General features: G+C 38.6%; 13 protein-coding genes, 1 non-coding gene and 2 pseudogenes across 24 annotated transcripts; 5 read left to right on the forward strand and 11 right to left on the reverse strand.

Annotated features, from left to right (window-relative positions):
* The first annotated feature begins 10,289 nt into the window (after nucleotides 1–10,289).
* Nucleotides 10,290–12,471, forward strand: LOC126591011 (translation factor GUF1 homolog, chloroplastic). Its single transcript, XM_050256541.1, has one exon. It carries the CDS (start codon nucleotides 10,341–10,343, stop codon nucleotides 12,384–12,386), a length of 2,046 nt encoding a protein of 681 aa, XP_050112498.1. The 5' UTR covers nucleotides 10,290–10,340; the 3' UTR covers nucleotides 12,387–12,471.
* A 247-nt stretch (nucleotides 12,472–12,718) lies between these two features.
* Nucleotides 12,719–15,389, reverse strand: LOC126591123 (F-box protein At4g35930-like). The gene is made up of 5 exons (XM_050256695.1): nucleotides 15,205–15,389; nucleotides 14,430–14,902; nucleotides 13,540–13,614; nucleotides 13,332–13,441; nucleotides 12,719–13,250 (listed from the first exon to the last, which is right to left on the reverse strand). The coding sequence occupies exons 2-5, from the start codon at nucleotides 14,778–14,780 to the stop codon at nucleotides 13,001–13,003; spliced, it is 786 nt and encodes a 261-aa protein (XP_050112652.1). The 5' UTR covers nucleotides 14,781–14,902; nucleotides 15,205–15,389; the 3' UTR covers nucleotides 12,719–13,000.
* Nucleotides 15,390–24,919: 9,530 nt separating this feature from the next.
* LOC126591042 (protein MID1-COMPLEMENTING ACTIVITY 1-like) lies at nucleotides 24,920–30,765 on the forward strand. 6 transcript variants are annotated; one of them, XM_050256619.1, is made up of 10 exons: nucleotides 24,920–25,377; nucleotides 25,459–25,554; nucleotides 25,733–25,831; nucleotides 25,947–26,411; nucleotides 27,043–27,443; nucleotides 27,724–27,833; nucleotides 28,567–28,638; nucleotides 29,651–29,757; nucleotides 29,982–30,078; nucleotides 30,345–30,765. In XM_050256619.1, exons 4-10 carry the CDS (start codon nucleotides 26,013–26,015, stop codon nucleotides 30,395–30,397), a joined length of 1,239 nt encoding a protein of 412 aa, XP_050112576.1. In that variant the 5' UTR covers nucleotides 24,920–25,377; nucleotides 25,459–25,554; nucleotides 25,733–25,831; nucleotides 25,947–26,012; the 3' UTR covers nucleotides 30,398–30,765. The 6 variants fall into 6 exon arrangements, with proteins under 6 accessions (XP_050112576.1, XP_050112559.1, XP_050112550.1 ...); XM_050256602.1 differs by having other exon boundaries at nucleotides 25,471–25,554; XM_050256593.1 differs by having other exon boundaries at nucleotides 24,921–25,377; nucleotides 25,733–25,858.
* A 1,341-nt stretch (nucleotides 30,766–32,106) lies between these two features.
* On the reverse strand, nucleotides 32,107–34,556 carry LOC126591070 (oleoyl-acyl carrier protein thioesterase 1, chloroplastic-like). The gene is made up of 7 exons (XM_050256632.1): nucleotides 33,957–34,556; nucleotides 33,563–33,696; nucleotides 33,368–33,481; nucleotides 33,083–33,178; nucleotides 32,892–32,979; nucleotides 32,748–32,816; nucleotides 32,107–32,652 (listed from the first exon to the last, which is right to left on the reverse strand). Exons 1-7 carry the CDS (start codon nucleotides 34,317–34,319, stop codon nucleotides 32,377–32,379), a joined length of 1,140 nt encoding a protein of 379 aa, XP_050112589.1. The 5' UTR covers nucleotides 34,320–34,556; the 3' UTR covers nucleotides 32,107–32,376.
* Nucleotides 34,557–34,697: 141 nt separating this feature from the next.
* LOC126591115 (uncharacterized) lies at nucleotides 34,698–38,865 on the reverse strand (annotated as a pseudogene).
* A 6,043-nt stretch (nucleotides 38,866–44,908) lies between these two features.
* Nucleotides 44,909–47,104, reverse strand: LOC126600954 (uncharacterized). Its single transcript, XM_050267650.1, has 4 exons — nucleotides 46,978–47,104; nucleotides 46,476–46,635; nucleotides 46,055–46,290; nucleotides 44,909–45,860 (listed from the first exon to the last, which is right to left on the reverse strand). The coding sequence occupies exons 1-4, from the start codon at nucleotides 47,102–47,104 to the stop codon at nucleotides 45,457–45,459; spliced, it is 927 nt and encodes a 308-aa protein (XP_050123607.1). The 3' UTR covers nucleotides 44,909–45,456.
* A 7,653-nt stretch (nucleotides 47,105–54,757) lies between these two features.
* LOC126591064 (uncharacterized) lies at nucleotides 54,758–57,938 on the reverse strand. Its single transcript, XM_050256622.1, has 2 exons — nucleotides 57,787–57,938; nucleotides 54,758–56,674 (listed from the first exon to the last, which is right to left on the reverse strand). The coding sequence occupies exon 2, from the start codon at nucleotides 56,296–56,298 to the stop codon at nucleotides 55,111–55,113; it is 1,188 nt and encodes a 395-aa protein (XP_050112579.1). The 5' UTR covers nucleotides 56,299–56,674; nucleotides 57,787–57,938; the 3' UTR covers nucleotides 54,758–55,110.
* Nucleotides 57,939–61,904: 3,966 nt separating this feature from the next.
* LOC126591085 (uncharacterized protein At2g29880-like) lies at nucleotides 61,905–64,018 on the forward strand. Of its 4 annotated transcripts, none has more exons than XM_050256661.1 (3): nucleotides 61,905–62,072; nucleotides 62,938–63,294; nucleotides 63,372–64,018. In XM_050256661.1, the coding sequence occupies exons 1-3, from the start codon at nucleotides 62,070–62,072 to the stop codon at nucleotides 63,912–63,914; spliced, it is 903 nt and encodes a 300-aa protein (XP_050112618.1). In that variant the 5' UTR covers nucleotides 61,905–62,069; the 3' UTR covers nucleotides 63,915–64,018. The 4 variants fall into 4 exon arrangements, with proteins under 4 accessions (XP_050112618.1, XP_050112631.1, XP_050112610.1 ...); XM_050256674.1 differs by having other exon boundaries at nucleotides 61,915–62,072; nucleotides 63,055–63,294; XM_050256653.1 differs by lacking the exon at nucleotides 61,905–62,072 and adding an exon at nucleotides 62,122–62,624.
* Nucleotides 64,019–64,097: 79 nt separating this feature from the next.
* LOC126591022 (protein ALTERED PHOSPHATE STARVATION RESPONSE 1-like) lies at nucleotides 64,098–68,207 on the reverse strand. 2 transcript variants are annotated; one of them, XM_050256552.1, is made up of 5 exons: nucleotides 67,956–68,207; nucleotides 67,027–67,781; nucleotides 66,360–66,577; nucleotides 65,669–65,892; nucleotides 64,098–65,261 (listed from the first exon to the last, which is right to left on the reverse strand). In XM_050256552.1, the coding sequence occupies exons 2-5, from the start codon at nucleotides 67,754–67,756 to the stop codon at nucleotides 64,481–64,483; spliced, it is 1,953 nt and encodes a 650-aa protein (XP_050112509.1). In that variant the 5' UTR covers nucleotides 67,757–67,781; nucleotides 67,956–68,207; the 3' UTR covers nucleotides 64,098–64,480. The 2 variants fall into 2 exon arrangements, with proteins under 2 accessions (XP_050112509.1, XP_050112515.1); XM_050256558.1 differs by having other exon boundaries at nucleotides 67,027–67,784.
* Nucleotides 68,208–80,036: 11,829 nt separating this feature from the next.
* On the forward strand, nucleotides 80,037–81,894 carry LOC126613863 (L-ascorbate peroxidase 3-like). Its single transcript, XM_050281483.1, has 9 exons — nucleotides 80,037–80,180; nucleotides 80,308–80,441; nucleotides 80,512–80,561; nucleotides 80,703–80,768; nucleotides 80,845–80,893; nucleotides 80,974–81,056; nucleotides 81,156–81,232; nucleotides 81,334–81,436; nucleotides 81,547–81,894. The coding sequence occupies exons 1-9, from the start codon at nucleotides 80,068–80,070 to the stop codon at nucleotides 81,724–81,726; spliced, it is 855 nt and encodes a 284-aa protein (XP_050137440.1). The 5' UTR covers nucleotides 80,037–80,067; the 3' UTR covers nucleotides 81,727–81,894.
* Nucleotides 81,895–82,040: 146 nt separating this feature from the next.
* On the reverse strand, nucleotides 82,041–84,259 carry LOC126613862 (protein POLLENLESS 3-LIKE 2-like). The gene is made up of 4 exons (XM_050281482.1): nucleotides 83,897–84,259; nucleotides 83,555–83,767; nucleotides 83,313–83,468; nucleotides 82,041–83,217 (listed from the first exon to the last, which is right to left on the reverse strand). The coding sequence occupies exons 1-4, from the start codon at nucleotides 84,071–84,073 to the stop codon at nucleotides 82,300–82,302; spliced, it is 1,464 nt and encodes a 487-aa protein (XP_050137439.1). The 5' UTR covers nucleotides 84,074–84,259; the 3' UTR covers nucleotides 82,041–82,299.
* A 796-nt stretch (nucleotides 84,260–85,055) lies between these two features.
* LOC126583364 (uncharacterized) lies at nucleotides 85,056–87,096 on the reverse strand. Its single transcript, XM_050247715.1, has 3 exons — nucleotides 86,984–87,096; nucleotides 85,770–85,883; nucleotides 85,056–85,544 (listed from the first exon to the last, which is right to left on the reverse strand). Exons 1-3 carry the CDS (start codon nucleotides 86,999–87,001, stop codon nucleotides 85,407–85,409), a joined length of 270 nt encoding a protein of 89 aa, XP_050103672.1. The 5' UTR covers nucleotides 87,002–87,096; the 3' UTR covers nucleotides 85,056–85,406.
* A 53-nt stretch (nucleotides 87,097–87,149) lies between these two features.
* On the forward strand, nucleotides 87,150–87,223 carry TRNAI-AAU (transfer RNA isoleucine (anticodon AAU)). Its single transcript has one exon. It is a non-coding gene; the product is annotated as a tRNA-Ile (tRNA).
* A 444-nt stretch (nucleotides 87,224–87,667) lies between these two features.
* Nucleotides 87,668–90,252, reverse strand: LOC126613670 (proteasome subunit alpha type-7-like). The gene is made up of 3 exons (XM_050281253.1): nucleotides 89,965–90,252; nucleotides 88,764–89,178; nucleotides 87,668–88,054 (listed from the first exon to the last, which is right to left on the reverse strand). The coding sequence occupies exons 1-3, from the start codon at nucleotides 90,135–90,137 to the stop codon at nucleotides 87,893–87,895; spliced, it is 750 nt and encodes a 249-aa protein (XP_050137210.1). The 5' UTR covers nucleotides 90,138–90,252; the 3' UTR covers nucleotides 87,668–87,892.
* A 710-nt stretch (nucleotides 90,253–90,962) lies between these two features.
* Nucleotides 90,963–96,830, reverse strand: LOC126613710 (histidine kinase 1-like). 2 transcript variants are annotated; one of them, XM_050281288.1, is made up of 13 exons: nucleotides 96,492–96,830; nucleotides 95,985–96,227; nucleotides 95,089–95,889; nucleotides 94,642–94,889; nucleotides 94,241–94,400; nucleotides 94,039–94,165; nucleotides 93,858–93,947; nucleotides 93,567–93,761; nucleotides 93,392–93,461; nucleotides 93,276–93,318; nucleotides 92,892–93,032; nucleotides 91,612–92,778; nucleotides 90,963–91,361 (listed from the first exon to the last, which is right to left on the reverse strand). In XM_050281288.1, exons 1-13 carry the CDS (start codon nucleotides 96,681–96,683, stop codon nucleotides 91,146–91,148), a joined length of 3,693 nt encoding a protein of 1,230 aa, XP_050137245.1. In that variant the 5' UTR covers nucleotides 96,684–96,830; the 3' UTR covers nucleotides 90,963–91,145. The 2 variants fall into 2 exon arrangements, with proteins under 2 accessions (XP_050137245.1, XP_050137246.1); XM_050281289.1 differs by having other exon boundaries at nucleotides 95,089–95,886; nucleotides 96,492–96,829.
* Nucleotides 96,831–111,552: 14,722 nt separating this feature from the next.
* LOC126586282 (protein EARLY-RESPONSIVE TO DEHYDRATION 7, chloroplastic-like) lies at nucleotides 111,553–114,331 on the reverse strand (annotated as a pseudogene).
* Nucleotides 114,332–121,131: the final 6,800 nt, after the last annotated feature.

Genomic DNA, 121,131 nt, shown 5'->3' on the forward strand with positions numbered 1-121,131 from the left:
GACCAGCAAAACAAGTTGCAAAACACCAAGTAATATGTTACCAAAACAAAAACACACACGCACATCATAAAAGAGGAAAAACAAGTTGCAAAGCACCAAAAGCAATATGTACAACAACAATATTTGGATAGTTTGTTCCACTTATAGATGCTTAGAGACTAAAGTTAAAAATCACACATTTGCTTTATAATTATATGACAAAATTGGATCACTAATTTCTAAACTTTAGTCGAACTTGAGCTTTAGTTCTTGAACTAAAAATCCATGAGTATTGAATATGAAGAGAGGATCCTCGCCAGATCCTCTTTGTGTGGATCTTGAGGATCCTCAAATTACATTATTTCATCGTATATCGTGCGGTCAGAAATCATTGTAATTTTTTTTATTTAAAATTGAATATAAACAGTACCTGACGAAAATTGACCGCACGATGTACGATGAACAGATGTGATTGAAGGATTCCGGAATCCTCACAAAGAGAATCCAGCGAGGATCCTCTCTCTTGAATATGGATGGATGCAAAACATTGCAGCAGTACTATGTGCTGATGGTAAAAAGCAGTTGGATATATACATTCAAAAAGTGATTAAGCACTAAACACTAATTAGCCAAACCATATACATAATATACAATGAAGGTTAGATGATTTCTGATCACAATACGGTGTGAAAATTTGACTGCAAACCGGCGAAGTAGGAAACAAGCAGCATCATTTTTTTTAATTCAGATAAGATAGAATTTATGCAGCTGCAGGAACCTTTGACTGTTTTATTTCTCTCCTTTAGGGCCATCTGAAGCCTTGACTTTCAAAATGGGAATTACAAAGAAGAAGTGTTTGCAATACGAAAGAAGTTTATAGCTATTAGTCCTGAACCAATCAGGATACAAATATGGGGTCTTCCTGGATGGATTGACCTACGACTGATTTACTCAGGCCCTTTCCCACTGACTTCTTCCTTCATTCGGAGAAGTCATCAGGAATGGAACCAGTGGAAAGTCGTATGCAGAAGAGAAGTGCAAAATGGGCAAAGACGAAGACTTTGGAAGCGAAAGACGCACCGATTGACGCTCTTCCAGCCCAGCTGCTGTTTATAGAGCTCAGCAATATTTCACGGAATTTCTCTTTTGAATTATCAAACTCTTAGTTTGCAATGCCGTGACATGAGGAAATTTTGCATGTGCAGCATATGAGACAACAGTTGAAAGAAGTAGATTTCTAGCTCACCCAATTAATACGTCCCCTCGAATTAAACCGAACCCTAACTAACAACTACTAAAAGCTAAAATGTACATCTTTTGAGCCAATTATTGAGCTAAATTTGCAATGCCCTGCATCCTAACTAACATCAAAATGTTCCTCCTAAAATCGGGTGCATTACCACTTATGTAGCCATAAAGTACTAAATTTGCAATGCCCTGCATCCTGAGATGCACATAAGCTTGAGATCCATCAGAATTTCATACCTAGTTAAACATAATCCAGTTTGTTGGAGCAATGTGCTTCCCCCTTTTGCACCCAAATTTGAATCCCCCTCCCCGTAGTGTAGATTAGACTAGAATATTGCTCAAACAAAAATACAAAACTTTCATCAGAACTAGCCACCTCAGAAGAGTAACAACTGTCAATCTGCCGCATATTTCGGTACCCCAAGTTCCATAGATGAGCTCACACATGCGTATCTTTTTCATTCTTGAATCTTGGGTGCCAAGTAATTGGGATTGTATGAAGAAGCTGCTCTGAGTAGTAGCAGAGATGGTTAAAGCGTGACACACTACGTCGTACTTTGCTATTTTTTAATGTGGGGAAAAAATGGAACTGCAGGAACTATATGGACTCGGAGCAAGAAGAATTGGAGTTGTAAGTCTGCCAGCCATCGGGTGTGTACCGTCACAGAGAACACTGAGTGGAGGCATAGACAGAGGGTGCTCGGAGACTGCCAACCAAGCAGCAAGTCTCTTCAACTCCAAGCTCTCCGCCCAAATAGATGCCTTCAATAGGAGGCTGCCAGAAGCGGCTTGTCTACCTCGATATCTATAACACATTGCTTTCCCTCATCCAAAACCCTACTCAATATGGTAAATCACCGCCTTGGTTAATTTCGGAAACAGTAATTCGCAAAAATGCGTTTCCAACAATGTTCGCATATCATGTAAAGATTTATGTTGTCGTACTGTGAATCTAAAACTAAACATTCTGAACATGAATCAACAAGATCAATAGTCTAAATTCACGTTTTTTAAGTCGTCGTCATAGTCTCGGAAAAAAAAAATCCACAATGCATATTGATCATAAGGTTGGTATAATGATTTTATATATGGTTTCAGGATTTGAAGTGATCAATCGAGGATGTTGTGGCACAGGAAACGTTGAGGTTAGCATTCTGTGTACACGTTACTCTCCAGGAACCTGCAATGATTCGTCGAAATACATATTCTGGGACAGCTTCCATCCTTCAGAGAAAGGATATGAAGTCATCACCTCTCTGGTTTTCGATTCGCAAGTTCATAAGTTCTTCTGAAGCCTCTCTCTCTCTCTCAAGTATCAGCAATCAATAAATTTCCAAGCCAGTTTTGGTGTATTTCTCTTTCAGAAGTTTGAGCCTCAAATTGTTAGAAATTGATGTCTGTCACCTTTTGACTCTTGTTACGCTTTTGTATTATTTTTTTTTAAATGGACAACTAGTGGCTAATCATGATTATCCATTCTTTCTTGGTCCAGAGCGGTTATGAGGATTTCACCCCATTGAAAAATCAATGGGACATGAAATTAACTAATTATACTTCATCCTAAACAAAGTACAAACATGTCTTCATATCATTTGTTTTCGATAGAAATGATGAAAATTTGCTCAAAATTGTGAAAATTTATAATGAAACATTGGGGTTGTCAAACACTGATTTAAACGAAATATTAAAGTTTCTCCAATGCTTAACTGATATATCAGAAATATAGAATAAATCTGTCAATTTTAACCAAAATGTAAGTGTTTTTCCGACATGGGTGAAGTCTAAACCAAGTGCCATAATACAATTTTTTCAAACTTCCAGCCAATTGTATTATGACACTTATTGTACTGGACCATGTTTCAAGCTAAAGGTGGCATATCAACCCATTGGGTTGTTAATGCGTACCCATCAAGACTTATTGAGTTTGTTTTCACCTTACACTTTTATCACCACTACCAATCTCATATCGATATTATATTGATATCAAATTAAACGGGTCTTAATATACTCATTAATAACCAATAAATTGATTTGTCACCTCTATTCCCAACATAATGAAAAATTTCTTGTGCCGGTGATGACTTTATATAGTCATAACTTCTTTTTTAGCTTGATAACCAAGTCCAAGTTGAGGATGGATCGTTACATTTTCAACACGATGCTCTTAGGTGTAGCATACCGCTGTTTATAAGAAAGAAGTCGAGAAATAAACAGCGGCATGGGTATCAGCACGAATTGAAAGCTCTGTAAATTTAATTAAAAATTTTGTGGTAATTTACGGCTGCGAGGATAATGGCACGAATTAAAAGTTAAAAAAAAAAAGTGCTCAAAACCAAATTAAAAGTTCAAATAGCAAAATAGAACATTGTCCAAAGTTTACAAGGCGTTACTAAATTTTTCCCTTTAATTTTTTATTTATTTTTCATTAAAAAAATAAAAAAGAAAATAGTTTTCATGGGCCACACCATTGGTCAAAAAATCCAATCCAAAACAAGTTCTTAGCCCAAGCCATTCATACAATTCCATCCAACGCCATAGCTTCTCCGCCATGGCTGCAGACCTCTCTGCTCAAACCTTCCTCCTATCCACAACCACGACCACCCCCCAACCAATGGCGTAGCCACCCACAAGGCTAAGGTGGACTGTAGTCCAGGGAGGTTTTCTGTAATGATAGTGTTATCCATGCACTCGTTTTTACTTCTTACACACTTCTCTTAATTGTTGGTTGTTCGGATCAAATGAATTGAAAATGATCACTGACATAATATTGATAAGGCTGTGTTGGAAATAAAAATGGGTTTGTGAATAGATCTATTTTTTTGTAAACTCATGCTTATAGCTTACTCAATTTCAATACATATTATTATTTAATGTGTATTTAGTAGACGAGAGGTAGTAAATAATAGTAAAAATTATAAATTAGTTCTATCTCCGGTCCCCTTTATTCTATTCTTGAAAGAAAAATGTCATTTACCCTATGTAATTTAGTCTTTGTGCTTCTTGCTCAAGAAAAGATTAATAAGTTCTTTAAATACACAATTAAATCCCATCTCCGCAATTCCTGACTTTCCGTTACAATTTTTCAATGAATGTCACATTTGGTACGTTCTTAATCTCCTTATTTACTTATTCTTGATTTAATTAGTAGGTTAATTATTTATATAGTCCTTGAATTTATCGGTTAGGGTTATGATTTTGAGAATAATTTATATTATATTGTTGTTCTTTTATATTAATTATTATATATTTTATATAAGTAAAAAATTAAACATATGATTTTATAGTACTATTTTCAACTAGCCCACCCAAGAAAAAAATCTTGTCTCCGCCCTTGCCCCCAACGCTTCCACCCCAGAACCACCACCTCCTTCTTGCCTTCCTCCTCTCTCTACTCTCACTCCAAACCCCTCCTCCACCTCTCCAAAACCTCCCGCCCCCACCGTCACAGCCTCCACCAAGTGCTCTGCCAGTCCACTGGCACCCAACCCATTTTCCAGCTCGGCCATGACCGCCTCTCCAAGGTCCCCATTTCCCACATCAGGAATTTCTGCATCATCGCCCACATCGACCATGGCAAGTCGACTTTGGCCGATAAGCTGCTCGAAACCACCGGCACTGTGCAGAAGCGCGAGTTATATTGTTACCCCATTTCCTTCTTTGACATGAATCAACCAACCCCTTTCACCTTTCATTTGTAGTTTGCGCGACATGATAGACTACGCTCTCGCTGAGGTCACGAATCAAGTAGCCGCGATCAGGGTTTTCGATGCAAATTTAGACGGGGTATTTGAGTGGTTTCTTAAAGGGAGGAATAGAACCTGCCATCGCTTACACTCCATGAGTCATGACAGTAGAGGTGCTGGAGTCGAAATCTGCCTGATCTGCACTGGCCCTGCAGAGCTCTAGTTTATTTGCCAGATGCGATCATGTGACTTACTTCTTTTCAGTTCGGCCCCATTTTTCTTGTAAGGTTTAATTTCAATAACACAAAAAAATGGGGTTATAGGGTTAGTCCAATTCCAACTCCTCCATCGTCTTTGTTCTTATACAGATGCTGAATTTCTTGAACTTGTTGCATTGCGCAACTCGCTTGTCGACCAGTGCATAAAACACCGCATTTGCAAGCATTTACATTGCGGATTTCGCACTTGAGTAGTTTCTCTCTCCTTTTTCTTTTTTTTTTTATCATCTCGCCTAATTAAAGAGTTAGTTGGTCACACAATCAGTTTATATATCAATATTGGTATTTTCCTTTGTTGTATAATGAGTTGAGCTATTCTAGGTTATGCTATATATATGTACAACTTCAAATTTTAATTTGGAAAACTTCGATTGTACGAGAAATTTTTTATTAAATTCGAAACAAGAAGTTATACTTAGTTAGTGATAAAGTGAAAAATACAAGAAAAGATGGGAGACATAAACTTACCCCCCCCCTCTCAAGCAAACAAATAAAAATACAAGAAAGAGGGGGAAGTAAAGTCTAAAACCCTCTGTAAAAATATCTAGAAGGTCTAGACCAGCAAAACAAGTTGCAAAACACCAAGTAATATGTTACCAAAACAAAAACACACACGCACATCATAAAAGGGGAAAAACAAGTTGCAAAGCACCAAAAGCAATATGTACAACAACAATATTTGGATAGTTTGTTCCACTTATAGATGCTTAGAGACTAAAGTTAAAAATCACACATTTGCTTCATAATTATATGACAAAATTGGATCACTAATTTCTAAACTTTAGTCGAACTTGAGTTTTAGTTCTTGAACTAAAAATCCATGAGTATTGAATATGAAGAGAGGATCCTCGCCAGATCCTCTTTGTGTGGATCTTGAGGATCCTCAAATTACATTATTTCATCGTATATCGTGCGGTCAGAAATCATTGTAATTTTTTTATTTAAAATTGAATATAAACAATACCTGACCAAAATTGACCGCACGATGTACGATGAACAGATGTGATTGAAGGAGAGAATCCAGCGAGGATCCTCTCTCTTGAATATGGATGGATGCAAAACATTGCAGCAGTACTATGTGCTGATGGTAAAAAGCAGTTGGATATATACATTCAAAAAGTGATTAAGCACTAAACACTAATTAGCCAAACCATATACATAATATACAATGAAGGTTAGATGATTTCTGATCACAATACGGTGTGAAAATTTGACTGCAAACCGGCGAAGTAGGAAACAAGCAGCATCATTTTTTTTAATTCAGATAAGATAGAATTTATGCAGCTGCAGGAACCTTTGACTGTTTTATTTCTCTCCTTTAGGGCCATCTGAAGCCTTGACTTTCAAAATGGGAATTACAAAGAAGAAGTGTTTGCAATACGAAAGAAGTTTATAGCTATTAGTCCTGAACCAATCAGGATACAAATCTGGGGTCTTCCTGGATGGATTGACCTACGACTGATTTACTCAGGCCCTTTCCCACTGACTTCTTCCTTCATTCGGAGAAGTCATCAGGAATGGAACCAGTGGAAAGTCGTATGCAGAAGAGAAGTGCAAAATGGGCAAAGACGAAGACTTTGGAAGCGAAAGACGCACCGATTGACGCTCTTCCAGCCCAGCTGCTGTTTATTGAGCTCAGCAATATTTCACGGAATTTCTCTTTTGAATTATCAAACTCTTAGTTTGCAATGCCGTGACATGAGGAAATTTTGCATGTGCAGCATATGAGACAACAGTTGAAAGAAGTAGATTTCTAGCTCACCCAATTAATACGTCCCCTCGAATTAAACCGAACCCTAACTAACAACTACTAAAAGCTAAAATGTACATCTTTTGAGCCAATTATTGAGCTAAATTTGCAATGCCCTGCATCCTAACTAACATCAAAATGTTCCTCCTAAAATCGGGTGCATTACCACTTATGTAGCCATAAAGTACTAAATTTGCAATGCCCTGCATCCTGAGATGCACATAAGCTTGAGATCCATCAGAATTTCATACCTAGTTAAACATAATCCAGTTTGTTGGAGCAATGTGCTTCCCCCTTTTGCACCCAAATTTGAATCCCCCTCCCCGTAGTGTAGATTAGACTAGAATATTGCTCAAACAAAAATACAAAACTTTCATCAGAACTAGCCACCTCAGAAGAGTAACAACTGTCAATCTGCCGCATATTTCGGTACCCCAAGTTCCATAGATGAGCTCACACATGCGTATCTTTTTCATTCTTGAATCTTGGGTGCCAAGTAATTGGGATTGTATGAAGAAGCTGCTCTGAGTAGTAGCAGAGATGGTTAAAGCGTGACACACTACGTCGTACTTTGCTATTTTTTAATGTGGGGAAAAAATGGAACTGCAGGAACTATATGGACTCGGAGCAAGAAGAATTGGAGTTGTAAGTCTGCCAGCCATCGGGTGTGTACCGTCACAGAGAACACTGAGTGGAGGCATAGACAGAGGGTGCTCGGAGACTGCCAACCAAGCAGCAAGTCTCTTCAACTCCAAGCTCTCCGCCCAAATAGATGCCTTCAATAGGAGGCTGCCAGAAGCGGCTTGTCTACCTCGATATCTATAACACATTGCTTTCCCTCATCCAAAACCCTACTCAATATGGTAAATCACCGCCTTGGTTAATTTCGGAAACAGTAATTCGCAAAAATGCGTTTCCAACAATGTTCGCATATCATGTAAAGATTTATGTTGTCGTACTGTGAATCTAAAACTAAACATTCTGAACATGAATCAACAAGATCAATAGTCTAAATTCACGTTTTTTAAGTCGTCGTCATAGTCTCGGAAAAAAAAAATTCCACAATGCATATTGATCATAAGGTTGGTATAATGATTTTATATATGGTTTCAGGATTTGAAGTGATCAATCGAGGATGCTGTGGGACAGGAAACGTTGAGGTTAGCATTCTGTGTACACGTTACTCTCCAGGAACCTGCAATGATTCGTCGAAATACATATTCTGGGACAGCTACCATCCTTCAGAGAAAGGATATGAAGTCATCACCTCTCTGGTTTTCGATTCGCAAGTTCATAAGTTCTTCTAAAGCCTCTCTCTCTCTCAAGTATCAGCAATCATAAGCCAGTTTTGGTGTATTTCTCTTTCAGAAGTTTGAGCCTCAAATTGTTAGAAATTGATGTCTGTCACCTTTTGACTCTTGTTACGCATTTGTATTTTTTTTTTTTTAAATGAACAACTAGTGGCTAATCACGGTTATCCATTCTTTCTGGGTCTGGAGAGGCTATGGGGATTTCACCCCATTGAAAAATCAATGTGACATGAAATTAACTAATTATACTTCATCCTAAACAAAGTATAGAAGTGATGTCTTCATATCGGTTGTTTTCAATAGAAATGATGGAAATTTGCTCAAAAACTTGAAAATTTAGAATGAAACATTGGGGAATGTTAAACACGATTTAAACGAAATATGAGAGTTTCTCTGATGTTTAATTGATATATCAGAAATATAGAAGAAGTCTGTCAATTTTAATTGAAATTTAAGTGTTTTTCCAATATGGGTGAAGTCTAAACCAAGTGCCATAATACAATTTTTTTCAAGCTTCCAGCCAATTGTATTATGACATTTGTTGTACCGGGCCATGAACCAAGCTAGAGGTGGCATATCAATCCATTGTGTTATTAATGCATACCCATCAAGGCTCATTTAGTTTGTTTTCACCTTACATCTTTATCACCACTACCAATCTCATCTCGATATTGTAGTGATATCAAATCAAACGGGTTTTAACGTGGACCCACTAACAACCAATGGGTTGATTTATTACCTCTATTACCAACACAATGAAAAATCTATCGCGTCTGTGATGGCTTTATATTAGTTGTGACTTCTTTTTTAGCTTGATAACCAAGTCCAAGTTGATTACATTGTCCAAAGTTTAAAAGGCGTTACTAAATTTTACCCTTTAATATTTGGCTTATTAGTCGAAATGTCCCCTGAAGCTGTCATTGAGTCTCAGTTTACCCTCTGAAACTGGTTTTATCTCACTTTCCCCTTTTAAAACTAACATTTTCAACTCTTTTGTCTTACTTTACCCACTTCCGCCAATGGATTGTTAAATTTAAGGGTATTTTAGACATTTTAGTTTTTACACATTTATTTACCTCTAGCCCCACGCTAAACAGGTCTCAATTTTATTTTTGACAACTCTAATTCAAATGCATAAATTTTGGACATTTTAAAAATAAATTATTCAATCAATAGAAAATTTTTTAGCAACAAAATCATTGTATCAACCAAAATAAAGATTACATTTGTTTATGGAGTCATTTCACTTGCAAGGCATTCATGTATTGACTCGAAATTTTGTAATTGAAAAGCATTCATTACAACAAAATCATTATACTATTAAGCTATCCTATACAAATTAAATACTTCCCAAACCTATAAAAAAAAAAACCATTTAAAGCAAATGTGCACAGTTTGAACAAGCTCATGCCTAGTGGAATCAATACTCAACAACATGAAATTTTTTGTTTCAAATTACGCACATTTGATTTAAATGATTTTTTTTTTTTGTTACTAAAGTATTTTGGGCATGATAGCTTAATGGTATAATGATTTTGTTGTAATGAATATTTTTCAATTGCAAGTTTCGAGCCAATACATGGATGTCTTGCAAGTGAAAAGACTCTACAAACAAATGTAAATGGTTGATGCAATGATTTTGTTGCTTGAAAATTTTCTATTGATTGAATAATTTATTTTCAAAAATGCCCAAAATTGATGCGTTTGAATTAGATTTGTCAAAAATAAAATTGAGTCTTGTTTGGTGTAAGGGCAAGAGGTAAATAAATGTGTAAAAAATGAAATATATTAAATACCCTTCAATTTAACAGTCCATTAACAGAAGTGGGCAAAGGGAGACAAAAGAGTTGAAAATGTTAGTTTCAGTGGGCAAAGTGAGACAAAACCAGTTTCAGGGTAAACTGAGACTCAATGGCAGTTTTAGATGACATTTCGACTAATAAGCCTTAATTTTTTATTTATTTTTCCCTAAAAAATAAAAAAGAAAATAGTTTTTACATGGGCCACACCATTGGTCAAAAAATCCAATCCAAAACAAGCTCTTAGCCCAAGCCATTCATACAATTCAATCCAACGCCATAGCTTCTCCGCCATGGCTGCAGACCTCTCTGCTCAATCCTTCCTCCTATCCACAACCACCACCACCCCCCAACGCTCCCACCCCAGAACCACCACCTCCTTCTTGCCTTCCTCCTCTCTCTACTCTCACTCCAAAACCCTCCACCTCTCCAAAACCTCCCGCCCCCGCCGCCACAGCCTCCACCAAGTCCTCTGCCAGTCCACCGGCACCCAACCCATTTCCCAGCTCGGCCATGACCGCCTCTCCAAGGTCCCCATTTCCCACATCAGGAACTTCTGCATCATAGCCCACATCGACCATGGCAAGTCGACTTTGGCCGATAAGCTGCTCGAAACCACCGGCACTGTGCAGAAGCGCGAGATGAAGGAGCAGTTTCTCGACAACATGGACTTGGAGAGAGAAAGGGGCATCACCATCAAGCTCCAGATTGCCCGAATGCGATATGGGTTCAAAAATGGTGAGCCCTATTGTTTGAATTTGATTGACACTCCTGGGCATGTCGATTTTTCTTATGAGGTTTCTAGATCGCTTGCTGCTTGTGAAGGCGCTCTGCTTGTCGTCGATGCTTCGCAGGGTGTCGAAGCGCAGACGTTGGCGAATGTGTACCTGGCATTGGAGAACAACTTGGAGATTATCCCTGTATTGAACAAAATTGACCTCCCGGGAGCTGACCCGGATGGTGTGATCAAGGAGATTGAGGAGGTTATTGGGTTGGATTGCAGCAATGCCATACTCTGTTCTGCCAAGGAGGGAATTGGGATCACTGAGATTCTCGACGCGATTGTCGAAAGAGTTCCTCCTCCGGCAGAGAATGCTGATAAGCCATTGAGGGCTTTGATTTTTGATAGTTATTATGACCCTTATAGGGGTGTTATTGTGTATTTTAGGGTGATTGATGGGAGGATTAAGAAGGGGGATAGGGTTTATTTCATGGCTAGTGGGAAGGATTATTTTGCTGATGAGATTGGGGTTTTGTCTCCAACACAGCAGCAAGTTGAGGAACTTTATGCCGGTGAGGTGGGTTATCTTTCGGCTTCTATAAGATCAGTGGCTGATGCTAGGGTTGGGGATACAGTCACTCATTATAGTCGAAAGGCGGAAAGTTCATTGCCCGGTTATGAGGAAGCTACCCCAATGGTGTTCTGTGGCATGTTTCCTGTGGATGCAGACCAGTTTCCTGAGCTGAGGGATGCACTTGAGAAACTGCAGCTTAATGATGCTGCTCTGAAGTTTGAGCCAGAGACTTCGAGCGCTATGGGTTTTGGGTTTAGGTGTGGATTCTTGGGGCTTCTCCACATGGAAATTGTTCAGGAGAGGCTGGAGAGGGAGTACAATCTGAGTCTGATAACTACTGCCCCGAGCGTTGTGTATAAAGTGAATTGTGTAGGTGGTGAGGTTGTTGAATGCTCAAATCCATCTGCTCTTCCCGAGCCTGGAAAAAGGAAGTCGATTGAGGAGCCTCTTGTGAAAGTTGAGATGCTTACACCGAAGGAGTACATCGGTCCTCTTATGGAGTTGGCACAGGACAGAAGAGCAGTGTTTAAAGAAATGAAGTTTATTGCTGAGAATAGAGCATCACTCACATATGAATTACCCTTGGCTGAGATGGTAGGCGACTTTTTCGACCAGCTCAAGTCCAGAAGCAAAGGTTATGCAAGCATGGAATACACTTTTATCGGATACAAAGAAAGCGATCTAATAAGACTCGATATTCAGATTAACGGCGAACCTGTAGAACCGCTGGCAACCATTGTACACAAGGACAAGGCATATGGTGTAGGGAGGGCTTTGACACAAAAGCTGAAGGAGCTTATACCAAGGCAGATGTTTAAAGTGCCCATTCAAGCATGCATAGGATCAAAAGTGATTGCTAGTGAAGCTTTATCAGCAATCCGAAAGGATGTTTTAGCGAAATGCTACGGCGGAGATATCACAAGGAAGAAGAAGCTGCTCAAAAAACAGGCTGAGGGAAAGAAACGAATGAAGGCAATCGGTAAAGTCGATGTGCCTCAAGAAGCCTTCATGGCCGTGTTGAAACTCGAAAAGGAGGTATTGTGATACAAGAAGCATTTAAGGCTTCTAACATTGTTGTGTAAATGATAACTGTTTTTGTAGAATGTATGAAAAACTTGTGCATTTTCCATCTTTATCTTCGCATACTTGGTTTCCGACAACATTTAGGGTTTTCAAAAAGAAAGAACGACAATCACAGATTCCAAATCAAATGTAAACATATGTAATGACAGTAATAAATCTGATGTTTCGTGTTAAATGTTGTACTTCAATATGCTGCTTCCCAAGAAATGAGCATGCTTACAGTGTTGTCTTTAGATTTACAGATTTAGGAGCATCCAAATGTTCATAAAACGTAGGAGAAATAATGAAGGCTCTTTGCACAGAAATCAAATTTAGCATAAAATAGAAACGATATTGCTCGGAATACAACTAGCCGTTGTTCCGAAACACGGAAATATACAAGTGACCAGTTTTAAAACTACTACTCTCACACCGTAACCTGAATACTTTCGCCTCCTGATTCAGATATGAGGTTCCATATCTCCTAAACTGCACCCAGCAAACTCTACAAAATTGCATACTCCCTACCCTGATCACACCGCCTATAGATGCGAGAAAGAAACTATATATACATATGGAAACATGAGGCAACGAGTTCAAAGAAGTTTGTTCTGAGCAACAGCCTGACATAACTCGTCCTCGTAGAACAGAACTCGATTTTTGCACAGGGGCTTTGGTATGGCAGATGGCACCATGCATCTTGAGGCGAAATTTGACTCCTGGAATAGAACTGCAGCAACCTGCCTCATTTCAGAGACTTTGAGGCGGGATGGTGGTCTGGGACCATGTTTCGGTGCTTTTGGAGTATGGGGGCTCCGAATCCATACACCATTCCCATCTCCCTTGCTGCAAAAACCATGTAAAACTCAGAGGAAAAAACATACTGGACAGAATAAACAGTGACAAAACATAGTTTAGAACACAAACTTTAGAAAAGGCCAGTGCTCTGCGTGATGGGGTGTCATTGTATTCAACATCTCCTGTCTAGAGCGATCTGGAGTTGTATAATTAAAGTAGAACTGCCTCGCAATTACAACCTGTTTCCAATAGTATAAACATTTTATTGTGTTCATATGCATATATACGTATATGTAAGTATATATATAAATATATGGACAGAGAGGGAGGGCCTTACAGCTTTTCTAACCCTCTGAGAAACGTGAAAAAGTGCCTTCAGTTGGTCATGGTGCAGGTGACACAATAACTTAACCTTCAATTGCAAAAAGAGGAATCAGTACAAAAAGTACATGGATGTATCAAACTGAAAAAATCCAAACCTACGTCTGTGAGCGCACGTAAGAAGCAAGCAGTTACACATCCTGATCTATAACATGGAGAGTAGTCATGCAACGTCTTTTGTATATCTAAACAACACCATAACATGTATCAGACTTAATATCCAGTTTCACGTCGAAACTTAAGCACTGCACAAATTTGGTCCAAAATACTCATCAAAAGAAAAAAGAAGTAGAATCTATCTCAAGAAGGGATTAAAGGCTATGACAACTAATAATTTAGAGTCATAGATCAAAGACCTAACAGTTCTATTAGACATTCCAAAGCATTTTTTAGTAACTAATCAATAATCCAAAACAAAAAAAATCATTTTCTTTCTGCAAAAATATTAACACCAATATGAAAAGCAAGAAACAAAGCAGAAACATTACAAATCTCAATTCAACTAAAACACAAGTACGCTCGAAAACATTAAAATTAAAAACCCCAACCTACTACAATATTGTCTACGTTCATGCATAGTTTTTCCTCAATCCAATACCCTGATCAAAAGTGGTTGGTAGGCCCAAGTAAACACAAATAAATTGCAAAACAACCAGCCTCTCCTAGACTCTGACTGCCGAATGTTCAGAAGTTATTAGTGGGATGTCACGCTTACAAAGAGAGTGATTTATACCAACATACAAAACATTTCTACAAGCACAAATGATGCTATCATGTTTAACACAAACAAAAACATAGTCAACATAGTCAACACTGGAACAAAGGGTTAGTGATAGTAAACAATACCAGCAAATCCATGGGAAGGGACTCAAGCCGGGACTCCGACTCACAGTCTTCAAAGCGAGGAGTCCTCGGAGTTTTCAACAAACTATTCTGCCGAGCCAAATTCACAAGGGATAACATCAATGGCCTTTTATCAATAGCCTTATCTTCAAGCACCATGTCACCCTCAGCCTTCTTGCTCTCAAACACAGCCACCCTTTTCCTCCCCAGATCAGTACAAGACTTCGCTGAAGACACCTTATTGTACTTAAGCTGGGCAAGAGCACCGGGCTTCAGATACCTACTGCTGGAACCCCGCTGCTTCTTCTGTTTCGGATTCTTCGAATTCCTCTCTTTTGGAGACACTTTCCCCATCTTCCCCTTTTTAGTTTCACCCCGAAATTATTTTGACCAAAATCCCTAATTTTTCCCCAATAAATAAATCTTCAATCTCTCAATTCAATCAAAAAAACCTAAGCAGCCATAAGCTATCAAATCTGAAACATAAGAATTCAATCTTTAGTTTCCGAACCAAGACAGAAATTAAAGCTGAAAAAAAAACAGTAAAACAGAATAAAATTGCTAACTAAATATCGAATTCTAACTAACTATACATTTTTACGGTTTGAAATCACCTCCAGCCCTTTTCTAATTGCAATCAGTAAAACCCAAAATCACAAACAGAAAACTCGTCAGAAACCCTAGATTATCCAAATTCGAACAGACCCATAGTCCCTAGCTCGTCCAATCCACAAAAAAAAAATCATAAAACAAGCAAAAAATTACAGAAATTTCATACCTTCCATAAAAAATCAAACCGAAACCCAGAGCATCGTAGCCACAGAATTTGGGAGAAATTACAAAAGTAAAAATAAATAATAGGTAGCAGAGCAAACGCAGAGGCGAGAGAGAGAGAGAGAAGGAAAATGGGGCCGCTAGGGTTTTACTCGATTTGAAATTGATGCAAATGCCCGCGAAAGTTTCACAGCAGCAGTTTTTTTTTTTTTTTACAAAATAAAAGCCGTCGTGTAAATAATCTAGGTTACTCTTACGTGGCTCTCTGTTATTGGCCGTAGTTAACTGCAGAGAGTTCCGGGACAGCGGGTGTCTTTAGGCTTAGCCATATCGGACGGCGCAGATTGCGTGCTAGACTCTTTACGAGGATTCGGAGATCTATAAATCGTATTTGTTCATTGTATATCGTACGATTATAAATTATTTTAATTAAAATTAAACACAAATAGTACCTGACAAAAACTGATCGTATAATGTACGATTAACGGACACGATTCACAAATCATCTAATCCTCACAAAAAATATCCGAAGAGGATTCTATTGGAGATACTAACACTTTGGCTTGTTTCCTAATTGGGTGGACTATTTTGTAAATTTGAAAATTACGTTTGGAGGGAAGTGAAAAAAATCATATAATATGTTGAATAAGGAAAATAAACTTAGAATTTCCACAAAAATCAGAATTTATAAATTAACATGCGTCAATTTTCTTATTTGATTTCATAAACATATAAATTTATAATTTTTATGTGGAGTAAAACTTAGAATTTAGGATCTCAAATTGCTAAGTTTAAATTTTATGTGAATTTGTGCAAATTCATAATACTATGACTATAAGTGAGAGTTTAAAATAAAAAAACTCAACTAAGAGTGGTCACCACCATCACCCACCTCATCATTATCATCATGGCTACAGTCACCACCATATGCAGTTGTGGCCATCGCCACCACCCATTGCGATCACTATCGCCATCACCACCCATCATCGTTACCGCCATTGCTACTATCACTACTAGCACATTTCATACTATTATCTTTCATTTATATATTAATGTATCTACACATACATTAAATTTTGTATTTAAAATTCATTGTCCGAGTTAACTAAACACAACAATTCATAAATTCTAAAAAAATAAAATTTCGCCATTTTATTTTTGTCATTTTAAATTTTTTTTAATGATTTTAAAATTTCTCATTATTTTGAAATTTCTTAGTGATTTTAAGTTTTCTCATCTAAACACAATTACACAATTTAAAAGTTTGAGATGGAAAGCGAAATATTTTTTTGTGTTCACTAATATGCCCTTGGACTTTTTTTCTTGACGGAGGCCGTTATGGGAAACTTGGTTTGTGAGAATGTCAGTGCTTTTGGTATTTCAATTGTTCCGAGAGCTGGAGAGTGGTGGAAATATGCTAAGTCTTTACATAACGATGTTAGTTCTAACCACGTTAGTGACGTACTAATCTCACAAGCAATCTTACAAAATCCATTGTTTGACCCCAAAAAAAAAAGAGCTAGGGAGTGGGCTTGGATCAAATGCTGAAAGGGAGAGATTTTTTAACATCCTGAAACATGAAGTGGAACACCAATGTTATTATACAAGTATATGGAAATTTTTTTTTTCAAATATTCCTCTACTTGTATAATGCATATGATGTATATGCCAGTGTTTCAGACATATTGAAAAAACTCACTCTTAAAAGTACAGAATCGACCCTTAATGGCAGCACTAACCACCCGTGACTGCCGCTTCTATGTAGATATGGCATTGCAGTCAATGCAGGTTCAAAAAATTTCGTTGATTTAACCATGCTCAAAATTAGTTAGTTTTACTTTCAACGTCAAAATTAACTTGTTAGTTTCCAAAAAAAAATTAACTTGTTTGGGCTGGACCGGGTGGACCGGCCGAGTTTAGAAATTTGAATTTCTGAAAAATCTATGGGCCCATATATATAGCTCTGGGATAGCCTTATCAAAGGTGACCCAACGCACGATGATTTAGAACTTTCTGAATTGGGCTTCATTCCATATCCGGCCAGTTCAAGAATCCGGTCACGTGAGTAGGGAGCGGGAACGGGTCGTCTTGTGCCGGGGTTTGGGTTGTTTCGGTTCAAGGTATTAAACAGGTCATGAATCGCCATCCAAGTACGATCTATTTATGAAAAAAATAAGGTGAAATGTGACAATTTCAGACATAATACGTTACACAATTAAAAACATATACAAATTTATGACCCAATATGTATACGATTTACATTGTTCGACTTATATTAATCAAATCTGAATTTTCTATAAGTGGTATGTGTTACTGTATTGTTATATTAGCTTCAATTTTTATTTTATTTACATAGATTAAATCACGAGTTGACACAAATACGAGACAACCCAAGTAACCCGTTTATTAAGCGAATTGGGTTGAATTGTTGGTCAATTGGGATAAGTTTTATGAATGATGATGTTGGCATGCAATGATGACCTTCCAAAATTTTCCTTTAATGCTTTTACCCCAAACTCCTCCCCACTCAATCACTTTGAACAGGCCGATAAAGCGTATATATCCCCTCTAATTGAAGACCTTGAATGAATTGTACGACAAGTTGGCAAGTTTGCATGTGATGTCGAAAAGTAAAGTCCTGCATATGTTGAAACATGCCTTATGGGGTAGACACAGAAAAAAAGAAGATTTAAATATTATAATCTCATTTTAACTAATATCAAGGTTATTTGTGATAATGTCACATTCAGTAAAGATTTATGATACGTGTATAGGGTATTTCACATATGTCGTATTGTGTAAGTAGTAATTAACAAGTTGAGGATAATATTGTTGTTAACCATGTTATTGGAAGTGGGCATTTGGCCTGTCTCTGGTAATTTGAAATGGTATAAGAGCTAGGAAGTAGGCTTATATTGCCACGTAATAGGTGGGTCCCTTGGTCTCGTGCGATGATGATGGATCTCTTGGGGGCGTGTTGAAATGTCTCACATCATATAGAGACAAAGAAAAAGAAGAATTTAAATATCTTAACTCCACTCTAACTAAGAGCACTTCCAGTATGTAAAGGCTCCCCTTGGCATTAGGCAATTTAATCCCTCAAGTGAATAGTATATTGAATAACTCGTGCAATTCGTACTAAAATATTAGTATTTTTTATTTTATAAAGTAACAAAAAAAAATTAATTTCATATAGGTTTTTATCCGATATCGTCACGCCACGTGTCGTTATCCGAAAATACAATTTTTGTGAATAGATTTCGATAAGATTTTTAACCAATTCCGTTGCGTGACGTGTCCTTACCTGTTTAGAATCATTGAAAATATTGAAATGTGGTGTAAGGTGGGAGAAAATGGTAAGGTATTTATAATATATATATATATATATAATTTTTAAAATTTTAAGATTTTTGAAATTTTTTCGAATTTTAAATTTTTTTATAACTTAATTAATTTGAACCATTGGATTACAAAAAGTTGAAAATCCAACAGTTCAGATTGTGACACTTGGCCCACCGTAACATTTCTAATTTATTTTTAAATTTAAATCAGAAAAACTAGACCGTTGATCTGGAAATCAAATGGTCCAGATTCAACGTAACTGAATGAGGCTGACATGCGGGCCCCATCGTCTGAAAATGTGTCGGAGACGCACCTAACGCAAATATTTTTTATTATCACTTCCCCCTCAAACACTTGGGCCTTGGACTTCCACCTGACCTCTCCCTATGGCTCCCCCTTAGCCCAATTACCCTGTTGGGCTGGTGCGACTTTAGGGGGGTAAATGGATTGGATTTGTTACCAATCTCCATGGCAATATCCCACAATAGAGTTGCTCTAATAATGAGGTCTTTTATTATAAAACTTCACAGCCCCAAATTGAAGACATTATCAATGTTTTTGTCTCAATCCAAAATCAAATGTCCAAAGACATGTTGGCGTATTCTCAACCGTATTTCAATCTTGAATTTTCGAAGTTTCTTTAATTGCGGGCTACTTAAAATGTTATTTTCAAAGTTTAATTAGCAATCCTTGTCCTTAATTGCTTTTTGTTAAAGGAAAAAACAAGTTAGAAGAATGAAAGAGATTGATTCAGATATTAGGAATTGAATTGGATAAACACACTTGTAGGACAATGCAACAGCATAAATGAAAGGCACGGGCTGCCAGAGAGGACCACCTATAAGAAGTGGTTTAGATTGAATGAGAGTACCGAGTACATACAAATTGAGTAGACATTGACATTGTTACTTTTAGGAGAAATTTTCAGTGTGTTAGAAATACAGTTTAGTACACCAAATGTTATAATAAGTGGTTTTTTTTTTCAGGTACCTAACCACTTATATTATGACATTTAATCTACCGAACTGTGTTCTTGACATACTAAAAAATTTCTCCGCATTTAAGTATTCACCAACTAAGTCCCATATCAATGATGTTTATTTGGCATAGGGCCCTTTTGGGCACGTAATTGTCAATGGTTGTGACTAGGCAACCAGAAATGTGACAAGGCAACCAGAAATGTGACAAGAAAATTATAAATGAAAAGGTAGCTGATCACATTTTACTAGTGACAGTTGTCTATGTGCGAGTTATCGACTCTAATAATCATATTCCATCATAAGAACATCACTGTGCATCCCAACTTTAAGGTTGCCTCCGTCCTTGTTCACTCTGTTGTAACATATACATCCCCACCACAATAACGTCACAACCCACCCCTAAAGTTTTAAGATTGGCTCCGTTCATGTTCACATAATACATATGATGACTGAGATATGTAAATTAGCACCTAATGAATGAGATTAGAAGATTAAAGATATAATCATGAGTAAGTTATTCTCCAATTAGCACATTGTTTTCCAAACATCTAGACTAATTTTTGCTAATGGGTGCACATCATTGGGTAAATCATTGATTTTTCTTCCATTTTTTATTTTTTATTTTATTTTTTACACTTTCGTCCCCCATTATTCAACGAGAAAGTAATCTTGGGGGCAATTTGGAAAACTCAAATGAGATAGTACATAGATTCTTCATTTATATTGTATTATATGTAAAGCAAGGGTGCCACCAAAAGGAAGTGGTTACAAGACTTATGTCACTATCTTTGAGTAGCAAAAAGTGATCAATTATTGAAACCTAAGTAGTGTGAACTAATTAGAAAATAATTTATTAAACGCAATTCGTTGTTCTTGATGAACTGTAATGAACGGTATCATGAATCTCATATGGTCAAAATTATCACTAGGACGAACTGTCAATTTAGTCTCTAAATTATCATTTGAGTGAAAATTAGGTTTGTAAACTATTATTTCAAGAAAAATTAGTCCTTAAATTACAAAAATCTGGCAATTACATCCCTGATATTATATTCGAAGTTATTAGATTCAATTTTTCATCAATTTAATTAAAGGAAAACTAATGAAAAAGGCTTGAAAACTTTGAGTTTTAATGATAAGGACAAAATAAAGGGTAAAGTGAATAGTACCAGGATTGACTTTTTAGTGTAAAAATGTGGTTTTTCGTTAAAGTGAACAGTACCGGGTGCTTTTCGTTAAAGTTCCCTTTAATTAAGTCATGTTACTTGCATGTGATACATATTGAAAGATAAATTAGTAATATTTAACAAAGAAATAATGAATAGGGTTAACTTTAGAGGGTAAATTAGGCGTTAGATTTGTAAACCTATATAAAATGTTAAAGGTGTTTAAGCGAGAAAATGACAGTATTACACTTTAAGTGTGTCAATTGACTTAAGTTGACGAAAAATTGGATAAAATAACTTTGAATATAATAGTATGGATGAAATTATCAAATTTTAATAAATTTAGGGACTTATTTTACAGAAAAAAATAATTCAAGAACTTAATTTTCATTGAAATTATAATTCATGGACTAAATCGTTTATATTTGTCTTATGTTCAGCCGATCGAAGTTTTATCACAATGACTAGTAGTTTTCTTTCACAAATTTGTTTGGTAATTTCTTAAAATCCACGTGATCAAACATATAGACAAGACAACTAGTAATTAGGCCAAGGCAAGCTGTACCTCCATTTGCCTTTGCAAATTGCAACCTCCTTCCTCCACAAAATTAAAACATATAAAATTACACAAATAAAACCATAAAAAATTGGTCACATTGGCAGCACTCAAAAGGGTCCAAACTTTTGCAGTTATATCACATAAATTATACTCCCCAAAGGCCAAAGGCAGAGAAATAAAAATACATTTTCTGATATGGTTTGCTGCCACAGCCTGTACCCTAGTGCCAGCCAAACTGTTGCACCTTGTTTTTGTTGGAAAGGGATCACTTAATTCTCTTCATCAAATAATCTGAACCATTGAAATTTGATCAAACATATACAAATACGAGCCAACTCTAAAAGTTATAATAATTTTAACCATTTGATCAAATTTCAAGAATCCAAATTATTTCATGAGGAGGATTAGGTGGAAGGAATCCAAAGAGGATTCATTTCCGTTTTTATTGGGGACACTTAATTTTGGGCTCACCTATTTGCTAAATTGCTAATACAATTTTAATGTTAATCGTACATTATTTTCATGCCTTTTGGCACGGTAGGCAGCACCCGAGTTGTACTTTTAGTGGAAGTACCACCCAACCCATTTGGCACTGAATTGGTTTGCTGCTAGTCTAATTTACCTAATTCGCACTATTAAGTCTTTTTGGGTAGAAGGGCTTTTATGACTTGAGTAAATCGTCACATTAGTGTTCAGTACCAATAATACAAGAATATATGTTAGTTTTTTTTTCTTCTACTTGTTCTTATGCTATGAGTACAAAATACTATTGTGATAGTATATTCGTGTCACACAAATTATATTTTTTGTGAGTCCTTGCAACTTTTAGTTTGTATGAGATAAGAATAGGGTTTTGCTATTTCCTTTCCAAGATTACAAATGAAGGGGAGTGTATTCAATTAGGATTTTGAGAGATTTTAAATTTTTTAATGAATCTAGAGGTATTAAATCAGGATTTTAAGTGATTCTCTCAAATTTAATGTGTATTCAATCAGGATTTTAAGATAGTTTATTAAAATTCTTAGAAATCCAAGTGTATTCAATTAGAATTTTAAAGAAATTTATAACATTCCAGGTGTATTCAATTAGAATTTGATTTAAAGAATTTGAAAAAGTTAATGAATTAGAGGGAATTAGAGAGATTTTGTAATGTATTTTAAACATCCACAAATCTCATATCTCCCCATTAGATTTCAAAGGAATCAAATAAAAAAATTTACATGAATCTCTACAAATCAATTAGACTCCATAAAAATCCATGGATTTATAAATCCATTGAAATCTCAAATTCCCAATGTCTAGGTTTAAAATATGCATCAAAGTATTGGGTAAAAATAGGTTTCTTTCACAATGTTTTGATGCCAAATTATGTTAACATTGTTTTATTTATAGGCCATTTGATAACTATTTTATTTTCAGTTTTCAATTTTCAGTTTTTAATATTTACTTTAAAAAAAAAAACTGAAATCTAGGCCATTTGATAACTATTTTATTTTCAGTTTTCAATTTTCAGTTTTTAATATTTACTTTTTTTTTAACTGAAACCTTGTTTGGTAATAACTACTTTTTGAAAACTGCAAATAAAAAACTAAAAACTAGTTTTCAGTTTTCATTTAAAGTAGTTACCAAGTTTAAAATTAAATAAAACTGAAATGATTATCAAACAGGCCTAAGTTTTTCAAACCAATTGGACGTTAAATTAGTTAGTTATACTTTATTGAATATTTTTTTTTTATAACGATGAAACAGAGCATTGAGTTAAGTCATACAATAAGTCAATCATAATTAAGTATCAAAGTCAAACCTGAGTGCTAGTGGTGTGAATGTCATTTAATTTTGTATACAAAGATATTCTACTCTAAGGGCACTAGGACACCGGAGGTGTTAATCTAAGAAGAGAAGAATTTTGTTAGGCCACGCAACGGGTACCACTAATTGAATATCAAATCCAACACACATATAATATGTTGTTAGCTAAATAGGGATTCGTATATTTACAATTCGGACACGCTTATGTTAGTAACATTTTATGTCCGAACTTATAATATCAATTGATATTGCACATAAGGTAGCATTTGCTTGCGTTAATGTTATAATTTCATTACTTCTCACTACAGTGAGCCCTATTGACATTGATATTAGGCCTCGTTTGGCACGCTGTATAAAAGGTCGGACAGTAATACTAATACAGTATCAGTTATTTGGTGCTCATATGTACTAATTAAGCATTGGATAAATTAAATCGGTTCCACTACTTCTGTACCGTTTGAGCCGCCAAATGAGGCCTTATTTAATATTTGTTGTGAAAGCAAATATCATACCCCTCACAAACTACACTATCATACCACCACCTAATTTGGATTAGGAGTGGAATTAACATGGAATAATTTAGTGCTTAATACCATTTCCCATGTTTTTCTCTTAATTGGGATTATGGAGTTAACGTGAATTAGGGAGACAGAGGAGAGCTATCCGCAATCAGCGGGGGTTATGCTGCAAAACAAATTATTATAATTTTTTGAAGATCTTCAAATCATATATGTTCATTATATATTGTGCGGTAAAAAATTATTATAATTTTTTTAATTTAAACTTAAATATAAATTGTATTTGACGAAAACTGATCGCACGATATACGATGAATATATATAATTAGAAGATCCTGAAATTCTCATAAAGAAAATTCGACGAGAATCATCTCTCGCAAAACAAAGGTTACACGTGGCAGTGGTTCATGTGCAGTTTGTCGTCGTCGGACATTGGGTCCACATGGCAGTTGCTAGAGACTGGATGTTGAGCTTTTTTTAGTATTGGAATATGCGGGTCTACCGGTTTATAGTTGACAACAGTTAAATGACGCTTTTGACCTTTTCCCCTTCTCAATTACCTTGTCGGTTGAGCTTCATTTATTCCTCTACCGCCCCAGCCTGTCACCTTGTTTTCATCGATAAAACTTTTTCTAAATATCTACTTTTACTGCTTTTTGTTTTTATCTTTTGACTAAAATGTATGTAGGGTAACAATTAGTAAAGGTATAATTTCTTATTTGTCACGGTTCGGTTTAGTTTTTTCGGTTTCACGGTTTTTATTGCTCATTCCTAGTTTTCTCGTGCATTTCCAATGAAAGATACCCTAATAAAAGTAGCACAAAAAAATAAAAAAATAATAAAGATGAGCAGGTAGAATGTTAAATCTGTTCATAACTAAATAGGAGAACAACGCTTAAACAACTTAGCTAAGATTGATTTGTGTAATATGTTTATGTTTTTTTTATACGTACAACATTTACAAAGGTCATTAAAATTAAGGAGCCCCAAAAAATAAAGATCCTATGCGGTCGTACGGCTCGTCTACCCTCAGGGCCGGCCCTGCATAGCCCATGGCCATAAGGTTTCCATTTTAACCAAAAAAACTAGCCAAATTGGAATTGCAGTCATCACTACTTTATGTTAATTATTGGAACTGACGTAATATTATATTTAAAGATTAGAAAGAAAGAAAATATGTTTAAGGACCAGAGTGAAATTAACACGAATTCCGTGGGTAAATGTCAAATAACTCCCAAAACAAAAATTTGGCGCAAGTATTAAACCGCCACCTGGCGAACCTCGCCGGTACCCCCAGGCGGGGGGGGTGATTGACACTTGGCCAGCTTCGTAAAATCGATGGCGGAGTATGGACAAATTCGTCTTTCAACACCAGCACCACTAAATCCTAGGCTGGCGTGGTGCGGTGGGTACGATTGGGATAGAGAGAGAAAGAAGATAGAGAGATAGAGAGAGAGAGAGAGAGGGAGAGATTGCTTTGCTCAAACAATGCACGGACAAATCACACCGAAGCAGTGAGAGAGAGTAGAGAGAGTGAGTGGGAGTTTCCATCAGAGCTCTCCTTCAATCTATCTATTTGTCTCTCTGCTCAAAATCTTCCAAAATCCACACACAACCAGAGGAGAGAGAGGGGAGGAAGAAGGAAGAATCAGCTCGTTCCCGCAAAGCAATGCCTGCACCTTTTCTCCTTGTCCCAGATTTTTGACGTTTCTTTTCCGTTTCTTTGCCGTTTCATGCAATAAGTACGCCGACAAAAGCCCTCGAAGTTGCTAGAAATTACACCACCAACCTGCTCGCAGAGAGGTGAAACAAACGCTCGTAGCCTCCTCACTCTCGTTTGCATTTTCAATTTTCTCTCATTTCTCTGATTCTGGAGCTTTAAAGCTTTTGTTGCAGGTTTTTTTTGTTTGGCAAATTAGAAAAAAGAAAAACGCCGTTGTCTCCTACCGACCGGAAGCTGAAGAACGGCGGCGAATAACAGTGAGTTGACGGCGATATATTTATATTTTTTTTCAGTATCTTTTTGTTTTTATTTTTTATTTTTTGTATATTTTTGGTCGCTTTTGTTTATTTGAGCTTTGAGAAAGCGAGTCAAGAAGCGTAAAGGTGAAAATTGGAGATTTCGTTATCTGATTTTTTTGGTTCTTTTTGGCTTTAGTTGAAATGCACTTTCATTTTTAGCTCTCGAGCTCCGAAACCTGAAGATCTCCGATCGAAATGCGATTTCGTTGCTGAAAATCTTGCAAATTTCGCCGAGGTTTTGATTTTTCGGCAATTTTTCAGAGTAATTGCTGCTTTAGAACTTCAATTTTGGTAGTTATGTCTTTGATTAGATTGAAACCGAAGTGATTATAATGAAATGCAATCTGTAGCTGTGGGCCTGTGCTAAGTTTACAAAAGCCGAAAATCCGGAGTTTGCTGCATTGGGAGAGGTGAAAATGGCGTCGTTCGGAGAAATGGCAAATGTGGCTCAGTTGACGGGCGTAGATGCGGTGAGGCTGATCGGAATGATTGTGAAGGCGGCGAGCACAGCGCGAATGCACAAGAAAAATTGCAGGCAATTTGCGCAGCATTTGAAGCTGATCGGGAACTTGTTGGAGCAACTGAAGATCTCGGAGCTTAAGAGGTATCCGGAGACGAGGGAGCCTCTGGAGCAGCTAGAGGAGGCTCTGAAAAGGTCTTACATTTTGGTCAGTAGCTGCCAAGACCGGAGCTACCTGTATTTGCTTGCAATGGGGTGGAACATTGTGTATCAGTTCAGGAAGGCTCAGAACGAAATCGATAGATACTTGAAGCTCGTCCCTCTGATTACTCTTGTGGACAACGCTCGAGTCAGGGTATTGAATTTTTCGGATTATTGTTTGTTCTTTTTTCGTTTTTCATGTTATTGTCATTGGTTTAATAATTATTATTATATTTTCGGTTTCCTCGTTTGCTTTGTGGTCTAATTGATGTGTGTGTGTGTTGCAAGAAAAATTTGCGATCTTCTTTGAAATTGGATAATAGTTTGATTGTCTTTGTTTTGGTGTTTTGAGTAGGTTAGGTATATCAGCAACTTGATGGAAGAATTAAGCAAACGGAAGTAGTTTGTATGAAGCTTTTCGTTGTTCATGATTTATTTTATTTACTACGACTTACTTTTGTTTTCCGATGATATATAAAATGACACGGATTGGGCAATGAACCTTGATAGGCAGTTTCTGACATATAGGATTATCGCATCTATACTTTAAAGTTTAAACTAAAGTCTAAGAATTTGTAATTATGAAATACAATTAGCATTATATTTGTTCATTAACAAGCATGTAAACTCCTTTAACTTTGCTTTGCCTCCGGATTTACTGTAATTTACATTTGACCCATTTGAAAGTAGATTAAATTAATTGCCTAAGATTGTATTTAACTATTCCTGCTTTTCTATAACAGTTTAACATGATTTAAGTCCATTCATTTTCCTCTCAACTACAGGAAAGATTGGAATACATTGAAATGGATCAATGTGAATACACATTGGATGAGGAGGACAGAAAGGTACAGGACGTGATCCTTAAACCGGACCCCTCAATACATGACACTGTAGTACTGAAGAAAACACTTTCATGCTCCTACCCAAAATTAGCTTTTAACGAGGCGCTCCAAAAGGAAAATGAAAAGCTTCAACTTGAACTACAACGGTCGCAAGCTGCTTATGATGTGAGTCAATGTGAAGTAATTCAGCGTTTGCTAGAAGTGACAGAAACTGTTGCTGCAGAGTCTTCCCCTGAAAAAAATATTGAGAAAGTAGACCGCAGTCATTCAGATGCCAATAAGGAGAAAGAACATTCATCTAATGAAAGCTATAAAAAAAGTGAATCTCGCAAAACTTCAAGGTTAGTTTTCGGCATTTTTATTACATCTGTAATTTCTGTCTAGTAACAGTACAGTTCAAATTTCAGTGTTACAAATAGTAAATGTAAGAATGGTGATGCATAAGCTAGTTTCAATCTTGGAACTTCTCAACGTTGATCGATTGCCCTCAGTCAGATATGTCTGACGAGCAGAGATAGATATCATTATGCTAGGGATTTGATGTTCCCATTTCTGTATGCACTCAGATCACTGTCTTTCTTGGGGTCTTTGCGTATCTGACGTCATAATTTGTATATGCAGAAACACGTCTTCAGTTTCTTCTAGACATGATTTGTTGTCAACTAGAGGTTCACATCGAAATGAAGAATGGAATACTGATCTACTTGGATGTTGCTCAGAACCAGCTCTGTGTAAATTCTTTATTCTTTTAGACTATTCATGACTTGAATTTATAATCAAAGTGTTATTGGATTTGGGTGCCTTTAATTCTCCTTTCTTGCTCCACATGCTTCTGTACACTGCACGATATCTAGCAGTAAGACTTTACCCTTTTTTTTCTTCTCGTCGTGTATCTCATACAGTGCGTTGGTTTTTGGACCTTGCCCCATGTAATGAAGGCATGGGATAGGTCCAATATTTTTATAATCAAATTATACCATTCAACCCAAACGGGAAGGAAATGTGAAAAAAATAGGGCTTCAACCGTTTTCGTTAAGAATATTTATTATTCTCAGTATTACTATAGTTTTATTAGTATTTCAATTAACTTGACTAAAAATTTGGATTGATCGGAGTTTCTTACAAATTGGTCTATTGACTGATCCTGCTGGGTTGAGTTCAATCTTCCAAATCCATTGTCTCTGCTTATGATAACTCCACCTACTCATGCACATGCGATGCACGTGTTTAGATGATTTTTATTTTGATGTCGTTTTTTTCATGAGTCTAGGGTGCATCACAAATTAAGTTCTGTGATATGTATAATATTACTTTCATATAAATGTTCTGGCATATGATCAAGGTTGGGGTGGTCAAACATTACAGTCATTAGACACAGAAGATTTACATCATCCCATATATTAAGTGATTCAAGGGCAAACCATGCTGTGTATGCTAAAGTTTTGCCGATTATTTTCTTTGCAGGTATAAAGACATTCTTCTACCCTTGCGGGACGTTTTCAAAAATTGCTTCTGCGGCAACTAACAGGCCTATGTGTGAGTTTTCTCTGGATTATCTAAACCTAGTTCGGTTTTTACATGTTAAACTATTAATATACCTGAAAAGCTTAGGAATGGCTAAACAATGTATATCAACCTTACACGCTCCTCACGTGTGTCCTCATTATGCATGTGGAGTGGGGGACAGAAAACATAGGTGTGCAGCCCCATTCGGCCTCACTGTCAGCTAAAATATTACTGAGGAATGGGGGATGAGGGACTTTGAACCCAAAACAACTTATTTCAAAGCTCTAATGTGAATTTAGAAAGATTGATAGCCTATTGGATTAGGCTATATCTGAATGCTCTTTGGCATTAGTTTTTAAGTCTTTTGTACTTTCACAGTACGGAGTTTAAGTGACTGATGTCTTTAGCCTTCAGTTTTTATATTCCAGAAAAGCAGCGGATGTTCAATAGGATTGCTGACTTTTACTTTGTGGAAAAAAAACTGGGCGATCCACTTGTGATGCCATCTTTGGTATAGTTTATAATAAATCCCTGTATGGACCCAGAACAAATGCCAATTGTACATTGATGTTGATTTTGTGATAAAATCTGGATTGTAATGTTGCCTGATTGATGATTCGAACAAGTCCTAAACGAAAGATTGCATGAACTAGCTGAAGAAGTTTTCATTTTTCTCATGCTACTGAGTACTGACATTAAAATGAGAGGACACTTCTAGAACCATCCTTTGGAAGGTTTACATGACATTCTGGTGACAGCTCATGAGTTGTGACTGCATTATTTTTGTGGTGGGCAGTGATTTTGAATGTTAAGTTGATTTGATTTAGGGTAGATATTTTTTTATGGCTTGTTGAGTACATACATAGATTGTTCCGTTAATTCTAGCTATGCCCTATGTTTTTATATTATTTCTCACTTTCTATGGTTAAATAAAGTTGCAACTGGGTGTTTCTGTTTTGGCCGCTGTGATATTGACGTTCTACACATGCTCTTTCTTATACCGTTGGAAACTCATACCGAAATTCTTTTCATTGATTATCAGCTTCAGCAGAAGCATGTAATGAATTGATGGCTTATTCGCTAGTATTGTCATGCTGTTGCTATACGTGCTGCATTAGAAGGAAACTTCGCAAGACGTTGAATATCTCGGTAATTCCTTTCCCATTTTCCTCACTTAAGTAAAATCATAGTATCTTCGCAACTGCTTGGTTTGATCTTGTAGGTTCTGGGAAGCATATTGAGACATGAAACGAACAATATGATCATTTTACTGTGATAGTTATGACCTTGGTTTTATAGCTCCACATTCTAATATGTTATAATCCAACATGAAGAACCAACATTTACGGTGATAAACCTCCATTCTTTGACAGGGGGGCTTTATTGATGACTTCCTTTCTCATTTTATGTGCTGCTGCTGTGCCCTTGTCCAAGAATGGCGAGAAGTTGAAATACGCGGCGTTCATTATGGTAAGTGCCCCTTATGCTTCAAACTTTATATCTTTACTCAAACCTCATCATAATCTTACCGTCTCTAATATCACTTGGAAGTGAGAGGTCTTAGATTCAAATCTCGTGGATGGCGAATTCGATATCAAATTAGGCTGCTCATTGTGTGGCTTAGCCGAACTCCCCCGCCCTTAGTGTAAAAATATCGATGTACTAAAAAAAAATATCAGGCCGATTGCTACTTCTAAGCCAATATGCAAATTGTTTGATATAAAACCAACTTGCAGGTGCCGAGAAGACAAAAGTAAGCCCCCCAGCCTCACAGTACATGGAAGCCTGAATGATAAGGAAAGCACAGCTCCGTGTTTTGGAGATTCATCTACTTTGAAAGACATACGTAGAGGTAATGGCTAGTTGCCAGGTTACAGGAACCCTACTTTGGAAGTTTATGCCTCGTTAATTTTCCCATATGTAAATTAGCTTTTTTTTTCTCTATATTTTTTTTTAAAAATTTTTAGATTCAGCACATTCTGTATCATAGATACCTGGTTCCCTTTTTTTTCTTTTCCCCATCTTTCATATACAAAGTAGCTTTTTCTATACTTTATTGGGGTTTGATGGGTCCACCACGCTTATTGTACGGGGGAATTTTATTTGAACTCATACAACTTCTTTCTACATCCAATTTACTTTTAATTAAACTATCAATATCTCTTTAAATCTAAATTTATTACCTAAACTATCCTCATAAACTAATTTAATATATAAATTTATCTTTACATCCATTTAAAAAATAAAAACTCAAAATTGGTCTCTCTCGCACCCAATCCTTTTATTTTTTTACTGATTTTGCTTAATCTCATATATGTAGTCGACAACATGGCCAAGAAACGGTGCTTTTCATGGTACCCCAATTTCATCCTTTCACTATGCAATTATGATTATTATTATTAATCACAGGAGATGGTCCTTGTGGGCTCACCACTGCAACTGCAACTGCATGCGTATTGTTTAATTAATCCTTTATTTGCTAATTTTTCTTAATCTCATATAGATAATTAAAAAAAGAGATTTTTTTTTTATAATCTTATACCTGTTTTTACTAGTAATAATGCTTTGAAAAGGTGCTGATTTTGTTCCTAAATTCTAAAAAAAATTGAAATCAAATGAAAAAAAAACTTGAATAAATCGATCATATTTTAGTTGGAGGATTCAAAACTTCAAAATCATCATCCATCGGCAAAATAAGCTTGTTTTCTCTGTAAAAGTGTCTTAGGGTTTTAATTAGAATAAATGTATGATAAAAATTATGTGATGGTAGGGTTTGATGTCATGTTTGGATTTGATTATTGGTTGTGGGTTTATTAATAAATTTTAGTTTTATCATTAATTTTATCTTGTACTCGATGATAATTATACCGTAAGATAAAAAAACACAATTCACATTTAAAATTTAAGTTCCGTGGGTTTGTACTGTTGGTTTGAAATTAGGTTGATCTAAGTCCATTGATAAGCTTTAATGGCCATGGATTTTCATGGTTTCGTGACGATAAGGGTTTCTGAATCTGAAGCAGCATTTAAGTTTGAAGGTTGATGGTTTTGGAATTTGATACAACTTTAACTATATTGAGAAGAGGAGTAGCATTTTATGCACTTGGAATTTCAATTCCTCCTAAGCTTTTGGAATTTGTCTTTGGGAATGGACTTTCCATCAATATTCCTAGAGACTAGGACCCTTGGGTACTCATTAGATAATACTATTTTCATGTTTGGATTGTGTAGCGTTAGAAAGTAGTCAAAAATGATCAATTTTCAAATCTCAATTGTGTCTTCCGTATTTCATTTTTGACTCATTTTGTGTCAATCTTTGATTTTTATGTCGTCGGTTTTTGATTTTGGATCAGTTCAACAATTGAGTTAGCACGGGTTAATCCCAAAGGGCAATGAGGAAGACGAAATCGAAAGAGTGCAAAATGACTTTTTTAAAGTCGTAATAACATCTTCACCTATCGAACTCGTTATTCACTGAAGTTACTGGCCAAATACGACTAACAAATCAAAGGAAACCAGCACAAAAAAATGGTCACATAAGTATTACATTTTGCAACTAAAATCCAAACCTTACGTTTCCACTCTAACATGACAGCTACAATTTGGAAGAAGAGGAGAATTGGAAATAATAAAAAAAACTGAGATAAGAAAATATGGCAGATGACATCAACTAGGAAACAACCTTCGCATACAAGGGACAAAAACAAAGGGAAACAGAAACAAAAATCAACCCTAAAACCGGCGAAACCAAGGCATAAGATCATTTCCTCATCTTGCATGTTTTTCTCTCCAGATAGTTCGCCCTCGGTTTATTTCTGAATCATCGCCCGCTGATCTTAGTAGATGCAAATACTGACGGTAGTCCTTATCATCTTCTGTTGCAGCAAGGGATCCGTTTGTTCCGTTACCTGAAAGAGCTGGAGCATCGTCGAAAGGTTCAACGCTGGTAAGGGAATCAACCATGTCATCCCGTTGACACTCCCGCCTGTAATCTAAGGTGATTGCTTCCAGTTCATGGCTATCGATGAGTTCTTGAGGCATGCTCTGTAAAAGAAATATAACATCTCCTATGTGACCAAAGATAACTTAAGGCCGTAGAACCCACGAAACAAAATTATGAATTAAACATATACACCAACCTCAAGAACCCATCCGATGTAAGCAACATTATTAACATGTTGATTCATGTCAAGATCAGCTCTCCTCGGCTGCGAAATTAAAGCATACTGAGAATACTCAAAACAATATTGAGAACTTAAAAAAGGATTTGAAGAAACACTAACCACAACTCCCAGTCTGGAATACTGTGCAGGATCTTCCAGTTTGGGAATTTTCCTCAAGCTATTATTGTTAGGTTCTGGAAACGCTAATCTATCGATGTCAAGACAAGAAACCAATCAAAAGATTGTCCAAGAGGGATAACCTTATCACATATATACGATGCAGTCATCCAAACAGAAAAAAGGGCCTTTACCTCAGTTCTCGCGGAGCAAAAACTAAGTGCTCTTCCCTAACATCGTCGCTGACTTTCTGAAGTCGCCTAGTGTCTTGGTTCATCATCACCCACTTGCTGAAACCATCTCAGAATTGCAGAAAACATTCAACAACTTCTTCAAAAGTGATCTTCAATGCAATAACATGTTTCTCCAACGTAAATTTCAATGTCGCGTGCAAAAAGATTAGTATTTTCCGTACTTATACCATGTTTTGATAAGCGTCCTAAAAGCTCAGAGTATCAAAACTCAGAAATAATACACACCTTGTCGCTCTTCCAATGACTTCACCGGTGGCATAGTCCTTGAGTATCCAATCGCGTCTAGTGCCGATTCTCCCTTCCCCTTGGCACCATGTTTCTATTTCAACGACATCACTCCTGCACCACAAACCCACAGTTTAAGTTTCGCTTTCGAGATTAGAAATCAAAACCCCAACAGTAATATAAGAGAACACCCACCAAGCTGGATATTTGTAGATTTCAATATGCATGCGAGCAGTAACCCATATGAGATGCATTTCCCTCATGGTAGTGGTGGTCGCAAATCCATCGGTCGAAAAGCCAACATACTGAGCATGGTTGCATCCTACCTCCTGCATCACAAATGTTCACATAAAAACGAAAATCATCAGAAGAAGACCGATTGTTTCCCCTACGAAAAAACTCAATTAGTCGATCCATAATGATCATTGAAGGGCTAATTGCCCCAAACAAAATCCAATCAACCAAATCGATACATTTCTACAAACCACAAAAATCGTATCCAAAAGAATGAACATTGCCCACAAAACTTCAAATCAAACCCAACAAACACACATTGAATCGAAACTAAAAGTTTCAACCTTCAACTCACCTGGATGAAATTAGCAATCGTCTCGACAGTGGCAGTCTTGTTAATCCCGACCTCATAGGACCTCACTATAAAGCACTCCTTGTACGATTTCCCGTCATCCGCCATGCTCCCCTTCCTCAGCCGGTTTGCCAGGGTGACCGACCCGGATTTCGTCTCGACCCGTCCCGCCACGCTTCCGGCCCCCCGGTCCGATACGACGGCGAGAACCGGTGTTTTGGAAGGGGAAGCAGCGCAGGGGGCAAGAAATGGGCCGTCTTTCCGGCGGGGGAAAATTCGGTTGGGCTTGGGTGGGCCCAGGAAGCGGCATTGGGCAGCCACGCAGTGAATTTGGTCCACTCCACTGTACGTCGAGAGCTTCAACATTTTCTCTCCCTCTCCTCACGCTCTCTCTCTAGATTGAAGGAAGAGATCTATAGTGAAGGAAGAGATTTTGTGGCCGACAGGACCGAGGAAGAGGAGCCCCGGGACGGGAAACGCCACCGGGTCTGGAGGAATTTACTGGATTGCCACTGGATTCGGTGACGGTGATAACGATGGTGCGGAAACGACGACCTTTTGAAAACTCGAGGGGGGTTGGAGACAGAAAGAGAAAGCTTTTGGTTTCTGGTTGTAGCGAGAGATTTTTTTATTTCGCACGGGAAGTGAAGGGTGTGAAAGCTACGTCACGCTATTTATAGTACCAAATTATGGGGCTTGATTTATGGGACCTGATGCCAAGGAGATTCTTTTTAATAGCGGGGACTTTTTGGTCTCATTTGGCAGCTCGGACTGTATTGATTATTTTTGTCGAATATGATAAATAGCCACCGGATAGTACTGACTAAATTAGTATAGCGTTTGGTACAGTATCAAATTAATGACCGTATTATTTATACTGTGTTTGGTACTGAACCAGATAGGACAAGAGAAAAAAAAATTAACAAATCTTTCTTTGTTTGTTGAACTTTTCTCATATTTATACCTATTGAAAACCACACAATTTTTCAAATAACAAAGAAACATAGTAAATTCCATACATCAAATTCAAAAAAATTTCCAATAACATAAAAGAAGGTTCACAAAAAACAACTACAATCGTTACATTATATAATCCAACCACATATTCAAGTTCATAAAATATACAAATGCAAGTTGGTTTCAATAAGAAACAGGTTGTCCAAATAGCCAAAACATATGCATGTTGCTTTTAACAAAATATATGCATGCCCCAACTTTTAACAAAAGATATGCATGCTGCTTTTAACAAAATATATTGTTGTTGGTTTGAAATGTCAATTGCGGTTACTTTGTCTAAGTAACATGAGTACGAAAGCTTTTTTCATTGCACCATCCAAAGACAAGAATGTCCTCTCATTCTGTGGCTTTTCAAAAAGAATATTTAGTGCCTTGATTTGATCCTCAATAGAAAATCCATCTTTGACAATTCTGAAGCAATATTAGGTTTTGGATCCACTCCTTTCCCAAAAGCAACTTGTAAAACTTCACCCAACTTATCCACTGATTCAGAAAGCATTTCTTTAAATGCCACATCAATATCATTATCATTAGCAGCTCTCTTCCTTTTCCGGGTACTTGAATTGCTTGACCGTCGAGCAACAGAAGGAGAACTAGTCTCCACCTCATCTTCATCTTCATCTTCATCTTCATTAATGTGCTCAGGCTCATTCATCATCTCAGTAGGAGTTGCAACTCCTACTCCAGTTGCTCGGTCTTTCCCAAAAATAACATTCAATCTGTCATACAATGGAAACGATTTTCCTAGCCAGCCCTCTGCTTTTTTGTTAACCTGCAATGCGCAAACAAATCACATTATCCATAAAATACAAATAATCTTATTTTGTTCCAGAATGGGGCTAGAGGATATGGTTTGGTAGATACAATCATACTATTAAATTGTATGTAAAGGAACATGTTAAGTAATCAAATATGTAAAGTTAAATTCTAGTATTATGTTACAGAATTACCTTCACATAGGACTGCCATACTTCATTGCTATCAACCTCAATACACTTTCATACATCATTCCATGCAAAACCAGTTTTATTAACCATGTCATAAACTATTGCATAATCTTTTTTCCACCTCCTCATTTTGGACTCAATATGTGGAACTGCCTTTATATTGGCATTAGGACATTTGAAATTAATTGCAGTTTCAAATTGAGCCATTGTTCCGGGTTTGAAACAACCGTTATCACATCACAAATTCTTAACAACTGCATCCTCAAGTATGGACAGCAATGCATCTTCTTCATATTGTTTCCAAACCCTTCTACTTCCTTTTGGTTGACTACTTTGTTCACTTTCCATTCCTATAATTACATACACAATAAGATAGCATATAATCAACAGTGCATATAATTAATAGTAAGTGAAAAACCATAAGCAAATCATCACACTTTTTAAATAAATACATAACCAGGTCACACTTTGTTAAGTATCATAACCGAATACATAAGAAATCACTATTTGTTCAAATAACAAACCATAACCAAATGACAACATGCATATGTAAGAAAATTTAATCAAATCACACTTGTGCACGCCACTCATTGTACATATTCATGGCCAAAGTGTTTCTCCATGCAGTCCATTCTTGTGTAGGTTGAACAGTCTCAATCATATCTTCATCATCATCATTACTTTCAGATTCGTCCAAGTTTAGGATTTCATTTTCTATTGGATCAGCTGTCATAATTCTAAGTTGTGTTTTAATTGGGAAAAATGATGGACCTCTTAAGATGCTCCAACGCATTTTAAGTAGTCCAAAACATCTCTCAATGACATTTCTAGCTTGAGCATGTTTCATATTGAAATACTCTTCATGATTAATCGGGAGTCTTCTATTTCTCCACTACGAGAGATGGTAACGCACTCCCCTATACGGTGCAAGGTATCCTGGACCATTTGTATACCCACCATCCACAAGGTAGTAACACCCTAACACATCAAAAAATGTATATTACTATATATAAGAAAAATGAGGATTCAAATTACTAATATAAACAAAAAATCTATTGTTACCCGTGGGAACTTTTAATCCCGATGGTCTACTTATCGCATCTCGGAGTACTCTAGAATCAGAGGCCAACCCTTCCAAACCTGGGTACACAAATATAAAATTCATGTCCAGATTACAAACTCCCAACATATTGGTCGCAATCTCTCCCTTCCTCGATCGGTATCTTGGTTTATTTCGCTCAAGGACATGAACGTTAATGTAAGTCCCATCCAATGCCCCCAAGCAATTCTAAAAAAAATCATTAACATTAGTAAGCTCAATATATTTAATTACATTAATTTTAGAAGTAATTTTTATAAAATATGAAGAATACCTCAAACCAACTCCATTTAGGATCTGGGTAGGCATTAGGAATGGGTTCTGGCACTTTCAAAAGTCTACCTTGTAGCCTTAACACTCCATGTAGAATGGAATTGAAATACCTACTTATGGTCTCCCCCGATCGACAAAACCTACTCCCAATTGTACGATTCTTGACATGATGTGCAAGTATATGCAAAAAATGCAAACTTGTTCTTCCATTGTCACTACACCATCCAATTTTACTCTACTGTCGTCACGAAGCATCTGACATAAATAATGGAATGTTCTTCTATCCATTCTAATTTGGTTCACACACTGAACATCATCATATCCTATTATGCTATCTAAATAGGCTGACCCTACCATTCTCCTAACAAATGTGCGATTTCTAAGTGCAAGTTGCCGATTCCGCCTTCTAGCTGAGTTATGATTCATCATAAACCACATCATCAACCAAGTCACAATATTCAAGTACCACAACTTAACAATGAAGCATGCCACAATCTTTCTTTCATCCATGTCTAGTGAAAATATAAAATAACATTATTAGATAGTGGCAAAAAATTAAGTAACTGGAGCATGAATGCATAATAACACTGAAAACGGAAGGAAACATGTTAATAAGTCCTACCAAAAAATATGGTTGGAGCAAATATGGTCAACTAGGACATGGGGATTTTGAGGATCACCTTGTTCCTCACAAGCTAGAAGCCTTGAGTGACAAATTTATTTGTGAGGTGATCTCTTAGCTTTTAGACTCTAATATAATGCTTTATTGATTCGTATAAAGATACAAGCAACTTTGGTACTAGTTTTGAGTTAAGTTTCCTGCCTTGTGTTTTGTTAATTTGATATTATTTTTTTTCCCATTCTAATTTGGCATCTATGGTTGTCACGTATATATTCACACATATATATATCCAGATAAAAATTCCAATCAACAATTCAACAACCCTAGTCCGAAATTCAACAATTCAATGTCAATCAACAATTCAACAACCCTAGTCCGAAATTATTCACACATATATATATCCAGATAAAAAGTAAAATTCACATAAAAATTAAAAAATGGATAAAAGCTGAGAGGGAGTGATGCAAAAACTGAGAAGAACAACAATTGGGATCTAATTTTCGGGCCATAGACGGTGATGGGGAATGAGAGACAGAGAACAATTGGCTTACCCAATTGTCCGTATGGTTGCGTTGCGGCTGCGAGACAGTAAGTGAAACGGGAGCTGCGCCAGAGACAATTTGTTTAGGTAAGTGAACCTACACACTCCCACTCTACCCAATCATTAATTCTAATTAAAGTTAAACACCAACAACAAACCCAGAAGAAGAAAATTGAAAACCCTGAAATTCGACCCCAATAGCAAACCCTAAAATTCAAAAATTCTAATTAAAACACAAATTTACATAATCAATTGCATAATTAGAGAGAAAATAATAACTAGATTCAATCAATTGCAAGAAAAATAGGAGGAGGGGGAAGAATAGAGGGAGGGGCGGAATCCCAGAAGAAGAAAATTGAAAAGACGAAATGTGATTCAAACGAAGAAGAAGACTGTGAGAAGACATACCTGGGATGAGAGCAAGATGGCGTCTAGAGAGGAAGAGAGAGCACCTGGAAAGGAAGAGAGAGTGCCTGGAGCGGAAGAATTTGTCTGGAGAGGAAGCGGAAGACTGCGTCGGGAGAGAAGAGAGCCCGACTAATTATACCGTGAAAATGGATGGTATAAGCAAGCGGGTACACACCGTGTAAAAAAGGTGGGCCCGGATTATTTAATCCGGTGCTTATTTAATCCAAACTGTCACCAAACACCGTACACCGTATTATTAGTACTATCTGGTCCCTTATACGGTGTGCCAAACAGGGCCTTTATGAAGTATTTGTTACGTTACAGTTTAGCGTTGTATTTAATGTACATGATAAGCATTGTTAAAAAAATATGAGCTGATAAAGATTTATAAAAAGTTATACTTTTGAGAGAATTTCGTTAGTATTTTTCAAAAAATAAAGCACAAAAAAGAGTTATAAAAACTTGAAAAATAGATTGAGCACAAATTGGAAGTGATATATTCTACGTTTGTAGCAAGTTTCTAGGCCTAATTCAATCCCGCATTGGCAGGTAAAGAAATTTTTTTTGGGAACTTTAACAAAAAGCACCCGGTACTGTTCACTTTAACGAAAAACCACATTTTTACACTAAAAAGTCAATCATGGTACTATTCACTTTACCCTTTATTTTGTCCTTATCATTAAAACTCAAAGTTTTCAAGCCATTTTCATTAGTTTTCTTTTTTTTTTCCTTAAAATCATACGCGGAAATGTTTATTTATCCCACATCGAGAAAGGACAGAAAGAATTATCTTTAGTCTCCGCCGATTTATAGAGAAATCTATTAAAACTACAATTCACTTCACAAGACTCGACTCACTAACGTTATTTATAAAGTAATTGTAAATATCTGTCAAAAGATTCGCTAAGTAATTTACTAGTCGATAAATATGAGGGCAGGGACTCACATCTAGGCTATATAAGATATCGAGAATCCCAATAATAAGGGATCTTCAACATTTTATACCTATTTTTTTTCCAATATTGAGACCAAATCCAAGTCTTATAAGAAACATCGATTTTAACTAAATTAATGGAGGTAAACAGGCCAGAATGTTATTGTCCGGTTTGGTGTGGAAGGATTTGGCCTTAAATCTAAAGATAATGCTAGGAAGATTAAAATTTTAAACTAAATACACAAACTAAATGATGTATCACTTATAAAAAATAAACACGTTAACTAACACTTAAATAATAATCTAATAATTAACATCCACATCAGTTGGTAGCCTCATACTAGTACTCTACTACACTGTCTAATACTTTGATAGTTGTATAGCGACGTAGGAATACCGGAATCTCTACAACTGAGTGTTGTTTATCAATTCCTGAAAATCTCCAATTTTCATCATCAAGATGTTGGTTCATTAAATTAGGTTACATCTTGGAGCTCCAATGTCAGTCAGCTTTCATGTAAGGAGTTATTTCATGAAGATGAAAACATTTCTTGCATTCTTGTTTGTGCAAAGTTGACACAAATTTGAACGAGACTTGCCTACTGAAAAATCAGCAGCGGCCCCTGCTGATAACCAATCACAAATGGACAAATGTTCAAGTTGTTGATTTTTAATCACAACTTAAACACGTGTCCAGCTGTGATTGATCATCAGCAGGAGTTGTTGCTGATTTTTTCAGCAGCCAAGTTCTATCCCACAAATTTTGGGTAATAATCTTTGATATGAATCCAAACGAATGTTGATGTGATTTATTTCAATTCGGTTGGACTTGATATGTGATTTCTTTGAATTCATAGCTACTTTCTAGTCTATAAGTACTGATTTAGTACTGATGTGCTTTTATAAATAGAAAGTATCAAAAAAAGCTGAGCTCAAAAATGTGTTTGGTAAACACTTAAAAACATTTTATTTTCACAGTTTTGGGTGAAAAAAAGTTGAAAATGTGAAGCAACAAAAATGTTGGATTATGATTTCTTGTTAAACGTTGGATTATGATTTTTTGTTAAACGTTAGATTATATGTTTAAGATAAAGTTTATAAATATTTTTCTTTAAAAAAAAATATATTTAGTAATCTACCTTTATTTGTTAACAAAATTAAATTAATGGCACATTTAGTATTATACCATTTTTTGTCATTTCACACAGTTACTGCTGTTTTACATAACAATTTACCAAACACTATTGTAGACATCGAAATTTCGGTAAATAAATGTTGACCGATAAATCAAAGTGTCAACGCTCATGTATTACATAAATTTTACACGTAGCGTGTGACTCAACGAAAATTGAAATGAGTTGGAAAAGTCATCAAAACAAGACACGTGTCAACACCTGGCAGAAACAACTTATTTCATCTGGAATATTATATTCAAAATTAGGCCTTGGAAATTTCTATAAATAGAAGGCCAATTCATTCATTTAAGAGGACCAATTCATATTACACCTTGAAGCTCTGAAGCTCTGAAACTCCGAAGCTCTCAAGCAAATCCTGAAGGATCAAGAAAGCCCTTTTCGTTCTTCATCAAATCCTCCTTCAAGATCAAGCCCCGACGGCCCTTGAAGAAAGTGTTCTTCGTTCATCATTCTTCCAAGATCAAGCCCCGACAGCCCCTTGAAGAACTTCCACCAAATTCAAGATCAAGCCCCGACGGCCCTTGAAGAAAGTGTTCTTCGTTCTTCGTTCATCGTTCTTCTAAGATCAAGCCCCGACGGCCCCTTGAAGAACTTCCACCAAATTCAAGATCAAGCCCCGACGGCCCTTGAAGAAAGTGTTCTTCGTTCTTCGTTCTGCGTTCATCATTCTTCCAAGATCAAGCCTCGACGGCCCCTTGAAGAACTTCCACCAAATTCAAGATCAAGCCTCGACGGCCCTTGAAGAAAGTGTTCTTCGTTCATCGTTCTTCTAAGATCAAGCCCCGACGGCCACTTGATCAACAACATCAACAAATCCACACGTCCAACCGTTCTTCAAGATCAAGCCCAAAAGCCCTTGGAGATCCGTTCATCACTGTTCTTCAAAGATCAAGCCCAAAAGCCCCTTTGAAGATCCGCTCAAGCCCAATTCAAGATCAAGCCTCAACGGCCCTTGAAGAACTGTTCATCCAAGATCAAGCCTCGACGGCCCTTGGATCAACGAAACATCCACCAATCAACACCTTACGGAGATCGAATCAGATGATCAAATTTGAGAGAGATTGTAACCCAAAATCTTCAAAAATACAAATATTTGTTTGTGCATGTTGTTCTTGTCTCTTTCGTTTCAGGAATTTTCCGTGTTCACAAATTGGCACGCCCAGTGGGACAATCTCTACCTCTCATCTCTTCCTCCGTTCAAGAAATCCAAGCACACCTCAAAGTCAATGGCATCAAGCAAGGGACAAACCGTTCTTGCAACCACTGAGGGAAGGATCCTAAGCACTTCTGCCGCAAACGGACAATCCATTGGCGCCACAACCGCTCCTCAACATGCCACTTCAAAATTGGTGCCGCTAAAAGAGCAAGGGGAACATCCAAGATGTGAGTCTGTCATCAACCTGACCTCGCTGGGGGCACCGAAACATGATGCGGAGGCACATAAGATGACATCTCAAAGCAGCCAACGACGTTCTTCATCAGCATCCTGGATGTCTAAAGGAAAGTCACGTCTATTGGTCGCACAAGTCATGACTATCGGCGTTACCTCCGTTGAAGAACAACTGGCTCAGATGAATGAAGCAATCACAAGGCTAACCCGAACTGTGGAAGAAAAAGACTTACAAATCGCTGCACTCGTCAGCTGACTGGAGCCACAGGACGACGAGAACCCTAACCCAGAAGATGAGCCTCAGGTGGAGAAAAACGATGCGAAGCCCGAGCCAGACCAAGCAGCGGCACTCATGGGATCTCTTTCTATCCAGCAGCTGCAAGAGATGATCACCAACACCATCAAGGCACAGTACGAAGGGAGCTCAAATACCTCCGGGTTGTACTCAAAGCCGTATTCAAAGAAGATCGACGCCTTAAGGATGCCGATGGGTTATCAACCACCAAAGTTCATGCAATTTGATGGAAAGGGAAACCCGAAACAGCACGTTGCCCACTTCGTTGAAACCTGCAACAACGCAGGAACCGAAGGGGATTACCTCGTCAAGCAGTTTGTGCGCTCGCTGAAAGGAAACGCCTTTGAGTGGTACACGGATCTGGAGCTTGAGTCCATCAACAGTTGGGAGCAATTAGAGCGGGAATTCCTCAACCGCTTCTATAGTACCCGCCGCACTGTGAGCATGCTAGAGCTAACGAGCACAAAGCAGTGGAAGGACGAGCCAGTCATTGACTACATCAACAGATGGTGCACTCTAAGCCTCGACTGTAAAGACAGGCTCTCGGAAACCTCTTCAATCGAGATGTGTATCCAAGGCATGCAATGGGGTTTGCAATACATCCTTCAAGGCATTAAACCACGGACCTTCGAGGAATTGGCCACTCGCGCCCATGACATGGAGTTGAGCATCGCCCATCATGGGAAGAAAGAACCGATCGCCGACTACAAGAACGACAAAGCTCTTGGGCCAAAGTTGGAGAAGACTGCGTGGAAACCCACTAAGGAAGCAATGACGGTAAACACAGCTCCCGTCAAAATCTCCACACGAGGCAAGGCGATTCAAACCGAAGCTTTTCGTGATCAAGAGATGCGTAGACGCACTTTGAAGGAGCTTGAGGAGAAGATTTATCCATTCCCCGACTCTGATGTGGTTGCCATGTTAGAAGACTTGCTGGAAAAGAAGGTGATTGGTTTGCCTGAGTGCAAACGGCCAGAAGAGATGAATCGCACTGACAGTCCAAGGTACTGTAAATTCCACCGCTTCATCAGTCATCCGACAGAAAAATGCTTTGTGCTGAAAGATCTCATCATGAAGCTGGCTCAGAAAGGAATCATCGAGCTAGATCTTGACGATGTGGTGAAGTCAAACTATACCACCTTCACTTCTGGCTCTTCCGACTCAAAGTTTTCACCTCAACCGCTGGGGGCATCCTCCAAGACAAGCAAAGTTGAAGGATGGACTCAAGTCACTCCTAAGAAATTGCACAAGAAGCATACGTCTCCTCCACAAGTCCACCAATCGGAAAGGGGGCAAAGCAGCTCTGGTCAACCTTCAAAGCAACGTGAACGTGTTGAAGATGATGAAATTTCGACACATAGATCGTCCATCCCTATCACGATGCATGATTTCTTTCCTGAAGACTTCTTCAATCACTCGGTCAAGACTCCTTGCTATGAAAATTGCGAGGAACAACTATCCCGGATCGTTTGACAAATTCACAGAGCTCATTGTCCGCACGAACCTAAACTGTAGGACACGAGGCTCCTCGCCTGCACGAGCTGAAACTGCAACACGGCACCAAATGCTCATTGTCTGCACGAGTTGAAACTGCAAACGACACCAAATGCTCCTTGTCTGCACGAGTTGAAACTGCAAACGACACCAATGTTCATTGTCTGCACGAGTTGAAACTGCAAACGACACCAATGCTCCTTGTTTGCACGAGTTGAAACTGCAAACGACACCAACGCTCCTTGCCTGCACGAGCTGAAACTGCAAACGACACAAAAAAAGAAAATACCAAAAAAAAAATATATGTATGTATTTGAACTACGTTTTGACTTGATCTCTTTCTTTGGAAGGGTACGTAGGCAGCTTGAATATTCAATTACAAGTTCAGTCACATCAAAATAAAAAATAAATGCTTTATTAAATAGAGTCAATTTTATTTAAAAAAAAATGAATACATATGTTATTATGTATTTAAAAAAAAAGATACATGTTTTACGTATTTACAAAAAAAAAATACATATGTTTTATGTATTAAAAAAAAAAAATATATATATATATATATATATATATATATATGTGGATCCCAAAGCAACACCAAGCCCAATCTGCTGCAAGCTCATCCAAAGAAGTCGTCATGATCCAAAAGATACCAAAGGCAGCCTACTCAGCAGCCTTGTCGACAACAACCTCCGGGGACCCTTTCCAGACAATCTCACCCGGCTCCTCACGCTCGGGCTCCAGAATAACGCCATCTCCGGTTCATCGCCGCCGACACCCTCCAGAAAATCATCATGCTCTCGGCCCAACCCAGGACCGATCTCCCGCAAATCCACCGGACCTGGTGCCTCTCCTTCACCGTCGCTACGGATGCCAGCATGCACTCCTCCGTCAAACTGCCACAGCCGCATCAGAGAAGAGATGGGGCACATCTCCACAATGGACCTACAAATGGGCTTGTTGGAAATGATCCTCTCATGCGACAAAATCCTGGAACAGCAAATGCCATGGCTACAAAGATGTATGAGGAAAGATTAAAACTTCCTCTTCAGAGAGATTCTATGGATGATGCATCTATGAAGCAGAGATTTGGTGATAATGTGGGCCAGATTTTGGATCAAAGTCATGCTTCAATATTGAAGTCAGCCGCAGCAACCGGCCAACCTTCAGGGCAAGTTTTGCACGGTACAGCTGGTGACTCAACAAGTCCAAGCTCGAAATCAGCAATTGCCAGGATCTACACCACCGTTGCTCACACTCCCATTTCCTCACAATCCACTGAAATCCTCTTCAGAGATGCAACTGAGAAGAACAACCCAACGCCCAGGAAACGCTGTGCCTCACTAACCTCGCGCGCGCCGCCGACGCCAACTTCGACTGTTCATTTTCCCTCCAGACGCTACCAACCACGTCCTCTATTCCAATCGATCCGGCACCGTTTAAAAGCCCCAAGTGGACGAAGAAAGTCTCGGCATCTTCCCAGGTTCCTTCAACACCGGCAGCGACGATCTCCACATGACGTCGGAGATCCGTAAATCGTTCAGCCTCCTCACAAACCAAGCCACCATCAACGGATCCACCGCCATTGATCCCGCCACTAGCGTCCACGAGCTGCTCGAATACCCCGCCTACACCAAATTCTCTATACTCTTCCTCCTTCCCAACAATCGCGGAGAAGATGATCACTTTCCCTGGTTCGTGGTGGAGTGCTCGGATGGAAAAGTGGTCATCCTGAATTTAAGAGATATTTTCATCTTTGTGGAACGTTGGCCCCTGATTTAGGATTTCTTGGTTCCATACCTCCTGAACTCCACCAATTGAAGATGCTTTTGGGATGCCAGGTAGATCAGGATCAACGACTAACAGTTGCCGCTTTCTGAACGAGCAGATCTATCAGCTGGAAGCTCAGGAGGCTCAGTCTCTGATGCCAAACCAAATGCCTCTTCCTCTAGAGTGTCAACTGCCAAGGTATCGACTGACAAGTACCGGAATTCTGCTGTTGTAGCTGGTGTTATCACTGCTGCTGCTTCTCTCGGTTGGTCTCCCAAAGCTAGTCGAAAGAAGGAAGAAGTGCAAGACTGAGGTTGTGACTTGGGTTGGTACTGCAGGATCCATGTTTTCCATCTTCAAGTTCAGTCACTGGACTTGAAGGTTGTAACTTAGATTGGTGTCTCTGACTCGGCTTGAGGTTGTGACTTGGGTTGGTGCTGCAGGATCCATGCTTTCCATCTTCATGACTCGGTCATTGGACTCGCAAATGATCCTGAAGCTTTTGCTGAACTAAGAGAGCGAAGATTGGCGTTGTTGACGGTGGCGAAGAAGCTTCGGAAGCGCTGTCAATCTGTCTCTCCCATTGCAGTGCTGATGCAGCAGCAGTGCGGGGAAGGCAATGGTGGTGCAGTAAAGGTACAGTGGTGCAGCAGCAAGCGAGATAGGGCAGTGCAGTTTTGTGCAGTGAGGACGACAAGGCTGTGCAGCAAGGAAACAACGCAGTGAAGATGCAAAACAGTGTGCGGTGCAGAAGCAATGGGGATGGTGCAGTGGAGATGCAGTGGATAGTGCAATGGCAAAGGCTATGCTGCGACGGTGCGACGGCGATGCTGTGCAGCAAGGAAACAGTGCAAGGACGACAAGGCAGTGCAGCAAGTTCAACAGGCAGTATAGATGGTAGTGCAGTGAAGATGCTGGCAGTGCGATGGGTGTACGGTGGCTGTGCTCGGTGGCAGTACAACGGGTGTGCAGTGGCTGTGCTATGTGGTTGGGCTCAGTGGCTGTGCTCTGGATTCTAGCTGGATCCGACATCAAGGTCACCTCCGTCTCTTGCCTCGCAGCTGCTAACAACTTCAAAGACCGCCGTCAAACGACTAGCCGGTCGTGAAGCTCGAAGCACCGTCTTCTCGGTCTCCTTGCTCCGCTCCCTGCAAATTCCTCTAGCCATCACCCGAATTTATACAGAAAAAAAAAATATATATAAAAAAAAAGGGAGGTGGTGGTGCATCTGTCACCACGTAAAAAAAAAAAAGGGATGCTTTTGGCAAAAGAAAAGAAAAGAAAATATAAAAAAATCTTGGTGGATCAGCACCACCATGTGGAAAAAAAGATGGTGCATCTGGCACCATGTGCAAGAAAAGAAAATAATAAAATAAAAATAATAATAATAAAATAAAATTAAAAAAAAAATTATAAAAAAAAAAAAAAAAAAAGGATGGTGCATCCAGCACCAAAAGATAGCGGAGATTATAATTATATATGTATATATGTCTTGGGTGCATCTGGCACATATAAAAAAAAAAAGAAAAAGAAATATATATATATATATATATATATATATATAAAATAAAATATAAAAAAAATAATAATAAATAAAAAAAAAAATATATATATATATAATGCAGTTAGTGGAGTAAAATTCATCTTTTATTTATTTCTCTAAAAATTACATAAATTCGCATTCCACGTGCAAAAAAAAAAAAATGTGCAAACAAACAGGAATAAGCCTTCATTGCTCGCGGGCCGCCTCGCCACTCGGCAGAGCTCCAGAAATGAGAGGCGCCGGAGGTTGACTGTTTGAAGCCACACCACTCGGCGGAACTCCAGGAAGAGGAGGCGCCAAAGGTTGATCATTTGGAGCTTCATTACACGGTACAGCCCCAGAAGACGAAGGCAAATGTTGTTGGAACAAACCCACAAACCTCCGATGATCAAGTAAAATCTGACCATCAGATTCCTGCATCTGGTCAATTTTCCTCTTCATGTTTGTGGCATAGTTGTGTGCGAGCTTGTGCAACTGTTTATTTTCATGCTTGAGCCCTCTGATATCCTGTTTGAGACTCATCACTTCAGCCGCCAACGATTCAACTTGACGGGTTCGAGCAAATAGGCGTAGGGCCATGTTGGACACAGAACCCGCACACTGCACACTAAGAGCCAGAGACTCCTTAACAGCCAACTCATCAGACCGCCTGGAAAGTAGTCTGCTATCTTTGGGAGTGACAAGGTTCCGGGCCACCACCGCCGCGGTCATATCATTCTTCATCACCGAATCCCCAACGGTAAGAGGATCGGTAGTGGATATGAAGGATGGGCGCCATATGTTGTCAGGAGAAGGCGGGACTGCCTCTTCGCCAAGGTTCAAATCAAAACGACGGTCGGAGGGTCCAGACATTTTCAAAGATGTTGAAGAAAGAAGAGGTCAGACAAATCAAGATCTTAGAAGTACAAGAGAGGAGTTTTCACAAGCGAAAATTCAAGTGTGCTTTGAAACGAACTCCATGCCTCTATAAAAAATCAGCACTCGACGGGATTTCAGAGATTGAAGAGGCGAGCTCAGAATTCGAGGAGGCCATTCAAAAATCGAAGAGGCAAGCTCAGAAATCGGAGAAGCATCTTGCTTTTCCAGACGCGTCGGCACCCGTCACACGTAAACTCAGCTTTGCGGAAATCACGGGCAATTTGTCGAAGCGCCGATCCCAGATATCGAAGAGGCGCCAGTCTTTTTCAGCCGCATCATCACCTGTCATATGCACACTCAACTTTGCGCAAATCACGGGCAATTTGTCGAAGATTTTCGGTGAAGGAGAAAGCACGTGAAAGTTTACTGTTCAATCACGCGTTAGTTGCCGACACAAGTGAAAGAATAGTACCTCTACAGGTATTAAGGGACCTCCTATAACTGTCCACCTTCACCTTCCATAGCAAGGCAGACATACAGAGCCTTTCTTCATCTAAAAAAATGTTTTCCCAACGAAACCTCTCGAGTCATTCAGTGTTCCTTATTCCTTGGGGTAGATCTGCAAGCCAATGACTCCAAAAGCAAAAGTATCTCATATCACCAGGGTAGAAAGCAAGAGTATCTCATATCATGCGTTCTCCCTGTCATTTCCTTTATCCTTGTTCTTACCTACAAAGACAAGGATAAAGAAAACAATATGCCGGAACTTCCACTCAAACTCGGGTAAGGAACCGACTGCTTGGAACCCTTCCCTGATTGCCTACCTAGCACTGCTCTCGAGTACTCGTTTCCCACTGCTGCTGTACTTCCAAAGAAGCTGCCACATCTGCCTGGAGAACAGATAAGGCAAGTGAAAATGATACCTTGCAGCATGTGGAGACAAGGTGCAGAAGGAACAAGCAGAGAAGAATGCAGTCTGCACAGTCAACTCAGCAGAAGGAGTCCGAGCTGAAGAACTCGAGAAGCTGCCATATCTGCCTGAAGAAACAAGCAGAGAAGAATGCAGCATTCACAGTCAACTCGGCATAAAGAGTTTGAGATGAAGAACTCGTTTTGACCCTCAAATTCTTGGGTCGACTTGCTAGGCGTTGTGGGCTGCATGTGCCGTTCACCACCCTTGAATCAAGTCATTAAAGATCAAGTCACCAACTGGAAGAAGAGCCCATCAATCTTGAAGATCATACCGTTGACCAAACTGCTCATGTGTGAATTAGAAAGATTGAACAAAGCAAACAAGTCGTCACCTTTACCTCGTGCCTGCTTGCCATGTGTTCGAGTCAACCTTCAAGAATCAAGCCTCAACGGCCCTTGAAGAAGTTTCCAGCCAAATTCAAGATCAAGCCTCGACGGCCCTTGAGGAAATCACAAGTTCGATTCAAGATTAAGTGTCTACCACCCTTGAATCAAAACCTAGTTCAAGAATAAGCTGTGGAAAATCAACAATTGGAGGAATCCAGAAAATCCTCCAACCCAGTTCAAGATCAAAGCTGTGGAAAGTCAACAAGCGCAACAAAATACGTGCCGATTCATCCACTACCAAAGCCAAAGATCATCTACCACATGAAGTTCCTTGTGGTCCAATTTCAACCTCCAAGATCAAGCCTCGACGGCCCTTGAAGAAATTTCAAACAAAATTTCAAGAACAAGCCTCAACAGCCCTTGAAGAAATCTCAAACCCAATTCAAGATTAAGCCTCAACGGCCCTTGAAGAAATTTCCAGCCCAATTCAAGATCAAGCATCGACGGCCCTTGGATCGACGTCTACAGTAAGGGACTTCAAAACGCATCTCCTACACGCAACAAGCACATGTACACGACGCGCCTTGAAGTGGGGGCATTTGTAGACATCAAAATTTCGGTACATAAATGTTGACCGATAAATCAAAGTGTCAACGCTCATGTATTACATAAATTTTACACGTAGCGTGTGACTCAACGGAAATTGAAATGAGTTGGAAAAGTCATCAAAACAAGACACGTGTCAACACCTGGCAGAAACAACTTATTTCATCTGGAATATTATATTCAAAATTAGGCATTGGAAATTTCTATAAATAGAAGGCCAATTCATTCATTTAAGAGGACCAATTCATATTACACCTTGAAGCTCTGAAGCTCTGAAACTCCGAAGCTCTCAAGCAAATCCCGAAGGATCAAGAAAGCCCTTTTCGTTCTTCATCAAATCCTCCTTCAAGATCAAGCCCCGACGGCCCTTGAAGAAAGTGTTCTTCGTTCTTCGTTCTTCGTTCATCATTCTTCCAAGATCAAGCCATGACGGCCCCTTGAAGAACTTCCACCAAATTCAAGATCAAGCCCCGACGGCCCTTGAAGAAAGTGTTCTTCGTTCTTCGTTCATCGTTCTTCTAAGATCAAGCCCCGACGGCCCCTTGAAGAACTTCCACCAAATTCAAGATCAAGCCCCGACGGCCCTTGAAGAAAGTGTTCTTCGTTCTTCGTTCTTCCAAGATCAAGCCCCGACGGCCCCTTGAAGAACTTCCACCAAATTCAAGATCAAGCCCCGACGGCCCTTGAAGAAAGTGTTCTTCGTTCTTCGTTCATCGTTCTTCTAAGATCAAGCCCCGACGGCCACTTGATCAACAACATCAACAAATCCACACGTCCAACCGTTCTTCAAGATCAAGCCCAAAAGCCCTTGGAGATCCGTTCATCACTGTTCTTCAAAGATCAAGCCCAAAAGCCCCTTTGAAGATTTGCTCAAGCCCAATTCAAGATCAAGCCTCAACGGCCCTTGAAGAACTGTTCATCCAAGATCAAGCCTCGACGGCCCTTGGATCAACGAAACATCCACCAATCAACACCTTACGGAGATCGAATCAGAGGATCAAATTTGAGAGAGATTGTAACCCAAAATCTTCAAAAATACAAATATTTGTTTGTGCACGTTGTTCTTGTCTCTTTCGTTTCAGGAATTTTCCGTGTTCACAACTATAATACTACTTTTTTTTCTTTCCAAAAACACTTTTATAAAAACGTTTACCAAACAGTCTGCTGTTTTATTTATAGCTGCTTATTCTCACAGCATAGTAGAAACAATTTTTTTCAAAGCACATCAATACCAAATCAGCTCTAAGTGAAGTGATTGTTGGACATCGTATTTTGAGGTGCTTTGGACATTTAGAACATATATTGCTCATTGTAGATGGCAATCGAGGGTACCTTGACTTGTAATGTTCCAAATGTCGGTCATCATGCCTTGATTTTAGTGTCTACTTGGATATCCGAGATGAGATGTATTAATTGTAGCGATAAACCCGTGGAATGTAAGTTATTGTCCTACTGTAGGAAGTGTTAATGAATTGAGTCGAGCAGAATAAAATAACAAGGTGTTCAAGCTCGGCTGAGATAAATAAAAAAGTGTGTAATCAAACAGAGGAGGATTTTGGATTATTACACCAAGGGGTCATAGTCTAAAGTCTAAACTCTAAAGTGTTGAAATTTTTTAGACGAAAAGTGAAATAACAAGAAGCAACAACTGTCCATCTTGTTCGGTAAAGTATGCAGAATACTTACACTGACTGCATTATTACTTGAACTTGAACGAACCGGACCGGAATACTTGAACAATTTGATTTAGTTCAACTTGAATTAGCCGTGTTTGCCGGAAAAGGATTCTCCCTAGATCACTTCCACCAAGTCCACTCATTCGGACCATTGAAATTTGATCCAACGGTTAAAGTTATTATAACTTTTAAAAGGGTCATCTGATTAGTCTAAAGTCTAAACTCTAAAGTGTTGAAATTTTTTAGACGAAAAGTGAAATAACAAGAAGCAACAACTGTCCATCTTGTTCGGTAAAGTATGCAGAATACTTACACTGACTGCATTATTACTTGAACTTGAACGAACCGGACCGGAATACTTGAACAATTTGATTTAGTTCAACTTGAATTAGCCGTGTTTGCCGGAAAGGGATTCTCCCTGGATCCCTTCCACCAAGTCCACTCATTCGGACCATTGAAATTTGATCCAACGGTTAAAGTTATTATAACTTTTAAAAGGGTCATCTGATTATAGTCGTTGAATCAAATTTCAATGGTTCGGATGAGTGGACTTGGTGGACTTGGTGGATAGTTGGTGGACTTGGTGTAAGGGATTCGGAAAGGATCCCTTCCTGTGTTTGCCTTTGGAATGTGGGATTTGTGTATACGTGTTTAGTTTGGTATTTTTATTTTTGAACAAGCAATATTATTTACACAGAGGAGTGAGTGAACTAAGTCTTATAATGATTTAGCAATAATGTGTTTAAGTTTATCTTTAGTGAGAATCGAACCTAAAACATCTCACTTACAAGTAAATAGGAATATCACTAGACCGTACTACTAAATTCTAGACGTCAAAGGATCATGATTCAAATGACCAAGGGGCGTTGGGGCGAGGGTAATAATTTAGTGGTCCTCCTTTCAAAACTGTCAAAGAACATTGGTGGTGTGTTAGAGTGGAACTCCGCCATAAAAGAATGTGTGAAGCAAATACAATGAACTTAGATGAAACATAGCAAGGGTCAAGTCCTTTAAATGTAAATATTAATTTTCATGTGTAGAATATTTTCCAACCTGTGGTGTGTTAGAGTGGAACTCCGTCATAAGAGAATGTGTGAAGCAAGTACAATGAACTTAGATGAAACATAGTAAGGGTCAAGTCCTTTAAATGTAAATATTAATTTTCACGTGTAGAATATTTCCCAATCTCCGTCGCAGATCACACCCCACCCAACATTATTTATCTATTATTTTAAATTATATTTTGTTTTTTTTTTCAAAATTTTGTTAATTAAATAGGAGTTTAAAAGTCTTCTTTTAAAAGGATAAATCTCATTAACATTTTTATTAAATGGTGAATGAGAAAATAAGACACAGAGATAGAACTATCAGTACTCTTTATAATTTATTATCTATTTTTTCTTGTCAATTGTAGATTTTTTTTTGTTTTACGGACATTTTTGTTCAATTGTTTTTGTCGAGACCTATTTCACCCAATCCGGCCCTGGCTTTATAGCAACACAGATATAGACATAGAGGTAGCCAAATTGATTAGAGCAATAGTGTAGATGTCTTTAGGCCTCCTGCAAAATCCTCTCAATCAGGACAAGGATTGTCTGCCCTCCTTGTTCCCGTGCCCTCCTGTTTTGTATTATCACGGTTAAGCCACGTCAACATTTATATTGTTTTTTTATAGAGATAATAAGACAAAAATGAATAGTAATATAAAATGTTGACGTGGTTTATCCATGACCACACAAACAGAAGGGCATGGAAGAGCACGGGAACAAGAAGGGCAAACAATCCTTGTCCCTCAATCAGTCCCTAAAATCTTATCATTTGCCAAAGAAATTATTTTCTTTTTGGGTTATTTCTTTAGCAGGTGGACCAATTTGCATGGGACAACTGACTAGCCAAGTAGGGTTTTTTTTTTTTTTTTTAAAATTTTATTTTTATGGTTTTAACCAAGTAGTTTTTTTTTTTGGTTAAAAAAAGCTTCTTAGAAACCAGAAAGGCAGAGAGGTTTAACAAACACAAAGAGGACAGTCCTGCAAGACCATCAAAAACAGAAACAAAGAACAAGACCCCAAAGACACCGTCCAAAGGGCTCAAACGTACCACCACCTAAGCAAAAACCCTCTACCCTTATGAGTGAGGACATGGTAACCCGTCTTTGTTCAGAATGCCAACTAACGAAGATGGTGGTCTGTCAACCCAACCAAAACCACACATCTCCAGAGAAATAGACCTTGCGACAAAATCCGCCGTCATATTTACTGATCGTGGAGGCCATGGAAATAGCTTCTATGTTTACCAAGTACACTATTCCTTTATATTAAAGAAGCAAAAATTCTATTATGCTCCAAAGGATAATATGCTTTGGGTTTTTTAATGATTAGATGCTGATTTTTTTATTTTGAATAAAGATCTAACAGTAAAAATTTTGGAATATCCTGTACTTCGGAATTCCATAAAAAATCCAGATTAATGTCATAATCTACATTTTAAAATTAAATAAGTCGTTATTCATTACCATACTCTTTGCAAGCGATGTAAAGATATTTTATTTTTCAATTAACTCTTTGTACTATTATCCAAATTTCCACAGGTAAAAGCCACATGGTTAAGCCATGGCAGCTTTGCAAGAAGAAGGAAATTACCAACCCTCCCACTTTGTGCAAGCTACCAGACTGCACCCAGTCGTGTGCAAAGTCGCATCCCGGAGCTGGAGGGTTTGGGTTCTGCATTGCTGAATTTTGCCTGTGTATGCATTCCTGCCACGGAAACCGCCAACCTCCCAGAGATGCAGAGGCAGATCAACCTTTCGATATTTTTGGTATTTATTTCCGCCTCATCACAGTACTAGCAAAACAATGGAGACTAGATAATGCCAACAACCATCAAAGATGATAAAATCCGCTCTGGTGTACATGCAACACAATGCAACTTGTACCTTTGGATACGATATCTTTCTTGTTTTCGCAATGCAGCATAAAAGAGTAAACGATACAGAAATAGAATATCCAAAACTTAACTACGACATGGTGATCCAGTTTCAGAACATGGAAAGTTAGTCTTAACACTGTCGCCTTTTCACTCAACTTCAAGCTGAGCTCACACCCCATTCTCCAGACAAGGCGCAAACGAGTTTTTCAGATCTGTCTGGGCAGCGGGCACAAAACCACCACCTGGGAAGACAAGATTTGGATTGTACTAGGAATCTTCTTCGTCAGTAGAATCCAGGAGACGAGCCTTGTAAGTAACCAACAACTCCTCTGCATCACCTCTAAATCTTGATATAAACTTGTCCAAAAATTCATTCTCCGGCAAAATAAGTGCATAATAAAAACTCGGATCTCTCTTCAATAACCGTTTTGACTTTATAACCTCCAAAATCCTGTATCGAGCACTCACTCGATTCTCCATGCTATACATCAAAATCCAAGGGGTATGAATTAATACCGACTTTTTGAACTTGACCGTATTCAAGAAAAAATCAATTCCAAACTTTAACTTCTCCTCTGAGGTCCTAAGCAAACCTGGCGTTCTTCTAAACATATCCATACATTCATCCTCTGAGAAACCAAAACCACAAAGCAAGTCCAATTTTCTACTAATTGTCTCATTCCGTAAACAGCTAACTGTATATAAACCATGAACCAACATCCCAGAATTCAATGAGAAACCCATTTCCACAACCCGTGCAACAAGGCTTCTAAGCACAGATTCCTGAACAATGAAAAGCCATGGCTGCCTCTTCAATAGCGTGGAAAGCTGAGAACCAACAATTCCGCAACTCTCCATAAAGGCAATATTTCCTAACAACCTTGATTTTGGGTCCCTTGTAACTACCCAATTACATCTATGTAAAACCCGAATCAAATCTTTAGCATTCTCATCATTCCCCAAAATTTTCTTCAGAATTTCAATACAGGGTACTAATTTTCTGTCCAAACTAGCAGTCAACAGTGTGGAATTTTTGGCAATGAACCTAGCGAGATCAGAACCGAAAAGACCCAATTGTTGAAAGAACTCAAGCTTAGGCCTCAGGGTTTTGTCAATATTAGAAAACAAAATTTGGGGTGACACACGCACAGCGGATCGGATATGGGTATCAGAGAATCCAAGTTCTTGAAGAAAGCTATACACAGATTGAGGCTTTTCAAGGGATGTGACCCATGAGAATCGACCTGAGATTGAGAAGGCTTGGGTTTTGGTGAATTTGAAGGTATTGACAAGGTAATCGGCGAGGTGGGAGTTTCCATTTGGTTTTACAATTTGGGTGGGTGAAGATAGAGATGAGAAAAGAGAGATGGAAAGTTTGGCATCATTAGAGGGAAGGTACTGGAAATATAGAGGTGAGCGCGAGAACACAAGCAGTTTCAAAGCTTGCATTTGCATCTATAGCCATATGCAAGTACATCTATACATACATTGTGTGTGTGTTAGAGAGAGAGAGAGAGAGAGAGAGAGAGAGAGAGAGAGAGAGAGAGAGAGAGAGAGAGAGAGAGATGTTCTGTGCAACTACGAAAGAACATAAAAGTGATTGAGGTGAAATCTAAGGTATACGAAAGATCTAAAGGAACAGCTAAATGATGTTTCTAATAAAGAAAAGAAACATTGTACATTAGACAAGGAAGACGTTTGTTTCTCACTTGTATTGATTCTTATCTCAGTCATGTCGTGGTTTGCTAGTACTGGTACCTGGTATCCATTCTTAGACCAAGTAATGTTGCCTTGCTTGTAGCCTTGTACCAGGCTGAGGCTGAGATATATTCTGTAAACAAGCATGAAAGATGGTTTTATTAATTTACTACACATAACCAACTTCAAAAAGAGTAGGAAGAAAGAATATAAAGTTTGGGGAGATGGTGAAGAGCCAATCCAAGAGCATGACCGCGCATGCTTCCTCTTAAACATGGAAAATGCATACTTTTCGAAAAGTTCAAACATGCAACTAAGCTGAAATAACAAATAAATTCAATCCAATTCCAACACCCACATTCCACAGTCACTCCATATTTTCCTGTAACAACCAGGACCGTCCCTCCAAAACATTACAAGTACAACATGATTGCTGATTCTCGTAAGAACACACAACTTACTGAAATAACAAATCAATTCAATTACACTCTAAGACTCGGATTAAAGTATCAGATATATATATGTGTGTGTGTTTATACTTTATATGCAATATTTTTTTGACAATAACGAGCGATAGTGTATTTATATGTATACATATATATATATATATATGCACTTTTTTAGGTTTGTAAAAGAGAAGACTAGAAAGAACAGGAACAAATCAAATTAATCGAGAACGCAGCACTAGAACGTAGTAAAAAGATTGAAGTAGAAAACTTAAGTGCGAGGCCTTGCTATCAGGATGATCCCGTTTTAGTAACAAGAATCTATGGTGTCAAATAAGCTATACATCAAACATATGACTAGGACGCCCTAGCTAAATGTTGATCTTCAAATTTGCAGTCAGTATGATCCCGTCAAAATCTATCATGTCAATAAAGTAACAGTATACCGAGCTCGACACACAAAGTATACCAGTAAAAAAATTGAATGGAATTGACCTATGATTCCCCCAATCCATAAAAAAAATTGAATGGAATTGAACTATGATTCCCCCAATCCATAAAAAAAATTGAATGGAATTGAACTGTGATTCCACCAATCCATATATAGTACCCAGCCACATCCCCCAGCCCGCAGAAGGTAAAACAATTTCAGATGAGAAAATTAGAAGGGGAAGAACCCACAATAAACTCGCAAAAGAATCGAAAAAGAAAAATGAAAACCCTAAGAGAATTACACAGAAAACTGATGGGTTTATCCATCAGAAACGTAAATTGAAGACGACAGTTAGGAGGGAAAAACCTTTTTTAGGCTTTGAATTTGGCGATGGTTTCGATTTCCACAGGAAGGAGGCTGTCGGTCTGTCTATTTGCAGCGACGAAGATGGAGGTGGAGACTGGAGAGGGAGAGGGAGAGGGAGAAGGAGTGGGGACGGAGAGATTAAGGGCTGGTTTGATATTATGTGTTTTGAAAGAAAACTGCGCGAATAAGCGGGTGTGAAATAAAGTTGTAGGTTGTTTGGTAAATTTTTTTGTAAAAATGCTTTTAAAAAAAATAAATAGTATTATAGTGTTTGGTAAACTTTTATGTAAAACAGATGTAAAAAAAAATCGGTTTTTCAAAACTGGGTTTTGAAGCTTCTTGTTTTTAACTTTTTTTTCATCCAAAACTGTAAAAAAAAGTTGAAGCTGAATGTTTTGTTTACCAAACACAAAAAAAGCTCAGTTTTTTTTCAAAATAACCTTAGTACCAAACTAGGTCTAATTCTTAATTTTTCTTCCAACTCCGCGCGTCCTTTTAATTTGTTAAATAGTGTTTCTTAAGTTTAGAATTGCGGGTGACATGGTACATTCAAATAGCACTAGCTAGCAATTCGTGGAATTAAATTTTGTCTTATACTGATTTATAATTTTAATAGAGGGTTCTAATTCGATTTTTGTAATTGACGACCGTTGGATTATTAGTTACAAAAATTGTACGACGGTATAATTATCTGAAGAATAAAATAATAGAATCATCATATTGAATTTCAACGGACGGACATTAGATATGAGCTCAGGGCATCGAGAACAACTAGCTATCCAAAATTCATAAATTTTAACTATTACCCACGCACTGCCATGTTCAGTGGTTTGCGGTGATCGGAAACCCACTTTTTTTTACTAACTCCAAATTCTACCAAAATTTACAGGAAGATAGAGCTTAACAAGAGGAACAAGTTTTATACCTGCCACAAAGTTCACAAGTGGACGGAAAGGGTGCCTAAAGCTTCCCAACATTGATTCGCCGCCTACAGTGGTCAAATGGGGTTAAGTCTGGTCGGGATTTGCTCATGGGATGACGGGCTACAAGATCCAAGTGGTGGCATTGGCTATTGCTTTGCCAATTCATCAGAAAAATGAAAAGGGTGGCTGAAGCATTGTTGGTTTACGTCGAATTTTGTGACCTTGCACCGCCATATATTGTGGTTAATGGGGTTGGTTCTTGGGTGGGTGAGAGCTTTAATTTGGTGGTGGTGGCGTTGAAAAATTCCACCGGAGTTGGTTGGAATCGGCATCGGAAAGTCATAGGTTGCAGTGGGTCACTTAGGTTGGGTTTCTGGGCTTTTGGGCACAATTTTCGAAAATGGAAACCTCCAAGAATCTGAGTATTCATTTGTGGAAGCCTACTACTTATGTAATAACCCGTCCTGAATAATTTTACGGATTTTTATCAGAAGGGTATTTTGGTAATTTCATTGGGATTGGGCTAGATATTTTGAATGTGTTGCTTTTGGTATTAATTGGTGAGCCACGCGGGCCCACCATTTGGCTTTTGTCCCCCGGCCTAAGCACTTCATCCTCTCTCTTCCCTCCTCCCCATGATAACTCTTGGACCATTATCTTTCCTCCTCTCACCTCTCTTCCTCAACTTACTCTCACTTCTATCCCTTCTTCCTTGGCAAGCACCGAGATGGTGCCATAGGAAGACCACCACAACCTCGGCGAAACCCTTAACTCACGGCCACCTCCAACATGGGTGAGCTTCAAAAACACTCTAAACCTTTCCCACTTGTCCTCATATTTCATTTCTGATCATATTTGTGTGTTTTGGACGTCCAAACTATGAAGAACCACCTCGGAAATCTTTTCCCAAATTTCGGAGAGAACCCGTAGGTTTCAGACCATTTTTTGGCCAACTTTGGCCACCACACGTCTTGAAATTGGTACGAATTTCTTCCTTGTTCCTTGGGCTTCATTTTGGTATATCGCATGACCTAGTTTGGTTATGTTTTGGGGTTGAATGAAGCTTTGAAAGCTCTGGCCTTCTTCTTCTTCGAAATAGCCAACCTGACCAGAAAACGGGTCAAACCAAATCCAACAACACTAGACTGGCCCACCGAAATCCAAAAAGAGTTATATATACCTTCGGGCGATACTGATACCACTACTAAGCACACTATATATGAATTATGTTTTAGGAAGATTTATGGCATGCTAGGGTTTTTCGGAAAACCTATTACATATTATGCTATTGAGTTTTCATAAACTTTGGGGGTTAGTACGTTGATGAATAACTGTTAGTACTACTTATATATCAACTTGGTCCACTCATGTTTTGTTTTGCGCCCCCTCAAGACTTAAGAATTGAGGCGTACAATCCCGGCGTCAAGGCACTTCCGCATCGGCACCTTCGAGTCATCTCGATGTTGGAGCCATCCCTTTGTTCATTCAATTTAATATTATTTCTTTTTTAGTGCCTCAAATTAGTTGTATACTCTGAACACGTTCCACACTTGCATATTCATTATAATTAAATTTACAAGTTTTATTTATGTCGGTTAATTATTTTTAGTTCTCATGCATCCTAATATGGCTTCGTCATCTTCGGGTGTCGGCCATCACGTGCCTACCCTGGTGTTTGGAGAATATCAGGGTTGGGTGTGTCAATTTATGATAAGGTCTAAATAACCAACATATCCTTCACTTTAAACGTTTCTAACTTCTTCACTTTAACTCGGAATTAAGATCCGTTTACTCCTACGAGCTTGTGGGTTCAAGCTCTATCTAAACAACTCACGAGTTGACCTAAAATGTCGAATAAAATTGAAAATAACTAAAGTACCCCACTTCACTTTTCTCAAAACCGGAAAATTAACGAATTAACTTTAATTAAATCTTCAAAATACGTTTAAAAAGAAATAAAATACTAATTTTGGGGACGAGATATCACATGAAATCTCAACCTTTGATTTGCACAGATCGTGCTTAGCTTTGACAAGTGTCCCTTGTCCTTGACTGGCCATAAACATGCAACTTCCTTTTTAAAACCCTAATTGTCTTTCATTGGCTCCTTGGCTAGAATATTTGCATTTCATAAAAGAGTGTCTTTAGCTTAGAGTTACCTCTTGTGTTCTTGTTAGAAGCCCTAGCTGCAAAACTAGTTTCATACATTAATTCCCAAATCATTGTATAAGAGGGTTGCATCCTACCTCCTGCATCACAAATGTTCGCAAAAAACGAAAATCTTTAGAAGAAGACCAATTGTTTCCTCAATTAGTCAATCCATGATAATCATTGAAGAGCTATGTGCCCCAAACAAAACCCAATCAACCAAATTGATACATTTCTACGAACCACAAAAATCGAATCCAAAAGAATGAACATTGCCCACAAAAATTCAAATCAAACCTGACAAACACACATTGAATCAAAATCAAATCTATTTTTCAATGTATCTGAAGCACAGAGCAGAACACTGCATGTTATTATATAATTAGAAACACTTGAAAAGAAAAAAATACTTTTAATTGCATAACAACATGTAATATTCCGCTCCATATTCCAAACACACTAAAAAATCTTTCCTTAATTTCGTATATAAAGCAACGTTGCATTCAAAATTTTGAATCTGTAACATGATGACCCTCATCATTCTGTCAATTACTTTTCAACCCAACAAATTACCAAAATTTTAATTATACACAAACTTTAGTGAAGTTTACAGTTTACTCCTCATTTACCCTCATATACAAATCGATCAAAATGGATTATAATCGGAAAAGAAACAAAATTAACCCAAGTCAGAGAAGTATTTATCTATGGATCCGATTATAAATTTGTAATAATAAAAACTAAACCCTAAGAACATTTTTTTAAGAACAAATGATGTTATTTATACTAAAAGAGAAGCCTCACAATGGCTAGCAATGATGTGGTTCAAACTTATCTTTGGCGAGAATCGAATCTAAAACCTTTCACTTATAAGTGAAAAGAAATACCACTAGATCGTAGTACTAAATGGCAAACCCTAAAAATATTAAGACCTCAATAACTAATGATCAGATGATATTTTACAACACATATTTTATTTAGCGTTGTAAGTATGATTAAAAGTTTATAACCGTTCTTTTTCATATTTATTTCAACTACTGCCGACCTAGTAAAATGACTCTTCTGTACTGAACATACGACCACAAAGCTTTTAGATTTTTTTTTGGACTGAGAGAGAGAGAGAGAGTGCCTTGTTTGGGAGCGCGAAATTCTTCCGCCGGAAAAACGCGGAATCATATATATAGCAGCAGTCTTTTCCTCAACGTAGAGTTAATGGTATATCTCTCTCTCTCTCTCTCTCTCTCTCTCTCTCTATATATATATATATATATATTTTTTTTTTTTTAATCTTACTTCCTCTTGTTTTAACAGTTGCAATTTGTTTTTTTGGGTGGAATTATGATTTTTTTTCTCTTCATTTTTAATGGAAATTGTATCGGAGAAACTAATTAAATTAGTGCACAAACCAATTATAATTTGTGTATAATTAAAACTGGTGATTATTCACCTTGTTTGTGACTGATAGAATTTGAATTCGGATTGTTATCCCATTTGGGTGTGCATTTTGATGTATGAAATTGTAGTGAAAGTTATGAGTTTACTTTTTCAATTCAAGTGAACTTGTAAGAAGAAATGGTTGGTAGCCTTATACCAGTACTCTACTACACTGTCTAGTACTTTGATGGTTGTATCGCGACGTAGGAATACCGGAATCTCTGCAACTGAGTGTTGTTAATCAGTTCCTGAAAAGCTCCGTTTTTCGTCATCAAGATGTTGGCTCATTAAATTAAGTAACATCTTGGGGCTCCAATGTCAGTCAGCTTTCATGTAAGGAGTTATTTCATGAAGATGAACAACATTTCTTGCATTCTTGTCTGTGCAAAGTTGACACAAATTTAGGGTAATATTCTTTGAGATGGGTCCGAACGAATGTTGATGTGATTTATTTCAATTCGGTTGGACTTGATATGTGATTTCTTTGAATTCGTTGCTGCTCTCTAGTCTGTAAGTGACTGTTGGACATCGTATTTTGAGGCGTTTTGGACATTCAGAACATATATTGCTCGTTGTAGATGGCGAGCGAGGGTACTTTGGCTTGTAATGTTCTACGCGTATAAGTTTGTTTCTTTTGTGGGTTTAGATGGCGAACTGCTCTGCTCGGTCAAGGGGGAAAACGCCGCAGCATCAGGAACACCAGTTGAGGGCTAAATGGACAATGCATCTTACTAAGATACTGGTGAACTTAATGGTGGATCAGGTACACAAGGGGAATAAACAAAATGGTCCTTTGGGAAGGAAAGCATGGAAGTATGTATGCGATGAATTTCATAAGAGAACGGGTCTGAAATGGGACAAGGAGCAACTGAAGAACCGATGCGCTGTTCTGAGGAGGATGCATGTTACAGTCAAGTCGCTTCTTGATCGAAATGACTTCAGTTGGGATGAATCCACCGGGGATATTGCAGCCAGCAATGCAGTGTGGGCTGAATACGTCAGGGTATGTTCGTTTAATATCTGTTGCTTGTAAACAACATTTCGAAACCTACCTGATGTGGATGAATCTTGTTTGAGCAGGAACATCCTGATGCTGAGACTCTAAAAACCGGTGGCTGCCCAATTTACAAAGAGCTATGCACTATGTTTTCAGAACCGCCAACGAACGGGAAACATGACCATCCAGCTGAACACGAGGGTGGGGATCCAAATTCACGTCCATCGGAGCCCCTGTCCTTGAACCAAGAAGAGTCCTCATCAGATTCTGAGGAAGGAGATGATGCTGTCAATGGTCAGGAAACAATTCAACCTACCACGCCTAGCACTACCGCCATCCGCAAAAGAGGACGCAAGAGCATTGATGATGCTATTGCGGGTGCTTTATTGGAGATGGCGGCTGCATCAAGGCTGAGGACGGCTGCTGCACAGCAACGTGATGCTAGATATACCATAGCCACTTGTATCGAGGAATTGGATAAAATGCAAGGTGTCGATGAACACGTCTATTTCGCTGCTCTCGATCTGTTCAACAAACCAGTTGCAAGGGAGATGTTCTTGTCTCTCAAGGGCGAAAAACGCTTGATTTGGTTGCGTAACAAGTGTTCAGCAGCTCCTGCTCCCTAGATTGATAACTTCATGTAATTTTGACGTTATCTAATCTGTATTATGTGACTCTTGGCTTGTGTACATCCAATTCCGGCATCCTGGTTTTACCCTATTTTGTCGAAGTTCCGTTTTGTCCGAACTCCGAACCTGAAATCTTCGTGGTTCATAACAGTTGACATAAAAATTCAAACTACAAACAGGTAAACAGACCAAAAACACACCTTCATTAAGAATAATTAAGTTAAACTATAAACAGTCACCCTGAAAGAAGGAAAAGGAAACTATCAAGCCAAACAAGGGAAAAGTTAAAACATTCCGAACGCCTTACCCGCAACAAAACAGAACAAAGATGTGAAAAGTTGAAAACTAACTAGAATCCTCGCTCTATTGCATTCCGAGTACTCAATCTCTTCCGTATCCATTCTTTTCCTAAACTGTCAAGTTTATCTTCGAAACGGGGATCCTGTCACTGCTAGGATGTGCATCTATCTATACATGAAAACTGATCTTAATGAAAGCATGCGCAATATACAGAAAAAACTGATTACCGTGTTTCCAATCTTCCTGAATTTGAACTTTTTCCCTCAAGGTAGTAACATCTTAACATCAAGCTCCTGATTAGCACTTTTCGCTTGGTTGTATAGTTGCTCGAAAGCCTGCATACACACACTTGAAAACCCAACCATCGCCTCAAAAACATGTGGAAACCCCATCTGCAAGTTACTTATTGTCACGGTCCTTGTCACATTCACTAACTTTTCATGCTTGCTTTTCTCCTCCTCCGCTTTTGCTCTCAGGACCTCTATTTTTGCTCGCTTCTCAGCAACTGGGTTCTTTTTAGTATTGCCGGAGGAATCAGGCATCGAGTATGGCCCATACTTGGACTCGAGCGATCTAAGCACAGTTGCTTTCTTCTCAAGCTCTTTAAATGTACATTCTGACTTCCGTTTTTGCTTGTATTCTTCTGCTTGTTGGACTACAATAGCATGAACTACAGTTAAAAAGCTTTTGATTCCTTCAGATGCTACTTTGTCTGGAATCCGGTCAATCGCATGATGCCATTCTTCGCAAAGCGTGTAAATTCTTGATTCTTGACTTGTCTTTGCTATTGGATGTCTCCGAAACTGAAAAAGGCTAAGACGGAGCCATCCTGTGAGAGACTGGATATAGTCACGCTGAGCCTTGACCAGGCTGCAAAATGATAAATGCCATTGCTGGACTTGAAGCTCGAGCTCGAGTGCTGCTTGCCGGTGAATCTCAGATGTGGGTTCGGTAGATGGTATGGTGTTGAGGTATTTGAGCTGCTGAACAATATGCTTTTGGACCTGGTGGCACTCATACATGCTTCTCCACATGCACATCAATCTGTAAAGCAAATATATTCCATCAACAGTAAAAATTGCTTCTTTTGGGAAGTTGTATGATCGTATGAGGACAAGAACCGTAATGTCTGCAACAATAGCTACTCAACAAAAGTTTACACGGATCTTTAAAAATCAGTAAATCTTTTGAAAGAAAAGCAAACAAGGGACACAAAAACAACAAATAAAAAGCAGTCAAAAGAAAATAGCCATATATTCAATATCTTTTCACTATTCATTCAAAAAAGATATTTAATGAAAAAAGAAGTAACAGAAAAGAAAATATTCGACAAAAAAAGAAAGAAAAGAAAATAAGATACAGTATTTTTTTTATATTTTGGTTCTAACTTCTAAGTAAGATAGGAATGAAAAGAAATTGCACGGTACCAATTCGAAGAGTGAAAGACTAACCCTTTGACAAGCTCAAAGAGTTGAGGGTAGAGCTCAGTCTCACGAAGGTTGATGATTTCAGCAGACGTTGTCTCAATGGTCTGTGAAGAAACCATCATTTGCGACTCCAACTTTTCCACCTCTTTCTTCATCTTCTCCGTCTTCACATAGTCTCCCCTCTTCATCTCTAGCTTCTTCAGTGCTGCCACCCTCTTCTCATGCTCTACCTTTAGTGTCTCTGCATCCTAAAACCACACCAGAAAAACATATGCAAACCGAATTATAAAACTCATGGATGTGCACAAATTCATCGAATAACTTCAAATTCCAAAACATTCGTACGTTATGCTTGGGCCCAAAGAAAGACTTCCATTCAACGGTGATGACTTTGTGGCGGTATCACATGTCAGTGCATAATCTCATTGAAAAACATTAAAACCCCCAAAGTTCAAAAGTTATTTTTGGGATATGATGCTAGAGATACCAATTTTTGGATACCAACTGATGTGACAATTTCTTAATTTTGTGAATAGATAAGGTCCACCGACAGCGTACACATAAAACTAATGAAACACCGCTACATACATTGGTATCCAAAGTTGTTTTAATAAGTTGGCGTTACTCTGGGACACTAAAGTAAGAAGGTTAAAATGTTTTGATGGACAAAAGCTCAACCAGGAGCCCACAAAATACATGGTAACCAAAAGTTTACCTTGACCTCCTGGTATAATTTTTTTTCCCAAGCGTAAAGCCTCTCCACAGTAGAACAATGGCTACTATTCGCCACACCTTCATCTCCAACCCCACTACCTACTTGATTAAGCACCATCTCATCACAACCCATTTTTCCAAATCCTCCAAACTTTTGACTTGAACTTCCCCATGTCCACAGTGACGGACTCAGATTACACCCATGATCATAAACTTTACCTGCCAAAAAAATCCATCTATCACATCAAAACACACAACGAGTAAAGGGAACTGTTCCTGACGCTCCAAAAAGTCGCCCTTCACTTGTTGTTAATGAACACAATTTGGAGAAATTGCACTTCGAGCGGTGCATGATGACTATTTTGTAGTGATGGTTTCAAATTACACTCGTAATTATAAACACAACGAAAAAATTGAGAAATTGTTATTAACACTCCAAAAGGTCGTCGTCCGGTCATTATTTATACAAACATGATGGAGCAAAATGCATTTCGAGTAGTGCACGATGACTATTTTCGAGTGCAAAAACAGTTCTCAAAAGTAAATGTTCTCTTTCCTCTCATTTTTTCCCCTCAATTCCTCATCAATCAAGCAAACAAACATGGTTAAAAAAAGTAAAAATATCAAAACTTTATCCGCTGAACAACAGTAAAAATAAAAACTTTTACCTCCTTTGGTCTGAGAAGAAGAGAATCTGGGAACTTCCAAGAGCAAAGAGAGCATTCCGCCGGCATCAGTAGCCTTGAGAAAATACTCATCCAGCTCTTTTATAATCTCAACCAGATCCTTGGCATTTCTCGACACCACCATCGCCAGCTCACTTGTCGTCGTCCCGCTCTCTTTCGAAAATCCGCTCACCACCGACGGCGGTTCCGCCGTGCTCGCCGCAGTGACGGTGACCACCGCCTCCGAAGCGGTAGTCGTAGCTTCCCACTCTTCTTCCGTCACTGGCCTTGAAGAGGAAGCCACAAATGGGTCCCAGAAATCCCAAGTGGACGAAGGTGGCGGTGGCGGCGGAGGTGCGCGAGCTGTTGAGGGTGTGGTGGAAGTCGTCCACGAATCGGAGCTTGAGCTGAGTGGAGGTGGTGGCGGTGGCGGTTGTGGGGTTGGCGGGGTTTGCAGCGGCGGCGGCTGTGACTGGTAGTTGTTGTGGTGGTGGTGATTGTAGTTGTGGTGGTGGTTGTAGTTGTTGAGGTGGTGGTGGTGATGATGAAGGGTAGTTTCAGCATTCGAAAACTGAAGCAGAGCAGAGCCCGTGCTACGGAGAGAGCGGAGGTACATGGTGTGAGCAGCCGACCAAGCTTGCCGTGCTTTCACCAGCTGCTTCATGTACCGCTTTCTCGATTTGCATCTCGACACCATTTCTTCCCGTTCTACCCTCGAATAGCAGCATCCCATTTTTGGTCCTGATCAGCTCGATTTGCTGCTAAAGAAAAGCACAGAAAAAAAGAACAAAAATTCAGAAGAAGAAGAGGGGCTTTTTGGGAACAGAAATAACATGGGTTCTTTTGGCTGCTTATGAAGCTTGCTACGTCTCCATCAATGGAGGCTGTAAAAACTCAAAAATGCTTCTTTCCCCCGCACATTTTGAACTTACCTCAAAAAATTACAGTGTTTTAGCAGCTACAAATTGACTTCTTCTTGTCGGGTCTTCTGGGTTGGAAAAATAACATTGACAAACTTTGATTTGAATTTTGATCTCAACCCTGGAGCTTTTGATCTCTCTGTGCGTGCGTCTCTCTCTCTCTCTCTCTCTCCTCTGTGTGTATTGTTTCTCTCTCTAGAGAGTAGAGAGATGGTGGAGTTTGGGAGTTATCTTGATGTGGTGGAGGAACAAATGACGGACACTGAGGCTTTGGGCAGAGTGCCAGTGCGTGCATTGTTTATATTTGAATTTAGTGACAAAATTGCCCTCACCATTTGTCTGGATTTACACTGGTTTGTCATTGTCAATCTCTGGAACTGAAACAGTCAGCATCCAAAGGTTTGAGTTTATGAGTATTGTACTTTACAAAAGCTTATTTTGTTGGAAAAATAACAAAAATGTTTTAAAAGTTTAAGTTTTAACAAAAATGATAAAATAAATGGTAAATTAAATAGTATCAAGATTAATTTTTAAATATAAAATTATAATTTTTAGTTAAAATGAACAGTACCGAAAACTTTTCGTTAAAATTTATTATTTTATTTACCTTTTGTTACTTTTACCAGTGTTGGGGTTGCGATGGTAACAATAATACTCACCGATACTTCTCGTGGCAAAATAAATTCAAAGGTTGTGAATTATTTCTCATTTACAAAAATAATTTCTGCATATTCATGTCTCATCTGCCATAAAGAATTTTTGGATTCTAGACCAAACAAATGAGGTGGTCCGGATGACGGACATAAGACTTTCTTCTGTGTTGACCGACTAGTCTACTCATGTCTCATCTACTGTGCTTCTTTTCGATTTTTAAAAGGATAGAACTTCGCTGCTGAAAATCAGCAGCACTCCTTGCTGAGAGAATCAGCAGCACTTCTTGCTGATCACCAATCACAATTGAACATTTGTTCAAGCTGTGATTAAAAAATCAATAACTTGAACACATGCCCAACCATAATTGGTTATCACTTAAAGATGCTGCTGATTCGTCAGCAACCAAGTCCCATTCTTTTTTAAATTATTGGGCCATATTAATGAGATTTTCTACCCATTTCAAGGGTGTGAATCATGTGTTGTCCTTTGGAGATTTACACATAAACATAAAGTTGAATTCCTTTTTCTTTTCTTTCTAATTTTGGGAAGAGATCATTTCCGGAGCTCTCCCACCAAGTCCACGAAATCTAGTGATTCGGGGTCACTGAATTTTGATCTAACTACTAAAAGTAGGAGGTCCCTTTAAAAGTTATAATAACTTTAGCCGTTGCATTAAATTTCAAAAGCCCGGATCATTGAGTTTGGTGGACTTGGTAGGAGAGATCCGGAGAGGATCTCTTCCCTCTATTTTTGGTCACTAGATTTTGAGAACACGCTGACAGATTTGGGCACGAGGCCCTGAATTTCAACATTTGAATTCTTTTGCATATTTGATGATTTGAGTCATCAACAAGGACAAGGATTGTCTGCCCTCCACTTCCGGTGCTCTTCCCATGCCCTCTTGTTTATGTGGTCACGGTTGAGCCACGTCAACATTTTATATTACTATTCATTTTTGTCTTATTATATCTATAAAAAAACAATATAAAATGTTGACGTGGCTTAACCGTGACCACATAAAACAGGTGGGCACGAAGAGGGCACCGGAAGTGGAGGACAGACAATCCTTGTTGCATTAACAATGTGGTGTGTAAACTGTTGTATTTTCATGATTTATATGAACAAAATGGTATACACGTCATGTAATCTAAAGTTTTTCTTCTCTCTTTAATTGAGAAATTTTTGTGCGGATAGCTAGATCTCGTGACTCGTGATCTAGCTATTCGTACAAAAATTTCACTCACTCACAAAACACTTCACATAATATTTTAATCTCACTCACTTACTCTCCGTTTTGATCTCTTGTGCTTGGTGACTTTATACGAATGTCTAAGCTGAAGAAGTGTTTTTTTTTATTTCAGTCATAATATATCTTATCACATGATGAGTGACAGAGAGACAATAACAACCTCATTGATGAGAAATTTTTAATTATGACGAAAACATAAATGATATACCACGTGTTTTAATATGAGTAGTGAGAAATTTTATTTTTTAAGTTATTAATTTTTTAGCACATATTACCCACTATTTGTATAGTGACACGTGATATACCATCCTATGTATTGATCACATTGAAAAATCTCTCATCTTTGACGGCTCAGTCAAACTAATCAAATCATGTAGTCACATTGTGCGATTTTTCCTTAATGCAACCGGGTTTGAATACATAACTTTTTCTCACCGTCTGATTTGATCAAGCGACTGACATTGAGTGATTTGGTGGCGCACTATTTTGATACAAACGAGGAAGTTCTATGTACAAAAATGGCGTCGGTTCTGTTAATAGTAATACTCAACCACATTGAAACACGTGTCCGAGTATGACCTTTTCAGGAGGCAGATTCTCTGCCCTCTCATTTCTCGTGTTTTGTGATCATGATTAAGCCACGTCAACATTATATATATATATATATATATATATTTTTTTTTTTTTATAAAGATAATAAGATAAAAATAAATAATAATATAAAATGTTGATGTGGCTTAACCATGACTACACAGGAGGAGGGACGGCACGGAAAGTGGGTGGGTAGAGAATCTGCCTCCGCTGGCTCATAACTTGTAAATCCGTTGCTGCCCATCGTGACTGTTGTGCCACCCAGATGCCATGGAATCGCTGGAAGAGATCCCCTGAATTCGGTAGCGTTCACGTATGACGACCCTCTCGCCCTTGTCCGCCCCATCGGAGCTCACAAACCGTGGTCGAGTCGTAATTCAGGAGAAGTTGCAGTTTCGAACTTTGACGGTGACTGAGAAGTCGAGGGTGGGTTGGAGGGACGCATTGACTCGGACGTGGCTGAGTTTGAGTCGGGCGAGTTGGAGGGTGGGGTCGGAGAGGAAGAGGAAGGCGAATTGGTGAAACGTAAAATAAGAGAAAATAACAAATCAAATAGATTAATAGTTTTTAACCGATCAAAAGTAAATAAATTAGTAGTAATCAAGAGGACAACAATATTCTTGCCAAAATAAAGAACTACACTTAAATTATTATTCCAATGGCATATGATTTAAACAACGGTTTTGTTTGATACGGAGATCAGATGGGTATCGAACTTTGGAGTTGAGTTTTGGATTCTATCTCTTTGTTTCTTTTTGGGAACACAGAACCGACTGCCACATAGAGAGAGTTAGGTTAGATTAATAGAAAATATAAATAACAGTTTAATAAGTGTGCATGAACAATAATGCATTGATCAAAGTACATTTTCGCTTCTTAAAATTAATTTCGATTGCTTGTTTGAAGTGATAAGCAATATACTATCGTATGAGTGGAGACGTTATATTCGAGCATAATCAAAACATATCTTCTCAAGACTTTTTGAAGGTTTTCTAAGGATTTTTTTGATGTAATGCATAAAAGGTATATCCGAACAATACTTGGTAAGATACATCGAGAGCACTCGTCGATAATTATTGACATGTGCACAAATAATTTGGTTGATTACAACAAACTCACCAAGTGTTTGATGAAATTCTGCAGCGAAAAAACTAAAAATAATTTGCTCTCTTCTCGCATTGTTCTTATTAAAAAACTTAAATCTTTAATACGATATCCTCATTGTTTAAATCCTGAATCTTTCACCATATATATATATATGGGTAAATTACATAGTAGCCCTTCATGTTTGAGGTCTATTGCAATCTTATACAACATCTTTAAAATATTTCACTTTCATACCTCAAGTACTATTTTATTTCAATTTCATACAACCGTTAGATTTTCCATCCATAGATCTGTTAAATGCTAACGTGGCTGCCACATATATGACACGTGGTTGCCAAATGTTTGCCACGTGGCAAATAAAATAATTTTTTAATTAAAAAAAAAAAAACATATCTGCCACTTTTTTTTTTCTCTCTTTCTTCTTCTTCTGGGTTCGGACCCTTTTTTTTTTTTTCCTTCTTCTTCTTCTTCCTCCTCCTCCTCCTCCTCTTTCTTCTTCTCTTCTTCTTCTTCCTCCTTCTTCTTCTGGGTTCCGTCCCTTTTTTTTTTTTTTTCTCTTTCTTCTTCTTCTTCTCTTTCTCTTTCTTCTTCTTCTGGGTTCGGACCCCTTTTTTTTTTTTTTTTTCTTCTTCTTCTTCTCCCTCCTCATTCTCTTTCTTCTTCTCTTCTTCTTCTTCCTCTTTCTTCTTATGGGTTCGGTCCCTTTCTTTTTTTTTTTTTTCTTCTTCTTCTTCTTCTTTTTCCTCCTCCTCCTCCTCCTCCTCTTTCTTCTTCTTCCTCCTTCTTCTAAGTTCGGACCCCTTTCTTTTTTTTTTCTTTTTTTTCTTCTTCTTCTTTCTCCTCCCTCCTCTTTCTTCTTCTCTTCTTCTTCTTCCTCCTTCTTCTGGGTTCGGTCCCTTTCCTTTTTTTTTCTTTTCCTTTTCTTCTTCTTCCTCATCCTCCTCCTCTTTCTTCTTCTCTTCTTCTTCTTCCTCCTTTTTCTGGGTTCGGTCCCTTTTTTTTTTTTTTTTTTTTTTTCTTCTTCTTCTTCTTCCTCCTCCTCCTCCTCCTCTTTCTTCTTCTTCCTCCTTCTTCTGGGTTCGGACCCCTTTCTTTTTTTTTCTTCTTCTTCCTCCTCCTCCTCCTCCTCTTTCTTCTTCTTCCTCCTTCTTCTGGGTTCGGTCCCTTTTTTTTTTCTTCTTCCAATTTCAGGTTTTTAAAAAAAAAATTAAAAAATTATTTTATTTGCCATGTGGCAGACATTTGGCAGCCACGTGTCATATATGTGGCAGCCACGTCAGCATTTAACAGATCCATGGATGGAAAAATATAACGGTTGTATGAAATTGAAATAAAATAGTACTTGAGGTATGAAAGTGAAATGTTTTAAAGATGTTGTATAAGATTACAATAGACCTCAAACCTGAGAGGCTACTATGTAATTTACCCTATATATATAGTAAACTCTGATAAATTATTAACATCACGTGACAATATTATTATTGCATCGTAAATTTCTTGCATGTGTGGAGCATTGTAGTGAACAAAAACTCAGGTTAATATAATGTTTTTTTTATTATTACTTTATAGACCTAGTGCTTTCCAAAGCTGAATTCTCTGGTTCGCTCAGATGCAATGCAATTCTGCATCTTCGTGATCCTCCTGTACCAGAAAGTAATTAAGCAAGGAGATCAGAGCTTAAACCTGTTGCCACGTTTGGGTTTTTGTTTGGTACCGACTAGTTCACTGTAGATTCCATATGCAGCAATTTTTTTAAAACATATGCAGACCAACGGCATACAAAATTGTACGAACTCACTTGGAACGAAGTAGTACTAGGTCTTTGGTTTCTGTGAGCAAGGTATAAAATATAGATGATATCGAAAATATCGGTAGTCCAAAAATACGGAAATTTTGATGGAAATATCGGGATATTATCGATATCGATAAAAATTGAATAAAAACCACGGAAATTGTAAGAAAAACTTAGAAATTTTTATTGAAACTTTGCAGGATGTTTATTTAGTCAATTATCTATTAGTTTATCACAAAAAATTGAAAGGAAGTGTATTGCATGATGAATTTAACTGATTTAAGTTGATTATATAGCGAGCTAGCAAACATTATAAGTGTAGAAAATATGTAGTAATTAATGAAAGAAGTTTAAACACACCATAATCATTTATATATAATGAATTAGTACAATATTTTACACTTTATACATTGCATGGTAAGATACATGAGTGATTTAGTACTACATAGAGTTCGTATCAAGGTCTAAAATATCGATGATATCGGAAATATCGGTAGTCCAAAAATATGGAAATTTCGAATGAAATATCGGGATAATATCGATATTTTAGATCTTATCCATGAGTACTCCATACGTTTACCCATACAAGCACAATTGAGAAAAGAGAATTTTAACGAAAATTTTCGGTATTGTTCACTTTAACGAAAAATCATATTTTTACACTAAAAAAATTAATTATGGTACTATTTGTAGAATTCACAGTTTCTAAATATCTCTCTTATATTAATTCTTTGTTAAAAGTTACAATGGTATGGCAGTGTATATATAGACAATATACTGCCCTTACAATTACAATTATACCCTTGTCTAATATGTCTATTTACATAAGAAACCTAACAAACTTTTAACAAACATCTAACTAATTTTACTTGATCCTTTACACCCCCTCAAGCTGAACTTGGATGCATCAAAAGGACCAAGAGAAAGCTTGGATTGCAGGTATAGAAATCGGGATTTAGACAGAGATTTGGTATGAATGTCGGCTAACTGATCTTGAGAGCACACATACTGAACTTTGAGAAGATTGGCAAGGACCAGTTCTCGAATATAATGGTAATCAAGTTCTATATGCTTGGTGCGAGCATGGAAAACTGGATTGGAAGCAAGAGATATTGCAGACAGGTTGTCACACCAGAGAGAAGGAACATGAGGAAGGTGAAAACCAAGATCCTTGAACACTTTACAAATCCATGTGATTTCAGCTGCTGTGTGGGCTAACGACCTGTATTCGGCTTCAGTGGAGGAACGAGCAACCGTTGGTTGCTTCTTAGCACTCCAGCTGATAAGATTGGATCCCAGAAATATACAATAACCACTAGTAGAGCGTCGATCAAACGAACAGCCGGCCCAATCAGCATCTGAATAGGCAGTAAGATGAATATCACCTTTCTTGAACCACAAACCATGACTGACAGTGGCTTTCAGAAATCTGAGAATGCGTTTAGCTGCTTGAAGATGTGGTTCACGGGGAGCATGCATAAATTGACATACCTGATTTACAGCAAAAGATAAATCAGGTCGTGTCCAAGTTAAGTATTGCAAGGCACCTACAATGGATCTGTACTCGTGTGGATCAGGTAACAAGGAACCTGTGTGATCAAGGGGGACTGACCCAAGAGGTGTAAGACAGGGTTTTGCACCAGCCATGTTTGTCTTGTGAAGCAGGTCAAGGATATACTTGCTTTGATGTAGGAAAAGACCAGCAGAGGATCGCTGAACCTCAAGACCCAAAAAATAATGCAATGGGCCTAAGTCTTTCACAGGAAAAATAGTACTGAGTTTCTGAATGAAACTGTGACAAGCAGTAAGATTTGGACCGGTGACAAGAATGTCATCGACATACACCAAGACAAAAATAGGGATAGGTGTTTGAATCACAAACAAGGAAGCATCAGATTGTGATTGATGGAAACCCAATGACTTCAGAACTACAAAGAGTTTGTCAAACCAGGCCCGAGGAGCTTGCTTCAATCCATACAAGGATTTTCGAAGTTTGCAGACATGATTAGGATAATTGGGATCACTGAAACTGGGGGGTTGCTGCATATAGACATCTTCTTGAAGGTCTCCGTGCAGAAAAGCATTACTGATATCCAATTGGTTGAGAAACCAATCATATTGAACTGCAAGAGATAGAAGAATGCAAATGGTGACTGGTTTGGCAACTGGACTGAATGTTTCCTTGTAATCCAAACCAGCTTGCTGATGAAAGCCTTTGGCCACAAGCCTAGCTTTGTATCGATCTATAGTGCCATCCGGATGTTTCTTAACCCGAAACACCCACTTACAGCCAACAATATTCTGATGAGATTGAAACGGAACGAGAGACCAAGTGCCTGTGGACTGCAGGGCATTGTACTCATCCTGCATAGCAGATCTCCAATGGGCATGTTTGGAGGCCTGAAGATAAGTAGAGGGAATAACATCAACAGTGTCGGGTAAAGGATGGTTGGTGGCTGAGTAGGCTTTGGGTTTAGAGATATCAGCTTTAGATCGTGTGATCATAGGATGGATATTAGTGGGAGGAGGGGAGAGTGGAGATAAGGGGACTGAAGAGGGAACAAGAGAGGGATGCACTGGAGAATGCAGTGGAGGTACAAAAGAATGTGTGCTGGAGGGATTGATCAAAGGAGCAGGTGATGAACTCAAATGAGCAGGTGATGAACTTAAAGAAGCAGGGGAAGAAGGAGCAGAGATAGGAAATTGCAGGTTGACATAAGGATTTACTTGAGAAGTATCAGCAAAGGAATGAGGGGGAAGAACAGTGGCATAGGATAGAGTATGGAATGGAAAAGTGGTCTCATCAAATAGTACATGCCGAGAGATATAAACACGTTGGGTAAGTGGATCAAGACAGCGATACCCCTTGTGCTGAAGACTGTACCCAAGAAATACACATGATTTACTCTTACTATCCAACTTGGATGTCGTATAGGGTTTGAGCCAGGGATAACAACCACAGCCAAAAACTCGAAGGCGAGAATAATCTGGAGAAGTGAAGAAGAGGAGTTCCCAAGGAGATTGCAGTAGACCACCAAGTGGAAGTCGATTAATGAGATAGATAGCAGTAGAAAAAGCTTCAACCCAAAACATATGAGGCACTTGAGATTGCACTAAGAGTGTACGAGCAGTTTCAACCAAATGTCGATGTTTCCTTTCAACGCATCCATTTTGCTCAGGAGTATGAGGGCAACTAAATTGTTGTAAAATGCCATCAAGTTTAAGAAAATGCTGAAACTGATGACTTGTAAACTCACCCCCTGAATCAGATCGAACAACCTTGATTTTATTACCAATAGTGTTCTCTACATAGGATTTGAACTCCACAAAGGTTGAAAATACAGAATACTTAGACTTTAAGGGAAAATACCAACTATACTTGCTGTAATCATCAACAATAAGCAAGTAATATCTATAGCCACTGACAGATACAACAGGAGACGGCCCCCAGACATCACAATGCAACAATTCAAGACTGGTCGAAGATGCAGATGGAGTAGTGCCAAAGGGAAGCTTGTGATTCTTTGCCAAAGCACAGTCTTTGCAAAAGAAGTCTGGAGACGATCTGCCTTGGACAACAACTTTATTCGTAGACAGAACTTTCCGAAAGATAACAGAAGAGGGGTGACCAAGTCTGCTGTGCCAAATGCGAACATTAGTAGAACTACTTACTAGTGCAGTAGGAGAGGTATGAGCGTTGGAGGAAGAAGAGCCTTGAAGAGGAAAGAATCCACCTCTAACTGGGCCCCGCAAAAGCGTCCTCCCTGTAAAACGATCCTTGACAGAGGATCCATGAATGTCAAGAGTCAATGAACAATCATTATCTTTGATAAACTGATAGGCAGAGAGTAGACTGTGTTTCATATGAGGCACATGAAGAACATTGTGTAATTGAAAAGAAGAAGTAGGAGTATGCAAAGTAGATGTGCCAGTGTGAGCATTAGACAGACCTTTACCATCTCCGATGTACACCTTGTCTTCACCATGGTAGGGAGTTGGAGATTGAATATTGGAGATATCATTTGTAATGTGAGAGGTAGCACCCGAATCTATGAGCCAAGAATTGGAAGACTTCGCAGTGTAATGAGCACACATGGCAGCAAGTTTAGCTGGGGGAAACTTGCCTGAGATTTCTGGATTCATTCTGTCGAAGCAATCAAGAGCTTCATGGCTAGTAGAACCACAAATTTGACAGGGAGTTTTGTGACCTGAAGGAGAGGCATGACGGTTGAATCCAGAATTATAAGAACCACGAGAGAAACCAGAGTTGGAGTTGCTACGATTAAAACCACGATTGGAGCCTCGATTGGAACCACGGGTGTAGCCTCGATTAGAACCACGATTGTAGCTTCGGTTAGAATTATACCAAAAAGAATTCTGAAGTGGTGATGCTCCAGGAGTCTGAGCAGCAAGAGCTTGTGATGGTGTGGGAAGTAGAGGCGGTTGGCCTTGCACAGAAAAGGCATGAAAAGGCTCAGAGGAAGAGATTTTCTTATGACGCTCCATGGATAACTCCTTAGTGAGCAACATGCCATGTAATTCATCCAAAGAAGTAGACGAAAGGCGAAGTAAGATAGAATCAGTAAACGATTCAAAATCATCAGAGAGACCAGCAAGAGTTGTAGCAATGAGATCACGATCAGTGAGAGATACACCAGCAGCAGTGAGAGAATCGAAGATCTCCTTGATTTGTTGAAGATAGTCAGACATGGACTGAGAACCTTTCTGAATATTTTGAAGCTTCGAACGCAATTGATGAATGTGTGCATCCGAGACACCACCAAAACGCTGCTTAAGTTTGAGCCAGAGATCACGAGCGGAAGAGACACCGACTGTGAACGGAATGATTTCCTCAGAGAGCGTTGAATTGAACCAGATCAGCAGATTCTGATCTTTCTCATACCATTGCTCAAAAGCAGGATTAAGAGAGCGATCAGGAAGAAAGGGAGATGGACAAGGCTCAGTGCCATCAACAATCCCAAGGAGCTTGTAGCGACGAAGAATCGGAGCAAACAAAGCACGCCATGGCAGATAATTGGATCGCCGGAGCTTGATCGAAACCATGCTGCCAATGTTCTGGATCGTGAGAGAATTATACATCTGAGAGGAATTGAGATTTGGGGAAGAAGAATTAAGGTTTGAAGAATTAGGGTTAGGAAGAGGCACCGACTCAATTGGAGATGAGGATGCAGAGGGAGACGCCATTAAGATTCAAGAAAAAGAAGTCGAGAACCTGAATCGGAGTAGAAGAACAACACAATCAATTTCACCGGAGAAGAAGATCAGAGAGGAGCAGAAGAAAATGGTAGGATCGAAGAAGCCGTGAGGCGATTTGGCGATGGTACCATGTAGAATTCACAGTTTCTAAATATCTCTCTTATATTAATTCTTTGTTAAAAGTTACCATGGTATGGTAGTGTATATATAGACAATATACTGCCCTTACAATTACAATTATACCCTTGTCTAATCTGTCTATTTACATAAGAAACCTAACAAACTTTTAACAAACATCTAACTAATTTTACTTGATCCTTTACTATTCACTTTACTCTTTATTTTATCCTTATCGTTAAAACTCAAGGTTTTCAAGCCATTTTCTTTAGTTTTCTTTTGTGAAAATCTCAAGTACGTGTATATTAAGAAGGGTAGTGACGAATTTACGAATTTTTCTTTTTGGAGCACGATGATGAAGTTTTAAGATTTATTTTATAAACGACGAAGGCCCAAGCTAACCAATTTAAATGCTTTTTGCTCAGTAAGATAAGATAAAATTGTATTGTCACACAAAGTGGCACTGAGTTTGTTATTCTGCATCTACAATCGCTCTCACAAATACCGTGAGCCTCTCACATTTTAGTTAATCCAGCCTCATTTATGGAATTGTGGCAATTTTTTATTGAATGACCCTGGAAGTTAATTTAGTTTGCTTTCGTTTGATCGACGTATTGACTAGTGTTCATGTTGTACTTGAATCTTTATCAGTGAGCTACTGAAAGGGGAATCAGAGGGGCTGTTGAAACTTCCCGCAGATAAGGCTGTACTGGACGATCTTGAGTTCCGCCGCGATGTTGAACTTTATGCAAGGTATTCATCTGTATGGAAAATTGGTAAATTCTGGGAACTTTAATATCTTCGATGAAATGTTGAACAACGAAATAAAGCTTTATCTTTCTGCTCATGCAGAATGAGGATGCATTTTTCAAAGACTACGCAGCGTCGCACAACAAACTATCAGAGCTAGGCTTTACTCCATCTTCCAGTGTGAAGGCAGCTGTGAAGACCAATACTATATTGGCACAAGTGTAGGGGGAGTTGCTGCTACTGCCGCTGTGGTGACCCTGAGTTACTTATACCAAGTTCATAAAAATATTTGATTCAGCGAACATATTCATACTTGTTGTAAGCGGGACTTGAACTTTGCTGTAATAAGTTGTAAAATTCTCGACTTAAGCTTATAAATGACATGTTTCCGATATTCATGATCACGTTTCTTGATTTTTCGTAGCTTGACGAAGAAATATGAACAGCATGAGAAAGAAGGTGCAAGATGCTTCCTTGCCCTCTCAAAACAGCAAACTAATTCTTTTCTTGTTTATTTGGGAAACACTCCTGTTATCATTTCCATTTATTCTGATTCTTCTTCTAAGCCCCTATATACATCCACGGCAGCAAAATCTTTGTCATTTAGAATTGCAAATTCAGTATTCCTTTTACGTTTCTACGCTCTCATGGCCGCGCCAATTGTAAACAAAGAGTACCTCCAGGAAATCGAGAAGGCTCGCAGAGACCTTCGTGCTCTTATCTACAGCAAGAACTGCGCTCCTATTATGCTTCGTGTAGCGTAAATGTTTTTCCTTGATTCTTCCTTAACATGTTTCCCCCATTAAATTTCCTTTGCTTGCTCGAGAAAGTTAGCTATTTCAGTGTACCGAACTTCTGATACGCTTATAACCGTTGTATTTTAATAGGTGGCATGATGCTGGAACATACGACGCTAGAACAAGGAATGGAATACCTGGAGGGCCTAATGGCTCTATCAGGAACAAGGTAGAGTTAAACCACAGTGCAAATAAGGGATTGGAAACTGCAGTTCAGATATGTGGTAAGCTTTCGATTTCATACGCTTTAATCTCTCAATTAAACTCTCTAATATGTTTGCTTTTGACTTGCAGAAGAAGTGAAGGCCAAACACCCTAAAATCACATATGCTGACCTCTACCAGGTTTTCACTTTCAAATGTTTTTATTGGTTTAAGGGTCTATTAGGAAGTGCTTTTAATGGCTAAAAGTGCTCTCAGACCAACAGAAGTGATGCAATTTGATAAAACCCTCAATGTGACTAACTTTGAAGGCTTGTCTTCCAGCTTGCAGGGGTTGTTGCTGTAGAGATCACCGGAGGTCCTTCCATTAACTTTGTTCCGGGTAGAAAGGTATGTGTGTCGGAAAAGTTTCGTATCACCTACCTAACTTGTTCTTGTTTAATACCTATCTTTACCTCTCAATCAGGACTCTAACCAATCTCCACCTGAAGGCCGCCTTCCAGATGCCAAACTTGGTATGTCATCAACCGTGTTCATCTGAGTTTTGTATCGTGAAATGGTTTCGAAATCTGCAATTGTTTGATTTTGTTAATAGGTGCATCGCATTTAAGAGAAGTTTTCTACCGCATGGGCCTGTCCGACAAGGACATTGTCGTATTATCGGGGGGCCATACATTGGTAAGTTTCTCTCCATCCGTAGTAAAAGTAGAAATGTTCTTCATTTTACCCAACAGAGTGTTAAAATTTAGGATTCTTCTTTTTCTGTTGGTTGTGTAGGGAAAGGCAAATAAGAGATCTGGCTTTGAAGGCCCCTGGACAAAGGAGCCTTGGAAATTCGACAACTCATACTTCGTGTAAGACATTTGTGAAAAGGTTTATCTACTTTTGTATGCAGTAATCAATGGATATCTCATTCGAATAAAACCATACGTGGGAATGTAAATTCTGTGATCAGGGAACTACTGGAAGGGCAAACGGAGGGACTCTTGCAACTTCCGACGGACAAGGCGTTGGTGGAGGATCCTGTTTTCCGTCGCTATGTTGAGCAATATGCTAAGGTAGAAAAGATGAAGCTGTTTCAAAAATGTAGACAGTTTGACACAGTTATGATGGGAAATTCATACAATATATAGTTGATTAGTTTACCATTGTTCATGTATATGTGCAGGACAATGATGCATTCTTCAGGGATTATGCAGTATCACACAAGAAACTATCAGAACTAGGCTTCACTCAACCTTCTTCGGCTCCGAAAGTCCTAGTTACTCTTACGATTGCTGCAATAATCGCTGCATTGGTGTACGATAAATGCAAAAGTTTCGTCCAAGGCATGAAGACTCTCGTTTAGGGCAGTAACTTCGAACTCGTTTGTATATACCCGTCTCTCTGTCTTTCTCATTACGTGATTATTTAAAGTGAAAACTAAATAACACGGAACCTGAAGACTTGGTCACCACAGCATGTATTATGTTCAACACTTTATTATATAAATCTAGATTGGTTTTATTGGTCAAAACTTCGAACTTGCTCATAGATTTCCCTCAAACGGTTATCTTTTTTATGGCTACCCCGCAACCAGAGAGGCCAACCGCGCTGGTCTCAGCAAAGGTCCCGGGAGTTCTGGCCGTCATGAAAAACAGCAAAGGGAAGAAGCATGAGAACTTAAAACAAAAATTAAAGAGGTTTTCTTATTCTGTTGAAAGACTTGGCATGAATACATAGAATCATCAGCTTCTGTAGAGTGGATTAAACTGACAAATTACAACTTCAACTACAATGCCAGAAGATAATTAAAGGGGAGAACAAGTTCATCTCCAGCCGAAAAACACTATTTAACTCCTCAAATTAAACGAATTAAGGTAATATTTAACTCCTCGAATTAAACGAATTAAGGTAATTAAGGTAAGCAACTATAGTTAGTTTAGGCCCTTGGACTTAGAGACAGTGTAATATCCTGAAAAACCCTGAGCCTCTTCTCAACCTTCTTCGGAAACATCCCGGAACTGTTGCTGATTCCAATTGCGTTCCCAGCCTCATTTGTCGGGTCAATGACGGCGGCGATGATAGCCTCTTCGAAGTCCTTGTTGTCGGGCAACAACCCTGTCAACTCATTCCCTGGTTCTTCAAGAGAGAGCCTTCTTCTGGTCTTGTTCTCTGGTACGCCCAAATCCACAGCAGGTTTCGTGATCTCAATCGCCTCGGTCACTCTCATTGAATTAGCGGCATTCCCAGACCTTGTCCTCTTAAGGGTCTCAGCAAATTGAGAGGCGGTTGGGGGAGCCGGAATGAACTTTGAGAAGTAAGGCTTTGCAGCCACATTCAATGAGTTTGGTTGAGGGACTTGATTTATACTTTTAGTCTGAGGAAATCCTATCTTCCGGTTTGCAAAAATGTTTGAAGAATTGATGACATTCTCATCAGCAAACTCATCGGGCTGAGATTTCACAGACTCTGCTGTTGCCGGCAGGCTTGTATGGTGGTGGTCTCTGCAAGGCTGAGGCTGCCAAATCGACGAAGAACCCAGGAAGGCATCGAAAAGTCTGCTCTGCTCGACGCGGTCTCCACCCTTGTTCATCATCTCAGACTCGAGATCCTTGAGCATCTGCTGAGCCCTCTCATAGGCCTTGAGATGGGAATCTGTCCCTCTTGGACCATCCGCAACTGCCGGCTTAACGCGGCGGAGATTCTCCTTAGCCTCGGAGATTCTTCCTTGCTTCATTAGGCAGATTCCGAGGTTGCACATCTTGTTGTTATCCGGCGCAATTGTGAGTGCTCGGCGATAAGCATCTTCTGCTTCAATGTAGTTGTTCTGCTGCATCAAAGCCCACCCCAAGTTCCCCTGAGACACACATAAAATTAATTAGTACTAATTTTCGGTGATTTCGGAGTTGAATTAAACAAATATTTGGTTTTGGTTTTGGATTGCAGTCTCACCAGTAATCTAGTGGCTTCTTGTTCCACAGAGACCTGAAATTTCTTCCCCTGAGATCTGGCGGTTTTCGTGCGCTTTCCGTTGAAAGCCATCCCTTGCTGAATCAAGTACAACTTGTGCCTCAAAAGTGCTATTTGGTCATCCAATCTCCCACATCTCTATAGAAATTAAAAGTCACCCAAAATTATCAGTAAATTGTAAACATTCAACTTTATGAATTCTTTTTGGGGTTTTCAAAAAGTACCTTGTAAAGATCCAAAAGGATGTTGTCAAGGGACTCCTGGGCTTGATCCGAACACCGGTGTCTCAACGACTTGATGGCTTCGATAGCTTCTTCCGCCCGGTTCTGTTGCTTCATCACAATTGCCATGTCCTTCAAAGCACTATCCACTCTGTCCCCAGAATTAATGGCTGCCCAAAACAGCGGGATTGCTTTCTCCGGATCCTTCTCCACCAGCTATTCAAATTTTGAAACCCATCATTAAAAAAATGAAATACAAAAAAAAAAAAAAAACCATAAATCAAAACCAGAAAAATTCAAGTTTTGAAAACAAATATTTGAAAAGGGCCCAGAAGATTTATCTACCTGAACATTCTTGGCTCTGACATAAGGACTGTCGCCTACCGGGACTTTGTGAGTCACGTGAAACAACTCCGTCCCGACAGAGTGAGTCCTCGAAACTCCGAGAGGCTTGGCCGGAGAGGAAGGAGCAGACTTGGTGGGTCTGAAACCAGGCGGAGCATTCCACATATCCTGCAACATCTTTGAAGATTATGAATGATTTGATCTCACAATGGAAGCGAAATCTAAAGATGAAGAAGAAGATATGTGGAAGGCTTTGGATTGAAGAGAAAGAAAGTCTCTGAGGAGAGAAGAAGATTGGAGGCGAGGGAGAGGGAGAGAGAGAGGGAAGGGAAGGGAAGGGAAGAGGATGAAGGAATCTGTGTGACTTGTGGGGGTAATATGAGTAAAATATATGGATTCGAATTTTTGACCGTTGGGGGTTACCGTTCTACAACTAGCCGTTGGGGTGTGAGTTTGTATAATGTTGCGGAAAATGATCCTATGCGCGTATCCGCACCGTTGTAATGTATGGTCATACATTCATACATGATTGGTCTGATTCTTTGAGGGTATATATAAGATTGCGAAAAATCATGAAGAAATAAAATTTGAAAAAGACATGATTGGAACTGTTTATATTATAACTCACTGTGTAAAAATTATTTTTGTAAATATATATATATATATATATATATATATATATATATGTGAGATTATTTAGTCATTGAATAATATAAAAATAAATGGTCAATATGGATAAAAGTATTGCTTACTGTCTATCTATTTTAATAGTTGACTAACTAAACAACTTTAGTTTTAACTAATTTTTTTTTCTTTCAAAAATGATCTTTGTAGAGTGGTTATTAGAACAAAGAACTCCCATGTTTTGCTTCAAACATTTTTCTTAAGGGACAAGGATCCTCTCAAGATCCTTTGCCTGGGGATCCTGGCAAGATCCCCGTGATCATGACCGTTCATCGTATATCCTGAGATCATTTTTCATTAAGTACTATTTATATTTAATTTTAAATTTTAAATTAAATAATTTATGACTGCATGACGTACGATAAACGATCACTGGATTCCCTGGATCCCCAGGAAAAGGATCAGGCGAGGATCCTTTTCCTTTCTTCCGGAATTTAGGTTAAAAATTCTCATTTCCTTCAAAGGGAATCTGATATAATGTTGCCCCAATCCGCCCCGGAAATTTTTTTTACCTAGTTATAAGCCCAAATCAATCTCCACCAGACGGCCATAGGCCCACTGGGCCCAGTTTCTCAGAAAGAGAGAAAAAAGTTTCACCCAAGCCCAACATTATGATCAGCACACCCAGCTCTAACAAAATTCTGAAATTTTCAATTATATTGCATCCTAAAAAAGAAAAAGGGAAAGTACAAGGATAGATGAACTTCTGCATCACATTACAAATGTCCCACAAACGAGATCACTACATACAACCGGATACGAGAAGGCGGTAGCCATGGCAGCCAAAGGCCTTGACCATCAAGCAACTGACGGCCACCACTTTGGACTACAGCAACCGGTCCCGAAAACTGTCTGTTTTGTCAAGTCTAGCCGTACCCGAGCTTGATGATTCGCCCATTGCATCTGGGGAAGCTGCTCTCTGGGATGCATCTTTCTTCAGAGAAGTTGGTATACCTGAAATTTCCTGAAGAATAAGAGGAGAGTATCGGTTAACATAATCTATACGCGGGGCAAGAATCCGACAGGGCAGGTCTATCCTCTCTTGAGATAACCTTTGGTCGCCGTCACTTCAAACGGAGCAATAGACCTCATTTTATATGCGTTCCTCATTACATCGTTGTCAAAGCAATATAGAAATAAATGGTTACTATTGCAAACGAGTAACGTAAAACAATCAATTCCAGATTACCTTCATCAGATGCAACCTCAGGTCACAAGGTCGAACTTGATTTCCAATGCATGCCATCACAAATTTTGAATAGTTATACAAAACATCAGCAGCGGCTTGCTTTTTCTGGTCAATCTATATAAACAAAGGCCAATGCAAAGCGAATTAGAGTCGTTTCGGCAGTTAAAAAGTATCTCATCAAACTTCCAACACCAAAAACCAGTTGATTTAAAACATAAACGAAAGTAACAAATTCAAACTATAAAAACCTCTTTCCGCCAGCAGTACACAAACTAATCAAGACATTCGAACTTGAAATGGTACCAATGGTTCCGTCACCAAATTTAAGCATATCAGTCAACAAAAGCAATGACAAGTGAAATCTACTATATTATCAATAGAACAGACTATATGTTCGTGGAGTTTCCAAACTCGATCATAAAAGCCGGACCTAATCTAAACAGTTTCTGGCTGTCAATTCACCTTAGCCCTCTAGTTCCTTAGCTAATCGTGAGGAAAGTGAAGATGGAGTACTATCGTGCCCCATTGGAACAAGGGGCACATACAAGGGGCACATCGAAAACACTAGACCAACAAAGACCGGAATTATGGAACAATGTCATTCCCCATTAGACCAATAAATTGTTACCCAAAACAGTTCAGACATGCATATTCTTACTGCATTTTACAGAACTAACATATCGCGGCCATCTCAAGGCGAATGTTGAATTATTGATGGTGCCCGGAACGAGGCTCAAATAACTGGAGGGGCGGGGCTAGTAAGCTGGTAAACGTTTTCTCCCCATTGCAGGCGGAAGCTACGGCGATTCGAGCAGGATTAGCTTGGAGGGTGGAAAGGGGTCTACAAAATTTCATCCTTGAGAATGATTCACTCCAGATCACTTGGGTTCCTGAATTTGACGACTGTTGGTCCTAATTTCCGATCAAAATCAACTTTTATGAATTGGGGCGTTTGAGAGTTTGATTTGGGTTGGTTTATATGTAAAATTCTCACACAAATTCGAAGCTCTAGAGGGTAGGGTTGAAATTAATGAATTCCCAAATAAACGAAAGTTGGATTTTTAAGTTGGAATTAGGTGATGATTCGAGGGTTAGTTGAAAGAGAGAAGAGATTAAGGTCGTGATAATAATATCAGAATTAAAACTGAAATTAATTTCTTCCAAATAAAAGCAAAAAATGAAATTAAGTTGGGAGTACGGACAGACAAGAGTACCTCGTAATCTTCTTTCATGGCGGAAGCTCTGGGTCTCCGTGGGGTTTCCAATCTCGGGGAAGAGAGAAGGATCTAGAAAGTACCAAGAAACCCGCCACGAGAGGCAGTAATAGAGATTCAGAAATCAATTCTTTATATAATATAATTAGGAAAATGATAACAAATTGGCCTATTAGCTCAGCTGGTTAGAGCGTCGTGCTAATAACGCGAAGGTCGCAGGTTCGAGACCTACATGGGCCATTTTAATAAGTCTTTTTCTATTTTTATTTTTTTTTGGCCAACCTAAACGATAACTTTTTAAGCGAGACTGATGGTAGTATCAAATCTGGATTTAGTTTCAAATTTACAAGTGATGGTAAGAAGGTTGTTAAGAAATGTTATTGTAGAGAGAGTTATCAAGAATGTCGTTATGGAACCAGACGGCATGCCACACTCAATATGCCAATGTGTCTGGTTTGTTTGTAATGACAGTCTTGATAACTCTCATGGTAATGGAGGGGTGGCAAGCTCTCTAGTCCTTCATCTTGATGCATCAGTGTGCTACATTTCCAATTTCGTTACAATTGGAAACGAGAGTTTTAACGGTAGACACTGGAGAGCCTGCCCGACAGGCCATTCTTGGCCGGAACAGCTAAAATAAACGCTAATGTTTACTTCTTATAGATGCCGTAAGCAATCGCAAAGTTAAAAGACAACAATTCGAGCAGTTTCGATTAAAACTTGAATAAGCAAATCTCAATCCATTTGAAGTTATAAGCTGTCATAACTAGCAATTTCGAAGCTCATGAGCATACAGAATGCAGGAGGTAGAGATCAGTTTCAGCCAAATCAAGTGCAAAGTACAACTCCAAAAGAACAGCAAGGTGGAGTTCATCGTAAATTAAAGTTGCCAAAGGAAAATACGTAAGATCATGTTTCCCTGGGAGGTCCCTTCTTTGCGGCCTCGGCAGCTGCTTTCTCTGCTTCTATGTCAGCAACAATGGCATCAATTTCAGCTTCTTCAAGTTGCTTCAGACCGTGATCCTTCGTCATCACAGCAACTTCTATGTTTTTCCCTCCACTCTCAACAACCTACAAAATGAGATTTTAGACAATTTGAACATTTATACTTCTCGGGAACAAAATATGTAACATATAGCATACAATAGTACAAATGACATGCTCTCTTCCCTAGTCTCAAGGTAAATAGTGATAGTCATGCAAAAAATCTAGACTCTAATGCCTTAATGGCGCACTAGATTTTCTCTGGTTATTTGGACCCGCAGGCAATTTGAGCAGAAGATGTGGCACGGTTTTAGTTCATCATAACTTACAATTTCACATGCTAAGCCACTGTGTCATTTCTAGTGCTGGCAATAGGCCAGTAGTGGCAGTTCTAAAATGATCAAGCTTTAAGGTCTAGAAAAAAAACTTAACTTGTCATTCACCTTGTCAGAGCCAAGTATAAATCCGCTCCTTTTCAAAACGAATGCATTATATGAACAAAGACACTGAACAAGCATCTAAAATTGCTATGCATTTTGATTTGCATATCCTATTCACCATTATGTCACATTTCAAACATTGTGTAGCCTCAGATGGACAAAATTTATTGCCTTCCCATTATTATCATTTAGAAACTTTCCCAACTAACATATAGTTTGAAACACAGAACAAAATGATGGGTCCTAAATTAATTCGTTAAATCGAATCTGGGTTTGGGACATCAAGAATGTTCTGAGATCAGTCACAGAGAACAGAAAACTATGTGCAACAAATAAAGGAAGCCCAAACAACTTACCTCAAGCAAAGCCCGGATTGCAAGCTTTACAGTTTCTTGCCCAGAAGTTTCTTTATAGTTCTTCTCCAGAAACTCCCTTATCGAATTGGAGTTTCTTCCAGTTGCATTGGCTTTCCATGCTGAAAAAGTCCCAGAAGGATCTGTCTGATATAGTGATGGTGAATCTGTGTATGGATCAAATCCGACAATCAAAGTTGAAAGACCAAATGGTCTCACACCACCACTTTGTGTGTACTTTTGCTGAAGACCAGCAATGTATCGGGTTATGTACTCGACAGTCACTGGATCCTCAACAGTAAGCCTGTGGCTTTGACATTCAATCCGTGCCTTGTTTATCAACACACGAGCATCTGCTTTGAGCCCAGCACAGGCTAAAGCAATGTGATTGTCCAGGTTCACAATCTTCCTCACCGATCTGCACAGCAGAAGAAAGAATATGGTTATAAAGACAGTCCACAGCACAATCTCTTTTTCTTTTCCCTAACAACTACTCATAATGTTCAAAGGAAATTGATTTATGACATATATTGCATCCAAAACGAGCAACTAATGTGTGGTTTGTGCTCCAGTCGAAGGGTAGGTCTGCAAGGGGCATCATACAAATAGCAATCCCGCCAAACACCAAAAGGGCATATCCTTTGATGACCGAAAGGTGCATCATAGATCGATACAACCCTATCAACACCAATGTACATATAGGTCACGCATACCCTATATAGTTTTTTGATAACTTCTTCAGCAACTATCTTAATTCAATCCCAGTAGAGAATGCAAAGCACCAAATCAGATATTTGTATCAGAAATCTACAGGGCTTAGTTAATGCAGTCTACTGAAAGAGTCTCCGACAATTTAATAACTTTTCGGATTCGATTAGGACTTCCAAGCATGATTATTTTAAACAAATGGGCTGTCGAATACTTCAGAAATAAGTGAAAAGTATATTTTTTTCACTGATTAGACTAGAAATTCCACCTTAAAATTGACATCTTATTCGTCTTAAAATTGCAACGACCCAATTGAAATCTTGCCCATTACTTTCAACTGCAATTTAAGCCACCATTCAAACCAATTACAGCGATTAAAACCCAAAAAAATTTAGAAATCGATGCGATTCAAAAACCCTAACCATAAACCCAACTTCAATTTTCCTCAGTTAGATCAAAGCAAAGAAAACAAAATATGTACGTGTGATCTCGATACCTGGAGTCTTGGAGCTTAGCGGCGGACTTCTTCTCGACTCCGAGAACGATGGTGTCGGTGCCGCGGACGCCGACGGCGGCGTTACCCTTACGGACCGCCTCGAGCGCGTACTCGACCTGGAAGAGATGACCGTCAGGAGAGAAAACCGTAATGGCTCTGTCGTACCTCGCCATCTTTCTACTGCCTCGTCTTCTTCTTCTTTCTTCTGATCTGGGGTTTTCGGGGGAGCTGGTGCTTTTTGGCCTGGGAGCTCTCTTTCGCAGTGACAATTATATTTTGCTGTTCTCGACTTAGGCCACAAGTCACTTGTTAATTTTCTCTTCGCACTATGGGGGCAAAATGGTCATTTAAGCTTCTTGGTTTTTATGTAATTTACGAGAATTGTTATTGTCACAGCAAAATCTTCATTGTGCACTCCAAACTTCTATATTTAGAAGAAAAATACATTAATAAGCCGTGCACAATAAGAATTTTAAAATGTCAAGTTTGTAATTTTTTTTTTTTAAATTTTGGTTAAACAAACGTTTATTCACAAATCATGATGAATTTGTAACTCAAACTCATTTGATTAATACTAGATATTGTGTTTAATTCTCCCATTCTCTCGGCTCTAACTGAGCAACCAAGTCTTTTAATATGTTCTCTCCAGTCTACAAAAAAACGTCTTCGGGTCGTTTGATAACCCTTTTAATTTTTTGCTTTCATTTAAAAATAAATTTAAAAACTTGTTTAGTAGGTTGTATTTTTCACTTTTTTGAAAATTGAACACCGTAATTTAAAAGCTACATGTGTGAGTTTTCAAAACTTAGCCGATTTCGAAATCCGTTTTCATTTATTTGAAAATGAAAATATTTAAAAAAAAAATGAAAACAAACACTGAAAACTTAGTAACAAATTTGCTTGGCCAAATTTGTGTGAACTTTGATTTGGCCTAATTAGCCTGCAAAATACTTTTTAGTGTAATTTAGCAAAAGAAGACCAAGCAAAACACAAGAAGCTATAGGGGCATACGTGACATTTTAGTCTACATAATTAAGAGGAAAATTGGATTATACATCTCTAATTTAAAGGTTATAGGTTGTATTTTCCAAGTATTATTCCCTAATTACACATCAAAAAGGCTTCCTAAGCAAACTTTGTTAAATTTGCTTACATTTTTGCCTGATAAGTTGGAAAGTTAATTAGGTTGTTGTTCTAGTGAGTGAAAGGATGGTAGACACCATCAACTTGTAGTCAATTGGCTTTGTCAGATAAGCATCCATCCCCACCTCCAAGCACTTTGCTTCATCTGATGACATTGCATGAGCTGTTAGGGCAACGATCGGAATGTGCGAATCGGTCCCCTCCTCCGATCTCCTGATTGCCTTCGTTGCTTCATAACCGTCCATCTTCGGCATCTGATTCACATAAACACGCGCAAGTTCATCAACTTCACGAGTCATGACACGACGCGATGCATGTTTAAGAAACAAATTGTTACATTTACAATGCAGCCAGATTTGCATAGGATTTGTATAGGGTTTAGGGGTTCTTTAGTACTAATAAGTAGTAGGGTTTAATTCTTCCATCATGAATAATGTAATGCCGACGAGATTTTAAGAGCTTAAGCAAATAGATATGAAGTGTTTTTTGAGTTCTGATTCATACCTGACAGTCCATTAGAATCAAGTCGAATGGACGGAAACCCCATGTTTGATTATCCAAGTTCGTATCTCCATCTTTCGAGTGAAATTCCTTTCTACAATCTTCTGATTTGTTCACACAGTTGAGAGCATCTACTGCCTGCAGTCCATCAGCCACAGCAATCACAGTAGCCCCCATTTTTTCGAGCATTATAGTTGCAACTCTCTGCAGTACCGGTGTATCTTCTGCGAGTAGAATGCGCACGCCTTCGAGAGATTTCTGTTGATTTGTAGTTCTACTTTTATATGAACAACCATTCTCTTTAGGACTGCTGGTGATCGAACGATGTTCTTGAACTTCCGAGTTTTCACATTGTGATTTTGTTGCATGGGATGCTTGATTGTTGCTCATTGCTTTATGTTCCGTATCTTCTGTGTCTTCTTTCCTTGAATTATTGTCTTTCGAGCATACGCTTGTGAGTTCAACTAAGCAGCTGTTAACCGCCTGGTACTGCGGGGAACTAGGTTTCATGATCCCGTCTCTTTGCTTTTCTTCGACATGAGATGTGTTTTCAGAATTAGAGTCGTTCTTTTCAGATATATCAGAATCATCAGAGCTACTGGGAACATAAAAATGAGTAGAATCGATCTCAAGGCATTCGTGCAAGTCACCTTCTTTTGTGCTGTTTGTCAAACTGGTTGCGGATCTCCTCTGCGTGTCAAGATCTCTCTCTGTCATGACAGTTTCCAAAATATGAACCATTTTCGCCTTGTACATCGGTTTATTAACCATCAAAACATACCCTTTTCTTCGGAGCTCCATCTTGACAGCGTTGGATGTATCATGATTCAGCATCCATGCAAAGTTTGCTTTCCCGGAGTATTTATCAAGGAAGTTAAGCTGCTCCTTCCATATATCTGTGCTCAGGTCAAGCAGCCCTATATCGACAACCATGACGAAAGCTGGGTTCCTCATGTCACGTGTATTTCGTATTTCACCTCTCAAAGATTCACTCAGCGAATACTGTTTTTCGAAACTGTTTTTATGAGATGAATTCCTGTTATGAAAGAGTTCTCGAAGAATTTGTGTCAGTTCATTCCACTCAGATGTTGCCAGAGTGAACACTCCTTTTTTTCGCAACCACTGGGACATAATCAACCTCCCCATGCTGCCGTGTAGTGCAAGCAGCACCTGCATTCACATTCAATCGTTAGTAGTATTTAGTAGATAAGTACAAGAAACCCATATAGCGTCTCAGTTTCTAGTTTCGGATAACCTGAAAATCGAAAAGAAAGTTAACTTACCACTACATTTTTCTTTGCAAAATCTACTTGACAATGTTGCTCCGTGCCATCTGCAGGCGTATTGAGAACCAAGTAAAATTGCATTAAGGTACCCTGCCCGTCCTTCTTTACAACCTTGATTTCTCCACCCATCTTGTTAACCTGTCATCACCACTATACAATTATTTGAAGCATAAAAGCAATCATGGAGAAGATGCAGAATAACATAACATTGTTGCAGATCAGGGTGAAAACTGATTAGAATTGGCGAAGTTTCAAGCGTGCAGCTGATTGTTCAAGGGTCATAACTTACACGAAACTCAGATAATCTTCGTGTTTAGGTGTCGTGGAATGTGATTTACTTTGACATGCATGACTACTCTACATAAGAAATTGTTAACTCACCAATGTTCGTACAATGCAAAGTCCAAGTCCAGTTCCCCCATGCCTGAAAAAAAGATAACAGAGATAAGCATGCTGGAAAAAACCACAGGACAGTGGAAGTTGCTTGAATTACTTACGTTCGAGTTGTTGAGGGATCAGCTTGCTCAAAGCTTTCAAAAACAGACTCCCATTTACTCGGATCGATTCCTGCAAAATATAGTAAAAAGATAAAACGACACAGTTATCTTGGGAAAAACGTTTTCCGAGTGAGTTTTTGCGCGTGTGCTTGAAATAAGGTTCTCCGTTGCATACCGCAACCAGTGTCATCAACTTCGAACCAAAGAATCATTTTGTTGTCGTCCTTGTTGGAAGCCTTTTTTACATGGTTGCTTTGCTTCAGCTTTGCCTTATGAGACGGCCACAAATTTTTCTGATCAAGAAGGATTCTCCTGGTGTCACCAGAAATGTTGAAGTTCTCGCATGATCCTCTAAGTATAACGTGACCCGCTGCAAACATTTGTCACAATTCGTCATACAAAACACAACAAAGGTTGTATAAAACAGAGCTTAGCGAAATCGTTATGGTATGGAAGTTTTACTTACATGTAGTGAACTTGATAGAGTTGCTGATTAGATTAGCAAATATTTGAACAACTCTTGCAGAGTCCCCTCGAACTAATTTCGGAATATCATCTGAAGAAAAAAAGATCGATCAAATAAATTTTCATGAAATAAATAGAATGACTTCTAAATGAAATACTAATAATTTCTGTTTAAGTAATACCAGAGAGATCTAAAACAGTCTCCACATTGTGGTTAATGCACTGCACGGAGAACATGTCGAAGAGCCCCTCGAGTTCTCTTCCCAGATCAAACTCGGCTTCTTCCAACACCATTTTTCCAGATTCAACCTGCAAAACATATTCCAACATAACCGATCGTTAGTTTCTTTTTCGGATAAACGGTGCAATGTCTCCATGTCTAACCTTGCTGAGATCCAATATGTTGTTGAGAAGCCGAAGTAGAGCTGTCGAGCATTTTCTGATCTGAGTAACTGTGGAGTATTGTTCATTTGTAAGGCAATCATCACTGATCATAATGTCCAGCAGCCCAATCACCGCCGCCATTGGTGTCCTCAGTTCATGACTGCAATGCAACAAAGTTACATACGGTTGGATTAGATCACAAGACGTGTTTTAAACTAATCTACGAGCAAAACCTGTATCTTCACAAGTATCTTCACTAAGAGATTAAGTATACATGATAATGGTCATAACAACTAAGTGTCGAAAATGCTTTCGAGCCTGGTAGCGTAGGTTTGTAACTAAAGAGGGCATTAAAGAGATTAGCTATATATCAAACTCTCGGAAATGCTGAATTTTTCTACCTCATATTGGCTAGAAATTGGCTTTTGTAGTTACTAGAGGCCTCAGCCCTTCTTCTTGCATCAAGGTGACTTATCAGTTCTGCCCTCAGCTTCATCTCCTTTGAAACTCCATTCGTGAGTATGAAAATGCAAACACATCCAATCACCAGAATGCAAAAGGATGCAGATATCAGTATCACCAACGTTTTGAACGCTCTTTCGTCTACCTTCCCCATTATATATTTTCGCGGAATGATGATAACCCCTACCTGCACAAACCGTAGCTTGATTTAGTTTCCTTCTTAAATGGTTTAGAGAAAGCCTATTCTTCACAGTCGGAAGCTTGACAAAATAAAATACGACACTCCTAATTAAACCGATGCCTTTTATGATGAAACATCACACTTACTGCGCTAGCACGCGGTTAAGTACAAGTTGAGAACAATACTGATGTTAGAGAAAGCCTACCAGAGGAAGTCTCTTTAAATTTAGAAAAAACGAGTCGATGTAATACTGCTGGTTTCCAAGCCTGGCATTCTCAACATGAACCTCGTGACTAGGAGGAAACTTGTTACCATAGGCTCGCTGCAACCATTCTGCTCCTGAGTGTATTATGCGATCCTCAGAATCGACAGCCATCATGAGCTTAGGCCCTCTCGTCGAATTCCTCAAAAGTGGAGCATTTGTTGACGTAGCAAGCAAGTAACCTTCTTGAGAAGTTAAGTAAATATGTCCACTGTGAAACTCAACAAGCTCTTTCATCAGTTGCCCTACACTGTACAGAGCTGTAGTAACACCCACAACCGCCACTACTCTTTTATTTGAAGGGTCGGAAACTGCCAGTGCAGCCGAAAGAAGTGGTGAATCCGAATACTTGCTCACCCCCACGTGCCAAGTGGCCACACCATCCGGTACTTGTGAAAGCCCTGCAATGTTGATCAGATCATCCGGTTGAATTTGGGTTGCTTTCCCTGTCTTCTCCCCTGTGACGGGATCAAGTGGCTCGCGGTACCATTTTGCAGAAATGTTGCCGTGTATGGAGTGATCACTCCACGCCTGATGTGTTGACAGTGCATTAGCATCATACGCACCACTTGCGCTGATCGAATAGTTTGCGAGATCAGAGTAGATGTAGTATGTATTGTTGCTCCTGTGATCTCTGTGGAATGCCTGGACAAAACCATTTCTGTAGTTTATAGTGATTGCATTGAGAGCCTTACGGCTCGCGAACATTGCCCACGTCACAGCCCTCATTGATTCATATAGCTGCTAAGAGGTCAAAAATGCATCAAATCAAGAACATAGGTCAAACAGTCTCAAATCAAATTAACAAGAACATGAAAAAGGCGTAACAATTCATCAACCTCCACTTGTTCTGCTTGACTGGTAGGGTTGCTGTTCCGTTTGATCACATACTCCGAGAGCTTAACCTGCGCTGCTGTTATTTCTGCCGTGGAATTTAAGATGTTCCACATCCTTAACACAGGACGTTGCAGAAGTTCATAGCGAAGCCCGTATGCTAAGTTGCTCAGCGATTTTGCAGTGTAGATCCTTGTGAAATGCCATGTCAGTATGGTTAGTAGCCCTATTAAAATTGCTAGCATAACCTGCACACAAAAAAACCATCAATATAACAAGGCTATGTGTAATCAGTGTGCTAAGTTTCTCCGTCCTGCAGATCATAGTTTGACACATATGCAAAATTAACTAGTCAAAAGCACAAATAGAACAATTATGAACACATTGAGCTGTACGTTGCCGGTAAGCAGGGTTTCTCAACAAGGCGAAAAATCGAGTGCCCTTTCAAGCTTAACATATTGATCATGTAGAACAAACTTTCAAATTTAGGAGATGCATGAACTTGTACTAACCATGATGGCGAGGCGGGCGACGAAGACGCTGTAGTAGGAGGAGAGGCAATGACCATTTCCATACTGGAACTGATCTCTTTCAACATCCCTATGAAAGATTCTTCTTCCCTGAGGAGTTGTAGTGTTGCTCCTTCTCCAAGGTGTGGCAAAACTTGAAATTTTATCAAACACTTTTCCTAGAGGAGTTGCCATTGGTGAACATTCATGAGAACTCTCACAAGGGACTTAAAACAAATCCTGCAACTTAGAGTGTGAGAGAGAGAGAGAGAGGTGTTGGAGAGGGTGGGATTATAAAATATACTGGTTTCCGAGTCACAGCACATTCTGCTTAATGCAGTTGTGTTGTGAGTGGGAAGTGCTTGTGGGTGGTTTTTATTCCGGATGTGATATCCACACACCTCATTTTGCTTTTCACACATCTTTTTAATTTTCGGCCATCAGATCGGATGAATTAAAGAAGATTAAAGGACAAAAATTATCAAGAGGTGTGTGAGAAGTAAAATAGGGTGTGTGGCACACCACTTTATTCCTTCTATCAATCCAAAGCATCAATGCCACATCTGTCTAAAATCTGCTTTTTTTTCAATATTGCTTTTGCCCAAACTCTGACTGCTGGCTCTCTGGTGGTGCTTTTTGGATTTAAGGCAACCCAACCGGTTGTTCAAGGCAGAAGCCGACATTGGAGTGAACATATTTTTGGTGCTTCCTCCATTACAGCTATTTGAGAATTACATGATGTGGGTTAGCCAGGGCCCACCAGGATCATGCTACTAAAGAAACCTTATCAACTGGATATAATGTATGTTTTGTTTTGTCTTTTTTTGATACGAGCGATAAAGGAGAAAGAAAAATCGAACGTAAAATTTCGGTTGCAGGGTGAGTAAAAGTAGATCAATGCAAGTGGATCATAATTTTACATTATATTTAGATGAGGGAAATAAACTTGAAATTTGAATAAAAATCAGAATATATAAATTGACATACACCAATTCTTTGTTTGGTTTCATAAACATAGAAATTTATAATTTCTGCGTGGAAGAAAAAACTTGGAATTTGGAACCTCAAATTCCCAAGTTTAAATTCTATGTAAATAAGTGTCATTTCCCAATTTCTATGATTGAGAGTTTAAAAATAACAAATTATGTATTCAATTTCTTTGTTCTTTTAGGTTAACAAAATAAGAAAATTTACAAATTCTAGAAAATAAAATCCCGTCATTTTAAAATTCTTTAGTAATCTTAAATTTCTTCATCAAAACATAGTGTTAAACTCATGCTACATCCATCAACTGGATTTAGTAGATTCAATTTTAATACTTTGGATGTTTACCAATGAAATTCACCAAATGGAAGATAATCTGAGTGAGTAAAAGGTTTAGCACCAAATTAAAGATGCTTTTGTTTAGATATTGTCGATAAGAGAGAATGAAGAATCGAACATAGGACATCGGTTGCAGATTTGATCACTTGATGTCTTTTTATCTATAATTTAACATCTGAGATCAGGGGCCGAGGGAAGAAGAGAATAGGATAGGCCTAGGCCTATCCTCACATTTTTTTTGTAAGTCTTCCCCTATAAACATCTTTCATTATTCTTCTTTACTACCCTTCTCCTATTAGTCAATAATACAAAACACATTATAAACCATCTCCTATTTAAAACTCCAACTCCCATATTTGATTCCATCCCAACACTAATTTAACATTTATTTATTGGATATAAAATCAATAACCTTTAACATTTTGATAAAACAAAAAACCTCTAAACATTAAACCCGTTTACTTTTAATTAAAACGAAAAACTTCTCTAGTCTTTCTTTCACAGTGCAACCCAGGAGCAAGAGTCCAAGACTAAAAAGCTATTATTCTTCTCATTTCTTGAAATTTCATATCTATTTTCATATATAATTCAAATTAATTCAACAAAAACAATACTATTTGTAAAATCTATCTTAATTTCTATAACCTTTTTATTGTTTCTCGTCTATCTTACATCTTACTTAAGTGTTAGAGTTTGGACCTTTTGATTAATTCTTCTTATTAAATTTAATAGTATAGATAAGAGGTTATCATGCTACGGTTTTAAAATATGAAAATTCGTGAGAGACAATTATGATTATTGAAAATATAAAATATTATAGATGCATGTTTTATAATGGTGTTTTGATTAGTAGTTTTGTAACTGTTATTTGTCATATTTTTTTTGCATTTGTGAAAGGTCCCTCCTCGCATGAAATTTTGGCTCCCCACTGTCTAAGATTCGTAAAATTTGAACTCAAAACCTCTTTCAACAGACTAAAAAGATGACGTTAGCGACGAGGATTCAATTTTTATACTTTGGATGTCTCTGCAACCAAGTGTCGAGATAATCTGAGTGAGTGAGGGTTAAAAACTGAGGACAATTTTACTGGACATGTAAGATCTTAGAAATTTCCTCCTAGAATTGCATAGTGGGATTCTCCCAACGATCTTTTAGTTTTGTCAACTGTCATCATGTTTCTTATTTAGTTGGTAGGTTGAAATGATTCGGAATAAAGCTTTGTAAATGTAACCTAGCTGGGGTCAAAGTCCTTAATTAAAGTTGTTTATACCATATTTAGGGCCTCCGTATTTAGATCTTGTACAAATACTCAGGGGACTTAAATGTAATTATGTGATAAAGGAATGGGCAAATATGTAATAAGTGAGGAGCCCTTATTCTATAAAAGGGCTCCTCACCCTCACAATTAGAGGATGCCATTTCTTAAGCCTTCTCACCCTTCTCACATCCCCTCTCATATTCAGAGGTTCTCTCCCTCACCTCTCAGATAAATACAATATCAGTGTGGATGTAGCCTAAACCTTGGGGTGAACCACGATACATCTTGTGTTATTTACTTTCATGCAGATTCACGGTCGGATTTACGTTGTTCTAAGACCTTCGGTTTTGTGCATCAACATTTGGCGCCGTTTGTGGGAATCAGTACAAAAAGCTGTGTCGGTTCTCTCTCATTTTTTCACCTCTGCCGTGAATCTGCAAAATCACAAAAACCCAGAAACAGAAAAGATCCAAATCTCAAACACTCCTCACAAGCTCATAGGGAAGATAAAGGTCATTGCTTTTTGGGTTTTGGGTTCGTATTTAGGAAACCCAGGGAATTAAACCTCTATATCTCTCTCTCTCTCATGAAGAACATCCCTTACTTGTCATCCATGTTTCTACACATGATCCTCAGGCTACTTGCCGCCTGTTTACCCTCCTGGCGATCTGATCACCATTGCATGTGGGCCTATGATCGCCATTGCATGTGGGCATATCGGCCCCCAAATTCTTAACGATCGATCTTGGACTGGAGATAGGCACTCAATATATTCTCCATCAGAAGAACACCAAGTTGGTAACACATCCATCACCAAAGACGCCCCTTTGTCGTCTTCCTCCTTCACCAGTCGAGTTCCTCACCTCGCAACTTTTCCTTTTCCACAAAAAACCCACCAACTCACTGAGTCCAACTCGTCTTCGTCTTCCTCCTCCGGTGAAGAACCAGAAAAAGAAGAGCAGCATTTACAACAAGAAGACGGAGAGGAAAATGGTTTGATTTATGGGCTGAGAGAGACCCCAAAGAGGAGTTTCTGGCTTGCAGATCTTGAGTTTTCTTTTGTCGATGCTGGGTTGGTGATTCAAGACAGGGAAAGTGAGACCGAGTCAAGAAACCCAACTCGAAGACGATCCAAGCGGAACCGGTCTTTAATACATCTCTGATTTGCATATATGAAGCAGGTGCAGCATTTATCCTCTCCCTCCGTCCGAGTCTAACCCATCCAACGGGTCAACCCGACTCAAATACCGGATCTACGCCACATCTCTGATCTGCATATATGAAGCAGGTGCAGCATATATCCTCTCTCTCCGTCCGAGTTTGACCCATCTAACGGGTCAACTCGACTCAAATACCGGATCTACACCACATCTCTAATCTGCATATATGAAGTAGATGCAGCATATATCCTCTCAATCCGTCCGAGTCTGACCTATCCAACGGGTTAACCCGACTCAAATACCAGATCTACGCCACCCTTCTTCTGTCTGCACTTTTGCACCTGCTCTGTGTACCAATGTTAGTGCTGAAATTCATGCATAGCCCTCATTCTAGCGCCAAGTATCATTAAGCACTGCTACAGCAACATCTAACATGTGCATACACATTACAGCTTGCTCAGTACAGTGTGGTGTAATACATGATAGGTGCGGCAAGCATGTGGCATGCGCGTTTGGATGAGAACAATGGCAATGATAAGTGCATCAACAGTTAACACAGGCACGCTTAGTAGGCAGCACATGCATACTGTCACGATAACTGAATAGTGTGCGATAAGCAATGCGTGTTGGGTTACATGGCATTAGCGCTATCAAGGTGATTATTTTGTTTATTAGTATGTAAACATTTGATACAGTGAAGGCGCATCTGCAGACATTCAATGATACTGTAGTAGAAGAAGTGGAGGAAGGGGCTCACGGCAACTGTAATCATTCTGCAACCTGAGCACATACAACACTGTACTTATTTATGTGTTGCTAACTCATGCTGTTCCACACTCTATGCTCTGCAACCGACTATAGTTGCCAATCCAGCACAAACTCCTGCTCAGAGCTCCTCAACTCCCAGATTCTCTGATCCAGTTCATGTCGCCAAGCTTCACACAGCTTAAACATCGTAGCTTTCGGATCATACAATCAATCCCAAGTTGATTTTTTTTTATCTGACGAATTAATGTGTCGACCACCAACTCAAAAAGAAAGAGACACCATCATCAAAAACAGGCAAAGGCAATCATCCATTAGCAGTGGCATGGACACCACCAACGGGTCATCCACGAACTCCAACCATGCATTCACCTTTTATATATATTATCTCCACTGCAATTATCTGCTGCAACTATGCAAAGCTTGCATGTGCCCACATCCGAACAACATGCAATTATATGGCGTACATGCAGACAGGTGGGACTTTTGCGTTTTTCAACTCCAAAGTTTACGTTTTTCGAGGTTATCGAGATTTTTAATCATTCACTTGCTGTCAAGCTTGGTGTCCATTTCTTTTTGTGGGGCGGTGCCATTCAGCTTTTCGGCACAAAGCACCATCACGGCAAGTGGCTGAGTGATACTGAGAACTATGCAATCAAGGGATGTTTTTCAATGTCTGAGTTGGGCCATGGCAGTAACGTATGTTGAACGTCAGCTCGATCTACGCACAAGCAGAGCAGCCACACACCTCGATAAAGCAGGATACAAAGAAATGAGCATTTTTGTGCTTCTCAGTTATTGGATCTATAACCAAGCTGATCAGCTTCACCATTCTTGCTTTCCTGCTTCAAGAAACATCTTCTTTATAGGGTGGTAGCCATGTGAAATCACTTTCTGAAGGCCCAGAGGATATGTCTACTTGAGCAAAGAAACACAGTTGGAAACAGAAACAAAAGCAAAGCAGAAAAGAAAGGAGAAAGCAAAAGAGAAAGCAAAAGTAAGGAATAAACACCCTACCATAATGATGTGATTTGCTTTTCTTGTTTTTGTATAATGTGATTTATTTTTCTTATCTTTCGAAGACATCTGTATAAACTCCATCAGAGGGTAATAAAAAAATAATAAAAAAAAAAAAACGGCAAAGCCCAAAATAAATGGGCTGGAATGTTGTGTGGAGAGCAAAGGCCCATATGCCCAAAAGAGCCAGACCTTCTATTATCACAAACCAAGTGACCAAAAGTACGTCCAGTACTCCAAAATTATTCGGCAACCTGCCGCTATTAGCACCAACCAGGTGATCAAAAGTACGCTCAGTACTCCAAAATTATTCGACAACCTGCCGCTATTACCACCAACCAAGTGATCAAAAGTACGCCCAGTACTCCAAAATTATTCGACAACCTGCCGCTATTACCACCAACCAGATGATGAAATGTACAACCCGTACTCTAATATCATTTTGCAACTAGCCATTCATGCCACCAACCAGGTGATGAAATGTACAACCCGTACTCTCCTTCATGCCACCAATCAGGTGATCAAAAGTACGCCCAGTACTCCAAATTATACATGAGCATTACTCATGTCATTCATACATAAACATTCATGAGCATCACTCATGACAATCATACATAAACATTCATGACCATCATTCATGTCAACATTCATGAGCATCACTCATGTCAACATTCATGAGCATCACTCAGGACAAAATCCATGAGCATCACTCATGTTAATCAGCTTCAAAAGCTTTATTTACAGAGCTCTAGCTTCAAAAGCTTTATTTATAGAGCTCTAGCTTCAAAAGCTTCATTTACAAAAGCTCCAGCTTCAAAAGCTTCATTTACAGAGCTCTAGCTTCAAAGCTTCACTTGCAAAGCTTCACCTACAAAGCTTCAGTGCAGGGTATACAAATACCGCCTCCGAACAACCGCCACTTCGGCCCATACATGGATTCAATTTGAAGTCTTCAGCCAACATACTCTATTGATCGAAGACTTGGGGGACTACATTATGTACCATATATTGGGCCTTAACTGGCTCTCATGAAAAATACTTGGGGGACTTAGCCCATTATTTATGTATTAATGAGCGAGCCCTTATTCTATAAAAATGACTCCCTCACTTTCATTAGAGAGCACCCATTATTCATGTACTGATGAGCGAGCCCTTATTTTATAAAAGGGACTCACTCACTTTCATTAAAGAGTAACACCGCCAGTTGAGCAACCGCCTCACCGCGAGCATCACTCCTAGCCATCACTTATGTATTGAGGAGTGAGCCCTAATTCTATAAAAGAGACTCCCTCACCTTCATTAGAGAGCAACGCCGCCAGCTGAGCAACTGCTTCGCCGCGAGCATCACTCCTAACCCATCACTTATGTATTGAGGAGCGAGCCCTTATTCTATAAAAGGGACTCCATCACCACCATTAGAGAGCATCGTAGCCTACTGAGCAACCGCCTCGCCGCGAGCATCAACTCTAGCCCATCATTTATGTATTGAAGAGCGAGCCCTTATTCTATAAAAGGGACTCCCTTACCTTCAATGCCACAAGCCGAGCCAACCAAGGCAACATAAGCCACAAGCTGAGCAGCCTCGCAACATGTGATAGTTGAGCATCATTTCGGATTGGACACCTCCTCATATCGAGTATCAGTCCTAGACGACATCTAGTTACTTCGGCCCACGCATGGACTAAATTTCAAGTCTCCAGCCAAAATACTCTCTTGACTAAAGACTTGGGGGACTATTGTTTATACCATATTTAGGGCCTCCGTATTTAGATCTCGTACAAATACTCAGGGGACTTAAATGTAATTATGTGATAAAGGAAGGGGCAAATATGTAATAAGTGATGAGCCCTTAGTCTATAAAATGACTCATCACCCTCACAATTAGAGGAGACCATTTCTTAAGCCTTCTCACCCCTTTCACATCCCCTCTCATATTCAGAGGTTCTCTCCCTCACCTCTCAGATAAATACAATATCAGTGTGGATGTAGCCCAAACCTTGAGGTGAACCACGATACATCTTGTGTTATTTACTTTCATGCAGATTCACGGTCGGATTTACGTTGTTCCAAGATCTCCGGTTTTGTGCATCAACAAAAGTTACTTAAGGGAAAATAGTGTCCTACAATACCGTCATTTAACCCTATCTTCGAACTCTTGGTTTTAAACTTTTGGGTAAAGTACAAAAAACTACCTCAACTATTGGTGTCACGACACTTTCATACCTCATCTTTTAAAATTAACAATGTCATACCGCATCTTACGAATTTGTGACAATATCATACCTCCGTCAGTTTTTCTGTTAATTTCTCTGTTAAATGTTGACGTGGCCCGACACGTGTCCCACCCACTAATCCAATTGGATTAAAAAATAATAAAATATATTTTTAATAATAATAATAATAATAATATATATATATATATTAAATCTCTCTCACTCTCTCACTCTCTCCTCTCTCTCTCTCCCCCTTTGTCGCCACTCTCTCTTCTCTGCAACCCAAAACCCCTTCCCACCCGTCCTTCACCACCCTCCCCCCTTTCTCGCCTTTCTCTCTCCCCCTTTTCTCGCCACTCTCTCTTCTTTGCAACCCAAAACCCCTTCCCACCCGTCCTCCACCACCCTCTCTCTCCTCTCTCTCTCTCTCCCCCCTTTCTCGCCACTCCCTCACTCTGCCAACCTAGTTTGTCCCCCCCCCCAACCCAACACGCACTCATCTCTCCTCCCCCATCTTCATCTTCTTCCCCTTTTCCCTCTACCTGCAACCCATAAAAAAAAAATCGAACCCAGTTTTGGCCCAAGAAGAAGAAGAAGAAGAACCATCTCTGTCTCCTCCCCATCTTCATCTTCGTCCCCTTTTCCCTCTACTTGCAACCCAGAAACAAAAACAAAAAACAAAAAACAAAAAGAAAAAAAAATTTCATACCCAGTTTCGGCCCAAGAAGAAGAAGAATAAGGAGAGAGGGAAGAATAACGAGAAAAAAAAAGTGACAAATCCAGTTTCGGCCCAGGAGAAGAAGAAGAAGATGAAGAAGAAGAAGGAGGAGAGAGAAGAACAAAAAAAATTGAAAACGAAAAAAAAAAAGTGACAAATCCAGTTTGGCTTTTTATATTAACATCCCACAAAATGTTAAATGCACCCCACATTAAAATTTAATATTAATGACTTATTTACTCTACTATGCAATGACAATTTTGACCTTATTAGATTTAAAAAATAATAATAAAATTAACTTTTAACGTATTATTTATCTCATTCAACTATCAAAACCCTTCACATCCTCCATTGTTGAATAAAACTCTAAGTAATGAAACTACAAACATGTTGATTAAGAAAAATTATTTTTGACGAATAGAACACGAAATTGGTGTTTCGAAAGCTTTGAAATCATTATTATTGTTATTGAAAAACATTCAAATGAACCTAAACATTTTTTCAAATCATTCAATTTGAAATCATTCGGCAAACTAAAGTTTAAATGGTTTGAAATCATTCGGCAAAATTAAAAATGACTGTTATAAGATTTGAGAAATGTGGGGTGTATAAAAAATGTGGGGTGTGTATAGAAAATGTAAGATGTATATTAAGAATGTGGGGTGTGAGGGTATTATAGGGAAGAAAGTGGGGTGTATTAAGATAATTTTTAATTGAAAAAGTAAATGTGAGGTGTATTAAGTATGTAGGGTTTATTCAACAATTTGTGGGGTGCTAATATAATAAGCCATCCAGTTTTGGCACAGGAGAAGAAGAAGAAGATGAAGAAGAAGGTGGAGAGAGAAGAACAAAAAAAAATGAAATTGGTGCGGGAGAAGGAAAGGATGCCGCACCCCTAGGAATTTTTGTTTTTGTTTTTTTATTCTTAATTTTTTAATATTTAATTATTAAAAATATATTTAATTATTTTTTAATCCAGCTGGATTAGTGAGTGGGACACGTGTTGGCCCACGTTAGCATTGAACAGAGAAATTAACAGAAAAACTGACGGAGGTATGACATTGTCACAAATTCGTAAGATGCAGTATGACATTGTCAATTTTAAAAGATGAGGTATGAAAGTATCGTGACACCAATAGTTGAGGTAGTTTTTTGTACTTTACCCAAAACTTTTCCATCTTTCAATATCTTGTCAAGTGCTCTAAAAGAGTGTTTCAAATATAAATCATTCAACCCTGCATCTAAAGTATCAATTCTCCTAATTCGACCTCCAATTCTCTTTTGATGGTAAATAAAACCTCACATCCAATGATAATCCAATGGTAATTAGACTCTAATCACCATTTAGATTACTAGGTGACATTAAAATGTTGTAAGTTGCAACCCAACTTGTAGGGAGATTAAAACAAGAGGTATTTTCTGATTTGTTCGCTGAATTTGTAAGCTAGTGCCAATTTTCTTCCTAAATTTTTACTCTGACAATTACCCCATAAACTTGTGTAATTAGTCAAATTTCCCTACCATTAGATTTTGAAGTTTTCATAAAAAAAATTGTTGTGCTGTGAGAATAAACAGCTTTTTTTTTTTCTTTCCAAAACTGTTTTTGATGTGTTGTGAGAATAAACAGCTGTGAAAAAAAAAACAAGTGGGTGTTTGGTAAACTATAATGCTAAAAACGCTTTTAAGAAGAAAAAAAAAATACTGAGTAGAATTGTCGATATGAAAGTTTCATTAATTGATGCTATTCACCCATCTCTTATTACAAAAAAAAAAGGTGCTTTTGAGAAACATGGATAGATTTGTTTCTAAATTTTGTTGTTTTACACTCATAACACCTTTTTTTTTTCATTTACTAAATATATTTTAGCCCCAATTATTATTTTTTTCCTGAAAAACTGCTTTAAAAAAAAAAATTAAACCAGACTGTCATAAGCTTTTCGGGGCGAGTGGGGGTAGCTGCTGCTGATAACATTTCTTTTACGATAAGATGAAGGTGTCGAAGGCGGCAATAATAATTAATTGGATGTACGGACTAACGCAAAATAGATAAATGGGCGTGCACATATAATTTGACTTTGATAATTCATCATCTAGAACGTGGGATTTGTGATCCAACTCACCATTCACTAGTTATCACTTATCATGTATGTTGGGAGTATTTTTTATGTAAACTACACGCTCTACTGCTAATCACATTGTAGGTTTTAAAAGCACTCGATTCCTTACGTACGAGGAATATTTTCTCTTTACAAACAAATGTCAATTTCATATACATGCATAAACTTTTCATTTAGTTGTTTTTATGTATGTATGTATGTTTCTGGTTTAGGTTCAAGATTCTCTTATAAATCACTTTTGTACGTATTATTTTTTTAAAAGGGGACTAATTAGTGACTTTGTCACAACAATCTACTCTTTTGGAAGCTGAAAGGCCTCACAAAGACATTTCAGCCTACTCCGAACCACCAACGTGTGATTTATTAGTGCTAGAATTCAAATCTAGAACGTACCTTGTGAAATACAGGCTTGAAATCTATCACCAACCAATAAGTCACCCCATAGTGATTCGTAGTATCATTTTTTGATTTCTAGGCAAAAAATAATTAACTATAAGAAATCAAGTAGGGTTTATGTGCTTTTATTCTTGGATGACCTAATAAAAGGTTAGGAAATGATATTATTATGGATGGTGGCACATCCTCTTTCTCTAGAGATGTTGACTAAATATTTGATTAAGTACTTGGGATATTTTTTATGTACTCGATTTATAATTTACATGTTAAATGGCTTCCAGCACGAAGTCCATTTGATACGTGGATTAACGGATCCGAGTTAAAAAAAATATGCAGGTTAAAAGGTGAAAAGACTCGGGTCAACTTAAGCACCAGCATTAGATAAATGCTAAGGAATTTGTCTCAAAGTAAGTCTCTTTGTGAATTCTCTGCCACTTTACAATTCTTTGTTAATTTTCGTATTAATATTATAAAATATTGTGTAAAAATATGAAGTGGTAGAGAGTCTATAAGGAGTCGTACTATTAAGAGATGCTCCTTAGCATTTCTCCTAGCATTATCAAGGACACTAGTCTTCATGCACGTGCTTATGTGCGTGCAAAAGACATTTTTTGAATCAAGACGTGCTACGCGCAACTACACATTTTTTTGAATCACATTATTATTAATCCATTGTGACGCTAAGCCCAACCCCTCCGGGCCTCCCCCCTTAGTGTAGTTAATATCGTTTGTTAAAAAAAAATCATTTGACAACTAATTGAATCACATTATAATGCGCGTGCGAAAGACCTTTTTTTATAACTAGCATTACGCCTCTTAAGATGTTTTGAATGTGTTTAAAAATAGAAAAAATAATATTTAATAAACAAATGATTAAATCACACTATTGATAGCCCATTGTGAGGTACTAATTATAAAAAAAAATAAAAAAATTGCACAAAAAAAAACTATAAAAAACACTGTTTATATGATGAAAATACCCCTATATAATTTGATGCATTATTTTGGGCTGTTTTTGATTTTTTTTATTTGGAGTGCATTTTTATCCCATTTATTTTTGGTGAAGTGCATGATCCCAAATGAGGCTGCTGGCCTTTTATAGTAGTATAGATAATTACATGCTTTTCCTAGTTAAACGACAGCATTTTGCTTTGAAATCTCATTGAGATCTACTCCGATCATAAAGTATCACACCCAAATTATCTAAAGTCGCATATATGGGGGACAACCTATATGTTTGCGGTACAATGTACTAGCATTATGTATGAGCACTATACTAAATCATTGAGTATGAATGGGACATGACACATAAGTTTCTCAGCGTTCTTCTCAACAAGCTTGTCATGCAAATCACAAACTTATTTATTTAATAATTAATTAAGGGGGCTGAAATGTCTCAACAAGCTCGTCATGCAAATCACAAACTGATATATTTAATAAATAATTAAAAGGACTAAAATGTCTTTATGAGTCTTTCTACCTCAAGTTGGTCTTTTTTTTTTAAATAACAATAATAATTAAAGAGTTAAGTATAAAAACTACCCAATTTTTTAGGATGATTATAAAAACTACCCAATTTTTTAGGATGATTCCAAATTAATCTCAACCGTTTTAAATATTTCAAATAACTACCTAAAATTTTGAAAATTAGACATTTGGTACGTTACCGAGGATTTTACCAGCATTAAGTGATGACGTTACTAGCAAAATGATGAGGTAGACAAATGCTATACATCTTTGGAGTTCTAATCCCCAACCCATTTTAGTAGAGTTAAACCATAAATTTGCTTAGCTAATGGCGTCAATTTGGAGATTTAAATCTCCATAGATGACTTGAAAATTAAAACTCGCTTACTATATGTCAATGTCATCATTGAACACTAGTAAACCTAATAGATATTCATTTTTCAAAACTTTCAGGTAGTTATTTGGAAGGTTTTAAAAAGCTACAATTTGGAATCACCTCTAAATGTTTGGTAGTTATCCAGACTTTATCCTTAGTTAAAAGCACAAATAATCAGTTTATGCACAGATCAAACTATAATTTTCCTGTAAAGAATAATGAGTCATTCTATATGAAAAACCGAAAAATGGATGTTTTCAGTTTTGTTAAGGTAAATCATTGTATCATGATCATGACACGTCCTTGCACTTTAAGCAGTAAAGGTCGTACCCAGTGCACAAGGCTCCTGCTTTACGCAGGGTTTGGGAGAGGTGAATGTCGGCTAGCCTTACCCCCATTTATGGAGAGGCTGCTCCCAAGTCTCGAATCCGAGACCTACCACTCATGGGCGAAGACACTTGCCATCGCACCAAGTGCGACCTCTTGCACTTTAAGCAGTAATGATGAAAAATCTTAGGTAAGATTTTCAATGTCAATTATTTGAATTCCAATTCGTGGGAACAAGGACATTGTCGGAGAGGATTATCGATGCCAATTATATTATTATCTCTTAATTTGGAGAGATAACAACAATCTCTCAAATTAATCACACACAAAAATTAGAGGGTGAGAAAACTTTGTAATTTGGAATCAGACAAGCAAATGAAGTGGAGAAACTTTGATGCATAAATCGGCTTTGGGCAAGAATATATCACGTGAGAGGATTTACACTAAAGAGAGATTTGATTCGTTGCTAATGACTTGAAAATGTCCTTGAGGTCATGAGGAACCGGTGGCCTAAAATTAAAGCCAATTCTCAAGTGCAGCTGTCTTGTCGCACACGACAGCACATTCAACAAACAGTAAATGTATCTGATTTCATTCAATCTTGTTTAATTTGAATGTGTTGTTGTATGCGATAGAGCGCACTTCGTTGAATGTACAAAGGAATGTGTACAATATTTTGGCTTTTTGTTGTTGGTAGCCACGAAGGTTGGACGTGACGATGACGGGATTGCAGGATTGAGAAAAGGGGGTGTAGCGTGTACGCTTGGCAAGTTCCAAGAGGTGTTTGGGTCCACCGATCAATCACTCACACTTGTAGGGAAGTATGTGACCTTGTCTGGGTCAACAGACCCTCATATTCCGTTTTGTTCCTGTTCTATGTAATGATGGTCTTTAATGTCTCCCTAAGTGCATGTGGTAGTGTGAGGAGGGACGTTCTAGCATTAGATGCGGATGCGTGGTTTCAATGTGACCTTCTCACACTACTCTTTTCTAGTATTTATCAATTGTTTGCCTCGGTGTAGGCTTTTCTGTAACTTTGGCATCTTTGTCCGGATAATGATATATCCTGTTTTCCAAAAACAAAAAATCACTCACACTTGTGTTGGATTATACTATTGGGTCCATATTAGTGGTACCTGTAGCATGATCGGTCATAGAATTGGACACACCGATGGTGGGTGCGCAGGTGGCAGCTGCACCATTAGTATGGTTAGAGATGTAAATTGGTTCGAAAAGTTCAAGCTTGCGTCATGTTCGGCTCTTGTTTGGTTCGTTAAAATTTGGTACGTGAAAGATTTAAACCAAGTTTAATTCGGCTCAATTAAGAAACAAGTCAAACTTGAGCATTGGTGTGTTTGGTTTGTAAAACTCGTGAGTAGCTTGAAATTTTTCATGTGACAGCTCGAGAAAAACTTCAGCTCAGCTTGATTGTTCAAGCTTGAGAAATAATAATATAATCCATAGGCTAATCCATATTTAGTGTCCCAAGACCAACAAATTAACTAAATTAATAATAAAAAGTTAAAAAGCTTAATATGGTTTTATTATTTCTTGTGTGATTCAGTGGAAATAGGACTTCAAATTGCCGCTCAGAAAAACCTAAATCATACAAAAGCTAAACCAAAATTTAACTTTCAAAATTTTCACTATTCCAAGTGCCAATATCTGTTTCAGAACTTTTTTTCAGGTAAGATATTGCTATAAATTGTATGGTGATTTATACAAACACAATGAAAAATGCTATGGAGACCACATTAGTATACGATTTAATCTGACAAATGTTGTGTACATGACACTTCAATTAATTCATCTTATTGGCTGATGATTGTATGAATCATTTGTCACATCATGTGGAACACCAATGTGATATGAATACGTGGTCAATTTTTTAAGACTTCATTTATAAATCATCTTTGCAAAAAATAAATTTAATCTGAAATCATTTGCTCATTTGATTGTCATGATAAAATTTCAATGTTTCCTAAAACATAGTGTTTACCATCTTTTTTAAACTCAATTATATACTTTAAATATTTTCGTTTTGACTAATATTTTTGCAAGAATAATATACAAAAGTACAATTTGGAAGTGCTTAAATGAAGATTCCCAGAACAAGTTATTTGGATTTCTTAGTCCTTACCTCCTCAGGTGCTGCCTTGGCAGCAGATTTGGCTATGGTGGAGGATTTGAAAGCGCTTTTCGGGTTGAGTGCCTTTCGGATCTTAAAAACAGTCCATGCAGTTCCTATAGCATGTCCTGCTGCATCAAGCCCGTCGTTTGCAGCCTTACCTGCTTGTTCACCATACCTGCAGGACAGTCATACTCAAACGTTTACACCCTATCACAGAAGCATACCATTCGTCTGATGAATTTTGAAAAGCGTGGAGTAGGCCATCAACTATTGCTACCGGCAATAGTTGATACCGGCAACAAACATATAGGGTTTGAAACCGAGGGTTAACTTGTTGATCCGAAACCAACACAAATGTTAATAACCTCTTGCAATGCATCCCCTAATTTATAGTGAGCCAAAATAGTAGGTCCACTGTCCACATGAATCGTGCATATCTTTTCAGTCTTTATTTGTTTCATTTACTGTTACATTACTCTAGCATCAAGCATCTGGTGAACCTTACCTGTGGGAGACGAGCTCAGTTGTCACAGTAGACGACGTTGACATGACATTTTTCCCGGCTACTTCAACAGCATCACACACTTCGCCTAGTTACAGGAACATGTAAACATTAAAATTCAACCATCTGATTGGAAACAGTCATATAAGATTACAGAAACACAAAAGGTAAAGACAATTAATACATCATCTATGATGGCATGTTTAGATCTACCTAATAGTAAAATATAGTTATATATCTAAAGGCTTTTGGCTAAGTACACGGTCACTCGCAGTGATAGCGGTAAGAAAAATCTCTTTAGCTGCAAGAAGATCTACCCTTCTACAGTTAAAGGTCAAAAATAAAACTTTTGTTCGGGAAATATCTTCACCACTCTTGTAATTTATAAACGAGCTCACCGGAGTTCCAATACAAGCAGCAATGAAATGACACATTTATACGGACAGTTTGTGTATCTTTCAGAGTGAAAGTATTAATGAAATTATGACAGAACGGCAAGATAGAGGTTTTAATTGAAAGATTTAGAAAGCCTGTTATTAAGAAAGCATCAAAATCAAGGTACTGAGATGATCAACATACAAAATCCATCCAGCGATGCTAGCAAAATTTCCCCAGGCAGAAGACGGAAGAATTTCTTTCCCACTTTGGAGTTTACCACCGAACTTGTGAAGAATCCAGAAACTTTAAAGACCCCAGAAAGGACACCGGCTGCAACTTTCTGTGTCGTTTTGCTCACCTTCTTAACCCTGCAGAACAAGTAAAAGTTAGATTCTTGATCAAAACCATTCTATCGACCCCAGAAAGAAAAGGGCAAAAACCCAAACACTCAACTAGAAGATGGCACCCTTGTCTTCAAACTAATGTTCATAGACAGAGCTGTAGAACAACAAGGCAATGTCCAGATACTTGCAACTAATATCTAAGTACGAAAGGTTAGTACTTATGAAGATATGAAGATAAAGGACCAAACCCCAAATACAAATATTAGTCTCGGGCATCAATCTAAGTACGAAGATTCATAATTTTCCATAATTTATGTCTTAAAATTTCACAAGTTTCAATAGACAACCAGGACTAATGCATCCATCAAAGACACAAACAACACACAAATTTTGTACCTTTTAATCCTTCTCATGGTTTGGGGACTGACTTCCTTATTCGAACGCGGGTCTATCCGCTTCTTCCTAACCTCATTCCCCAATTTCAATCTCTCCACCGTCACATCCCCACACCACAAGATGCCCTTGATCAGCTGCCCTGAACCGGGTGCGATCAATTTGGCAGCCATTCCATTGTAATCCGCCACATTCGGTGCCAATGTGGTCCAATATGCGGCGCTCCGCTCCTCCAACTCCTTTTTCTCCGAGCTCAACTCCTCTGGCGAGGTCTCCAACGCAAGGGTGTCGTCCAAAGCTTCCCCTTCTTTCGCGCCATGTCCGAAACCTTCTGCACTGAAAAACTGCAGTAACTCTTCAAAATCCCATCCAATTCCTTCACGAATCCCTCCTGCCCTTTTGACGCGATCGTCAATCCGTAGTTCGAAAAACTGTCCGGATCGTTCGCCTTCGATTTAGGGTCCGACTCGGACCCGGAGTCGGAATCCGGCGGAGCGTAGAGTGAGAAGAAGTAATGCGAGTCGTCGAGCTTGACAGCGCCTTCGTTCTTCGCCAGAGGTCACTGGATCTCGTCGCCGACTCGGGCGAGGACTGCGACGATGTCGTCGCCATGGACGAGGCGTATGATCGTGAAGTCGCCGGAGGCGAGCTCGACACTGAAGTGCGTGCCGATTAAATTAACAATGGTGCCGGGGATTTTGATGAGAACCTCTTCGGTGGCCACCGGTGGAGCTGACGGCGGAGCTTCGGGTGGATCCGACGCCTCGGGCGGGGCGGAGGGTGGGTATTGGTAGGTAGGGTTAAGGTATTCGGGGAAAAGATTTTCGCAGAGGTCTTTCATGTCGAGGGAAGGGTAGAGATTTGGGGCTGAGGAGGTAGGGATTGAAGGAGCTTCTGGGTTCGATTGGATGATCTCCTGGTAGAGGGGATGTTTGGGAACGGGGTTTGGGTTCGCCATGGCTGTGACTTCTCCTGTTTGGCTCTGAAGATTGGAGAAGATTAGGGTTTCAGACTAAGCGAAATGACGGAGAAGAAGATGGATGGGACCTCGGCGCTCGGACTTTCTCGAGATGGTGACCGGAGTCTGCATGACACGCGGCGGTTGTTCGGTAATGCCAAGTAGGATTAGGAGGAGACGCAGTTTTAAAGGAAGGTTAACTCAACTGTCTCGGCGCCTTGCCGCGCGAATAACTGTTAACGATTTTTTGTGTTTATCTTTTTCTATTTTTGGAGGGAAAAAACGAAAAGGAAATTTAACTGATGACGACGACGTTGGAAGGTTAACTCAATTTGTTTGTGTCATTCTTTTGGTCATATTTAGGAAGAAATTTTAGATTTGACAACTGATTAAGTCCCCTTGTATTTACATACCACTTGATCTCGTCTCATGTCAGTACAACTACAAATACATTGAGTGAGTCAATCAGTTCACCCGATTGTCAAACACAATTAGTTCTCTGTTTTTTATCTCACTTCCACATATAAGACTAGGTAATGTAGAAACCCTTGTTCTACGATAGGGCTCTTTCACCCTCATTTTAGGGATCCTTTTTTTATTTGGGGACTCCCTTACTTTTCATTGTCACATTCTCTCTAGACTATATATCAAGTCTCTAGGTACATTTTATTGTTCTAAAAATTTCCTTCTAGAAGAAAGGGCACCTAAAAGAAATGGCACTTAGAACTACCTAAGTGCCCACCTAGCTAATTTAGACCCGCCTAGCCCACCTATACCCGCCTAGGTCGTGACTCTCACTTAGACAAAAAAATAGATTTTAATTTTGCATTTCAGTTTTTTCAATGAATTGTAAGAGACTTGTTATGAATAAGCATTATACGCTTATTCCTTGTGTTTTAAATATGTTTTAATACTTTATGATATATATATATATATATATATATATATATCATTTAATTTTGCAATTTATGTATCTCAATACAATTATAATTTTTTAAGTATAAGTAGACATTTATTTATATGTTATATAATAAACTTACTTATACTTAAAAACTAGGGCCTAGACGTTAGGCACTTGATTGTCGTCCGACTAGCGCCTAATGCCTTTTTGATTAGGAAACATGTGTAAAAATTGATCAAGTGAACTTTTTACATTAGAAAACATGTTTAAAACTCACTAAGTTTGGGATATTTATTTTGAAAATTGTTTTTGGGTCTTAATGTGTGTGCCTGGTGGGGCCCAATTCTTGTGGTGTTGTTCCCCCCTTCGGCCCACTCTCCTATCTTCTCTCTTCTCTCTCCCTGTTAAAGTTCTCTCTCTCACCTCTCTCCCTCAACTCACTCTCACTTTTCTTTTTTCTCTCTCAGCAAGCACCAAGATGGTGCCAATGGAAAGCCCCATTTGAAAACCACCATTTGCAGCGAGGCCTTTCACCCACCACCACTTGGACCTCGTCACCATGAACCCTGGACAAGGACTTGGGAACTCGACATGGTAAAGGCCACGGTTCATGATCTCTGGCGAGTCTCCCACACCTCCGACGTTGGTGAGCCTCGAAAACACTCTAAACCTTTCCCTTTGGTCCTCATATTTAGTTTTTGACCGTATTGGTGTTTTGGACGTCAAATGTTTTGGACATCAAACTACAAAGAAAACACCACAGGAAGGCTAATTTCAACGTTCTGGATCCGTTTTCGACGTCAGTTTTCCCAAATTCAATCGTTATGATAGTGTTTTATTAATTGGTACCTTTATGTGCTTAGGTGCAATTATGTATGGCATTGTCGTCCTCTCTTATTTGCACGGCTCTTAGCCAACTGTGTAAGGTGAGTGGACCCCTTCTTAAATGGATATTTTTCTATTAGAAATACATACATGAAAAACATGATTTTATGACTACTTTTTATGCAACGTTTATGAGTAAATTAGTTTCACACTTTATGATAATCATGCTTTATTGATTCTACGTTCTTCGTAGTATATATGATGGATGACTATATACTATGAAGATATTTTACGATACGACGTTTTAGCTACTGAACTCGGATTAAGATAGTTATATATATTAGAAATTTTATGTTAATGTCCTTACGTACTTACTTAGTGGTTATTCGAATGTCCTGCATACGGGCGATGAGACTTATATTGGCTTCGGCCTCACGTTGGTAGATGGCTTTGGTCGGGCGTGTGTAGGAGCCTACGGGTGAGATATATTTATATTGTCTTTAGCTGGGTGTTGGTAGATGGTTTCGGCCAGGAGATATATGAATTGGCTTCGGCCGGGCATGTGTAAGAGCCTACGAACGAGAGATATTTATATTGGCTTCAGCCGGGCGTTGGTAGATGGCTTTGGCCGAGCATGTGCAGGTGCCTACGGGCGAGAGATATATTATTGGCTACAGTCGGGTGTTTGGTTGGTGCCTACGGGCGATGGTTTTGCTTATGGGCATATGATCTACCTACGTGCACGTGGTGTAGAACCTTCGGATGAATGAAGAAGTGTTTTATATGCCTTCGGACGAATGAAATACTATATATATGTATATGCATTATATATATACCACTACTAAACACACTATTTATGATATATGTTTTATTGAAAGGTTTTATGGCATGCTAGGATTTTTGGAAAACCTACTACATATTATGCTATATGAGATTTCTAAACCTGGGGTTAGTACGTTAAAGATTAACTGTTTGATTACTACTTATATATCAACTTGGTCCACTCATGTTTTGTTTTGCGCCCTCTCAGGACTTAGAATCAAGGTATACAATCATGGTGTCAAGGCACTTCCGCATCGGCACCTTCGAGTCCTCTTGGTGTAGGACCCAATCCTTTGTTTATTCAATTTTATTATTTCTTTCTAGTGTTTCAGTTTAGTTGTGTGCTTTGAACACATTACTCATTTGCATATTCATTGTATTTAAATTTATAAGTTTTATTTATATTCTTTGGTTCTCATGCATGTTAGTATGGCTTCGTCACCTTCAAGTATCGACGAACACGTGCCGACCCTAGGTATTTGGAGGTTATCTGGGTCAGGCGTGTTAGAGGTGATTTAGCAACTTGATTGGTGTTGTGTTTGAAACTTTCAGATAGGGGAGGTGAAGGAAGTGAGCTTGTCTACAAACCAAGATAAGTCAGAGATGAAAAGGAATGCATGGAAGGTCGAGGGAGATATCGCAGAAGAACCTACACCGGTTAAAGGAGGTCCTGTGAATAATTCAAGTCTTCTTGTGGGGACGTGCAAAGGACGCCAAAGGGGTTCAACGAAATGTGTTTCTTAATGCAGTTTTGGGTGCTATGGAGAGTGTTTCAGTTTTGTTTGAAGCTGAGTTACAAAATCGCTATACAACCTAATTAATTTCGTAGTGATTAACTTCCCAAATTCAATTTATCTAACTTGTTGAAGTCTAGGTACACGTCTTGTTCTTGTTCTTCTTTTGTGCTCTTTCTTTTCTTGCTTGACACGCAGGTCCAAGTTGGGGGCCGGTAGATGTTACCACTCATATGATACATGAGTGGCATGTTTATTCAAAATCTAAGCTGTACACTCTAATTTCGTGCCCCACGATCAGTATGTGGTCATTGATACGATCAACCTCAACCCATTGCTTCTTGTCTGCATTCAATTTGGAAACCTTGTGTTTGATATCAATATCAAGCCACACATTTACATAATCTTCATAACGTCTCATCTTTTTTGACAATATATTAATAAGGGTAAAACTGTAAACAGTTAAGGTTGTTATGGTAGTTTTGTAATTAATGAGTGATTAGTTGATGAAAGTGTAATTAGTTAGTTATCTAATACTAGTGAGTAACTAGTATATAAGGCATCATTGTGTAGCCTTATTGAGATAATGAAATGAAAGGATAATTTTCCTAATATGGTATCACTCGCCTAAGTTCTACGACAGCCGATCCTCTCCCTCTGCTTCCCGCTTCTTCCTTTTCGAATCTTCAAACCCTAGAAATCTCCCGCTTCATTCTCTTCGATTCTTCCAAACCTAGCTATCACCATGGTTGGATCTCCTTCTTCTGGCTCTGCTTCTTGCCCTAATTCTTCTCTCTCCTCGACGACATCGTCGATTATGATCCAAAATATTGGATCTATGGTGCCGATCAAGCTCACTTCGACGAACTATCTCACCTAGAGTGCTCTGTTCGCTCTCATCCTTCGCCGGTACAATCTCATCGGAATCATTGACGACACGATGTCTGCTCTACCGAAATACCTTCTTGACTCATCGGGTAATCAAATCTCTACTCTCAATCCTCAGTATGTTACTTGGTTTGAGAATGATCAGAATATCTTGATTTGGATCAATTCTACCCTATCGGATGCCTTAATTCCGTATACTGTTGGAGTTAATTCGGCCCGTGAGCTCTGGTCCAAATTGGAATCGCGCCTTGCAACTGCATCGCAATCGCACATTCATGAGCTTCGTTCTCGTCTTCGTAGCATCACAAAGGGTGATTCTACGGCTGCACTCTACCTTCAACAAATTGAAGAAATCGTAAATGCTCTTGCAAATGCAGGCTCTCCAATCGAAGATTCTGAGTTGATTTCTGTAATTTTACATGGTTTGCCCTCTGAGTATGAGTCTTTCATTGATGCAATCTAATTTCGCCTGGGTTCAACCACTATTGATGAACTTCATGGGCTGCTTTTGAGTAATGAGCTTCAACTGACTGCTCGCAAGAAAACCTCACCATTTGCTCATGTTCAAGCTTTTCATGCTTCTGCTGGTCTTCTTCCTACACCTCTTGGTGATTTTAGTGCTCAAGCATTCTTTACTCAGAACGGATCTTCTTCACAATCCTATGGTCCTCTGAATCGTGGCAATTTCTCTCAATCTCGTAATTACACAAATCGTGGTTCACAGCGGAATCATCAAGGTTTTCAAGGCAATCAAAGATTCAATCGCGGTTCTCAGGGCAATCATCGTTACAATCGTGGTCCTCGTTCTCAGTATAACAATTCTCACAGAAAGATTTCTTGTCAAATTTGTCGCCAATTGGATCATGAAGCTGTTGAGTGTCCTCAGCGCATGAATCCCAATTTTGGTAACAAGAATTCTCCAGCTGCTTATCATGCCTCTACCTCTCCTACTTGGCTTCTTGATTCTGGTGCGAGCTCGCACATGACTTATTCCTCCACAAATTTGCAGAATCCTGAGCCCTACATTGGACCTGAGCAAGTGTATATTGGTGATGGCAAAGGTTTGCCTATACTCAATTCTGGTTCTTCTACACTTAATACTGGTTCTCATTGTTTTGATCTTAAAAATGTCTTGCATGTTCCTCATCTTAAGCAAGATTTGATTTCCGAAAATCGGCTTATTCTTGATAATTGGTGTTCTATTCATATGTATCCTTTTCACTTCATTGTGAAGGATCTTTCTTCGGAGAAAACGCTTTTTAACGGTCATGTGAGAGCTGGTTTCTATCCATTTCATGCATCCTCTATTGCTGGTCATCAAAATGCATTTGTAGCTTCTGCTAAAGCTTCACAGCAGACTTGGCATCACAGATTGGGTCACCCTGCCCTCAAAATACTTAATAAACTAGCATCTCAGTCTTGTATTTCAGTTTCCAGTGCTTTAAATAAATCTGTGTGCTCCAGTTGTGCTTTAGGCAAGAGTTCCAAATTGTCTTTTGCTTCTGTTTCTTGTACATCCAGTAGGCATCTGGAGCTCCTGCACACTGATGTATGGGGTCCTGCACCACTCCTTTCTGTTAATGGATATCGATATTATCTCATTTTTGTTGATGACTACACCAAGTATACTTGGTTTTTTCCTCTCAAGTCTAAATCTGATGTCTTTGAAACATTTGTGCAATTCAAAGTGTTGGTGAAAACTTTACTCAGTACTAAGATTGTTATCTTGCGATCTGATTCTGATGGGGAATTTCTTAGTCTCAAGTTTATCAAGTTTCTTCAAGAACATGGCATTTCCCATCAGTTAAGCTGCCCCCACACACCTGAGCAAAATGGTTGTGCTGAGCTCAAGCACAGGCATTTGGTTGAAACTGCTCGAATTCTCCTAGCAGCATCCAAGGTTCCTCATTCTTATTGGGTTGAAGCTTTTGCCACAACTATCTATCTCATCAATCGGATGCCAACAACCACCAACTTCTCACCTTGGGAACTACTATTTCACAGATCTCCAGATTACATCTCACTGAAAATTTTTGGATGTCGATGTTTCCCGTGGTTGAAACCTTATACAACTTCCAAGCTTGATCCCAAAAGCAAGGAATGTGTCTTTTTGGGGTATAGTTTGAACCACAAAGGCTATAAATGCCTTGATCATTCCACTGGCAGAGTGTATCTTTCAAGGCATGTTATTTTTTATGAAGATACATTTCCTTTTGCTAAAAAAAGGATCATCCTTAACCATCACCTTCCAGCTCTAGTTCTTCTCATTTACAACCCTCCAATCCTATTCCAACCACATTGACTTTTCCTTCTCTATCTCAGCCTTCTCCCTCTCCGTCTTCTCTCTTATCTCCAAATCCATCTTCACCCTCTCCATCCCAATCTCTTCCTGTCCCATCTTCTACTGCCTTACCTGACCCTACTCTTCCCTCTCTCCTGCATCCACTTTCTGCACCCTCAATACCTCTCAATACTCATACCATGCAAACCAAATCCAAATCGGGTATTTTTAAACCCAAAGCACTTATGGCAACCAAGTATCCCATCTTTTCTGATCTCTCTCCCGATTATACACCATCTACCTATCTTCAAGCCTCCAAACATCCTTATTGGCGTCGAGCAATGCAATA

The sequence above is a fragment of the Malus sylvestris genome, chromosome 2 (genome assembly GCF_916048215.2).
Source record: "Malus sylvestris chromosome 2, drMalSylv7.2, whole genome shotgun sequence".
Classification (NCBI taxonomy): domain Eukaryota; kingdom Viridiplantae; phylum Streptophyta; class Magnoliopsida; order Rosales; family Rosaceae; genus Malus; species Malus sylvestris.

Coding starts and splice junctions, on each gene's coding strand:
- LOC126591123 (XM_050256695.1), bottom strand. CDS start 14,780: ATGGGGAAAGTGTCTCCAAAAGAGAGGAATTCGAAGAATCCGAAACAG. Junction 13,615..14,429: donor CCCTTCCCATGGATTTGCTG/GTATTGTTTACT, acceptor TTGCAATTGAAG/GTTAAGTTATTGTGTCACCT. Junction 13,442..13,539: donor CTCAGAGGGTTAGAAAAGCT/GTAAGGCCCTCC, acceptor TATTGGAAACAG/GTTGTAATTGCGAGGCAGTT.
- LOC126591022 (XM_050256552.1), bottom strand. CDS start 67,756: ATGGGATGCTGCTATTCGAGGGTAGAACGGGAAGAAATGGTGTCGAGA. Junction 65,893..66,359: donor AATTATACCAGGAGGTCAAG/GTAAACTTTTGG, acceptor GTGTGGTTTTAG/GATGCAGAGACACTAAAGGT. Junction 65,262..65,668: donor CTCTTTGAGCTTGTCAAAGG/GTTAGTCTTTCA, acceptor TTTGCTTTACAG/ATTGATGTGCATGTGGAGAA.
- LOC126613670 (XM_050281253.1), bottom strand. CDS start 90,137: ATGGCGAGGTACGACAGAGCCATTACGGTTTTCTCTCCTGACGGTCAT. Junction 89,179..89,964: donor GCTAAGCTCCAAGACTCCAG/GTATCGAGATCA, acceptor TCTGCTGTGCAG/ATCGGTGAGGAAGATTGTGA. Junction 88,055..88,763: donor CAATCCGGGCTTTGCTTGAG/GTAAGTTGTTTG, acceptor CTCATTTTGTAG/GTTGTTGAGAGTGGAGGGAA.
- LOC126591085 (XM_050256653.1), top strand. Junction 63,295..63,371: donor TGTGGGCTGAATACGTCAGG/GTATGTTCGTTT, acceptor TTGTTTGAGCAG/GAACATCCTGATGCTGAGAC.
- LOC126613710 (XM_050281288.1), bottom strand. CDS start 96,683: ATGGCAACTCCTCTAGGAAAAGTGTTTGATAAAATTTCAAGTTTTGCC. Junction 94,401..94,641: donor CAATTTCTAGCCAATATGAG/GTAGAAAAATTC, acceptor GTTGCATTGCAG/TCATGAACTGAGGACACCAA. Junction 93,462..93,566: donor AGTTGATGACACTGGTTGCG/GTATGCAACGGA, acceptor TATATTTTGCAG/GAATCGATCCGAGTAAATGG.
- LOC126591011 (XM_050256541.1), top strand. CDS start 10,341: ATGGCTGCAGACCTCTCTGCTCAATCCTTCCTCCTATCCACAACCACC.
- LOC126613862 (XM_050281482.1), bottom strand. CDS start 84,073: ATGTTGCAGGATATGTGGAATGCTCCGCCTGGTTTCAGACCCACCAAG. Junction 83,768..83,896: donor TCAGAGCCAAGAATGTTCAG/GTAGATAAATCT, acceptor AAATTTGAATAG/CTGGTGGAGAAGGATCCGGA. Junction 83,218..83,312: donor AAGAAGCCACTAGATTACTG/GTGAGACTGCAA, acceptor TGTGTGTCTCAG/GGGAACTTGGGGTGGGCTTT.
- LOC126600954 (XM_050267650.1), bottom strand. CDS start 47,104: ATGGCTAGAGGAATTTGCAGGGAGCGGAGCAAGGAGACCGAGAAGACG. Junction 46,291..46,475: donor TCCGAAGCTTCTTCGCCACC/GTCAACAACGCC, acceptor CTGAACTTGAAG/ATGGAAAACATGGATCCTGC. Junction 45,861..46,054: donor TGAGCTTCCAGCTGATAGAT/CTGCTCGTTCAG, acceptor TCCACCACGAAC/CAGGGAAAGTGATCATCTTC.
- LOC126591070 (XM_050256632.1), bottom strand. CDS start 34,319: ATGTTGAAGCTCTCGACGTACAGTGGAGTGGACCAAATTCACTGCGTG. Junction 33,179..33,367: donor GTCATTGGAAGAGCGACAAG/GTGTGTATTATT, acceptor AGATGGTTTCAG/CAAGTGGGTGATGATGAACC. Junction 32,980..33,082: donor TTTGCTCCGCGAGAACTGAG/GTAAAGGCCCTT, acceptor TGACATCGATAG/ATTAGCGTTTCCAGAACCTA.
- LOC126583364 (XM_050247715.1), bottom strand. Junction 85,545..85,769: donor TGAGGTTGCATCTGATGAAG/GTAATCTGGAAT, acceptor CTTATTCTTCAG/GAAATTTCAGGTATACCAAC.
- LOC126613863 (XM_050281483.1), top strand. CDS start 80,068: ATGGCCGCGCCAATTGTAAACAAAGAGTACCTCCAGGAAATCGAGAAG. Junction 80,769..80,844: donor ACTTTGTTCCGGGTAGAAAG/GTATGTGTGTCG, acceptor CCTCTCAATCAG/GACTCTAACCAATCTCCACC. Junction 81,233..81,333: donor TTCGACAACTCATACTTCGT/GTAAGACATTTG, acceptor TTCTGTGATCAG/GGAACTACTGGAAGGGCAAA.
- LOC126591042 (XM_050256619.1), top strand. CDS start 26,013: ATGGCGTCGTTCGGAGAAATGGCAAATGTGGCTCAGTTGACGGGCGTA. Junction 26,412..27,042: donor TGGACAACGCTCGAGTCAGG/GTATTGAATTTT, acceptor TCTCAACTACAG/GAAAGATTGGAATACATTGA. Junction 27,444..27,723: donor GAATCTCGCAAAACTTCAAG/GTTAGTTTTCGG, acceptor TTGTATATGCAG/AAACACGTCTTCAGTTTCTT.
- LOC126591064 (XM_050256622.1), bottom strand. CDS start 56,298: ATGCAAATGCAAGCTTTGAAACTGCTTGTGTTCTCGCGCTCACCTCTA.